At 44.4% G+C, this 144,179-nt stretch overlaps 1 protein-coding gene across 4 annotated transcripts; it reads right to left on the reverse strand.

The window, feature by feature from the left end:
* Positions 1-47,298: 47,298 nt before the first annotated feature.
* Positions 47,299-114,277, reverse strand: ADORA2A (adenosine A2a receptor). 4 transcript variants are annotated; one of them, XM_040349467.1, is made up of 4 exons: positions 71,435-71,585; positions 70,379-70,502; positions 68,809-69,356; positions 47,299-48,257 (listed from the first exon to the last, which is right to left on the reverse strand). In XM_040349467.1, the coding sequence occupies exons 3-4, from the start codon at positions 69,156-69,158 to the stop codon at positions 47,441-47,443; spliced, it is 1,167 nt and encodes a 388-aa protein (XP_040205401.1). In that variant the 5' UTR covers positions 69,159-69,356; positions 70,379-70,502; positions 71,435-71,585; the 3' UTR covers positions 47,299-47,440. The 4 variants fall into 4 exon arrangements, with proteins under 4 accessions (XP_040205401.1, XP_040205410.1, XP_040205384.1 ...); XM_040349476.1 differs by lacking the exons at positions 70,379-70,502; positions 71,435-71,585 and adding an exon at positions 114,208-114,277; XM_040349450.1 differs by lacking the exon at positions 70,379-70,502.
* Between the last annotated feature and the right edge of the window lie 29,902 nt (positions 114,278-144,179).

Consider the following 144,179-nt stretch of genomic DNA (forward strand, 5'->3'; position numbering starts at 1 on the left):
AACTATTTTCACACTAAAGTTCCTCCCCGCCAATCAGGAGGCAGGTCGTGAAACCTGTTTCCCGATTGGTCAGGCGTTCCTATTGAATGCCTAGTGCTTTGGCGGAAAAGGAGACACAAGACACAAGCTTGAGAAGTTGCTGCTGCCCGCATTCCAGGAGAGTGCGTAACAGCCAGGCCGCCCGGCGGGGAGTGGGTGCTGCCAGTGTCACGCCCGGGGGGGTGTTGTGTGTTTGCCGCCCCCCGAAAGAAGAACCCACAAGCCGTCACTGATAACAGCATGCTTTACTGCATATACTGTTTAGTAACACTTTAAGATGGCCTCGTGAGCAGCAATTGGCACCCAATCCCTGCTGAGTCGGGCAAAATTTGGTTATCGGCAACACCCAAAATGAACAGTTGACTTTTATCAAAGGAGCCCGGTGGAAAGTTGTCAGCTGAAAAGCACCAATATCCAATTAGATGCTGGTCTTGTTTAGATAATCGGACAGCCAGCAGTGAGAGATTTTCGTCCATCCACACTGTTTAGCACGGATGGAGGAAACCGTTAGAAATCTGTACATGTATTGCCGGATTGAGCGTTTCCACACCTGGCTTTTATTAGATATCTATTTATTTTCTCTACATCCATCTCATGAAAGTCAAGGTATTGATAGCGGCATGCAGTATTTTACAGGGAGTATTATACGTCTATGTAGAATTTTTTTCATGCTGCAATACTTCTTTCTTCAATGTATAAGAACTAATCAGACTCAGATTTAGGCAAGTCAGACACTCGTAAAATGTCAGACGTGACTAAAGTGAGACGTGTATGTCTGCTCTCTGTATACAATAGGGGACCCCCTTTTCCCACCAGCTGCTTCCTAAACTTCCTTCCCACTGGCCCAAGCAGGAATACAGAAGGAGGAGCTGGACACTTCTTCCCATCCCCCCACCACACTCAAGGGGATATACTGATATATACACACGTACACACACATCTATAATTACTGATATTTATGAGCGCTGATCATTTGCACAAGCCTTCTGAGATTTTTAAGCTGAGGTTTGCATAATGACTCTGGTCTGAGATGTGTGTCCATGTTGTGTGCAAAAGCAAAGCTGACAAAGAACACAAAGGCCTTGCATTATGCAAAGTATATAAAGACGTCTGTCATGAGATCAGCCTTTCCTAGCATCACTCTCATCTTTTCTGTACATTCAAAATGGAATCTATAATATCATCACATGCTTTTATTTACTGTATACCAAATATACGACTGAGGCCTCGTACACACGACCGGACATGTCCGATGAAAACGGTCCGCGGACCGTTTTCATCGGACATGTCTGCTGGCAGAATTTGGTCTGATGTGTGTACACATCATCAGACCAAATTCCCCGCGGACAGAAAACGCGGTGACGTTGGCGGCGACGATGACGCAGCGACGTGCGCGAACCCGGAAGTTCAATGCTTCCACGCATGCGTCGAATCACTTCGACGCATGCACGGGATTTCGGGCCAGCGGACATGTCCGATGACTCGCACTGACCATCGGACATGTCCGACGGACAGCTTTCCAGCGGACATGTTTCTTAGCATGCTAAGAAACTTTTGTCCGCTGGAAACCTGTCCGCTAGGCCGGAAAATTGTCCGGTCGGCCCTACACACGGTCGGACATGTCCGCGGAAACTGGTCCGCGGACCAGTTTCAGCAGACATGTTTGGTCGTGTGTACGAGGCCTTAGGGCTATGCACTAATCTCAGCACTATGCACCACTATGCATCACAATCTGACGTCAATGCAGGACTGTGAACACTCCATTCGGAAAAGGTGTGTGTACACTACAGCAGGTTCATATAAAAAAAAATTCCCTTCAATAAGATTTTTGGGCATTCAGGATTTAGGATGTTTTGTGGCATTTAAATTCACGCTGCTTTTGTTCTAAACTTAGCCCCCTTGCACTTGGGACCTGCAGTGCATCCCAGCGTTTTAGCGCACCCAGGAGGGACAGGTACAGAGTCCATCCCCACTGCAAGTGGGTAGTCAAAGTCTATGGAAGGCTGTGGCTGGATGGGGATGAACCCTGTATTTTGAACCTTGGTTTTTACGTGGTGCCGGCTTTTAGGGCCTGTGCATTCAAGGAATAAGGGCCGGACCATGTGTGGGACACACTGCAGCTGGATGGCCCCATGTACAAGGGGCCTTTAGAGTTTTCTTTTATCTTCAGATGGGGGCTCTTTGGTGCATTAGGAGGTGCTTTAGGAGAGGTCAATACACTGCTCCTAAAGCGCCCCTTCCCACTGAGGCATTTTATTTTTAACGCCAAAGCGCCTGAAAAATGCCCCAGTGTGAAAGGGATCTTAGCGGAGCTTTACCAGCATTTTTCGGGCGCTGCCAGTGTGAAAGGGCTCTGAAAGCACTCAGGCTTTCACATTGGGATTGCAGATGAGGCTTCTTTCAGGCGCTTTACATGCGCTCTTTTTAACGCCAAAGCGCCTGAAAACCGCCCCAGTGTGAAAGGGGTCTAAAGGGGGCGTGGCAAAATGTGTGTCCTATGCCTGCATGCTTTTTGCTGATAGGTGTCCCTCATTCCTATCTCAGAAAGTTGGGAGGTATGCAGTTGGTTGTGTTTGCTTCTCAGGTCAATAATTCCCAGTTCTCTTCTAAAGGAAGGTGGAGACCCCAGGGTTAGACTTGTGTTACGTTTTGCAACAATAAATCAAATCTAAGCCCAAAAAATGTGTTTTCCAGGATCACGGAGTGAAAATCAAGCATAAAATCCTGAAAAAAAAAAAAAACAATGCAGCCACTACATCTGTTGACTGATAACCTGCAATAGATTCTATTTTTCAATACAATATAATCTAAATGCTTTTGTGAAAACCACAGTAAATGCTAAAGCTAAAGCAGGTGCTACTGTAGGCCACCTAAAAGTTCTTGAACCTTTGATTTTTGATACATGTGGGGCACGCCAGGTTGAAATCCACCAGCTTGACTAACATTGCAAGTTCAAAGGGACTACATGAGACACACAACAACACAGACATCCTCCGTGTGCGCCTACACCTCTGAATTTACTGAACTGTAGATCTGGAAGAGGCAGATGTTCTATTTTACCCTGAACATGATCTGTTTCTCTTCAATAATCTCATTTCACTGAACATGTGCTTCCTGCAGAAACACTGCCAGATAAGTCACCTGAAGGCCACTCTGCCACCACCCTCTGTGCTCCTGCAGCCATCTACATAGACACCTATTACTTTTGTCTCCTCACTGAGCTATTGCGTCCTCATAGCTCCCAACTGTCCCTGATTTCAAAAGGGACTGTCCCTGATTTGGAGGAAAGTCCCTCTGTCCCTCTTTCCTCCTCATTTGTCCCTTATTTTGGTCTGATCTATATAGTTGCATATAAAATGCACTTTTTATCCTTCAAATTGTGTTTCCCAGTGCTAAACGCTTCCTCCAAATTCTAAATGGCTGCATTTGTAAAATTTAAAAGCCAATTGAATGGAATAGTAGTGGTTAAAAAAAAAAAAGCCCTTGTGGATTTAATTAACCTTTTTTGGTTAATTCTCCTTTAAGGGTGTGTGACAGGGGGCGTGTCCTATGCCTACATACCTTTGCTAGTAGGTGTCCCTCATTCCCATCCCAAAATGTTGGAAGGTATGTGTCCTCTTCATTATAATGGAATGGGAAGGTGATCATATTGGTCAAAATAAAAAAATATACATTTTTAAGAGTATTGTTGGGCTATCTACTACATTTATGTGGGCCACTAGTTTTTCCAAAAAGGTCATCCATTGCCGTTTTCATTTTGCTGCGACAGTATGGAGTGTGTGTTGGCCCCAATTCATATTTATATGTAAATAAGTAGCAATAATAATTACTAATATGTGGCATTAAAGGATCACTAAAGATATATATATATATATTTTTTTTTTAAATAACAAACATGTTATACTTGCCTCCACTGTGCAGCTCGTTTCGCACAGAGTGGCCCAGAACCTGGTCTTCTGGGGTTCCTCGGCGGCAGTCTCGGCTCCCCCCCGCAAGGACTCAACACCTTCATGCTCGCATGCTCGCATGGTGTTGAGTTTTTGCGGGCGCGCTCCCGTAATACAGCTGGCGGCCATAGCCGCTCACTGTATCACTCGGCCCCGCCACCCGGCACGCCACGTCATTGGATGTGATTGACAGCAGCGCGAGCCAATGGCTGTGCTGCTTTCAATCCATCCACTGTAACTAATAAATGGTCAGGCTGAGCGGCGAAGAGGATGTCGGGGACAAGCACGGGACTTTCAAGAGGTCAGGTAAGTATAATGGGGGGGCTGGGGGGGGCGGTATTGTCGGATGTTTTTTCACCTTAATGCATAGAATGCATTAAGGTGAAAAAACGTTTACCTTTACAACCCCTTTAACCCTAGCAGAATCTCTCAGTACCTCTATTGTCAGAAACAAGATGGTAGCCCTGAGCTATTCTATACCGCAAGCTTGCAATTCATTCTCCAGTCTCACGAAAACATATGTAACAATAATCATTACTAGCTGAATACCCGGCATTGCCCGGTCTTCCTATCTTAACCTTTTGGGGAGGAAAATCATAGTAATATAAATATACCCATCTTTTATATAAGGGTGTAGGTAAGGGTTAATTTAACTGTCATATATTTTTATTTGGCATATAAGTAATATGTGTAGCAGGTATTATTGAAATATCTCCAGGCGTTCAGAAGTTATGTGGGAACATACATTTCCCATTAATTTGCATGGGACTTTAAACAAAAACCCCGACCCTCACAAATGGGGGTAGTTAAGGGATAAATTAACTATCCTATAGTTTAAGTGGACATATAAGTAACATGTGACCAAGTGTTATCGGAATATCTACAGCCGTTTGGACGTGATGCTGGAACATGTATTTCCCATAGAGTTGAATGGGACTTTAAAGAAAAACCCCGACCATGGCAAATGGGGGTGGGTAAGGGTTAAACCACCTATCCTATGTTTGTTGCTGACATATAAGTAACATGTGTGCCAAGTTTCATGCTAATATCTTTAGCCGTTTGGACGTGATGCTGGAACATACATACATACATACATACATACACACACGTTGAGTTTTATATATATAGATAAAGGGGTTATTGGAGCTAGATGTAGAGCAGGGGTGTCAAACTCAATTTCATTGTGGGCCACATCAGCATTATGATTGCCCTCAAAAGGGCCGGTTGTATCTGTAAGATTAGATGTCCAGCGCATCCCCTCCCCTTACATTAGATGTTTAGAGCCAATCCATCACCAGAAGTTGAGTCCCCCACTCTCCCTTACATCACAGTGCACCCCCCTTTCCTTATGCTGCTGCTGGGAAGAAGCTGGATGCATTGCTTGAAAGCAGAAAGTACAGGGTCTGATTGCGCTGTGATCTCCCCCTCTGCAGTAGCCTAAATTTCTTTCTACCAACAATACAGGGAGTGCAGAATTGTTAGGCAAATGAGTATTTTGACCACATCATCCTCTTTATGCATGTTGTCTTACTCCAAGCTGTATAGGCTCGAAAGCCTACTACCAATTAAGCATATTAGGTGATGATCATCTCTGTAATGAGAAGGGGTGTGGTCTAATGACATCAACACCCTATATCAGGTGTGCATAATTATTAGGCAACTTCCTTTCCTTTGGCAAAATGGGTCAAAAGAAGGACTTGACAGGCTCAGAAAAGTCAAAAATAGTGAGATATCTTGCAGAGGGATGCAGCACTCTTAAAATTGCAAAGCTTCTGAAGCGTGATCATCGAACAATCAAGCGTTTAATTCAAAATAGTCAACAGGGTCGCAAGAAGCGTGTGGAAAAACCAAGGTGCAAAATAACTGCCCATGAACTGAGAAAAGTCAAGCGTGCAGCTGCCAAGATGCCACTTGCCACCAGTTTGGCCATATTTCAGAGCTGCAACATCACTGGAGTGCCCAAAAGCACAAGGTGTGCAATACTCAGAGACATGGCCAAGGTAAGAAAGGCTGAAAGACGACCACCACTGAACAAGACACACAAGCTGAAACGTCAAGACTGGGCCAAGAAATATCTCAAGACTGATTTTTCTAAGGTTTTATGGACTGATGAAATGAGAGTGAGTCTTGATGGGCCAGATGGATGGGCCCGTGGCTGGATTGGTAAAGGGCAGAGAGCTCCAGTCCGACTCAGACGCCAGCAAGGTGGAGGTGGAGTACTGGTTTGGGCTGGTATCATCAAAGATGAGCTTGTGGGGCCTTTTCGGGTTGAGGATGGAGTCAAGCTCAACTCTCAGTCCTACTGCCAGTTTCTGGAAGACACCTTCTTCAAGCAGTGGTACAGGAAGAAGTCTGCATCCTTCAAGAAAATCATGATTTTCATGCAGGACAATGCTCCATCACACGCGTCCAAGTACTCCACAGCGTGGCTGGCAATAAAGGGTATAAAAGAAGAAAAACTAATGACATGACCTCCTTGTTCACCTGATCTGAACCCCATTGAGAACCTGTGGTCCATCATCAAATGTGAGATTTACAAGGAGGGAAAACAGTACACCTCTCTGAACAGTGTCTGGGAGGCTGTGGTTGCTGCTGCACGCAATGTTGATGGTGAACAGATCAAAACACTGACAGAATCCATGGATGGCAGGCTTTTGAGTGTCCTTGCAAAGAAAGGTGGCTATATTGATCACTGATTTGTTTTTGTTTTGTTTTTGAATGTCAGAAATGTATATTTGTGAATGTTGAGATGTTATATTGGTTTCACTGGTAAAAATAAATAATTGAAATGGGTATATATTTGTTTTTTGTTAAGTTGCCTAATAATTATGCACAGTAATAGTCACCTGCACACACAGATATCCCCCTAAAATAGCTAAAACTAAAAACAAACTAAAAAACTACTTCCAAAAATATTAGCTTTGATATTAATGAGTTTTTTGGGTTAATTGAGAACATGGTTGTTGTTCAATAATACAATTAATCCTCAAAAATACAATTTGCCTAATAATTCTGCACTCCCTGTATGCATCAGAGCCAAGGGAAGCTAGGTACTGCCTCGGCTCTGAAGTGTATGATGCACAACAGGAGGAGGAGCTGGGAAGAGGGATATCCCCCTGTATTGAGCTATGCTGATCTGAGATCTGTTTCTGGGATTCTGGGAGGGAACATTGTTTTTGGGGCCATATGACTGTGGAAAGTTAACATTTGTGCTAAGGATGGATTTATGCTGGGAGGATTAATGGGGATTAATAGGATTTGTGCTATGGGGAGATTTGGGAGGGGAAAGGATTTGTGCTTGAAGGAGGATGGATGTTTGAATGCGTGCTAGAAGTGGGGGACTGGAGGGGGGGGGGGTTGTTAAAAGGAGAGAGGAGGGTAAAAATGAAGAGAACTCACCGCTCTAGGTATAACTGATACTCCCACTGGAACACACACCTGAGGTTCTACCTTGGCTCTGTGGTAAATTGTCAAAATATGAAATATGAATATGAAAATATCCAAAATGACACCAGAGGACACCAGCAGTGACCAAGGTATTCTTGACCACTGCTGGTGTCTTCTGGTGTTATTTTGGATATTTTCATATTCTAATAAACTTTACTTGGAGCTCCCAAGAGAGAGGAGGGTAAGAGGGGGAGAAGATTTGTGCTTGAAATGGGATTTGTGATAGAAGGGGGTATTTGGGGGCATATAGTGTGTGTGTGTGTTAAAAATATACTATATTACCAAAAGTATTAGGACATCTGCCTTTACACACACATGAACTTTAATTGCATCCCAGTTTGAGTCCGTAGCGTTCAATATTGAGTTGGCCCACCCTTTCCAGCTATAACAGCTTCAACTTTTAATGAAGACATGGAGCGAGTTTGGGGTAGAGGAACTTGACTAGCCTGAACAGAGTCCTGACCTCAACCCTATAGAACACCTTTGGGATGAATTATAGCAGAGACGGCGAGCCAGGCCTTTTCGTCCAACATCAACAACAACAACAACAACAACAGGTGTATAAAAGGGAGCTTAAATTTACATACAGGATGCCCCCTCATTATCCATAAATTGTGGAACTACCATAGTGTTTTGAATGTCAATACTTCAGCTTATACCCATCTATCTGTAATACCGCGTACACACGATCGGATATTCCGTGGATTTTTTTTTCCAACAGATGTTGGCTCAAACTTGTCTTGCATACACACGGTCACACAAATGTTGTCGTAAATTCCGAACATCAAGAACGCGGTGACGTACAACACTACGACGAGCCGATAAAAATTAAGTTCAATGATTCCGAGCATGCGTCAAATTGTTTCCGAACATGCATAGAATTTTTGTACGTTGAATTGTGTACACACCGTCAGAATTTCCGACAACAACAATCGAACATTTGTTGTCGGAAATTCCGACCGTGTGTGTACGCGGCATAAGAGTATTTATTGCTTAGGAACAGACAGTTAGCATCAATAATACAAGACTGCTCCTTTTATTTTTTTTGATGTTGGCAGGAGTGTGTGCGGGTGTGGTATGGTTGACCGACAACTTTTTCTTTAAAATTTATATTGTGGGATATTTTGGAAGGGGGGTCTCTATTTATTATGTAATATACAGTATGTGAATCTGGAATAAAGGTTTTTATTTGCAGCATTCCCTTATACCTGTTTTTCTTACATATTTATCACATTCAGGATTACTGCAGGTTCATGGACTATATTTATATTTAAACTTTCTGCTGGTTTTCACACTTGGATTGTTTTAGGAGTTTTTATTTACGAGAATACATACTGTACGTGGCATTGAAGTTCTGCTTTACACATTTCCTTTTTCTCTGGTATGTTCAGAAATAGATTTTAAAGAACATACTTTAGAAACCTCCAGAATCTTCACACTGTTGTAAATGTGAAGAGGTGAGTTCTTCCCTCTTTACAGTGTTGGGCTATCGATCGCACAATACAGCCACTGATCCTATTCAGGTGTTCAGCAGGAGGTGTAATCTTTGTAACTTGGTTATTGCTCTTCCTTGCCTGTAAATTTAAAGGAAACTGGTGCTAAAAGACATACGTAGTCTGCAACAATTGCTGACCCCTTTCAGAAAATACTACTTACCTCCTGTTTCTATGTTCAACAATTTCACTTGTTAACCCCAAAAAACTGACCACTGTGTATCATGGCTGCTGAGACCAGACACAGAGATTGCGATCACATGACCAGCCAGCTCTCTCCTACTTTCCTCCTCACTTTGAACTGACAGTGGGCAGTGCCTGACCTTGTGAGACCAGTTCCCCATCAGATCTGTCTTTCCTGTGATTGACAGTGTAGCAGCTACTTCTCCAGACTGGTCTAATCTATTAGGGGGACAGCTGTCTGCAGCAGCGTGGGCTTTTGTCCACAGAGCTCCTACATTGCCAGTGAAGATAATAAAACGCACGGGTATTGAGATCATTTCACTGGGTGTGTACTAGAGGTATCGTAGGCTGGTCTGGGGTTCCCCTTTAGCCACAGCATCCCACACACACTAAAAGTTATTGGGGAGTCTATTTAATCTGTACATGTTGTTACCTATTGCTTTTGTTTTTTGCATAGTGTTCCTGACTGTTTTCTTTAAATTGTTTCAACCAAGTCCTGGGTACTTACACAGGTCCTGGCTGACTAATGTCTGGAATCGTTCCTTCTCCACAATCTTCCTCAGGGTCCGGTCACCTCTTCTCGTTGTGCAGCGTTTTCTGCCACACTTTTTCCTTCCCACAGACTTCCCACTGAGGTGCCTTGATACAGCACTCTGGGAACAGCCTATTCGTTCAGAAATTTCTTTCTGTGTCTTACCCTCTTGCTTGAGGGTGTCAATGATGGCCTTCTGGACAGCAGTCAGGTCGGCAGTCTTACCCATAATTGCGGTTTGGAGTAATGAACCAGGCTGGGAGTTTTTTTTAAAGCCTCAGGAATCTTTTGCAGGTGTTTAGAGTTAATTAGTTGATTCAGATGATTAGGTTAAGAGCTTGTTTAGAGAACCTTTTCATGATATGCTAATTTTTTGAGATAGGAATTTTGGGTTTTCATAAGCTGTATGCCAAAATCATCAATATTAAAACAATAAAAAGGCTTGAACTGCTTCAGTTGTGTGTAATGAATCTAAAATATATGAAAGTCTAATGTTTATCAGTACATTACAGAAAATAATGAACTTTATCACAATATGCAAATTTTTTGAGAACCACCTGTATTTATGCTGAGATTAAATTACACACAGTTGGACTATTTACTAATTAGGTGACTTCTGAAGGCAATTGGTTCCACTAGATTTTAGGGTGTCACAGTAAAGGGGGCCTGAATACAAACGCACACCACACTTTTCAGATGTTTATTTGTAAAAAAAAATTGAAACACATTTATCATTTTCCTTCCAGTTCTCAATTATGTGCCAATTTGTGTTGATCTATCACATAAAATCCCAATGAAATACATTTATGTTTTTGGTTGTAACATGACAAAATGTGGAACATTTTAAAGTGCATACTTTTTCAAGGTACTGTATCTATATGTATGGAATATAGATAAAGCATATTCAGAAAGCAAGCTAAAACAAAAACATCAAACTGTGAGTGAGATCTAGTGAAAGAGTTATGCCGCGTACACACGATCGGAAATTCTGACAAGAAAACTGTGGATTTTTTCACGACGGAATGTTGGCTCAAACTTGTGTTGCATACACACGGTCACACAAAATTCTGACCGTCAAGAACGCGGTGACGTACACCACCACCACGAGCCGAGAAAAATTAAGTTCAATACTTCTGAGCATGCGTCGACTTGATTCCGAGCATGCTCGTCGAAATTGCATACAGACGATCAGAATTTCCTGTAGGAAAAATTCAGAACCAGCTCTCAAACTTTTGTTGTCGGATATTTCGACAGAAAAAGTCAGATGGAGCCTACACAGGGTCGGAATTTCCGACCAAAAGCTCACATCAAAGTTTTCTTGTCGGAAATTCCAACCGTGTGTACGCGGCATTAGAGTGGAACTTCACCCAAAATGGGAATATTCCTCTCTTCCTCCTCCTTCTCCCACCCCCTACACATCTGGCACTTATTATTTTGGAGGGGGGGGGGGGGGGAACAGGTACCTGGTTTTGACAGGTACCCTCTCTCCCACTTTTGGTCGGATCACTGTGGTGAACCGAGCGGAAATTCACCCCCCCAGCCCCTGCAGCCCTTGAACACATCACAGGTCCCAGAAGACTGCAAGACTATTCACAAAACCCAACGTGGCTCAGCTTGCCCGTTTCCCTTAGTTAAGATGCCAGCGCCTGGACCTGAAGCCAACTGGAGAATTGGCTTGGGCGAGGACAGCGCTGGCTCCCTGGACAGGTAAGTATCCATATAATAAATGTCTTTTTTTTTTTTGGATGGAGACTGGAGCTCGTCTTTAAGTGTGATCCTGTTTGCTTGTATAGACATTGCTGGTTAGGTAGAAGTCAAGAGAAATATAAAAGCGTTAATTTGCCAGTTGGGATTGTAAAGCAGAACGCTGGCCGAAGAAAGATGAATACATGTTTCTGCTGCTAAAACTAAGGCCCCATACACACGATAGAATTTATCCGCGAATACGGTCCAGCGGACCGTTTCCGCGGATAAATCCTCTCGTGGATTTCAGCGGGTTTTCATGCGATGGTGTGTACTCACCATCGCATTGAAATCCGCGTCGAAATCCTCTTGCGATGACGTGTCGCGCCGTCGCCGCGATTATGACGCAGCGACGTGCGCGACGCTGTCATATAAGGAATTCCACGCATGCGTCAAATCATTACGACGCATGCGGGGGATCCCTTCGGACGGATGGATTCGGTGAGTCTGTACAGACCAGCGGATCCATCCGTTGAGATGGATTCCAGCAGATGGATTTGTTGTGCATGTCAGCGAATATCCGATCTGCTGGAATCCATCCCAGGGGAGATATATCCGCGGATAAAGATCCGCTGGCGTGTACACACCTTAGGATCTATCCGCTGAAACCCATTTGATGGGATTTATCTGTGGATGGATTCTATGGTGTGTATGAGGCCAAAGGGTGCTGAGAAAAAAAAGTCATGTGACAGAATGGCAGTGTAAATGTATGTACATTTCCTGTGGTTTTCACACACTTGAAAGTTGTTATATTTGACTGATGTGCTCTTTTAAAGCACAAGTAAAAGCTCCTCTATAATAACATTCACAGATGAGTATGGTGAAAAGTCAGATATCCTCCAACACACAGATCTTGCCCATCCAGTAATATTGAAGGTGTATAACTTTCTGCTGCCTCTGATAAGCCTCCTTAAATCTAAAATAGTTGTGCACTATTGATCAAATACCACCAAAAGAAATCTCTATTTGTGTGGAAAAAAGGGACGTCAATTTTATTTGGATACAGTGTCGCACGACCACGTAATTGGCAGTTAAAGTAACGCAGTGCCGTATCGCAAAAAATGGCCCGGTCATTAAGAGGGCAAAGTGGAGTTCCACCCAAAAGTGAAACATCCGCTTAATCCACTCCTCACCCCCTTACATGCCACATTTGGCATGTCATTTTTTGGGGGGGGGAGTGGGGGCTTCAGGAGGAGTGGGACTTCCTGTCCCACTTCCTCCTTCCGCCGAGGGGCTGCTAAGGCAAATAGTCTAATCGCCTTTCTGCAGCCCCCTCCCTGTAGGCGATCGCTTGGGACACGTGACAGGTCCCAGGCGATCGCCTGTCCAATTGGATGGCTCAGTGCCGCTCGCACATGCGCAGGGACGCTCGCGCATGCGCAGTGAAGCCGAAAGCTGGCCGGCGCGTCGCTGGAACGTGGAGCAGGTGAGTGTATGTTTATTAAAAGCCAGCAGCTACACTTTTTGTAGCTGCTGACTTTGAATAAACATAAAAAATTACTGGAACACCCCTTTAAGTGGTTCATTTAGTAGACTAAACTATTTTAGTTGAACAAATTAACACTGCTGTAAGCAAATATCATGCATTTTGCAAGAAAAAACTTTCCACCCTGTGATAAATGTCCGATCTAGAAGGATCTACAATGATCCCTTTCACCATAAACATCAGATATGCACTCACCAGACTAAAATGCCTTTCTTTGTCAAGAAAAGGTACACAAGCTCAAGATGTCTCATAAGGAATCCTCCTCTCTCAGCATGGATGGCTGCTTGGGGCTCCAGACTGCAGTGTCTCCCCTCCCCAATAGAGTAAAAGCAGGCTCAAGTTGTCTCTTAAGGAATCATTCTCTGGATGGCTGTTCTATACTGTATACCTATAGCTAGATTCAGTAAAGCCCCATACACACTATCAGTTTTCCTGATGGTTTTCTCTTCAGGTTTACCAAAACCATCTAATATGAGGTCAAACCTTAAGCGTTTCAATTTGAATGCAATCAGGCAGGTCCTTGTACTACATGGTTTTGGTAAACCTGAAGAGAAAACCAGCAGGAAAACTGATAGTGTGTATGGGGCTTAAAAGTTAGGTCGGCGTATCAGTAGATACGCCGACCTAACTCGGAATCTGCGCCGACCTAAGTTTAAAGGGTCACTAAAGGAAAACATTTTTTTTGCTGAAATGACTGTTTACAGGGTATAAAGACATAATAGTTAACTGATTCCTTTTAAAAATCATTACAAATAGATAAAAACCAATCATATAATGTACCTGCAGTTTCGTTTCGTTTTTGCTGTTGTTTCCTGGTTCTCTGATGTACAGAGCCAGAGAGCCAATAGAGGGCAGTGAAGGTTTTGCAAAACGAAACTGGATTGCTGCCGAGGGGTTTTAGACACACCTCCTTGATTAGTCACCACAGTGAGAAATCTCCCAGTACTGTGGTGATCAGGAAACAGACAACCAGGAAGTGTCCAGAACAGAGAGGAATTACAGCAACATCAAAGCAAAAACAAACAATGAGGACATGAAACCAGGACTGCAGTAAGGTAAAGGAAGCTATTTAGCTAAAAAAAATTCCTTTAGTGACCCTTTAAGTGTATTCTCAAACAGAGATACACTTAAACCTATCTAAGATACGACGGCTTGCGCCGTCCTATCTTAGGGTGCAATATTTAGGCTGGCCGCTATGTGGCGCTTCCATTGCGGTCGACGTAGAATATGTAAATCACTAGATACGCCTATTCACGAACGTACGCCCAGCCGACGCAGTACAGATACGCCGTTTACGTAACGCATTATCAGGCCTAAAGATATTCCATCAAATAGTTGGAATAGTAATGTTAAAGTATGGCCACCGTTCCCGTGTCGAAATTCGAAAATTTTACGTTGTTTGCATAAGTCGTCCGTGAATAGGGATTTACGTCATTTACGTCCACGTCAAAATCAATAGGACCGTGCGGCGTACTTAGCCGCAATGCACACTGGGAAATGTAGGCGTTCCAAAAAAACGTCAATCACGTCAGGTCAAACCAAATTATCATAAAACACGCCCCCTCAGCCTATTTTGAATTAGGCGCGCTTGCGCCCGCCGCATTTACGCTACGCCGCTGTAAGTTAGGAGGCAAGTACTTTGTGAATACAGTACTTGCCACTCTGACTTAAGGCGGCGTAGCGTAAATACGATACGCTACGCCGCCTTAAAGTTGCGCGCCCCTACCTGAATCTAGCTACAAAGGTTTACCCACAGAAAGAAAGAAAATCCTCACATAGTGTGATACATTCTTATAAAGTCATTTATTAAAACAACTATTATACTCACAAGTAACAAGGGAATACAGTGAAAGCCATCAAGACCTAAATCCAGCTATGCCTCCAAGTTTATTGGAGGGAAAAAAGTGAATACGTTTTAACTTTTTTACTGTTTTGTTTTGTCTGTCCTTACTCTCCCCAAGGTGGGCACCAACAGCAATAAAAACCTGGCAGAGGCTTGAACCCTTCCCTGTCCAAAACAAAATAAAAAGTTGCGCCATAAAGTACAAGTCCAGCTTGAAGAAAAAGATAAAAAATACATTTCCCAGCATTTAAAAAAAAAAAAAAAAGCAGCTCCAAATGCTATTCTCACCAACTCTCTGGCATTGTCCACCACAGACTCCCTCAAAGATACTGCGTCTTTCAGAGTGGATGACGTCTAGGATGATTCAACACACTTCCTGAGAGCATAGGAGAATTCTGCAGAGAGTGGTGCCACGTCATTACACTGTCTTCAGCAGTTAGGATCTGCCCACTGCTGGACTAAGAAGAAGGAGAAGTAAATGTTATGCCACCAAGAAAATAGGTATCTGTACATGCTTCATTTTTTAAGTGTCTAAGGCCTAGTACACACGAGAGGATCGATCCGCAGAAACGGTCCGGAGGTCCGTTTCCGCGGATAAATCCTCTGGCGGATTTTGATCTCATGGTTGTACCAACCATGAGATCAAAATCCCCGCAGAATTCCCTCCGCGGTGACGTGTCGCGCCGTCGCCGCGATGATGACGCGGCGACGTGCGCGACGCTGTAATATAAGGACTTCCACGCATGCGTCGAATCATTACGACGCATGCGAGGGATGGATTCGGAGCGGATTGATCCGGTGAGTCTGTACAGACCATCGGATCAATCCGCTGGACTGGATTCCAGCGGATCGATTTCTTAGCATGCTAAGAAATTTTGATCCGCTGGAAATCCATCGCCGGGAAAAATATCTGCGGAAAAATATCCGCTGGATCGTACACACCAGGGGATCTATCCGCTTAAACCGGTCCGCGGATAAATTCCAGCGGATAGATCCTCTCGTGTGTACGGGGCCTAACAGGAAATATTCAGTCTCTTTAACCACTAGAGTACCGGGCCATCGTCAAATGACGGCTCCACGGTTACTCTGAAAATTCAACAGGACGTCATTTGGCGTCCTGTATTCTTGCGGCCACTGGGGGGCGCGCGAGCGCGCCGGCTGCCGCGCGCGCGCGTCCGGCGCGTCCCCGAGATGCCGATGCGCGTGCCTGGCGGTCGCGATGTCCGCCAGGCACTCGGAATCGGCGGCTACAGGGACAAGACGTGGAGCTCTGTGTGTAAACACAGAGCTCCACGTCCTGTCAGGGGAGAGAGGAGACCGATCTGTGTCCCTTGTACATAGGGACACAGCATCGGTCACCTCCCCCAGTCACCCCCCTTTCCCCACAGTTAGAACACAATTTAGGGATACATATTAACCCCTCCCTCACCCCCTAGTGTTAACCCCTTGAATGCCAGTCACATTTATACAGTAATTAGTGCATATTTATCGCATTAATCGCTGTATAAATGTGAATGGCGCCAAAAACGTGTCAAAAGTGTCCGATGTGTTCGCCGCAATGACACGGTGACAGTAAAAAAATCGCAAATCGCCGCCAATACTAGTAAAAAAATTAATAAAATAAAAATGCCATAAATCTATCAGCTATTTTGTAAACGCTATAACTTTTGCGCAAACCAATCAATATATGATCATTGCGATTTTTTTTTACCAAAAATATGTAGAAGAATACATATCGGCCTAAACTGAGGAAAAAAAATGTTTTTTTTTTTTTAAATTGTGATATTTATTAAATAAAAAAGTAAAAAATAGTGTTTTTTTTTTAAATTGTCACTCTTCTTTTGTTTATAGCGCAAAAAATAAAAACCGCAGAGGTGATCAAATACCACCAAAAGAAAGCTCTATTTGTGGGAACAAAATGATAAAAAAATTGTTTGGGTACAGTGTAGCACGACCGCGCAATTGTCATTCAAAGTGCGACAGTGCTGAAAGCTGAAAATTGGCTTGGGCAGGAAGGGGCGTAAGTGCCCAGTATGGAAGTGGTTAAAGAGATGTTTATTGTGTCACTGATACAGGAAGTGAAGGGAAATCTCTGAACAAAAAAATCCTGACAGTGGCCTTAAACCCTTACATATACCCAATGAATCAACTGGTCTCAGGTGATAACCAGAGATGAAACAAATCCTCCTTCATGCGTTGAATCTGCAGTCTTCTCTAATCTATATTCATTCAAAGTGCAGAATTTATAAGCTTGTCTGAGCTGTCAGAAAAAAAAGTGTGGAGGGAGCTGAAGTTACACTCTGCAGAGCTCAGTGAGGAGCGCTCTGAGAGATGATTGGAGGGAAGAGACACGCCCCCCTCCACACAGCTCACAGGAAAAGAGCTGAGGATGTCGATCTGCTCTAGTTCTCTTCTCTGGAACATAGGGCCAGATTCACAAAAGAGATACGACGGCGTATCTGCTGATACGCCGTCGTATCTCTGTTTCTATCTATGCGACTGATTCATAGAATCAGTTACGCATAGATAGGCAGAAGATCCGACAGGTGTAATTGTTTTACACTGTCGGATCTTAAGATGCAATACCGCGGCAGCCGCTGGGGGGAGTTTGCGTCGTAAACCAGCGTCGGGTATGCAAATTAGGAGTTACGGCGATTCCCGACGGTTTTTCGCGTTCGCTACGTCGCCGCTAGTCTAGTTTCCCGTCGCAAAGTTAGATTTTTTTTTTTGGTGCACTAACTTTAGTCAGCAAGCGTATTGCTGTCTAAAGTATGGCCGTCGTTCCCGCGTCGAAATTTAAAAAATAACGTCGCTTGCGTAAGCCGTCCGGGAATACGGAATTACGCTACGCGCGTCGCCGTTCGAAAAAATGACGTCACGACTCGCAAAGCACGGCGGGAGTTCGGAAACAGAGCATGCGCGGTAGGTCCGGCTCGGGAGCGTGCCTAATTTAAATGGCACACGCCCATTTAAATTGGCCCGCCTTACGCCGGAGGCCGCCGGCGTAGGTTTTAATCGCAAGTGCTTGGTGAATCAGGCACTTGCGATGAAAACTTGCGGCGGTGTAACGTATCTACGATACGTTACGCCGCCGCAATTATTCGTGAATCTTGCCTATAGTAGCAGACAGAAATGACACTGGATTTAGTACAAGTACACACTATAGAGGGATATGCTTTGCTCAGATTTAATGTCTAATGTCGCGTACACACGACCGTTTTTCAGGACGTGAAAAATGCAATTTCTTAAAATGGTCATTAAAAACGATCGTGTGTGGGCTCCAGAGCATTTTTCTCGACATGAAAAATGGGCATAAAAAATTAGAACATGCTCTAAATTTCCGCGTCATTTTTTCACGAAAAATGGTCGTGTGTAGGCTTTAACGACGTGAAAATAACGCGCATGCTCAGAAGCAAGTTATGAGACGGGAGCACTCCTTCTGGTAAAACTAGCGTTTGTAATGGAGATAGTAGCACATTCGTCACGCTGTAACAGACTGAAAAGCGCAAATCGTCTCTCACCAAACTTTTACTAACACGAAATCGGCAAAAGCCGCCCAAAGGGTGGCGCCATCCGAATGGAACTTCCCCTTTATAGTGCCGTTGTACGTGTTGTACGTCACCGCGCTTTGCTCGAGCTTGAGATTTACAACCACTTTAACCATTACCTACTCTAAAACTCAAAAATGTTAATATATTGCTAATGTCTCCTGGACAGTATTAGTAATGTATTCATTTCTGGGAGATCTTCTCTACAGGAATGTCATGAGGGAGACTTCATGACAGTAATAAAAGCCCAACAATTTTGTCCAGTAAGTGTTCTTACTTACCTGATCTTCTGCTCCCCTGGCATGCAGTGCTCCCCCATGCTCCAGGAGTGGACTGTCCCTCAGAGCTATCAAGTCCAGTGCAACACTATGGACTCTGCATTGGTCATGACAACAGGACCTCTTTTGTGCAGAGAAGAAGACACTGCGGGGATCGGTCTAGCAGCGCAGAGGATCAGGTAAGTAAATCTTTTTTTTCTGTGTCTCCTAAACCTAAACAAGCAATTAACCCTTGCAGTGCAGGCACAGCCCTTCTACAAGTGATACATTTGAACGTTTCCCAGAGTTGGGCTTCAATCTCTGCTTCTTGTCAGTGTGGGAAATGCTTTCGCAATGTTGCACACACAACAGCATATCTAAAACTAGTTCTTTGATAGGCTTGGAACATGCAATAATGTACAGTATATGGAGATGTGGAAGGATCTTGTTAGTGCTAAACCTCCTTGGTACACTGTGGGACAAACATTGCATGTTTAAGCCTGTACACAATCCCGAACATCTCTGGTTAATCCAGTGAATGGTCTCTAGGAGTCAAGCATGCCGCCAGCTGTCTTTCCTCTGGATGTCCTCCCAGTGGGACTTGTGTTCTACGACACTCACCCTCTGCCCCATGACTGTAAAATTGTTATAATGTTCTCACAACAGTCTTGGGATGCATGACATTTCTCACAGATGGGTTCTATCATATCTTCATGTGACAAGGGATTTTCTAAAATGGTCACGTTCTTCCTCCCATTTATAGAATTTACCTACTGTCAGCCAAAGTTTCTTTTTCTTTTTCTCTCATCATAGAGGAATAGAACATATTTCAAATATTTACAGATTAGATCATGCGTGTAGTAACACCCATGTTTGTAAATGAACATGAAAAGTGAAAGAAGGAATCTTTAATTGCAGGTAAGCAAAAGGTGTAATTGTAATTAAGGATGGGCAGCAGAGGCAGGTGCCCAGAGAGCAGACACAAGGGTTGGGGTGTAACCCAACATTACATAGGAGACATGACATAATGAAATAAACAATTGGTATGAGGCCAACAACCAAGAAATGTAATATTACAAAAATGTCTCTGTGTTTTAGTATTAGCAATGGGCATGGCACAATGGAAAGAAGTGAGAGAGAAAAATCTGTGCCTAGGGTTCAAAATGTTGATGTATGACATTTATTTAAATATCTCAAACCTAACTATAGCCAAGTTTTTGTCCTTTTGCTTTTCTTTTTTCTTTGAAACAGCAGAAGTTAGACCCTAAAAATCTGTCAGATTTGTATTACCATCTGTATTCCTATTTTGTTGATTTTTCATCACTTCCTGTGAGAACAGGAAGTGATGAGAACCTCTCTCTAGTGGAGAACAAACAAAACAAAACGGAAAATTGTATCAAATACTTACTGTACTTTCCTGGTGCCAATCAATGGCAACAGTATTTGAAAATTGTATCAAATACTTGTGGTAGAATGCTGCCATGTTGGCACCAGGAATACCTGTTTAAGGCCTAATGCCCACTAAATATGAGTTTACAGTGTTTTCATGAGGGAAAAAAGCACAGACCTCTTGTGTTCCAGGCATCTCTCCCTGGGCCCATACTGCCCTAAGCATTGGGTACACCATGGAGTCCCATCCAGCTGCAGTAGCTTTCAGCCTCTCAGGCTGCTGGCGGTGGGACTGCAAGCTGCACCTGTGCCTTTTGTCTGCACGAAAACGCCAGGATCTGGTCCACAGGGGCTGAACTTCCAGTGTGCATGAGGACTTATAGAGTTGGGAAGGATGAGAACTTCTTGCAAAGTTTTTATTGCTGTTCCTTCTTGTTCCTGGTGACAACCACTTCACCCATTTGTTAGCTGTTTTTCCTGAGATAAAAAACACATTGGTATGGGAAGATTAAGGTATCACAACAAATACAAAACAAACAAAAAACGTTATTTCCTACACAAAATATACTTATTAAAATAGCTCTAACAACCACCTTAGGTATACAAATGTTTAAAAAAGACTGAAAAAAGCCACACATTAAGATTCTTTGTATTGCTCATAGTGTATCACATATAATTGCATATAACATGTTGTATCAAAATTGACTCTAATGCCGCGTACACACGATCATTTTACGGCATGAAAAAAAACGATGTTTTTAAAAACGTCATTTAAAATGATCGTGTGTGGGCTTCACATCGTTTTTCGGCTTCTGAAAAACGGCATAAAAAAAAATTCGAACATGCTGCATTTTTTAACGTCGTTTTAAAAATGTCGTTTTTCGGGTTGTAAAAAATTATCGTGTGTGGGCTAAAACTACGTTTTAAACCCGCGCATGCTCAGAAGCAAGTTATGAGACAGGAGTGCTTGTTCAGGTAAAACTACCGTTCATAATGGAGTAAGCACATTCATCATGCTGTAACAGACAGAAAAGCGCGAATCGTCTTTTATTAACACGGAATCAGCTAAAGCAGCCCAAAGGCGAATAGAACTTCCCCTTTAGAGTGCCGTCGTATGTGTTGTACGTCACCGCGCTTTTTTCATCATTTTTAAAAAACGATGGTGTGTGGGAAACGTCGTTTTTAATGATGAAGTTGGAAAAACTTTGTTTATTGGACATGCTGAAAAACTACATTTTTTTCATGCCGAAAAATGATCGTGTGTACGCGGCATAATTCCTCATACGCACGATCAGTTTTCCCGACAAGAAAAGTGTGATGTGGGCTTTTTGTCAGGAATTCCGACCGTGTGTATGCTCCATCACACTTTTTCTGTGAGAATTCCTGCCAAGAAAAGATTGAGAGCAGGATCTAAACTTTCATGACAGGAAAAATTCCTATCGGGAATCACGGTCGTCTGTATGCAGTTACGACGCGGAAAAAAACACGCATGCTCAGAATCAAGATGAAGAGCCGAACAGCCTATTGAACTTCATTGATCTCGACTCGTTATGCGTGTTGTCCGTCACCGCGTTCTTGACGTTCAGAATTTTTAGACAAGATATGTGTGACCGTGTGTATGCAAGACAAGTTTGAGCCATTTTCCTGCTGAAAAAAAACATGGTTTTCCTGTCGGAAAAACTGATCGTGTGTACAGGGCATAATGTGTGTGGATGTCCCACAACAAGCAAGAATAGTTAGGGAGAAACTTTCATTCTACTCTGACTGCCCTACTATGAGGCTGCATGATCCCCCGACTTTCTGTCTGGACAGTGCTGATTGGACCTGTGCTGATCACATGCACCCTACAAAAAAAAACCTCTAGCAATACACACCAAATTGAGCCTGTGCAGAGTGCCCCCAGAGCTCTGTACTATAAGGAGAGGGATTGGGGATAGTAAAAGCAGGGGAGGATAGAGAAAACAGAATCAAACCTCCTTTTTACACAATGCAGAGGATTAACCTCTTATGTTCCACAGTGAGTATAACAAGCATGCTTTACTGCATATACAGATGGATTTTACTATTGTGGGTTAAAGCGGAGGTCCATCCGAATTTTGTTTTTTTAAAAGCCAGCAGCTATAAATACTGCAGCTGCTGACTTTTAATAAATAGACACTTACCTGTCCAGCGCGCCCGCAATGTCGACAGCCGTGGCTGAGCAATCGCTTGTCTCTCGGCTGCCCCCGCCGCCATCCTTAGTGAGGGAATCAGGAAGTGAAGAGTTGCAGCTTCACTGCCCAGTTCCCTACTGTGCATGCGCGAGCCGCGCCCTCACTGGTTCGCGGGGAGTGATACAAAGGGGCATGACTCCCGCGGGAGTCTATTCCCGGAAGTGGGTGTAAATACCTGTATTATACCCCCTCCCCCCTGAAAGGTGCCAAATGTGAAACCAGAGGGGCGGAGGGTTCCGAAAAAAGCGGAGGTTCACTTTTTGTGTGGACCTCTGCTTTAAGTAACGCTTTAATCCGTTCCCAGTTATTTAAAGGATACTGGCATATAGTATATCAATCCAGTATTGATCATATATCCAGCCACAGTGAGAAATGATCTTTATCTGTTGCCAGGCGATATCAAAATTTGTCCTCATAAGCCATAAATAGACGTGAATGTAAGGCCTTGTACACACGAGAGGATCTGGCGGACCGTTTCCAGCGGATAAATCCTCTGGCGGATTTGGATCTGATGGCTGTACACACCATCAGATCGAAATCCCCGCGGAATACATCCGCGGTGACGTGGCCGCGACGATGACGCGGCGACGTGCGCGACCCTGGAAGGTAAATACTTCCACGCATGCGTCGAATCATTACGACGCATGCAAGGGATGGGAGCGGACGGACTGATCCGGTGAGTCTGTACAGACGACCGGATCAGTCCGCTGGACTGGATTCCAGCGGATAGATTTCTTAGCATGCTGAGAAATTTTTATCCGCTAGGAATCCGTCGGCTGGATTTTTATCCGCCGGGAAATGTCCGCTAGGCCGTACACACGACCGGATCTATCTGCTGGAACTGATCCGCGGATCAATCCCAGCGGATCGATCCGGTCGTGTGTACGGGGCCTTAGGCAATAATTCCCCAATTTGTATGTCTGATAAGCATTGATGTCTAGATTGTCCCATATAAAGTGCCTTGAAAAAGTATTCATAACCCTTGAACTTTTCCACATTTTGTCATGTTAAAACCAAAAACGTAAATGTATTTTATTGGGATTTTATGTGATGGACCAACACAAAGTGGCACATAATTGTGAAGTGGAAGGAAAATGAAAAACTGTTTTCCAATTTTTTTACAAATACATATCTGAAAAGTGTGGTGTGCATTTGTATTCAGCCCCCTTTACTCTTATACCCCTAACTAAAATCTAGTACAGGAATAAGCAATAAGCGGACCTCCAGCTGGTGCAAAACTACAAGTCCCATCATGCCTCTGCCTCTAGGTGTCATGCTTATGGCTATCAGAGCCTTGCTATGTCTCATGGGACTTGTAGTTCTGCAACAGCTGGAGGTCCGCTAATTGCATATCCCTGATCTAGTGGAACCAATTGCCTTCAGTGTTACCTAATTAGTAAATAGTAGCGATCGACCTATATTGCTTTTTTGGTGCCGATATTTTCGGACACCTCTCCTGCCGATAGCCGATATTTTGTACATGATTTTTTTTTACATTTGTATGTTTTAAACACTGTTATTGCTGTTACAATGAATGTAAGCATCTCTTGTGACAGTAATATGCAGCACGGGTACTCTTTATGAAGAGATCGCGTTCTATAAGACCCCAAAACCCTCCTCTGCACTTCAAAGTATTCAAAACGCCAAGATCTGCATTTTTTAATACTTTATTTTTTTTAAACTGGCACCTTTAAGATGCCAGTAATCCAGGAAGTGATGTCATGACATTGCTTCTGGGATACTAGATCCGAGACCTGAACAAAGCATGGGCTTTGTTTGGGTTTTCGGGCCAGCCGCCGGACAGTGGTACAGGAGAGCCAGGGCGAGCAGCGGGAGGGGGGGACCTCTCCTCCCGTTGCTTCTAATAACAGCCAAGTGGCTGCTGAGCCACATCGGTTGTTATTACAATAAAGCCAACATACGCTCTAAAGAATGGTACCGGGGTCATGCATGCATGACCGCGGTAAAACCCCTTGAAGCAATATCGGTAAGATCGGTCTAGTTTGAGACCGATACCAATTTTTCAGAAAACGCTGATGTCGGTCTTCCTGAAAATCGGTTGATTCCTAGTTACCTGGGTGTAATTTAATCTCAGTATGAATACAGCTGTTCTGTGAAGCCCTCAGAGGTTTGTTAGAAACCCTTAGTGAACAAACGGCATCATGAAGGCCAAGGAACACACAGGTCAGGGATAACGTTATTTGTCCCTTGCAAGGATGACAATCATGATATAGTATTGATAATATCAGGAATGTATTTCTGGTATGTATGGTCAATCTTTATATAGATTAATTGTCATAAAATGTAGCTGCCCGAAATATTCATATGACCATGTAAAGTTCACACCATGTGAGGACAATATAAATCAATAATCTTTGTGGCCACCTTTGTGCACAAGCACTGCAATTAGATTGCACTTCCGTTTACATTTCTTTCTAGATCAATCCACGATTACACAGGAATATAGTAAAAATGAAATAGTAACCACAGTATGTAAATGTTAAGGCTTGCATGCTTTCCATGTCATTTTGCTGTTCTAGGCACTGACCATGGGTCCCTTATGGTGAATATAACCCTAGGTATAACGCTAGATTAATATAACGTATATCATCGGTCTGCGCTTCCATGTCCTGATGGGCAGCTACACTCTGCGCCTCTACACTCTCCCCACTCCTTGTCACTACTTCTGTCAAAGTTGATGTCTCCGCAGGAAGCTCTCACCGCTAATGTAATAAAGTTCTAGGCAGAAGGGCTGGAAGCTGCATGTGACCAGTCTGGGCTTTGTCAATATTGTGACTAACACAGCTGGAGCTGCAATTCATCATTTCCAGATCTGAGAAAAAGTTTGTTCTGTCTTGTGTTCCATTCCTGGAAGCCGCCCATCTTCATAAAATAGCTTTTTAAAAATCAGATTCTAAACTGTATTCAAATGTCAGCTAGTAACTACCATAGCAAGCTTTAATAGTTGCATTACACAGGCGTGCCTGGACTGATACAGGTGCCAAAAGCCCTGTACCACCAACTAGATCTCCAAAAGAAGCCCATTTTTTATACAAGACAAACTATGCTTATGAAAAAAAAAAAAAATCATTACACGTATTCACATTGTATTTTTGGAGAAACAGTTTGCACACGGTCTTAACTCCAAAAATCTGTTATTGTTTTCAGAGCGCCATTGATCTAATTGCGGACATGGCTAGCCCTTCAACATCAGTTGTCTAAATAAAGCTAGCCATACACAAATACATTTTGAACGAATGTTCAGACACACAATAGTACCAAAATATCCAGTACATTTGACAACTTGCCAAATGTATTATGAGAATTAAAAAATGTTGTTTACTTAGACATTCAGTTTTGAAAGGAATCTAATATCCTGACTGAAAACCACATTTACAGTTAGAAATTTGTTTTCCATCCTCCTTCAAATTCACTCATCACTTCATTTAGAAACGACTGTTGATTGGACCCCACCAATGAATTAAAAATTGAACAGATGTTCTTAAAATAAAACATTTTGAACAAAATTCTATTAGAGTATGGTCAAATTCTGTTCTTCGTTATAGGCACTTCTGGACAAAAAAAAATAAAAAAAAAATATATATATATATATATACATACTGTGACAGGAAGTCAGGTAAATCTGTGGGTGTTGTCAGAGACGGAACATACATTTCTGCCTTCTTTAGACAATACACCAATCATTGTTGGGCGTCGGCTTCAAAAAACGCCAGACAAGGTCTAAGGGCGTTGAAAGACTCCAGCTGTTCAGAATGAGGCAATTAAGGCCTCGATAAGTAGTCCAAAGGATTACCACTGAATTGCTGCATCATTCCTAAGGCTTTGTGAGTAGGAGAGCAGCGTACTGAAAGTCTCCTGAGGAGGTGAGGAGACCATTGATTTTTCTGTGTGATAAAAATCAAAAGACTATTGTTTGTGCTGTATGACCAGCACTGTCTGCCCAGCGCTAGGCTGAGTCAGACTCCATAGATAGGTTCCTGTGTGGAAGGTAGACGGCTAGAGTGGCTAGGGTTTATTTTATGTTTGATTTTGTTTCTGCTGTTTGGATGCTTGCAATTGTTTTCCAGCAAGATGGAAAAATAAACCAAGAACTTTGTTTTCAACCGTCTTCGACTGCCAGTCTGTATAAATTCAGTGTGTGGTGAACCCATCCAAGGGGTCACACACCCCGCTACCGAGCTAACCCCTCACAATACACACAATATTTCACAAAAGTGAGCACACCTCACATTTTTGTAAATATTTAATTATATATTTTCATGTGCAACACTGAAGAAATTACACTTTGCTACAATGTAACGTAGTGAGTGTATAGCTTGTATAAAGCCTCATACACACGATCGGACTTCCAATTTACTTTTCTGTGGATTTTGCTCCGAAGGGGAGTTGTCCGTGAACTTGGTATGCATATACACGGTAGGACTTTTTCAGCCAACAAACACGAACGTAGTGACGTAATAGACGTACTATGTGTTTTTTCTGCTCTTTACCGCCACCCTTTTGGCAACTTCTGCTATTGTTGTCTGATCTTTAGCATTGGTTCTGAGCATGCGTGTTTGTACTTTGGACTTTAGTCCAATGGACTTGTGTACACACGATTGAATTTTCTCCATCGAATAATTGTTGCCGGTAAGTTTGTCTGTTCTCACAGTGAACATTAGTCCGATGAAAAAGCGAAAAAGCTTGTCCGATGGAGCGTACACACTGTTGGATTGTCTGCAAAAACAGGTCCGTCTGAGGTTTGTTGTCAAAAAGTCAGATCATGTGTACGGGCCTTAACTGTGTAAATTTGCTGTCCCCTCAAAATAACTCAACACACAACCATTAATGTCTAAACCTCTGCAACAAAAGTGAGTACACCCCTAAGGGAAAATCTCCAAATTGGGTCCAATTAGCCATTTTCCCTCCCCGGTGTCATGTGACTCGTTAGTGTTACAAGGTCTCAGGTGGGAATGGGGAGTAGGTGTGTTAAATTTGATGTTATCCCTCTCACTCTTTCATACTGGTCACTGGAAGTTCAACATGGTACCTCATGGCAAAAAACTCTGAGGATCGGAAAAAATGAATTTTTGCTCTACATAAAGAAGGCCTAGGCCAGTGATGGCGAACCTTGGCACCCCAGATGTTTTCAAACTACATTTCCCATGATGCTCAACTACACCGCAGAGTGCATGAACTTCATGGAAATCATAGTTTTAAAACATCTGGGGTGCCAAGGTTCGCCATCACTGGCCTAGGCTATAAGAAGATTGCCAAGACCCTCAAACTGAGCTGTAGCGGTGGCCAAGACCATACAGCGGTTTAACAGGACAGTTTCCACAGTTGCACAGCGTCATATCTAGAGGTTGTCTTTGGGAAATAGATGTATGAGTGCTGCCAGCATTGCTGCAGAGGTTGAAGTGCTCAGACCATACACCACACATCTCATGGCTGTCATCCCAGAAGGAAGCCTCTTTTAAAGATGATGCGCAAGAAAGTCTGCAAACAGTTTGCTGAAGACAAGCAGACCAAGGACATGGATTACTGGAACCATGTCCTGTGGACCGATGAGACCAAGACAAATGTATTTGGTTTAGATGGTGTCAAACGTGTGTGGCGTCAACCAGATGAAAAGTACAAAGACAAGTGTGTCTTGCCTACAGTCAAGCATGGTGGTGGGAGTGTCATGGTCTGGGGATGCATGAGTGCTACCGGCACTGGGGAGCTACAGTTCATTGAGGGGACCATGAATACCAACATGTACTGTGACATACTGAAGCAGAGCATGATCCCCTCCCTTCGAAGACTGGCCCGCAGGGCAGTATTCCAACATGATAACGACCCCAAACACACCTCCAAGATGACCACTGCCTTGCTAAAGAAGCTGAGGGTAAAGGTGATGTAAACAAAAGGAAAGTATTCAGCACTGGAAAAATAAATATAAAAATAACAATTGCTAGCCAGCACTCAGGATAAATTCAAATACACTTCCCAAAAACAATATATAAAGTGAAACAGTGCAGCGCAAACATTTAAAAATTACAAAACACAAACAAGTCCATAAGTGAAAGTGTAGAAGAGAAATCCATATAAATTTCATTCAGTGGTGCGGGTTCAAAACAGGTGACCAAAAAGAAATCCTCCACCAAGAAGTAAGGATGGCCTCTCACCTCAAATATTCGACCTTCAAGAGGTCACAAAGCATGATAATCAATCTCAGGTCCCAATAAAAACGACTAGGTGGTCGCTTAACAACTCCAAGATGACAATGGGACATCCATATGTAGCAGCAATGTGATGTATATGAAATAAAGGAAGAGAGATCTAATGCTCTCAGGTGATGGACTGGCCAAGCATGTCTCCAGACCTAAACCCTATTGAACATCTGTGGGGCATCCTCAAACGGAAGGTGGAGGAGCGCAAGGTCTCTAACATCCACCAGTTCTGTGATGTTATCATGGAGGAGTGGAAGAGGATTCCAGTGGCAACCTGTGATGCTCTGGTGAACTCCGTGTCCAAGAGTGCTGGGAAAATAATGGTGGCCACACAAAATATTGACACTTTGGGCCCAATTTGGACATTTTCACTTGGGGGTGTACTCACTTCTGTTGCCAGCTGTTTAGACATTAATGCCTGTGTGTTGAGTTATTTTGAAGGGACAGCAAATTTACACTGTTAGAGTCAGTTCACACTGGGGAGACACGACTTCCAGCGCGACTTTCAGAGGCAACTCCAACACGACTTGAGCATGAACCACAGGGCGATCTGGGGCGATTTACAACACGACTTGAAGTCGTCTCCAGGACAGGAGACTTTCCAGTGGCCAATCAAACAACAATCAGCTCTAGGGGAGGGAGGGGGAGGGAGAGGTTTGCCTGAGAAATGTATGTTATCTTCCTGGAAAGTCGCTTCAGTTAAGACAGTGATCAGACTTGGAGGGGACTTCCATTGAAATCAATGGGTACAAATCGCCTACAAGTCGGATTGAAGTAGTACAGGAACCTTTTCTGAAGTCGGAGCGACTTGAGTCGTGTGTATTAACACCGCTCCCATTCACTTGCATTGTTTTTCTCTACAGCGCGACTTGGGACGACTTGAGGCGACCTCAAGTCGCATCCCAAGTCGCCCCAGTGTGAACCGACTCTCATACAAGCTGTACACTCACTACTTTACATTGTAGCAAAGTGTAATTTCTTCAGTGCTGTCACATGAAAAGATATAATAAAATATTTACAAAAATGGGAGACGTGTATTCACGTTTGTGAGATACTGTGTGTGTGTGTGTGTATATATATATATATATATATATATATATACACACACATACATATATATATACACACACTATATTACTTAAGTATAGGGGCGCCTGCATTTACACGCACATGAACTTTAATGGTATCCTAGTCTTAGTCCATAGGGTTCAATATTGAATTGGCCCACCCTTGTGGATGAGAAGGCCTGGCTCGCAGTCTAGTTCATCCCAAAGGTGTTCAATATATAGCACCTTGTAGAGTTATTTAGGCCAGCCATACACGTTAATGAGCAGGCTAAACAGTGGCGGCTGGTTCTCAAAATGTTGTAGGGGGGGGCGAAAACAAACTAAAAAAAAAAACATAAATTGCAGCCTCACTGTGCCCATCAATTGTCGCTACTGTGCCATCAAACGCAGCCACTGTGTCCATCAATTGTCGCCACTGTGCCATCAAACGCAGCCACTGTGCCATCAAACACAGCCACTGTGCCATCAATTGTCGCCACTGTGCCATCAATTGTCGCTACTGTGCCCATCAATTGTAGCCACTTTGCCCATCAATTGTCGCCACTGTGCCATAAAACGCAGCCACTGTGCCATCAAACGCAGCCACTGTGTCCATCAATTGTCGCCACTGTGCCATCAAACGCAGCCACTGTGCCATCAAACACAGCCACTGTGCCATCAAACACAGCCACTGTGCCATCAATTGTCGCCACTGTGCCATCAATTGTCGCTACTGTGCCCATCAATTGTAGCCACTTTGCCCATCAATTGTCGCCACTGTGCCATCAAACGCAGCCACTGTGCCATCAAACACAGCCACTGTGCCATCAAACACAGCCACTGTGCCATCAATTGTCGCCACTGTGCCATCAATTGTCGCTACTGTGCCCATCAATTGTAGCCACTTTGCCCATCAATTGTCGCCACTGTGCCATAAAACGCAGCCACTGTGCCATCAAACGCAGCCACTGTGCCCATCAATTGTCGCCACTGTGCCATCAAACGCAGCCACTGTGCCCATAAATTGTAGCCACTGTGCCCATCAATTGTCGCCACTGTGCCATAAAACGCAGCCACTGTGCCATCAATAGTCGCCACTGTGCCATTAAACGCAGCCACTGTTCCATCAATTGTCGCCACTGTGCCATCGTCGCCACTGTGCCATCAAACGCAGCCACTGTGCCATCAATTGTCGCCACTGTGCCATCAATTGTCACCACTGTGCCATCAACTGTCGCCACCGTGCCCATTAATTGCCGCCAGTTTGCCCCCTCAAATACCGCAAGTTTGCCCCGTAAAATGCCGCCAGATTGCCCCCTCAAATGCCGCTAGATTGCCCCATCAAATACCGCCAGTTTGCCCCCCCCCCCCCAATTATACAAGCTGAGTGTACAGCTTGTATAATCTATGTATTGCTCAATGACGGGTGCAGGAGAGAGGGGGAGGCGCTCCTGCACCCACTATGGATGCATCACCACTGAGGCTAAATGTACCAAGTTGATCAATATATATTTTATACAAGGGTTCTTCAAAAAGTTTCCGCAAATTTCGCAGCCACCTTTACCACAGTGTGACAACCCTGATGCCGCGTACACACGATCGTTTTTAATGTCATGGAAAAAAAACAACGTTTTTCTCTACGTGATTCCTCTCAAGCCTGCCTTGCATACACACGATCGTGAAAAAAAAAGCTCGAGCAAAGTGCTGTGACGTACAACAAGTACGACGGCACAATAAAGGGGAAGTTCCATTCGAATGGTGTCACCCTTTGGGCTGATTATGCAAATTTCCCTTCTCATAACTTGCTTCTGAGCATGCACGTTTTTTCCCCCGCCGTTAAAGCCTACACACGACCGTTTTTCACGACGAGAAAACCGACGACGTGAAAAAAGACGAGAAAAAATAGAGCGGGTTCTAAATTTTCTCGTCAAGAAAAATGCTCCGGAGCCTACACACGATCGTTTTTAATGACCAATTAAAAAAATTGCATTTTTCTCGTCATGAAAACCAGTCGTGTGTACGCGGCTTTATACTTAACTACAAGGTAACCAGCTTGCCAGACAGACTAGTCACATGACAGAGACATGAGCAATTACTACCCCTCCCGCCCTCACCATTTTCAACAAAAATATAAAAGTGAGGAAACTTTTTGAAGACCCCCTCGTATATTGAGCTGTCATTTTTTTTTTCTCCATAAGGTATTTTTATTGAAGAAAAAAAGGTTATACAGCACCGCAATGTACAATATTATGAGGCTAAGAGAAAAAAATGTAACTCAAAAATAAGAAGTTATACAAAACAAACACAAAGGGAAAAAAAAGGGGAAAAGTAAAATAAAGGACCCAAAATCCCAGGCACAAGAGAAATAGGTTGCATAATCTTAACGATCCCATGCTACATAGGAAAGTTTAAAACTATAGAAAAGGAGGAGGTCAGAATAGAGAGAGCACCCCGATTGATCATCCACTAGAATAAGACACCCCCGTGAAGCTCTTCCCCACCCTCCAGAAGAGCGCCATTAAAAAAAATGCAGTCAGGAAAAGCACAAGGGAGCACTGACCTTAGGTATTCGTAGCTCAAGATAAACCTACAAGGTAAAAAAAAAAAAAATAATAATAAAAAAAAAAAAAACACTGCGAATGGGGGAAAAGGATAGAGGGCCAGATTCTCAGCAGAGTTACGACGGTGTAACTCAGGAAACACCGTCGTATCTCTGTTTTTTTGCCCGGGTATCTATACGAGTGAGTCCTAGAATCATTTTCGCATGTATACGGCCAAGATCCGACAGGTGTAAGTGACTTACACTGTCGGATCTTAAATGTAATTTGCCGCCGGCCGCTAGGTGGCGTTTACGTTCAGGTCTCATTTGTTTATGCAAATGAGCCTGATACGCCGATTCCCGAACGAATTTGCGTTGCGTAGCCGTTGCTTACGTCGTTTGCGTAAGCGTAAGGTTACCCCTGCTATATGAGGGGTAACCTTACGCCAGTCCGCCATATGCCATGTTAAGTATGGCGTCGGGTCCGCGTCGTCTTTTCCCGTCGGGTACGTCGTTTTCCTAAGTCGTTCTTGAATACGACTGTACGTCAATGACGCACACGTCGGGAACTGGAGCATGCGCACTGGGCTATTTTAAGCCCGGCGCATGCGCAGTTCGATCGGCACGGGGGCGCGCTTAATTTAAATACAAGCCGCCCCCTTTCAATTACGCAGGGATACGCCGGGCCTTTTACACTACGCCGCCGCAAACTACGGAGCAAGTGTTTGGGGAATACAGCACTTGCTCCTGTAAGTTGGGGCGGCGTAGTGTAAATAGCTTACGCGACGCCGCCGCAGGATCTTTGAGAATCTGGCCCAGATTCAGCTGTCATTTTTGTACTGATGGGAGTTCTCCTTTAATTATTTTTCTTTTCTTCATTAACTGCTTTGTTTAAGTCTTGTAATCAATTCCAATTCCAGAAGAAAAAAAAAATCCATAACCTCAAAGGGGATATAGAGTGCACAAATGAGAAGATAAGAGGCAGGATTAACCTAGACAAGAATATGTTATTCTTTGTATTGTTAACATAGACCAATTAAGACAAAATACTACACACAGGAAGGACATTTTCACGCTCTTTTGATCATGGACACGCAGTTACTACGCTAAGACAGTCCTTGACTGGGTATTATTAGCTCTATAACTGGATATGAAGACTGTGGGGCTGATTCTTTACAACTGAAGAAACTAAAGATAAGCGCAATGAGGAGCATGTTTCCCATGGTGACCAGTCATAATTCTTGTTGAATTTTTTAATGAAATGAAAGTTAAATCCTAACTGTCATTAATCCAATGATTGTGCTGTTTAATGACCTGTTATGTCTAATGCCCACACAGCTGGATATAATGATGAGCCTCACTGGATCAAGGCTCTCCCAAGGGAAATATGGGAATAAGCCTATTTTGGGAAACACCATTGAGTACTTTGGCAGCTGTTGTCCGTGTGCCTTCTTTACTGTTGGGAGAGGCGGTGACAACTGACCATTGGGGTTGATGGACGCTAACAGGAAGCAACAGAAAACAGAAGTCGGTGTTCAGCATTCTCATAATAGGTTATATATAGGAACTGACTTTCTCTTGGGGTATATCTTCACTTAAAGTACAATATTATAGCCTATGGATGCTGAAACAACAGAGGTATGTCTAAAAATATTCCTAAAGTAACTGGTGCTAGAGCTGAATTCCAAGCATGCAACTAAATACACAGTGAAAATGCATGTAAAGGAACTGTTTTACCCGCGTAAAGATCTGTCATTCTGTTCAAACAGTCTTGTGACACAGCTCCGGAACTCCGTTTTGTTAAAGGGAAGTGGAAGTATGACTGCAGTGCTGGGGTCTATGAGACCTTCAACCCTTACATCCAATCTGCCCAGAAGTACAGGGGAGCTCTACTAATCCTAGCATATTAAAAAAGTAAGTTTGCTGGATTTCGAAGAAAGCCTATATAGTTACATAGTTACATAGTAGGTGAGGTTGAAAAAAGTCCAACCTGTGATTATATGTAAGTATTACATTGTATATCACTGTATGTTGTGGTCGTTCAGGGGCCTATCTAATAATTTTTTTAAACCATCGATGCCCTCCACTGAGACCACCGCCTGTCGAAGGGAATTCCACATCCTTGCTGCTCTAACAGTAAAGAACACTCTACGTAGTTTAAGGTTAAACCTCTTTTCTTCTAATTTTAATGAGTGGCCACTTGTCTTGTTAAACTCCCTTCCACAAAAAAATGTTATCCCTATTGTGGGACCTATGATGTATGCCAGGAGGCTGTGGGTGGGGAGATGTGATGAGTAACGTCATTCTTGCCCCCAGGGGTCAAGTCCTGGGGAAAAAAGTGTGGGAACTCTCACCCAAGATCCACTCCCCCACCAAAAAAATAAATAAAAATGATACGCTCATATGCATAATTACTAAACTGCATGTTTTTTTTCCACTGTACCTTAGTAATCCTTTATGTTACTGGCCGCTTCCTGTATATGGATTCATCGGGTAGTGTGTGGGTATTAGACTTAGTGAAGAATTGGCTCGGGCGGCTCGGCTGCTAAAGGCTGCTGTAGTCCTGCAAAGGGAACTGCGTTCCTGCTGTGAAAAAGTGCAGGAACTCCGTTCCCACACGTTCCCGCAGGACTTGAGCCCTGCTTGCCCCCCTTTCTTTCCTTCTTTGACCATTTATATGAAGACTCAACCTTGTGAGCATTTCTCTGCACCTCTATCAATCCTGTGATCATAAGAATATGGAAGCTGTCATAGCTGAATTGCTTTTAAAGTGCCAAAAAGCTTTGGCGCTGTCACCCTGGTTTAGGCTACACTTCCTGGTGAGTCACTGACCCAGATGAAGCATGGAGCATTAGATATTCTTTTGTTCTTTTCTGTGCTCTTACTCTTCCTTTCTATCTGATTTTACTTACCTGCCATTAAATTGACTTGTGCTAAACTACCCATACTGAAAAGCAGGCACTACCCCACAGTATATCATTCCTCCTATACGGAGGCGAAATCCAGAGGTGTCTCGGTCCTTATTGCGGCCGGGGTGCCCTGGACATTAAGTGAGGTGAGAAGGGACCCTGGGGTACGTTTTTTGTTCATAAAGGGACGGATAGGCACATCGGTGGTCACTTTAGCTAACCTGTACGCCCCGAATGAACACCAGGTAGACTTCCTGACCAAACAACTTAAGGTCCTGACACGATTTACTGCGGGACATCTGATAATAGGAGGGGACCTCAACATGCCCTTATCACCACAAGATGACACGTCCTCGGGTTTATCCTCCATGACTGCTAAAGCACGTAGTAGAGCACAGACAGCACTCCACCAATCTCAATTGGTGGACGCATGGCGGCTGTTCCACCCAGGTGAAAAAGACTTCACCTTCTTTTCCAGGCCACACCAAGTCTATTCCCGAATCGATTATTTCCTAGTGCTACATAGGAATCTGAGTGCAGTTAGAGGGGTCACCATAGGCCCAATTACATGGTCGGACCATGCCCCGATCACGTTGATCTACGCCCTGACAGATCTCTACTCCGAAAGGAGACACCCATGGCGCCTGAATGAGTCCTTACTACAAGACCCTGACATTATAGCAGATGTAACGAAAGAAATGATAAATTACTTCACAGAGAACACCACCCCCGACAGCAGACCAGAAGTAGTATGGGAGGCCCATAAGGCGGTCGTGCGCGGCGTCCTTATCAAGCACGGAGCTAGGAAAAAAAAATTAAGGAAAGAACAACTAAATAACCTACTATCTAAATTACAAACACTAGAGAAGCAGCATAAACAAACCCCCACGGTACAGCGAGGAGTAGAGCTAGACACAGTACGTAGGCAGATTACAGATATCCTGACATACAAGGCAAAGGCCGCGCTTCAAATCTGTAGACATAAAGTCTATGAGGCGGGGAATAAGTGTGGGAAGATGCTGGCGAGATCTTTACGATCCCAGGCCGGTGCGTCCTATATTCCACACATAACTGATCGTGAAGGCCAGAAAACATCACTACCACAATCCATCTCTGAGGTATTTAGAGAATACTATGGGACCCTGTACAACCTACCCCCGAAACGCCGGGACACTGACATAGCCGCGATGCGAGACTACTTATCCTCGTCAGACATGCCGACACTACCCACAGACACCAGAGACCTGCTAGAAGAACCCATTACCCTTCCTGAACTACAGTCGGCTCTGAGCGCTACCAAACCGGGCAAGGCTCCAGGACCAGACGGGCTAACCGTGACTTACTACAAGACATTCCTCCAAACTCTGGGGCCCAAGATGGTATCACTGTTCAACATGCTGGGTGCTGGCGGGAAGCTTCATGTCTCCACACTGGAAGCACAGATAGCGGTCATACCTAAAGAAGGAAAAGACCCAGGACAGTGTGGTAGTTACCGACCTATCTCGTTGCTTAACACAGACCTTAAGCTCCTCACCAAAATCCTGGCATGTAGGATCCAAAATCACCTCCCGAACCTGATCCATTTGGACCAGGTGGGTTTTGTTCCCTCTAGAGAGGCGAGGGACAACACTGCCAAAGTCCTGAACCTTGTCCACAGAGTAAGCACCACCAAAACACCGTGCGTCTTTGTTGGCACCGACGCCGAAAAGGCGTTCGATCGCGTAAATTGGCAATTTATGTTTCAGACGTTGTCGCATATCGGACTGGGCAGTAAGATGCTCAGTTGGATAGAGGCGACATATACTGACCCATCAGCTAGGGTTAGAGCCAATGGGGTCCTATCCGGACCGTTCCAAATAAGCAACGGAACACGACAGGGCTGCCCCCTGTCGCCGCTGCTGTTTGCCCTTACGCTGGAACCCTTCCTACGTCGTGTCAGACATAACCCGACCATCTCAGGAGTTAAGCTGGGAAGAGGAGAGTACAAGGTCTCCGCTTACGCGGATGACCTGCTCTTCTCATTAGTTGACCCGATGGTGTCCCTCCCCAGTCTCATGCGAGAGTTTGAGACATATGGACAAATATCTAACCTTAAAATTAACATGGGCAAGTCGGTGGCGATGGGAGTGGGAGTCCCGAACTCCTGTTTGGAACATCTCCGCGGCAGCACTAAACTACAGTGGACGGACACAGCCCTCCACTACCTCGGCACACACATCCCCCCGACCCTCGCCCAAACATTTCGTCTTAACTTTCCGCCACTACTAAAAGCTGTCCAAAAACTACTAGACCAATGGACCACCGGCCTTCACTCCTGGTTCGGGAGGTGCAACATACTAAAAATGTCTATACTGCCAAAATTCACATACCTCCTCCAAGCCCTCCCCGTACATATACCAGCAGATTATTTCAAACAAATCCAAAACGTATTTAGGGCCTTTCTGTGGGCCGGAAAACATCCCCGGATACGCAGATCGGTGCTAACTATGCCCAAGACATACGGGGGAATGGCCATGCCTGACATCCGGGCGTACTACCATGCTGCCCATCTCAATCGCCTCATTGACTGGGGTCGACACAGGGACATAAAATTGTGGCCTCACATAGAACAAGCCCAGAGCGAGACTCCACTGCAGACAGCCCCGTGGTGCCTCGCGGCACTCCCCAGACTGGTACGCGACCACCCGCTGATAGGCACCACGATTAAGGTGTGTGCTAAATTACTAACTAGGACGGGACCGACACAGGGAGTTTCACCCTTATACCCAGTGCTGGGTAACCCAAATTTTCAGCCAGGGATACGGGATGGGAGCTTCCAAAACCTGAGGGACCAGGGACTGCTTAGGGCTTCCCACTTTAGTGTTGCCGGCCGTTGGAGAACTCTGACAGAACTGACAGACCCGACTGGACACTACAGTTTAAACTTCCTGGCAGCAACTCAGCTTCACCACTTCCTTCGCTCCTTGCCACTTCCCGACACAAGGATGCAAACACTGACACCCTTGGAGGAGCTGTGCTCGGGCACTGAGGCCCTACCGCATGCCCTGTCCATCTTGTATACCACGCTCTTGACGCCTCCGGACGGCTACCTAATCCCATGCATAGTCAAATGGGAACATGACCTACGCTGCTCATTCTCGACAAAACGGAAACAAAACATATTAACCTTTACCCATAAATCTTCCATCTGCACGAAAGTGCAGGAAACGAACTATAAAATCTTGACACGCTGGTACCGCACACCAGCTCTCCTCAGTAAGCTATACCAGACAACGTCCGAACTGTGCTGGCGCTGCCAGAGCGAAACGGGTACGTTACTACATATCTTTTGGTCCTGCCCAAAACTGAAACCCTTCTGGTCAGAGGTCAAAAAGATCTCCCAGACGTTTACGGAACGACAGCTCCCTGACGACCCAGCCTTATACCTACTACACGCTACTGACATCCCGACCCGTGTGTATAAGAAGTCGATTCTCAGACACCTCTTTGACGCCGCCAAAGCCTGCATTCCACTTTGTTGGAAGTCCCCCGATCCACCGACCGTGGCAATGTGGCTACGTAAGGTGGACGACATTGGAAGATTGGAAGACCTGACCCTATCAAACCAGGACAGACAGGAGTCCTACAAAAATACATGGCAACTATGGAACGTACACAAATACTCAGACGAGGGACAGTCCCTCAGAAGCCCACCGCCCTAGAGCTGAAAGCGGCTAACAGCAATCCCAACCTGAATGGAGCGAAGGACGAGGACCCAAACCCAATATGGATGAATCTGCAGGACAAGTGGGCCCGGAGTTGCGGGTGTCCATGCCCGCGGGCCCCCCCCCCCCCTCTCTTTTCTCTTCTCTCTTTTTCTACTCTTATTCCTATGCTTCTCTCGGGCACTGGTGCTGTCCACCAACCCCCTTTCTACCTCTAACTACTATTTCTTAGAAAACAGGAAAATATGGGCGTATCGGCGGGTCATGTTTATAGGACTTAGAGGAATATGACTGTATAACTGATATGCACTTAACTTGCAAGTTTATGTTTACCTCTGTATGTTGCACTTTTGATGTGATCTGTGCGAGATCGCCCGTTGTATTGTATAAATAAAGAATTTTGAAAAAAAAAATTGACTTGTGCTGCCATTTTGTGTTACTTTGATATTAGTTATCCCTTCCCCTTTTTCAATTTCATGTACCCCCTTAATGTTGTGATTGAAAATACGTGAATACAAATATATTCAACCTAAAAACTATAGGGGTCTTAAAAATGCCCTACTCTATCAAAACGAAAAAATTATGGCCCGGAAGGGCAACCAAACTGATAAGAGGCATGGAGGAGCTCAGCTATGAGGAAAGATTAGAGGAACTGAATTTATTCACTCTTGAGAAGAGGAGAATTAGGGGGGATATGATCAACATGTACAAATATATAAGAGGTCCATACAGTGGACTTGGTGTTGAGTTATTCACTTTACGGTCAACACTGAGGACAAGGGGGCACTCTTTACGTCTAGAGGAAAAGAGATTTCACCTCCAAATACGGAAAGGGTTCTTCACAGTAAGAGCTGTGAAAATGTGGAACAGACTCCCTCCAGAGGTGGTTCTGGCCAGCTCAGTAGATTGCTTTAAGAAAGGCCTGGATACTTTCCTAAATGTACATAAAATAATTGAGTACTAAGATTTGTAGGTAAAGTTGATCCAGGGTAAATCCGATTGCCTCTCGGGGGATCAGGAAGGAATTTTTTCCCCTGCTGTAGCAAATTGGATCATGCTCTGCTGTTTTTTTTTGCCTTCCTCTGGATCAACTGTGGGTATGGAGTTGGGTGTATGGGATTGTACCGTGTTTTTTATTTTGTTTGTTTATTTTTTGTGGTTGAACTGGATGGACTTGTGTCTTTTTTCAACCTGACTAACTATGTAACATCGGCGCATATTTATGCGGGCGTAGCGTATCTAATATACGCTACGCTGACGCAGCGCACACAGGCAAGCACTGGATTCACAAAGCACTCGCTCTTAAAGATACGCTGGGTTTCCTCGGCGTAAGCCAGCGTAGGTGGAAGTGGGCGTGAGCTATGCTAATGAGACGTGACCCCATGCAAATGATGGGCCAAGCGCAATAGAAGTACTTAAAATGAGCGGCACATGCGCCGCCCCGTGGCCGCATCCCAGTGAGCATGCTCAGAATCACGTCGAAACAACTGCCTAAGATACGTCGAATCACTGCCTACGACGTGAACGTAACCTACGCCTAGTCATATTCACGTACAACGTAAATGACAAAAGATACGACGGCTTGTGTTCCCTGGTCCATACCTTTGCATAAGTTGCGCCTCCTATATGGGGAATAACTTTACGCCGGACGTACGACTTACGCAAACCGCGTATATTATGCGCCGGGCGCAAGTTCGTTCGTGAATCGGCGTATCTCCCTCATTTGCATATGTGCATAGAAAATCAATGGGAGCGGCAAATGCGCCCAGCGTAAATATGCGCCCACAATACGACGGCGTAGGCATGTTACGTCAGTCGTAGGAAGCCTATTTTTAGACGTATCTCAGATTGTGGGCACAGCGCATAGATACGACGGCGCATAGTTAGACTTACGCGGCGTATCGCGAGATACGTCGGCGTTAGTGCTTTGTGAATCGGGGCCTATATTGTATGTAAATAAACTTTAAGCCAGGGGTGCCCAACCTTTTGAAGTGCAAGAGCCACTTAAGCGACTTGGTAACTGGTCGCGGGCCACAATCAGCGAAGCGGGCGGATGGCAGGTCCATGTCTGCTCTGCATATGCACAGCAGACACGGACACAGCTGGATCAGATTGGAGGTAGGACACACGACCGTTTACATCTGCCACTCCTTAGAGGTGAATAGAGAGTTCAATTGGGTTGGGCTGCTTTCACACTGATGCGCAGTGTACCTTTGGCTTTTCTGCACTTTGCAATAGACTTCTATTATATTCTGCAGATTTGGTGCACTTTCAGAAAGCTCACCAAACTTGCAGGTAATAACAGAAGTCTATGGCTCAGTGCAGGTAACCCGCGGGTGCGCAGCTCTGCATCTGCAGTTTAGTTTGAAAGCAGCCCAGTAACCACTACAGAACAGATATGCCCATATATACACTGTGATTTTAGTAATAATCTGACCTTTAATTACAGTATTCTATTCTATTCCATCCCAGAGCAGGAGGTCGCGGGCCACATCAGAGGGCTCCGCGGGCCACATGTGGCCCCCGGGCCACTGGTTGGGCACCCCTGCTTTAAGCCAATGACATCTAAAATTAGAAATCTATTTGACGAGCACAGTAGGAACAAAGTAATATGTATATACATTGGATCAAGGTAATCACTTCCAGATTGAGCACATAAACGCAGTTGCTGTTAGTGCACGTGTGCTATTTAATTGCACATAAACGCATTAGCTGTTACTGCACGTGTGCTATTTAATTTCACATAAACGCAGTTGCTGTTAGTGCACGTGTGCTATTTAATTGCACATACACGCAGTTGCTGTTACTGCACGTGTGTGGGCCCCATAGGTTATTTATCCATAGGTTAAAAAAAATGGAACTTGTTTTAAAATAATCTGATGGATACCTAACCGATAGTAAAAAAACAATCGTCTGTAGGCACATCCATCGGTTAAAAATCCATGCATGCTCAGAATCAAGTCGACGCTTGGAAGCATTGAACTTTTTTTCAGCACGTCGTTGTGTTTTACATCACCACGTTCTGACACGATCGGTTTTTTAACTGATGGTGTGTAGGCACGACTGATCATCAGTCAGCTTCATCGGATAACTGATGGAAAAATCCATCAGACCGTTTTCATCAGACTAACCTATCGTGTGTACAGGGCAAAAGGCCCGGTTCAAACTAGTGCAATGCCAGACATTGAATGCGATTCCCACCGCATTTCTGTTCAGATCACATGCAATGTCTGTGCAATGCGATTTCAGCCATGCAAACTGTATGGCTGAAATCTCATCACATTCACATGGTCCGCACTGGAATAGGATCACACGGGTGTTTACACTTGTGGGATCCGATTCCTGCACCATTTTACAGTTCGCACTGCGATCTGTTGAGCAATCTGGGGGTGTCGTTAACTTTACATTGACACCCGCAGCGGTTCGCAGATCTCAGTGTGAAGCACTGTGCGATTCAGGTGTGATGTGGGAACCCACACTGGTGTGAACCGACACTCAAGATAGCAGATAGACAGTATGCAGACGTTCTGCCTTTCCATGACAAACCCAAAACAATACAGTTTATCCTTCTCTCTGTTATTTAGATGTTTTCTAGTTAGGATAATAAACATTGAGATACGTTCGTTAATCTGTGATGAGAGAAATATAGTTACCTGTCTGTCTCTGGCTTCAATACTTTTCTGGAACAAATATGCAGCAAGTGAAGACAGAACTTCTGATAAATGTCCATGGTCAGTGACTTGGAACATTTTCCCAGTATTAGCCAGGCAACTCAGCATTTTCAGAAGCAGAAGTCTACAATGACAGCCCAATATTCTCTTGGTGTAGGTTTCCTTAAGTCCGGGTTCACACTATAGCAAATTGGATGTGGAATCCACTCATCCAATTCGCAATAGCAGGAGATTGTACCCGGCTCTCTATGGAGCTGGTTCACATATCTCCGATGCGGCTTCGGTGTAAATTTGTACAGGACCCCTGTGCGTCTTTTCGGCCATTTCAGGTCCGAATTCAGTCCATTTGGGCTGGAAACGGTGAACCAGGACGCACCGGACCCCTGCTCAGCATTAGGTGTGAACCCAGTCTGAGGCCTTGTACAGACGACTGAACATGTCCGATGATCATCGGACATGTCTGCTGGGAGGTTTTGGTCTGATGTGTGTACACACCATCAGACCAAAATCCCTGCGGACAGAGAACGCGGTGACGTAGAAGACACCGACGCTCTCTGACACGGAAGTTCAATGCTTCCACGCATGCGTCGAATCAATTTGACGCATGCGTGGGATTTCAGGCCGCTGGTTATACGTCATAACTAGCGGACATGTCCGATGAGTTGTACTAACCATCGGACATGTCCGACGGACATGGTTCCAGCAGACAAGTTTCTTAGCATGCTAAGAAACTTTTGTCCGCTGGAAACCTGTCCGCTAGGCCAGGAAACCGGTCCGCTAGGCCGTACACACGGTCGGACATGTCCGCGGAAACTGGTCCGCGACCAGTTTCAGCAGACATGTTCGGTCGTGTGTACGAGGCCTTAGTCTAGATTCCAATTTTGGAGAGGCCACCATATGTTCTAAACAAGGTATTCATGCTTTGGGTATCATCTGATGCTGGGCTTCAAGCAAATCTTCCAAGCATTTTGTTGTGGAGAGAATTGAAACAATAACTTACTTTTTTGTCATGCTGGGTATTTAGCAGAGGAAAAACAGGAATTATGGCACATTTTTTTAACACTATTGCATAGAGTCTAGCTCTGTACACTGCTCTGGACCTTCAGATAATTGTTCAAATTGTCTGTGCTTGCAGACAATGTAATTCAAATAACCTATTACCTTATCGAATTAGTTAACAGCTGCATGTCCAAGCACACTTTTTTCAGTAATAGATCAGCTTACATCACCGCTACACAGAAGCACTGCTGAAAACCTATTCCAGGTTCTCAGCAGAGACATTTCACTGATCTGTGTTGGGGTACTTCCAGCAATTGTTAGAACCACTTGGCTAAACCATAGCCCAACCTGTAGAAGCTGCTATGTCTGCAAGCCAAAAGGCATGGCCATACTCCAGGTCATAGCCCGTTATATGTAATGCCAGAAGTTCACACATTGTACATTCATTTACATTTTTAGGTATAGATGCATTACAGTCTGCTATTCATTGGTTCATATAGAATGCATAAACCACGCTATCACAAAATCCATATCTGCTTGTATATCAAATGGAAGCAATGAACAATTCAAATTTCCATGCTTACTTACTGTACATTGATTTCTGTTTACTATTACCTTTGACATAGGAGCCAACTGCTCCCACTTAAAGAACTGACCATACACACACCTATGGTCAAACCTATTAAACCACCTATTAAACAATGTATGACCACTTTGAAATTAAGTTATGTTAATATAAAGTCATTTCCCCCGGACAGATAAACAAAGAAAGGTTGAGTTCTAACCTTTCCTGGAGAGATGCTACTCCAGAATCCCTCCAGTGTTGGTTATACAGCCAAAAGCAAAAAAAATAAAATAAAAAATAAAGACATATTTAATTATGTGATCTCTTCTGAAGATTTTGGATTCGATTTAAGATTGGTTTATCTTCGCATTCTGCCTAAGATTTTGTCATGTGGCCAGCAGTGGAAGGAGCCCAAGAATTCAGAACTGTTTCTCTTACTCCTTATTTAGCTATGCCAACAAGACTGTTAATATAGCTTTAATTTTAACATTTAAATGTAGACTAATGGTAAGATTTCTTATTTTTTTTACTGAAAACTAAGAGATTTGTACATGTTTAATTTTACTTGATAAAGACCTGTTGCATTCATTACTTCACAGTCTAAAAAATGAGTCTTCATTATAAGTTAACATTTCCATTTAAACGACCAAAGCTGGGGATGTGCCACCCTTCATTATATTGACCCTGCTACCGCAGAGTAACTCATTGCTTAATAGGCCACACATAAAAAAATAATATACTTGAAGGAATACTCTACTTTTCGAGGGGTGAAACAAATAGCAAATAAAAAAAATAATATAGCATATACAATTGCAAAAACAAGTCATATTGTAATTGAATGTTATTTAAAATTATCTTTCCTTTTAAATCTGCAGCTCTTTAATTTTCTGTAAAATGCAGTGCAATATGGCTACCTGGAGGTGTCCTGTGCATAAAGATGTACAGAACGCTCCCCAGAAACATAATTTCCTGCTTGTGTAGTTGGCTCACCGATTTTTCCAGATTCAAATTAGATTTTAGGCATCCACTGCAACAAAAAGGTAATTTTTAGTGAGATACTCCCAATAGCAAATTACATCTAAAAGGGTGCAGACCCTGACATTTTCCTCATTAGAGACCTGCAGATGCAGCAGCTGGTTGATAATTATGAAACCACTCCCATTAGATTCATGTTCCACATGGTCACAGACAAACAGTGATTTCTTCAGAATAACAAAAGGTAGGAATCTGCAACACAGTTTGATAAAAAAAAACTTGCAATGTACATAGGAGTATTTTTTTCTCAATAAAAGTGGAGTTACTCTTTTTGGTGACCAATGTATTGAAAAGCAGATGCTTCTTTGCTACCCAACCATTGCATGTAGTATACTCCCACTGGCTACAGTGGTTCATCCCATTGGCTCATACCTCACTACAATTATGTGCAAACTAGCGGGAGGAACCACAGTAGTCGGTGGTGGGGTCACAAGTATTAGACTTGTGTGACTATAAAATGCATGTAGAGGCTGGGGAGCGGAGATGCAGCTATTCAAAACACTTGCTACAAGAAAGGCAAATGTATTCAATTTTAATCTAAAGGTAAAGTAAGTATATTACTTCTTCTTTCATAGGAGGTCTAAAGTAAAGGTGACCCTGCACTTTTTATATGTATATGTTCTGCTTCAGTGACATGGAAAGTATTGAAGCCAAAGCAGCATGATAGCCAGGTCAGCAGTCTCTGCCCAAATATTGGGCTGTTCTGGTTGGGCAAAGCTTCGGCACTTTGTGGTACGGTTAAAGCTTGCCTACTCCCTTCTGTCTCCCATACGTTCCTATTGGACTTTTCCAATAATGAAATTTAGGTTTCCACAGGTACAAATGGGTAGTCAGTATGGCAAGACATAAACACTTTGGGGCAAATTCATGTACAGCCGCGCAAAATTGTGCGGGCGTAACGTATCTGATTTACGTTACGCCTCCACAACTTACACGGGCAAGTGCTGTATTCTCAAAGCACTTGCTCCGTAAGTTGCGGCGGCGTATCGTAAATCACAAGGCGTAATTCAAATTCGGCGGGTAGGGGGCGTGTATCATTTAAATCAAGCGTGTCCCAGCGCAAAACGAACTGCGCAATATATCCCAGTAAAATATCCCAGTGTGCATTGCTCCAAATGACGTCGCGAGGACATCATTGGTTTCGACGTGAACGTAAATGCGTCCAGCCCCATTCACAGACGACTTACGCAAACGACGTAACTTTTTTAAATTTCTACGCGGGAACGACGGCCATACTTAACATTGTTGCGCCGCACTTATGCCACCATATAGCAGGGGCAACATTACCCTGGGAAAAACCTAACGTAAACGTCGTAACTTTACTGCGTCGGCCGCACGTACGTTCAGGAAATCGCGTATCTAGCTAATTTGCATACTCAACGCGGAATTCGACGGAAGCGCCACCTAGCGGGCAAAAAAAAATTGCAGTTTAGATCCGACGGCATAAGAGACTTACGCCTGTCGGATCTAATGGATATCTATGCGTAACTGATTCTAAGAATCAGTCGCATAGATACGACGGGTCAGATTAAGACTTACGACGGCGTACATGGCGCTGCGCTGTTGTAAGTCCTTTGAGAATCTGGGCCTTTATCTTTATATGGGGATTGTTAAGGGCTTGTTTACACGTGCGTCAGTACCCAGTGTTTATGCAACATTTATTCGGCCTCATAACCACCCATCAATGTTGACCATGAATATTACAATGGCACAATGCAATTCTGTTCACACAGGAGCAGTGCGTTGTGTTGTGAGAGAAATTAAGCAGCATGTCACTTTCATGAGGCATTGACACTTATCATACTCCTCCATTATTTTAATGGTAAAGCTCTGTAACTGCATCTTAACAGCACCTATAGCATGTATGGTGAAGCATTTATAAAGTGTTAACTGGGCACTGGAGGAGAGGCAGTGTGGGTTCCTGTATCCCAGAATGCACTGGGAAATAATAGAGAACTGGGACAGAGCAGCTCTAGCCACTTCCTGTTTGTACAGAGCAGCCGTGTGGTAACAACATTTACAAAATCACCAGGCCAGCTGGCAATACTGCCAGTGCCAGGCAGGAGCAGAGGCATTGAGCATTATTGCCAGTGGCAAAGCTTTTTATGTCAGAAAAGTTGAGCTGGACCAAGCCAAGAGTCAAAAAAGTCAAGGTATACAAATCCATCTTGCAGAAAATTCACAAAAATGCCTGCTATCACACCACAACTTAACCAGGTTTCAAAGCAGATTATTTCCATTACATTACTTTTTCTTTAAGCATTTCCCACTAGAAAAGCAACACTTCTATGGGCATTTATCAAGCATTCTTGAATCTTATTCAGCGCTTCATAAACACAACAAAAATACATCATAAACACATAATAAATGCCACAGGAGCATTAATGAGCATTGCTTCATTCTTCGTAATCAACACACGTGTGAACGAGCGCTTATATTTCCCCTCAGAAGCATAAATAGCTGATAGAGAAACGTATGTCTGTAAAAAACACAAAGATTTTTCAACTTGTTTTAATAAATAAAATAAGTCTCAAAAAATCTCTAAACAAAGTGAAAGTCACATAATACGGGACCCCCATACCGAGCTGTCCAGTTCATAACATGATAGTGAGCTCTTTGAGTGGTCCACAGCTTTCTTCAGGAGTTTATAAGTTTCTCTTTTTGTTGGCTCTCAGCTTTGTGAATTGTTGTCTGTTCAAATTTCACACTAGAAGGATAGCCATTTTGATGCCAGGTCCCTTTCCGGTCACAACTACTCCCATGGTTTTCAGTGCAGCCATTATAACTAATCCTGGTGGTGCCATTCAACTCCTCATCTGCATATGTCATTGATTTGCCACTGGCGGTGCGTGACTTAGAAGGCTGCACCCGACCAAACAAGTATTGTCGTAAGATCTTACGAAAGGTAAGGCGGAACTCACGTATGCGATAGGCATAAATGAGTGGATTCACCACTGAATTGGCATGAGAAAACAGGATGGCAAAGTACATGAGTAAAACTGGAGGACGATCACAAGCTTTACAGAAGAGAGTGAAGCAGTTAATGATATGCAGGGGCAACCAGCAAATGGCAAACAAACCCACAATGATGGCTAAAGACTTGGCGGCATGGACTTCACGTTGCAGAGTCGATCTTGTGCGTTCCCCAATAGTTACTTTTAGCTTCATCTGTTTCAACTGCCGTCGTGCTGCCATAAAAATGTGCAAATAAATGCCAAGCATGAGCAAAAGAGGCACCAAGACACAGGCAAAGAAATTGTAGTACACCATATAATCCATTGTCACCACTTTTTCAAACAGGCACTCTACCAAAGGAGTACTACATGATGAGTTTGGAGGGTTGGGGTCCTTCTTGTGCCAGCCCAACATGGGGGTAAGGCCAATCACAAAAGACAATAGCCAGCATACTCCAATAGTCACATTGGCTCTCCGACTAGTCACAAGGCTGTTGTACCTGAAAAGAGAGAAAACAAAAAATTAAGCTAACGCAGACATCTTAATTAAAAGCCAGATTCACTGAATGGTGGAGAATATTCTCTAGAGCAGGTGCTGCCTTCTGACCTCAAAGACAAATGTTTAATATATTTAATTAGATGTGGTCCTTAGGATTCATTAAGATATAGTCGTTAGATGTGGCGCAGAATTTGTTTTCCATTTCAGGCTTTTTCATCTGGTGATCCTGCTATTAACACACTTTCTGTTCCTGGGTGACTATGCTCATTCACCTTATTTTAGCTTAGGAGGAAGCCATGGTTGCCACCCATGCTGGACTCCAAACGTGCCTGCCTTTGTTCAATATTACTTAAATCGGAGCTCCATTAGTTTTTTGTGTTTATTAAAAGTCAGCAGCTACAAAAACTGTAGCTGCTGACTGTTAATAAACAGATACTCACCTGTCCCATGATCCAGCAATGTGCTCACCCTAGCCCTCCCTTCTCCCCATCTTCTCTACCCAGCGCTGGCATCCCAAATGTGGGCACCCGGCTGTGACAGCTTGCAGCATGCATAAGTCGTTCAGTGAGAAAGGGGAACCACTGCTCAGATCACAATCCAAGCGAAAGCGTGAGCAGGTACCTGTCAAAACCAGGTACCCGTTCCCCTCCTAAAAAAAATGACATGCCTAATGTGGGAGGGGAGGAGTACTTAAAGCGAAACTTCCTTTTTTGGGTGGAGCTCCACTTTTAGGATTGACGGAATTAGTAGTTTACATTAGATGGTTGTGCTATCTTTTCAGCTCACAGGATGTGACAACACCACTGTATTTCTGGCAGAATCCACTGGTATTTTATGTTTTTTCTGAAATATTCGTAGCCTGAAAAATGAAACAAATGCAACTACCACATCCATAACTGGTAGGTTTAAAGATGTTGTTATTTAATGATAGGTTTCAAAACTTGACAATTATAATATATGTAAAGAAATTGTCACAAAAGAGGTAAAGTTTAATTACAGTAGCATGTGACTGGGGGGGGGGGGGATATAAATACAGAAAAAAATGAAATTGTGAAAGCTAGGTCAAGGGAGAGACAACCTGGGAATTTTGTCTATGTGCTGGAGAAATGGCAAGGTCTTCCTGTGCGTGGGATAACAGCTGGAAGACTTCTCTATCCAAGCAGAGGTGATGGTGACTAAGTCTGAGAGAATAGCAAGATCACGGACACTATAGCATCTGGCATGCAGTCACCAGGGACCAGCATAGCTCAGAGGCATAAATTACAGTGATAATTTCAGCTATGTAGTATCTGACACACAATGAGAACTTTTAAACTCTAGACAATATGCTTTCTCAATGGCTACCATAGAGGACTTGTAGAGCTGCAGTCCAGAGTTCAGTTCTTACAAAGGACACTATCTGCATGGAGTTTAAGTGTTCATGTTTGTATGGAATGTTTACATCTCCTCAAGCAACCCACGAATGTATTAGCAGATTCAGGAATGCGATTAAAATCTTGCACTTTCCCAACAAGCACAGAAATTGGCTGCCCTTTAGAAGACGCGCAGCGCCAAGCAGGGAAGCGCAGCGTTGTGTGTTCCCGGTGCAGTGCAATTTTGCAGAAGGGTTTAGGGACTTCTTTTGTGCATTTTCCACATGTAATGCCGCGTACACACGATCGGAAATTCCGTCAAGAAAACCGTGGATTTTTTTCCGGCCGAATTTTGGCTCAAAATTGTCTTGCATACACACAGGCACACCATATTCCGACCGTCAAGAACGCGGTGACATGCAACACCACAACGAGCCGAGAAAAATGAAATTCAATGCTTCCGAGTATGCGTCTATTTGATTCTGAGCATGCGTAGGATTATTCTGCGTTGGTATTGCATACAGACGATCGGAATTTCCGAAAATAACTTTTCCCGTCTGAAAATTTGAGAACCAGCTCTCAAATTTTTCTTGGCGGAAATTCCAACAGAAAAATTCCGTTGGAGCTTACACACAGTTGGAATTTCGACCAAAAGCTCCCATCAGACTTTTCTTGTTGGAATTTCCGATCGTGAGTACGCAGCATTAGACAACCTATTGAAATCAACAGACTGCCCTAAATACCAAGTGACGAAACGCATGCGCACTCCATCGCGGTTGCATGGTGGAAATGGAGCCTTATGCCGCGTACACATGACCGTTTTTGGGATGTAATGTAATTTTTAATGGTCTAGAAAAAATTATGTTTTTTTCAACCCGACCGTTAAACCGGCCTTGCCTACACACGATTGTGAAAAAAAAAATGCTCAAGCAAAGCGCGGTGACGTACAAAACGTACGGCGACACTATAAAGGGGAAGTTCTATTCGGATGGCGCCACCCTTGGGCTTGGATTTTGTGTTAGTAAAAGACAATTCGCGCTTTTCAGTCTGTTACAGCATGATGAATGTCCCTACTCCATTACGAACGCTAGTTTTACCAGAACAAGCATTCCCATCTCATAACTTGCTTCTGAGCATGCGCATTTTTTTCATATCGTTAAAGCCCACACACGACCATTTTTTACGACTTTGAAAACGACAACATTAAAAACAACGTGAAAAATTAGAGCATGTTCTTAATTTTTAATGGCCATTTTTTACATCGTGAAAAATGCTCTGGAGCCCACACACAAAAGTTTTTAATGAAATTAAAAAAAATATATTTTTTACAACCCTAAAAACGGTTGTGTCTACGCGGCTTTATTGTCCCTATGGTGAGCTTTTTTCAAGCAGGGTTCTATCCCCGACGATGTCATTTACGACGAAACGTGCGTAGGAACGGTCGGATTTTGCGTGGAACGTCATCACGCTCACGAGGAGATACACACACACACGGAGACCAGCTGACAGGACTGGATCGGATCAAAACGCCACTTTCTGTCTATCCCATGCCGTTTTAACTCATCTTAACTGTAAGTGCAACCCAACATTTATTAAATCCGCGATCTTTGCAGTACTTCACTATGGAGTGTTTTTGTTCATTTTTCCAATATATATGAGCCATATTATTCCATGTGTTGGGGACTGTTGCTGAGGATCTGCCCTTTCCATTCACCTGCCGGAGAAAGTCTGATTGGGAAGACTATAATCATCCCTGTGCCTTACTGACCGCTGATATAGCGGTCAGTGGATTCGGTAAGGAGACTACATCTCACTACCTGGGTGTCCCTTTTTGGTGGAAGAAGATTTTTTCAGTGCACCTCCCTTCTTTTTTCAAATTATTAACCACTTCACTACTTGGGACTTTTACATTGATATAATATTGGTTTCAAACATTTATTTTATATCATCTTATTCACATTTTTTTTAATTTGTCACTATTTTTCACTTATTTGGTTATTATCACTCAATATTTTTAGCGCTGTACCTTTTTTGTATTTTAGGGTTCTGTAGACCTCTAGGGTCTAGAGGTACCCTGAGCTGTGGCTGATTGACCTACCATTTGATGGCGTCTACATAGTTTGGGGCCAACACCACTTGGCAGACCCAGTGGCACGACACCAATCACTGGTGTAAGAAGCATTCTTTCCCTTGAGTCCTGATGATTTTTTTTTTAGCTGGGGTTCCCCGAGACCTGAAAACTATTATAAGGGTTCCTCTGGGTTAAAATGGCTAAGAAAGGACGCTATAGTGCGTTAGGACATTGGATTATAGGGTTCCTTGGTCATTGGATTATAAAGTTCCCTGGTCATTTGATCATAGGGTTCCCTGGTGTTTAGATTATAGGGTTCCTTGGTCATTGGATTTTAAGGTTCCCTGAACATTGGAACGTTGGATTATAAACTTCCTTGGCCACTGATTATAAGGTTCCCTGGGCATTGGATTATAAAGTTCACTAGTCATTGGATTATAGGATTCCCTGGACATTAAATTATTAGATTCCCTGGTCACTGGATTATAAGGCTCCATGGACATTGGATTATAAGGTTCCCTAGTCATTGGATTATAAGGTTCTCTGGTCATTGGATTATAGGGTTCCCTGGTCATGGGATTTTAAGGTTCCCTGGATATTGGATTAAAGGGTTCCCTGGACATTGGATTATAAGGTTTCCTGAACATTGGATTATAAACTTCCTTGGTCACTGGATTATAAGGTTCCCTGAACATTGGATTATAAACTTCCTTGGTCACTGGATTATAAGGTTCCCTGGGCATTGGATTATAAAGTTCACTGGTCATTGGATTATAGGATTCCCTGGACATTGGATTATTAGGTTCCATGGTCATTTAATTATAAGGCTCTATGGACATTGGATTACAATGTTGCGTACACACGACCATTTTTCATGATGATTGGCCGTGAAAACCGGTCGTGTATATGCTCCAATTTTCTCGACAAGAAAACTGCTCACAAAAAAATTAGAACCTGCTCTGTTTTTTCTCGTCGTTTTTGCCATCGCTTTTTCTCGTTGTGAAAACCGATCGTGTGTATGCTTTTCCGAGGGGAAAAAAACGTGCATGCTGAAGCGTTTTTTTTTTTCATGTGTGTATGCAAGGCAGGCTTGAGAGGAATCACGACAAATCACGTTGAGAGAAACTTTGTTTTGTGCAGGACAGTAAATCGGTTGTGTGTACGCGCCATAAGGTTGCCTGGTCATTGGATTATAGGGTTCTCTGGTCATTGGATTATAGGGTTCCCTGGTTTTTGGATTATAGGGTTCCCTGGTCATTGTATTTTAAGGTTCCCTGGACATTGGATAATAAAGTTCCCTGGTCATTGGATTATAAGAATCCCTGGTCATTGGATTATACATTTCTCTGGACATTAAATTATTAGGGTCCCTGTTCATTGGATTATAAGGTTCCCTGGTCATTGGATTATAAGGTTTCCTGATCATTGCATTATTAAGTTGCCTGATCAGTATATTATAAGGCTCCAACAGATCAGTCCGATTCCATTATGCAGAGCCCCTTGGTGCTATAATGTATTACCAAGTACGCTGAAGAAACATCTTACAATTGGCCCAACGTTGCTAATCGCGGCTAAGGTCTGCCGAAATCCAAAGTTTTCAACGGGCCATACCCCTTGTTCCCTATAATAGGGAACCCTGGGCTAAATCCTCAAAAGGGATACGCAGGCGGAACTGCTGTTCAGCCTGCGTATCCCTGTGCCTATCTTTGGAACTGATCCTCAGAAGCAGTTTTCCAAAGATAGGCAGAAGATCTGACATCTGTAAGACACTTACACTGTCAGATCTTAGGATGCAGTACCGCATCCGCCGCTGGGGGCATTTCTCATTGAAATGCTGCTTTGCGTATGCAAATGAGGACTTACGGAGATCCACAAAGCTTTTCAGCTTTGTGTTTTCTGCGTAAGTTTACGTTTGCATACGTAAAATTAGTTCTGATTTTACAAAGTGTAAACTAGTAACACCTTGTAAAAACAGATCTTTTTTTCGATCGCCGCGTTTTTTTTTTAATTTTGATTTTTTTTACCCGACGCAACTTTATTGTCCCGTCGCAATCCACAAAGCCCGACGTAACGTAATTTCGTGCGCTGCCCGTCGGGAAAATGACGTCACGAGCATGCGCAGTACGGCCGGCACGGGAGCGCGCCTCATTTAAATTGTCATCGCCCCCTGCAGAAGAGGACCGCCTTGCGCCGGAGACATTTAAGTTACACGGCCTGAAATTTCTAGGTAAGTGCTTTGTGGATCGGGCACTTAGGTAGAAATTTTAAGTCAGTGTAACTTAAATGGGAAAAGATAAGTTAGGCAGGATTTGGCCCCCTGTTTTTTTACCAGGAATAGAGGGAGGAGTATTTAAGAAACTAAAAGAAAAGGGTACTGTGCAGGTTTCACATTTCTTGCAAACAGAAACCTGGCCAACTATTGATTTCTTAATGAAACCAGGGGGGGCTTTTGAATTAAGTTTTTGGCAGGCGCTCCAAATAAATCACTTTCTGAGACAACCGTCTAATTTCCAGCGACAGTTAACAAAATTTGAGGCCTACTGTGATGATGAGGAACCACTATCACGAGTGGTCTCTAAGATGTATGGATTGCTGAATTCCCCACAGTGGGATTTTGTGATGCCGGGAATTAGTAAGTGGGAAAGAGACTTGGGGAGGACTTTTTCGCCAACCCAGCGTAAACATATTATACATTTGGCATTGAATTCCTCGGTTTGTACGCGAACACAGGAATCCAACTACAAACTTTTAACCCAATGGTACTACACCCCAGTAAAGTTGCATACATTTTCTACAGAAAACTCAGAGTGCTGTTGGAGATGTGGACTGGAGCAAGGAACTTTGTTGCACATTATCTGGTCTTGTGAAAAAGTAAGGCAATACTGGCTTGAAGTCCAGAGAATTTCCCAAAAATGTATAGAGTTTCCTATACCAGACGATCCTGCCTTTTTCTTGCTCCACTGCTCACAGATCCCGGTGCGGACATACAAAAAATCGGTGCTGTGTCACCTGATCATTGCTGCTAAAAGTGCAATAACCTTACCGTGGAGAGACACTAGAACACCCTCCATCACGAGATGGCTTAACAGAGTTAGAGAGATAGGAGCTATAGAGGATCTGGTTCTTTTAGCCCGAAATAAAAGAGAACAGTATGTTGAAACATGGACAGGATGGAATTTATTCATGTACTCTGAAAAGGGGAAAAGGGGAAGAGAATGTTTGCAGAGGAAAGTATGGAGCGAGGAGTCCCTCTGGGGGGGGGGTGTCTATGGGTGTGAGTTACAGTACTAAGAAAATAGTACCTACATCGCTTGAGTAGGTTTTGGGGAAGGGGGGGGGGATTTCCCCCTTTTTTTTGAGGGGGGGAATGGGAGGGAAAGGTGTGTTATATAAGGAAGGGGAAATAAAGAGGTAAAGGTGAATGAGAATAAAGTCAAGTTTAGGGACATGGATAAGACGGTTTAGGATGTTCCGTTCACTAGTATAACATCATTGGAAAAGAGAGATATAGATGTGCTTTTTTTGGTTGTTTCTTGTTGTCCTGAGTGGCAATATATATGTAAATATGTACCTCTTTTTTGTTATTTTGTTATGATGATTCCTCTTTGTCTTCTTGGATATATACAATAGTGAGAATAATGATTCAGGAGTGACGGAGGTGAATAAAACAGCTCGATATCAACAGGTATCAAACTAGTTATAATGCAAAACATTACTTTTTACTTTATCAGCTACTGTCAGACTTTAATTTAAGAGGAAAATATTTTTGACTTTACAACCCCTTTAATGCCGGAGTGAATGAGTGTTTGTAAAGTGTATAGCACTTCCTGCTAAGAGCCATTACAGGGTTGGTTACATGAAAAACATAAAGCTTTAAATTTGTAGAATGTGACAATCTGAATGTGAACATACAGTAGAAGGAGTTGCCATAAAAAATTCAGGTAGTTAAATAAAGGACAGTCATATGACCAGCAACGGCAGCCATAAAGGCAAATGATGTGGATCATTGGTATAGATGGCTGTAAAGAGCAATAGAGGGATTTTTACTACTATTCTACAAATGGAACATTTGTACTAGTTGTAGGAGTGTGTCATAAACAGTAGACGGCGGCTTGGACTTCAGAGGTATAAAACCACTATAAATTTTACGCTAGAATGTACACATGTAAACAGCTCTATACGTGAGAAAAACATCTATAAAATATGTTTTTCCTATAGGTATTATAACTCATTTTTATAATTTCTGGAAGGGTCACATTGTGCTCCTCCGCCCCTGGCAGTCAGGAAATAAGGTGATCCTAGGTCGGAGAGGAGCCAATGAAGCTGCCAGTGTCAAGAATTACTGGTTTTCTGATACCAGCACACTCAGCTGACTAAGCTGTTTACTGATCTGTAGGAAAGGTAACATATAAAAGCAAATTTCTAGCCTAGTCTTGCACAGTTGTACAGGCTCCTCTCTTTTACTTATAGTGTTAAAGTGATGGGGCCGGTAACTGTCAGATCTTTTTTCACTTTAATGCATAGGATGCATTAGGGAAAAAAAACATGAGGGTTTACAACCCCTTTAACTCCGATTACACTGCACAATGTGAGATTCTTATAGTATGCATTATAAGCTGCAGCAAGTCAGATAGAGCCTGCCTCATTTCCTGGCTGGAGAACGTCCTTCATAATCTTCTTCCCCAGCATGACTGTCTGTGGCCTGTCCCTTTATCATTGGATTTCAGTTCTATCAATCTATCAATCAATCCAGCATCATATGACGGTATTTCCTAGGGTGGTCCAGCCATAATGGCATTTTGATATTTGTGTACCACTATCAACTGCTTGCACCAGGACTGAGAGCTCTTGAGCGAACTACTTAAAGCGGAGTCCTGCCAAATCTTTTTTTTTTTTAGGTCAGAAGCTACAAATATCTGCTGACTTTAAAAAAAGGGACACTTACCTGTCCAGGGCACCCACGATGTCAGCACCCAAAGCCGATCTGTCCCTTGGCTCTCAGGTGGAGGTGCTGCCATCTTCTGTAAGGGAATCAGGAAGTGAAGCCTTGCGGCTTCACAGCCTGGTTCCATACTGCGCATGTGCAACTCTCGCTGCGTGATCTGAATGCTCCCTGCTGTCTTCTGGTACCTGTGTATCTCCCAGAAGACAGCGCGGGGGGGCGTAGGAGGCGCCGGATGTGGCGTAGATAGCCGCAGGTGGCTCGGCTATCTATGCCTGGAAGTGGAAGCAAAATACCTATATTAGACAGGTATCTGCTCCCCCCTGAAAGGTGCCAAATGTGACACCGGAGGGGGGGGGGGATTCCGAAAAGCAGAAGTTCCATTTTGGGTGGAACTCCACTTTAAGCAGGGAGTGAGGCCCGGAACAAAACGACAGAGACAATAGTGCAGGGCCGGGTATGACTGTGTGGCTAGGGTGCACTGCAAGGGTTAACAAGGCAGAGGGGCGGTAGTGAGCAGTAAGAAGAGCTGGAGGGGAGTGGTATTATTTAATGGAGAGGCGGGTCCAGAGAGGGACAGAAAGCTGTAGTTAGATTTGGAGGAGGCAATTTTTTCCCACCCTCCCTCCCTATGTAGTGTCTGTTTTGTTGTTTGTGTGTTTTTCTCTTTTACAGGAGCACGGGCAGATGGTCGTCATGACAGCCAGGAGTGGCAGTGTTTTTCTGTTGGTCTTTTACGGCGGCAGTAAGAAATGTGATAAAATGGGGGTGGGGGGCCCCTCCGGTGTATTCCAGCTGAAGGCTGGTTGGAATAGCGTAATGGTTGCACTGCGGGCGGGGGTTGTCTCCGAGCGGACTATACGGCTGGAGGCCTAATGTGTTAGATGGGCCCGCAGTGTATTGGTTATAGACATGTTGGAGTCGGGGGGCTGCCAGAAAAGACCAACAGACTGTGTTAATGTTGTTATATATGCTTGATTTTTTTGAGTTGGAGTTTTACCTTACAATGTTTAAATAAATAGGCTGTTGTGGCCATTTTACTCCAAAATTAAGGTGTAGCCATGACTGATCATAGTATGAAAAAGGTAGGCTGTTATCTCCACTTTTTGCTGTATTTTGTAGTGCATTTTCCACCTATTTTACAATAAAGACAACCTAAGGGTTTTTTGGAAGTGCGGCTGTCCATTCTTCTAGCCTTTACAAAATTAAGGTGTGGTCTCATTATTTTAGAGGTTAAGTATGGGGTGGAGTATAAAGGTCACAACGGTAAAAGTAAGTTGGGTACCTCTGGATTACACTAGTCATGCTTTGTTGCTTTTATTGCAAGCTACTGTGTTTCCCCGAAAATAAGCCCGGGTCTTATATTAATTTTGGCAACCAAAGACCCAGTAGGGCTTATTTTCGGGGTAGGGCTTGTCATGTGCTGATTTCTCCCCCAATCTCCCTCCCTGCCTGTCAGGAATCACCAGTGGCACCGAGTAAAAACTCAAGAATGCTCTGGATTACAGTATCAGATAATAAAAACTGTACCTTTCTGCAATCCATGTGTGACAAACACCTTCACATTGCGCCGCACCTGTGTCCCGCCAGAGCACTGCAAATGAAGGGGGTCCGATATCCCCCGCAGAAGAGAGCTGGCAGAAGAGAGGAGAAGAGCAGCGGGACATCAGCTGAGCGCCGATATGCGCTTCCATGGCCCGCCGGAGCTCTTGTTCCCGCTCTGAGCACTGAGCGGGGGCCAAAATCCCCCACTGACAGCTGGCTGAAAAGAGGAGAAGAGCAGCGGGACATCAGCTGAGCGTCGCTATGCGCTTCCATGGCCTGCCGGAGCTCTTGTTCCCGCTCTGAGCACTGAGGGGAGGCCAAAATCCCCCACTGACAGCTGGCTAAAAAGAGGAGAAGAGCAGTGGGACATCACATCAGCTGAGCGCCGCAATGCAGTTCCATGGCCCACCGGAGCTCTTGTTCCCGCTCAGAGCACTGAGGGGGGGTCAAAATCCCCCGCTGACAGCTGGCTGAAGAGGAGGAGAGCAGCGGGAGGCCAGCTGAGCGGCGCTATACCGAATGCATCCAGCACACACAGCCCACATCACATACCACACTAGGTCTTATTTTCGGGGTAGGGCTTATATTGCAGCCCTCCCTGAAAATCACAATATGGCTTATTTTCGGGGTAGGTCTTATTTTCAGGGAAACACAGTATGTACAGCACCTTGTCAGACCATTCCATCCGTTATGATCTGCCTGGATTGCATAGAGAAGCAGAGACCCAAAGATGATATCACTGAGTCTGAAATGGGGTAATGAAAACTGAAGGGTTTTATTTCAAAGTTTTATTAGCATGGTAATGAGAGGGGGAGGGAGGAACCAGAGAAGGACAAATATACAGTAAGCAGATGAAACATCATTTTTTTAAATGAAAGGATAACCAAAAATGTTTTATATATTGCAGCTTACCAGTCCTTAGATGTGGTGGCTGCATTCATTTTTATTTTTCAGGCTAAGAACATTTTCAGCAAATACAAAAAATGCCTGTTGATCTTGCCAGATGTGTCTTTGTCACTTCCTATAAGCTGAACTGAAAGCACAAACAATGCAAACAATGTTATCTTCCTTTTAAAAAATGACTCCCCACCCCAATACAATAGAGATGGAGAGAGGAAGACGTTTGAAGTCCAGCCAGAGTAACAACCAGGGCCGATGATAAGGCAGTACAGTTGGCCCTCCTGTATCAGGCCCAGACCCCATCAGTTTAAAAGGGGGGCCGGGAAACCTGCTGAGCAGGAGAGACGGCTGTACTGCCTTATAGCAGACACGATTCTTCTTCTGCCTGCCCTTGCAGTGCTGCTGGCTTCTCTACCTCTTTCTCCTTACGGCTGCACTGCAGAGGGATCAGTTCTAGCATCTGGGCTGGTAAATATGACATATTTAACAGCCCCTTTGTGAGTTCTCAATCCTAAAGATACCCCTATGTGTCTTCACCGCCCCTGCTGTCCGGGCCCCCCGTGTGCCTCCTGCAGCGCTGTTGGCTTCCCTCCTCTCCTGCCGGAAGCTGCTGCGAACACATAGGGGTATCTTCAGGATGGAGAGCTCGGAAAGGGGCTGTTAAATATGTCATATTTACCGGCTCCTACCTCTCCTGAATGAACACAGTGAGCGATCGATATCTGTGTTGGTGTCAGTGGGAGGATATCTGTGTTAACTATGCTTCAGACCTCAGTCTCTTTCTCAGTCTCAAATGTGAGACATCAAGGGTATGTTCAGACCCTTGATTTTTCACTAAAGCCATTAGATGGCCATTGAGAGGCATTTGTATGCCAGGGGGCAAGGCTGCCCCTTCTAATAGTAGGGGCAGCCAATGCTAAAGTATAGCCGCTGCTCCCGCGACGTGAAATTTGAATTTCACGTCGTTTGCGTAAGTGATTCGTGAATGGCGCTGGACGCCATTCACGTTCACTTTGAAGCAAATGACGTCCTTGCAACGTCATTTGCCGCAATGCATGCCGGGAAAGTTTCCCGACGGAACATGCGCTGTACGCTCGGCGCAGGAGCGCGCCTAATTTAAATGATTCCGGCCCCCGGCGGGATTATTTACATTGCACGCACTTACGCCGGGCAATTTTGCCAGCGTGCCCTCGCAATTTACGGAGCTACTGCTCCGTAAATCGAGGGCAGCGCAAAATATTTGCGGGGGCGCAGGGCAAAATCGTTGCCCTGCTCCCCCGCAAATATCGCGCAAATGTACCTGAATCTGGGCCAGTGTCTTTGAAGTATATGGTACCTGAAGACCCAGCATTGCATAGCATGATGGATGATGTCATTATAAAGAACCAATATCAAGTTCAGAAACATAGTATGTGATTGGTATTTTTACTGAAAATACAACTATGCATGTACTAGTATATGTATTTATTCTAGATACTGTATTAAAGCTGAATAGAAATATTTACAGAGTGAACCGGTTAGAGAATGGGTTTGTCAAATCTTATTAAGTTATGACTTTTTCTAGGTAGGCTTTAATGTTAGATTCACACTGTTGCGGGTGGTTTCTGGTGCGGCACAGTGTGTAAATCAGGCATGTCCCAGTGCCCTCAAGTACCCGCAGCCATAACGCACTGCTATTTTGCAGACACATGGGGCGCCATCCATTCCTAATGGCATGCTCACACATCTTAAAATCGACCACGTTTTTGGGTGCGAGAAATCACATGGTGCAAAAAATCATACGTTTTCTATGTGGCTGCCATTTTAAAAAGATGAGGGACCTTTTCTCTGCTTTTTCCTGCAGATACAGCAGCCCATGCAAAGGCGTACTGCAGAAAACACGACAGCGTTTCTGTCATGTTACATGATATTATTTTTATTATGTACTGTCTCTTTAATGCCTATCTAGTTTGACTCTTGTGGCATTCCTTAGTTTGCATGCTGCTCAGTCTCCTCCCCCTCTTTTCTGTATCAGTCATTTTAATGCTGTAATTCATGTGACCTGTATGTTTCTTCTACCTGCATGGAAGAATCGTTCTTTTACCTGTTGTAACTTGCATTCTACGGATCATACGACGAATAAACATCGCCAGATCTTCTTTCATGTGAGTTGTGACTGAGTAAGCTATCTGGAAAGGTGATTTGGGATGGATAATCTCTTCAGGGCAATGAGCTCCATGTGCTACTGAAAAATACATTCATAGCCTTTGTAGCCGAACCAGAATAGTAAAAGAACGTATCCAGCAGCCTGCACAGAGATAACTGCGTCACAGGACAGATCATAGTGAAGTGTAACTGTGTGTATTGCATGAGAATTCTGCATACAACCCCAGCACAGCTTGTTACAGCTCCTCACAGTATACAGACACTCTTCACTGCTACAGTCAAGCCTGTGTACTGCAGGCCATCATGAGTGGAAAGGGCTCAGTGTGTGATGAAACACCACAGCATGCACCACACAGAGAAAGCCAGGATGAGGACCCAGAGTCCACTGCATTGACCAAACGCTCTGTGAAACCCACTTGGAAGGTTAAAGAGAACTATGAATCCATGAGAACTGAACTAGCAACCAGTTTGAAGCAGATTTGGGATAAAATCCTCACCCACATTGATGTGATTTCATGTCCCAGCCATGAGGTACTGCAACTAGAGGGCGCCATAAAGCATCTCTCTGCCTCATACGAACTGTACCAGACTACAAGCAACAAATATAAAACTATTCTGCAAAGCATCAACACTGAGGAGTCCTTAGAGCAACTTAACAATGCCCAGCTTCTTAATGAGGAAAGAGAAAGCTTTATCCAGCGAACTAAAGCAAAGGCAGAAGCAAAATTAATGCTGCCACGGGACACTGTATCTCACAAATCTGTATCCACCAGACGTTCTAAAGGTTCCTCTAGATCCCGAAGTTCAAGGCACTCAACGCTTAGTGAACAGCTAATGAATGCCCGCGCCGAAGCAGAGGCTATCAAGGTACGGGCCGCATATGCAAAAAAGAGAGCAGAAATGGAAACCGAGGCAGCGCATCAAAAGGCAGTAATGGAAACCGAGGCAGCGCATCAAAAGGCAGTAATGGAAGCCGAGGCAGCGCATCAAAAGGCAGCAATAGAAGCTAAAACGGCACGTCAAAGGGCAGCAATTGAAGCTTTAAAGGAACAGAGCAACTACGAGGCAGCTGCAGCAAAACTAAAGGTTTTGGAACAAGCTATCGGTGCAGATGAAAATGCTAGCGAAAGGGTCAGCGTCAAGGCAGATGTAGAAGATCCTTTTGAACGCACTAAGAACTATGTTCTAAACCACAGCAGTGAACACTCAATTACCTCCACGTTTCACGGCAACGCAAGGACTTCACCACATCATCAGGTAAAAGCTGTTCCAGCCACTTCCTACATGCAAACCCACCCCAGTGCAGCTCCCGACTGTCATGCTGATCCCGCATATGTCACAAAACGGCACACTAATCCGCAAGCAAGTCGCCAGCCTCCTGCTAACAGTACTGTTCCAGACCTTCACCCAACAATTCAGCTGAATGCCCTTGCTGCACCATATCTTCCCACGTCTCTTTGCAACGATACCATAAACAATGCTATCCACAACAATCAACCAGCAACCTCCTATGTAAAGTCAGAGGCAACCGATACAACAGAGGTAGTAAAGTACTTACTTCGACATGAGCTCGCCAAGTCAGGCCTAGTAAACTTCGACGACCATCCTGAAAATTATAGAAGCTGGAAAGCCGCTTTCAAAACTACATTAGGCGGTATCGGTTTTACTGCCGATCGTGAGCTGGATCTGCTGATCGGGTTGCTTGGCCCACAGTCAACAGAACGTGTCAAGAGCCTCAGGTCAGTTTACATCGACAATCCAACTGCAGGTCTCACCGCAGCATGGGAGCGTCTAGAACAGACTTACGGTAGTCCTGAAGCCATAGAGAATGCATTGCTCAAACGATTGGAAAATTTCCCAAGGATATCTGGTAAGGACAATATAGAGTTCCAGAGACTCAGCGACCTTCTTCTCGAAGTCCAGCTTGCCAAAACTGACCCTAAGCTACCTGGCCTCAGTTACCTGGACACTGCTCGAGGAGTTAACCCTATCGTTTGCAAGCTTCCGCATGGCCTACAAGAAAAGTGGATCCAAGTTGGGTCATCATACAAACGGGAAAACAAGGTTTCCTTTCCCCCGTTCTCCTACTTCTGCAATTTCGTCAGGAACATTGCTGACACCAAGAACGATCCTAGTTTTGCATTCAGCGAGTTCAATACTCCCTCACCTAAAGGTGACAACCTACATACTAGCTACAGGAACCGCAGAGGTCCCGTGTCTGTTAGGAAGACAGACATTATTCCCACTCCCGCCCCAAACAAGAGCGGCAAGATCGAAAACCCAAACCGATTATGTCCCATCCACAAGAAGCCTCATCCCCTCAAAAAATGTATCGGTTTCAGAAAGAAGCCCCTACAAGAACGAAAGGAACTCCTAAAGACTTTTGGGGTATGTTATAGATGCTGTGCTTCCACCGATCACTTTGCCAAGGAATGTAAAACTCCTACCAAGTGCATAGAGTGCGGTTCCGAGGACCATGTGCAAGCACTCCATCCCCTTGAGTCCAATCCTTCACAACATGCAGACCTTCCTCCTGGGCAGAACCACAGCGGGAAGAGTACAGATCACGTACCTAATTCCACCATGGTATTTTCTTCGTGCACTGAAGTCTGTGGGGAAGACCACTGTGACAAATCTTGCGCTAAAATATGCCTAGTGAATATTCATCACAAGGATCAGCCAGAAAAGACTTTAAGGGTGTATGCTATCTTAGACGATCAAAGCAATCGATCGCTTGCACGATCCGAACTGTTCGATCTATTTTGCACAAAAGGAGAGGTTCACCCTTACACCTTAGGCACTTGTAGTGGAACTACAGAGGTTTTTGGAAGAAGGGCTCATGGATTTATTGTGTCCTCCCTAGAAAATAACCTACAATTACCCTTACCTACACTTGTAGAGTGTAACCAGATACCAGCCAACAAAGAAGAAATACCTACACCAGAAGTTGCCTTCTACCACCCTCATCTAAGGTCAATAGCCAGTGAAATCCCACCACTTGACAAAGATGCTAAAATCCTTCTTCTGCTGGGAAGAGATATTCTAAGGATCCACAAGGTACACAGGCAGGTCAGCGGACCTCCAGAGGCCCCATTCGCCCAGTACCTGGACTTAGGCTGGGTCATCATAGGCAACGTCTGTATAGGCAAAATGAAAAGGCCTACTAACATTTCTTCATTCAAGACAAATGTATTGCCAAATGGTCGTAATACTCACTTTGAGCCATGCCCACATCACTACTGGGTAAAGGAGAAGGTAACTAGCTGCAAGTTGCAACATGGCAACACAAACCTTTCCCGCACCTACGATGACAGCTTTGGTTCTACAGTTTTCAATGTAAGCAGTGAAGACGACAAGTTGGCTCCTTCGGCAGAAGACAAAGAATTCCTTAAAGTAATGGACAATGAGTTCTTTCAGGAAGATTCCAATAGCTGGGTAGCACCCCTACCCTTTCGCCTCCCGAGAGAGAAGCTACCAAACAATCTACATCAAGCAGTCAAAAGATTCTCCTCCTTAAAGCGTACCTTAAGCAGGAAGCCAGAGATGGAAAGACATTTTGTGGACTTCATACAGAATATCTTTGACAGGGGTCATGCCGAACCCGCACCCCCATTGAAAGAAGGAGAAGAATGCTGGTACCTCCCTTCCTTCGGTGTGTATCACCCACGAAAGCCAGACCAAATCAGAGTTGTCTTTGACTCCAGTGCCCAACATGAAGGCTTCTCACTTAACGACATGCTCCTCACAGGGCCCAACTTGAACAACAACCTCATTGGAGTCCTAATTCGCTTTCGTCAAGAACCTGTAGCGGGTGTGGCCGACATTCAACAAATGTTCCACTGCTTCATCGTCAAGGAAGATAACAGGAATTACCTCAGGTCTCTATGGCACAAGGACAACGACATCAACAAAGAGGTAATTGATTACCGAATGAGGGTACATGTCTTTGGGAACAGCCCTTCCCCAGCTGTAGCAATCTATGGACTAAAAAAGACAGCTCAGCTTGGAGAAGCTGAGTATGGATCCGATGCTCGTCAATTTGTTGAAAGGAACTTTTACGTAGATGACGGGCTCAAATCCTTTCCTACTGCTAAAGAAGCAATTAATCTTCTTACCAGAACAAAGGAGATGCTAGCTGTAGCAAACTTGAGACTTCACAAAATTATATCTAACAGCCAAGAGCTAATGAATGCATTTCACCCTGAGGACTATGCTGCCAGTGTGAAAGACCTTGACCTTGGGTCAGACACACCCCCTATGCAGAGAAGTCTAGGTCTGCTGTGGAACATCAAAGTAGACACATTCACCTTCCAGGTGTCAACCTGTGACAAACCCTTCACCAAGAGAGGAGTCTTGTCCGTAGTGAACAGCATCTACGACCCACTGGGATTTATAGCCCCAGTCACCACCCAAGGTAAGATGTTATTAAGACAGCTTACTACTGATAACAGATTGGGACACTCCGTTACCTATTGAGAAACAACAAAGATGGGAGAAATGGAGAGGTTCTCTGAAGACATTAGAACAGCTCCAAATTCCACGTTGCTATGCCCCAGTCTCCATCTCAGCCGCTGTCCAGAGGGAAATCCATATTTTCTCAGATGCATCAGTTGAAGCTATAGCTGCAGTGGCCTATTTGAAGACCTCAGGAGTTAATGGAGACATACACTGCAACTTTGTTCTAGGCAAGACAAAGCTAACACCAAAACCCGCACATACCATACCCAGACTTGAACTTTGTGCAGCTGTGCTAGCAGTGGAAATAGCTGAAGTCATAATGAGTGACTTAGGCAGGAGTACCGGCTATACCCGCTATGGCGGGGAGAATATCACTATCACTATTGACTGTGCTACTGTTGAAGTCCCACGATTATAAACGATAGACTGCAGGACTCAAGCCATCTGTTTTTTGGACGTTATGTTTCATTGTTCATTTACTGCATACCTTCTTGTGTTTGCGGGTATCTCGTATCTATGGTTTACACACCAGTTTTACCTTTAACGTTTCTTCCCCTACAGGTTCAAGTTGGACTTATCTTTATATATGTAATAGACTTTGAAATCTAAAGATTTCAGGCGGGGAGTGTCATGTTACATGATATTATTTTTATTATGTACTGTCTCTTTAATGCCTATCTAGTTTGACTCTTGTGGCATTCCTTAGTTTGCATGCTGCTCAGTCTCCTCCCCCTCTTTTCTGTATCAGTCATTTTAATGCTGTAATTCATGTGACCTGTATGTTTCTTCTACCTGCATGGAAGAATCGTTCTTTTACCTGTTGTAACTTGCATTCTACGGATCATACGACGAATAAACATCGCCAGATCTTCTTTCATGTGAGTTGTGACTGAGTAAGCTATCTGGAAAGGTGATTTGGGATGGATAATCTCTTCAGGGCAATGAGCTCCATGTGCTACTGAAAAATACATTCATAGCCTTTGTAGCCGAACCAGAATAGTTTCCCTACCCTAGGTCACAGCTAAGAGGTGGTATACTTAAATACAGTTCAATAACAGATATTATATAAATAGCACAGAAGATTTGATATTGGACAAAGGGAAGGTGTGGTGATGAGCAATACAAATTTCAAATAAAGAGCAGCTACAATCTATTGGTTTTGAGGGTTTACACATTGGTAACTGAAACATGAAATGTAGATCAGTATAAAACGTTTGCATAAACTGCATGAGATGTTTGGGGGAGACCTGTGTTAAAAAATGGATGGGATATTTCCCCTTCTCCACCTCTTTTGTCTTTTTCCCAGATAAATCTTATGTCTGACAGGGAGTGGGGACTCCATTTTTGATTTAGGAAGGGTCACTATCAGGTAACACATATGGCACTTGGCGAAGGGTCACTATCAGGTAACACATATGGCATTTGGCACTTGGGCTTGGCAGTCCTGGGTGTCTAGGTTCGATTGCCACCAGGGTGCTATCTGCAAAAAATCTGGAGCTCCCAAGTTCCAAAACAATTTCCTGAAAAAAGTGTCTGTATATACCAGGGCTCTCCAAACTGCAGCCCAAGGGCTAGATGTGGCCATTTGCTAGCCTTTATGCAGCCCTTGGGGCACAATTCCTTCCACTGATATATGGCACTATTCCTCCCACTGACACCAACAATCTTCCACCGATACCAATGATTGCTCCTACTAATAAGGGAAATACTCCTCCTATTGACCACCAACCCCAAGGCCATTTATTCTCACTGATGCAGGGCCCCGTGACATTTTCTGCCCCTGCAGGCCACAATCTTGCCCTCCTTGTCAGAAGGACAATAAAGAGGCCCTTTGTTTGAAAAGCTTGGAGACCCCTGGTATATACTGGTATGAGCCCTCTATCCAAAACATTTCTTGGTGCAAATAATGTAGCAGCAAGTATTGTAGGCACTCAAGGGGCTTCCTTGGGTGAATATAATGACATTATTGCATCCTGGTTTCAGAGAGTCACTGTCGGCTTTCTTAAGGCATATATATACACTATATTACCAAAACTATTGGGACGCTTGCCTTTACACGCACATGAACTTTAATTGCATCCCAGTCTCAGTCTGTAGGGTTCTATATTGAGTTGGCCCCCCCTATAACAGCTTCAACTCTTCTGGGAAGCCTGTCCACAAGGTTGGAGTGTATCTATGGGATCGTTTGACCATTCATCCAGAAGTACATTAGTGAGGTCAGGCGAGAAGGACGAGAAGGACTGTCTCACAGTCTCCACTTTAATTCATCCTAAAGGTGTTCTATCGGGTTGAGGTGAGGACTCTGCGCAGGCCAGTCAAGTTCCTCCACCCCAAACTCGCTCATCCGTGTCTTTATGGACCTTACTTTGTGCACTGGTGCACAGTCATATTGGAACAGGAAGGGGCCATCCCCTAACCGTTCCCACCAAGTTGGGAGCATGAAATTGTACAAAATGTCTTGGTATGCTGAGGCCTTAAGAGTTCCCTTCACTGGAACTAAGGGGCTAAGCCCAACCCCTGAAAAACACCCCCACACCATAATCCCCTTTCCACCAAATGATTTGTATCAGTGCTCAAAGCATGGTTCATAAAGACATGGATGAGCGAGTGTGGGGTGTAGGAACTTGACTGTCCTGACCTCAACCCGATAGAAAACTTTGGGATGAATTAGAGCGGAGACTGCAAGCCAGGCCTTCCCATCCACATCAGTGCCTGACCTCACAAATCTGCTTCTGAAAGAATGGTCAAACATTCTGATAGACACACTCCTAAACCTTGTGGACAGCCTTCCCAGAAGAATTGAAGCTGCTTTTACCTGCAAAGGGTGGGCCAACTCAATATTGAACCCTACGCACTAAGACGCCATTAAAGTTCATGTGCATGTAAAGGCAGGCATCCCAATACTTTTGGTAATATAGTGTATATATAAACATACACACACAATTTAGCAGTGTGGACAGTACCCCAAGATACTCTAGTAATTCAAATTCAGAAATTAGCATTGTGAATGTCCCATTGTCATTGATTGGGATGTCAATAGCTGAAAAGGCACCAAGTCAGCAAGCGATGCCTCCACATATAAAAAAACAATGTTACTCAGGCTCTGATCAGAATGACAAATATATGTGTAATCACTCACCTGAGTGGGATGCGGATAGCAATGTAGCGGTCACAAGCAATGGCGAGGAGGCTGAAGATGGAGCTCTGTGTCAAGACCAGAACAAAGCAGGCAATGAAGAGGCAGGCATGAAAGGTGGTGCAAAATCCAGTGCTTATTGAGATAGCAAATGGGATGGCAAGGACACCCACCGCAATATCTGCCGCAGCCAAGGATACCACAAAATAATTGGTTGCGTTTTGAAGGTTACTGTTAATGTACACGGCCCAGCACACCAACACGTTGCCAAGAATAGCCAAGATGGCAATGAACACTTCTAGGACTATATAAATGGTGTCCTCTGTGTATGTCTCGCTCCCCTCCTTTAACATTGTGATGACATGGGGTAAAAGAGTGATGGTGCCTCATTGGTCGTTGCTGCCGTAGCGTGCCCTTTAAGTGGTATATCACATGTCTTGTAAAATGCTCCCTTCATTGATTCAGGAATGGAAATCTTCACACTACTCGGGTATTCCTCCATTTAATATTCTCAAGCTGTCCATCTTCATGTGTAAACTGCCTCTCAGCTCCTGCCACAGAGATAAACAATCAATGACTTGCGTACAATGTCACCAAAATTGACCTCAACCTACAGGAAAGCTGGTCATTCACTGGTAGACTTTTGTACAAACATTCGTAGGAAACAAAATCTCACCAGTACATTCGACATTGACTTGGGGAATTTCATTCAAAGGTAGTTCAAAAAGTAGATTACTTTTAATATTTCATTTTGTAAATAATGGAATTTCCCAAACAAAAAAAAACACATCCACTGTTAGAATTTTCTTTGTGAAACATTTTCCACCCTGCTTTTTTTTTTGTCATTATAGTAAAAAGTCAATGTCAATTTGACCACATTCACTATTAGAAAATCAAACGCACATTCTAAACATTTTTCAAAGATGTATGGCCAGCTTTACCTACTATCTAACATGATTTACATAGAAGAATTATATGAATTATTGGTCCTGATGAAGGACCAGAAATCTAGATGAAGCCTTCTAATATGTACCCAAGAAGATCTTACACATGCAAGGCTTTGCAGTCTGCAATCTGCACAAGTATGAGGCATATTAGCATTGGTTTCATACTACTGTAGTTGCAGCTGTCAATTCTAGTCACTTGAAGGTATTGATTAAGCGCCAGAGGTTGCATGTAGGAGCGGTGACAGAGGGCGAGAAGTGACAGACTTGTGTTTTTCTGCGTTCACATTCCTTCTAGACTTGGCCATAGTTTATCAGCTCACAGCAGCAATCAAACGCCCCCAGTTCTGTGACAGGTGCACAACACAGATACGCTATGAGTAAGCAAAGAGCATGCACCAAAACACTTGTCTGTACACACAGCCCTGTCCCCACCGACACACCCAACCCTAAGTCACCCCACCGACGTATACTAAACACAAACATACATGAATGCAGATCTATTCAAAGCAATGCATTATCCTAAACAAGCAAACGATTTCCATATCTAAACACAGTTTGCTGCCAGTAAGTATACCTCTCCATGGAATCTCATTGTGCAGAACACTTAAAGCCAGTCATCCACCTACCTGCACATAACCAGCAGCGTGTCAGTTATAATTAGGCGCTATAGGTCCATGCATTTGAATGCCTGGAGGACAATGCTGCCTTAGCAACGCAAGTCTCTCGCACTTTTACTTTATTCCTCAACGCCTGTTTGAAACAAATTGCCAGTTTGGTAAAAAGGTGTGTAGAGTAAGGTATATTCCGCCTACATCAGCTTAGACGCTATAGAAATGTATTTCTATATTGGAGAAAACCAACATTATATATGTAACGTACACCTCCTACAACAGTCGCCGCTACTACAACATTTAGCTCATACGTCTGTATTTAATTTTTGCTTGAGAAAATTCAACGATTTTCCTTATCTAGAACACTGCTTTTTTTTTCTACAATACTTTGTTTATTTATTTTTTATTCAGATATCAACACATCATCATACTTAAAAAAAAAAATATATATATAGATATCTATATCTATATATAGATATCTATGTATATATAGATATCTATATATAGATAGATAGATAGATAGATAGATATACACACAGTTATCTATATATATATATATATATATATATATATATATATATATATATATATATATATATATATTTATATTTATAGATCTATATATATATATATATATATATATATATATATATATATATATATATACACAGTTATCTATCTATATATATATATATCCATCTATCTATCTATCTATATATGAAATATAATTATCTATTATCTTATAAACAAGCATCTATTATTCATTAAACTACAGTAACACAATCCTTCTGCGCTGACCATGCCCATGTGACATTAGGTATCTAAGAGATTTTTTTTTTTTTAATCAACCTAACCTTGTCTTGTCATTGTATTGTAAATGTACAGTCTCCCTTTATTTTGTAAAGCGTTGTGCAAACTGTTGGCGCTATATAAATCCTGTATTATTATAATAAAAAGTTAATCTTCTAGAAAAGCATTTTCTATTTAAAAAAAAAAAAAGGGTGTACCTAAGCAATATTTCCAGACCCTTGCGATGGTAGGTTTGCTTTGAAATAACAAGCAGTGTCTCACCTGCTAGTTATAGCTTGCTTTCTTTCCCAGACAATGTGACAGCTCCGCTCTGTAGTGATCAGTCCCATGCACTTGGCTGTTCTGCTGTCCCCTCTGCTTTGCTTTCCCCAAACTGCTGTGTGAGTGTGTCTCTCCTCCTCCTCCTCCTTTCTACTCCCTCCCTCTCTTGGTTGACATTGTCTCTACCAGTCCCGCTCACACACCTCGTTTCCCACAAATATACACACAGACAGGGTTTCTCATTACTATAAAGATGCATGGTTTCCTTCGAAACATATTATACTTCTCTCTAAAACGTTATTTTTACTAGCGGATGCAGACCAGCTCTCTGATTAGCAGGTTGACACTTCCTTTTTATCAGACTGTCATAGACCAAACTGAGTAATGCATAAGGAAATGTGTCATAAGAGAATCTAAAGAAATGAAAACAAAAACAAAAAAAATCCAAGTGTGTAAAACGGTCTGTGCAAATTTAAATATATACAATCTGGTTGCAGCAGCTACTGTTGTGCGTTCCCACACCAATTAAAAATCTTTAAAAAAAACACTCCGCAACTAATTATACTCAAATATGCATAATATACATCAAATCAAACCAAAATAATAGTACTCATGTGTCTATAGAGGCTATACACATGATCCGACGGAAATTGTGTGATGGCAGGCTGTTGTCGGAAAATCCAACCGTTTGTATGCTCCATCGGACAATTGTTGTCAGATTTTCCGCCAACAAATATTGGATAGCATGCTTTCAAATTTTCCAACAATTTTCTTGTTAAAAAAATAAATACATTTCCGACAACAAATGTGTATTGTCGGATTATCCGATCATGTGTACAGAAGTCCTTCGGACAAAACACCAGAGTACAAACACACATGCTCAGAAGCAATGCTGACCATAACACAACATTGGCAGAAGTTGCCCAAAGGCCACGTTAAAGAGCTGAAAAAAAACGTAGTTTACTATTTGTTGGGCAACAATTCTTTGCCGTTTGTATGCAAGACAAGTTCACGGCCAACACCCTTCCGACAAAAGTTCTACGCTTTGTCCACGGAAAATCCGATCATGTGTACCAGGCTTAACAGTGTTAATTTCATTGCCTAAAACATTTAGGTCAATTAAATGAATACTATTTTAGTCTACTGAAATGCGACTAAAACAATTGAGATGACTAAAATACGACTAAAACTAAAATGGCATTTTAGTCAAAAGACTAATGCCCGTACACACAATCGAGATTCCCGGCGTTAAAAAGTCTGTCGGGAATCCCGGGGGGAAAACCTGAGAGCATGCTCGGTCACTTTCCCCGTGTACACACCAGAGGTTTTCCCAACGGGAAAACTGTGGTAAGAGCTTTGGTCGGGAATCCCGGCCATGTGTATGCTCCACTGCAGTGTTTCCCATAGGAAAACTGCCGGGAAAAAGACCGCCGTGAATCGCAGCAGGAAAAAAGAGAACATGTTCTCATTTTTCCTGCCGCGATTCTCAGCGATTTGCCTGTCAGGAAAACTGCCATGGAGCATATACACGGACAGTTTTTTTGGCCAAACGCTGTCATGGCAGTTTTCCCATTGGGAAAACTGGTCGTGTGTACGAGGCATAAGACTAAAACTAAATTAAAAATTTACTTCAAAATTAACACTGGTCTGTAGTGCATGTTCATACCTCAATACCATAAATACCATAAATAATAACATATTGGATTTTTTACTCCAGCAGTATATAATGAGTTTGGAAATTGTAGAGAAATGCATTACAATTTCATTACACCCAATCTATTTTAGATGACTAAAATGGGATTTAGTCAACTAAAATGTACTGGAGATTTAGTCGACTAAATACGACTAAAACTAAAACAATTGCAAAAACAATCCTAAGTTTAAAACGAAATTCGCTCCCAAAATTAATACTGGTGTCTAATTCATACATAAGTGAACCATAAGCATATACATAAATATATATATGAAACTTTATATATAAAGGATCTCGTCACTTAACGACCAGGTTCTGTTCCAGTGACCAGGTCGTTAAATGAGGAGCCACAAGAAATTAATACTGTATTCTAAAAAAAGGGGTCTAAAAAGGTCTAAACACAAAACTCCAACTCAATAACGTTGTTTTAATTAAGTACAGAACACAAAAACCTAAACCTTTGCGAGGCAACCTCAGCGCGACTTGATCGTGAACCATAGGGAGACTTGGAGCGACTTGAAGTCGCCTCCAGGACAGGGGACTTTGCCAGTGGCCAATCAAAGAGTAATCAGCTCTGTGGGAGGGAGGGGTTTGCAGCGAAAACTATTTTTACTTCCTGGAAAGTTGCTTCAGTTAAGACGAAGGGGATCCGACTTGGAGGCCTCTTCCATTGAAATCAATTGGTACAAGTTGCCTAGAAGCCAGATTGAAGTACTACAGGAACCTTTTCTGAAGTTGGAGCGTCTTCAGTAGTGTACATTAAGACGGCTCTCATTCATGTCGCGTGACTTGGGGCGACTTCAAGACGGATCCCAAGTCGCCCCTGTGTGAACCGGCTCGTACTGTACAATACAAAGATGTGCAGTGTCCAAAAAGTAGAGCAAGAGCTGGTCGTAAGTCAGAGTGGTCGTTAAACAGGTAAGTCATTAAACAAGGAGAGTCTGTATACAGCAGGGACGTGCGGTGAGGTCAGTGGCTCTTGAGGTACTGGCTAGTATCAGCGCTAGATACACACTGGTTACATACATTCACAATTACGTATTTGATTCTCATTATGCAGTTCTGCTAGTTCTACTACTTATTCTCATTCACCAAAAATACATACCAACGCTGTCCCTTTAAGATGTAATGTTTGGGGGTTCTGAGTAATTTTCTAGCAAAAAAAATTAAGATTTTTACATGTAGGAGAGAAGTGTCAGAATTGGCCTGGGTGGCAAGTGGTTAATTACCATAAGTAATTATTATATAAATAATTATTATACAGTGCCTTGAAAAAGTATTCATCCCCTTTGAAATGTTCCACATTTTGTCATGTTACAACCAAAACGTAAATGTATTTTATTGGGAAGTGGAAGGAAAATGATAAATGGTTTTCAAATGTTTTACAAATAAATATGTGAAAAGTGTGGCGTGCATTTGTATTCAGCCCCCTTTACTCCGATACCCCTAAATAAAATCTAGTGGAACCAATTGCCTTCAGAAGTCTCCTAATTAGTAAATAGAGTCCACCTGTGTGTAATTTAATCTCAGTATAAATACAGCTGTTCTGTGAAGCCCTCAGAGGTTTGTTAAAGAACCTTAGTGAGCAAACCGCAGCATGAAGGCCAAGGAACAAACCAGACAGGTCAGGGATAAAGTTGTGGAGAAGTTTAAAGCAGGGTTAGGTTATAACAAAATAGCCCATGCTTTGAACATCTCACTGTTCAAGCCATCATCAGAAAATGGAAAGAATATGGCACAATTGCAAACCTACTAAGACATGGCCGTCCACCTAAACTGACAGGCCCGGCAAGGAGAGCATTAATCAGAGAAGCAGCCAAGAGGCCCATGGTAACTCTGGAGGAACTGCAGAGATTCACAACTCAGGTGGGAGAATCTGTCCAAAGAACAACTAAGTTGTGCACTCCACAAATCTGGCCTTTAGGAAAAAAAAGGTTGGCAAGAAAAAAGCCATTGTTAAAAGAAAGACATAAGAAGTCCCATTTGCAGTTTGCGAGAAGCCATGTGGGAAAAACAGTAAACATATGGAAGAAGGTGCTCTGGGGTCAGATGAGACCAAAATTAAACTATTTGGTCTAAAGCAAAATGCTGTGTGGTGGAAAACTAACGCTGCACATCGCCCTGAACACACCATCCCCACTGTGAAACATGGTGGTGGCAGCATCGTGTTGTGGGGATGCTTCCCTTCAGCAGGGACAGGGAAGTGGGTCAGTTGATAGGAAGATGGATGGAGCCAAATACAGGGCAATCTTGGGGCAGCTTTAATTGCAGTGAAAGGGGGTTCTACAAAGTACTGACTGAGGGGGGCTGAATACAAATGCACACCACACTTTTCACATATTTATTTGTAAAAAAAAAAAAAAAAAGGAAAACTATAATTTTCCTTCCACTTCACAATTATGTGCCACTTTGTGTTGGTCTATCACATACATTTACGTTTTTGATTGTAACATAACAAAATGTGTAACATTTCAAGGGGTATGAATACTTTTTCAAGGCATTGTATATTGTTTTTAAGGTAATTTACTATATTTTAAAAAACTGTACTCAAGCAGCTGGCCTAACAGACAAATTACTGAAGTTTGACGTTATAACTTCAAAACAGTAATTTCACAGTAAATAGATAAATAATGAATTATTATGTTATAACATACTGTATAACATTGTAATATATTATTTAGCTTGATTTAAAAAGTATCTTTTCAGCAGCAGCAGATTCTCCCTCTTATCAGTGGGAGAAAAACATGGGATTTTGGGTAAACCTTATACCCATAAACTCATGTTTTTTCTTGTAGTTAAGAGGGCTGGGCTGAAAAGGAGCATGTGTCATGCCCCCTTCTATGACACTGCAGTAAGATTAGTGCCTCCACTGAAGCATTTTTATTGGACAGCCTGGACCAAAGGTGCTTTACCATTGGTCCAAGGCTCCAAGCTGTCCATTGAGCTCAGTGCCTCTGACAAGAAGTGCCAACATGTATTTAAACTGGCCACGCTGTATGTAGCTTCTGACAGGCTGTGCATGGAGCCCTGTATCTCCGAAACCATAGGTGCTAGGAGACCAAAATTATAACCAGTGGTGGGGGAGGACTTTGGCTACCTACTCCTACGGCCCTTGAACGTTTTTGTTATGTTCATGGCAGGCTCTGTCTCACCTGCCTCCCCTGACTGCACTTTCCTGGTATATGTACGGTATGTATGTATGTGTAATATATATATATATATATATATATATAATATATATATATTGTGTCCCAATATTTAATTCAAATGTCCCAAAATGTCTTCTTCTGTGAATATCAAATATTCATTAATCGTAACAATTGCCAGATTATTATTATTAAAGTTATGAATAAGTGATCACCACCAGAAACAAGTGCTCTGCCACTTTCCAAACAAACTACTTACCTGAGGATATTGACCCACTGCAATGTGAGGTCTATCTGCGCCTTACCCAGGGCCGGATTTGCTCTCCCTGCCGCCCCAAGGCCAGGTTCCTCAATGCACCCCCTCTCCGCCAACCGAACCCCCCCCCCCCCAAATCACAAAATCAATGGAGAATGGCGGCAAGGTTAGTTCAAATATGTTTTGTTTGTTTTTTTACTTTTCTATCATTTTTTTTTATTATTTGTAGCTTGTCGCTTACTTTTTTGAATTTTTGTATAATTTTCTTATTATTTTTCTTATTCTTTACTTTTTTTTTTATTAATTTAATTATTATTTCTTATTATTTTATTTTTTTATCAATTTTTTTTCACTTAACTTTTTTGCTATCACACAGAAGAAAACTATTTCCTGTGTGATAGCAATTGGAGGCGATATGTTCTCTTTATTGACCATGTCACCTCCAAAACAGGAGTCCTAGCACTGTGCTAGAACTCCTGTCACAGCTGAGAAGGGAAGAGCACAACTCTCCCCTCTCACTGTGTACATCAGCAGCAGGTACAGGAGACAGACTCAGTGGCCGGGGGAGGATGGAGTCCCGAAGATAGAGCCAGCAGAGAGAGGTATGTGGGGTGGGGGGGAGGACGGACGGGAGCACATATTTTACAAGTATTTCGGCGACATCGCCGCAATCACTTGTTAACGAGCGAGCAGATTCCCCCATAACTTACCGCCCTTAACTGTATGTTCCGGGCGTCGGGGGACTCCATGCCACTGCTGCCCCTTGGAGCCCCGCCGCCCCAAGGCCTGGCCTCAGTGGCCTTGTGGGAAATCCGGGCCTGGCCTTACCCTAGAAATAGTGCCAGTACTCCTCGTCACCCCAATATTATCTCCTGTTACATGCACCATATATCACCAGTCAGCTCAAGGAAACAGAAATAGCCCCCATTGAGCAATATATTATCACACCGGTCAAACTTATTAAGCAGCAGGGTTAAAATGACACTTACAGAATAAGTGGATATAAAAGCAATTGCCTTTTAAATACAGTACACGTGTTTGCCCCTTAAGGATAAGCCTTGGCTTCAGGTACCATATCAAGACGGCTGACTTCTAGTTCCACCTAATAGGATGACCACATCTGGCCACCGACGCGTTTCGTCAATCATGACTTTTTCAAAGGGACTCCTATATTTTTATAGTACACGAGTACTAATATTTTGGTTTGATTTGTATGGTTCACTTATATATGTATTAGACACATAAGTACTAATATTTTGGTTTGATTTGATGTATTTTATGCATATTTGAGAATTATTAGATTGTGCAGTATTTTTTTCATATCAGAGAGAAAATAAAAAGTTACTTATTGCTAAAGCTATAACTTCTGAAAATTCCAGTTGTCTGGCTAACATGTGGTCTCTTAAAATGAAAGCTTACCTTTTTTAAGATGTACAGTAGGTATAGTAGAAAAGGGTTAGAATGCCTGGCAGTTTATTTTATGCAGTTTTCTTGAGGAAATTTCCAAACGCCTCCTGTCCCAAAGACACAACAGGAGGTTCCCAAATTCTCGCAAAGTGAAGGTGGTTGTAGGTGTAATTTCACTTACTTTGTAGATGACAATAGTCCAGTACAAATAGTAGGGTTAATCCCCCCCAGTGGAGTCACAGAAAGGAATAAGAACATGACAGATGATCCAACACTATCCAAAACAAAAAAATTGTTTTACCTAGTAATACACTTTAATGTGGAACTATTTTGAATCCTCATGCTGCTAACTTTAGAAATTACCGTATATACTCGAGTATATACCCGAGTTTTTCAGCACATTTTTTTGTGCTGACAATGCTCCCTCGGCTTATACCCGAATCACCTTTGTGCGCCTAATCTCCCGAACTTTGGGGACCCGGTATCGGCCGGCCGGGGAGCAGCGATTTTTCAAAGTCGGGCACCCCTTCCTTAGACTCCCATGTTAAACGTAAGTCTAGTCATGGACACAGTGAGGCATGGACACAGTGAGACATGCACATGGACACAGTGAGGCATGGGCACAGTGAGGCATGCACATGGACACAGTGAGGCAAAGTGAGGCACAGTGAGGCATGCAGATGGACACTCTAGGCTTATACTCAAGTCAATACGTTTTCCCATTTCATTGTGGTAAAATTAGGTGCCTCGGCTTATATTCTGGTTGGCTTATACTCAAGTATATACGGTAGATACAAAGGTATAATATATTGACCTTTTTTACATGTCTTTAGTTGCTTCCTGTTCTAGGCCGAAATGATGTCATACATCCCAATAGTCTCCATGGATTTTTTTTATTCATCTGGAGGAGAGAAGGAGGGTGTTTCTCAACTAAGCACAGCCTCCTGCCTGCATGCCTGAGCTAAGGGCAGATGGATTCCAAGAAGTTAGTGCTACATGAATCCTCTGCCCTAACAAAAGTTAGCCACAGCTAGAAATTCTACAAAATAGGGCATGGAGACATGGCTGGATGGGTGAGTTTGAATATTAAAACATTTATTATATAGCATTTTCTGTTTGTGGTGCTTATATATAGTCAAGTTACACTTTAATAAAAAAAACTTCTGTTTTCCTAATCTGCATGCTAGTTCTCGGTTTGTGACTACAAGCATTGAAATCAGTAGGTCATTATAACAGGAAACTAGCATTTTCAGAAGCACATCAGCCAAGGCAGCCCCCATATTGCTTTTATGGCAGGTTTGCTTTAAGGGTCTACCTTTAATAACTAACTATGGTGGAAAACATTGTACGCTTTCAGGTTACAAGTCCTCTTCATATGGCAGATTGCCTTGAACGCTTGCAATGATTTCTGCTTTAGTTAACTATTAATGATATCACCGTAAATGTACTTTTGTTATTATGATCCTCAGTTCTGCACATTTTGCTATTTAATACACCAACTACTGTCGTTCTTGACTTCCTTTTTTAGTAGGTGACGTTTACAGTATATTGTTTGATTATTGGAAATAGTTACATTTTGCTTTAGCTGTATGTATTGACTTTCGATGGGCACTGGAGATTGTGTACACTTTGAAGCAGGGCTGGACTGGGACAAAAATTTGGCCCTGGACTTCATCCAGACTGGCCCACTATGACAAGTCTCTCCCTTGGCGGCCGGACTACTCCCGCACTCCCCCCGGCCACCCAAGCCCCCTCTCCCCCTTCACTAGCCACTAGCCATTCTACTTTATTAGAGTAGAATGGCTGGTACTGGTACTTTTATAGGCAGTACCAGTGGGGAAGCTAGACATTATTTCACCCGGGACAAAGAATCAGTTTGGTGCCCCCCCTTATTGGACAAGATTAGGCAGAAGTGAGAAACTCCCAGGCCATAGCTGTTGAGTCAGCTGTCTGTCCCCTCCCCCATGCTCCTCTGTTGTCCCCCCTGCTCCTCTTGTCCTCCCCCTGCTTCTTTGTCCCCCCCAGGTGAGCGCTGTGGGGAGGGAGAGGAGGTGAGCGCTGTAGGAAGGGAGAGACAGAGGAGTGGAGGGGAGCGGCGGTCCGCTGTCACTGAAGCCGGCCCACTGAGCCATCAGCCCACCCGGAAACTCCCTGTAGTCCCAATGGCCAGTCCATCCCTGCTTTGAAGGCTCATTTAATCCAGATTGCATTATATTTTAGAAGACCCCCATTTAGTTGACTTGAATAGGAGGGTTTAGGTCAATGCAACTCTGCACCACACTGAGCTGTTTTCAGAGTAATACGTTGATGGGAGTGGACTCCCAGCATTTCCCCCTTCTTCCTCACTGTGACACAATCGCGGGTATGCCCAGAGCTCCCAGCGGGCACGCACGCGCCCACAATGCCGGCTTCTTAAAGGGGACGTATGTATATACGTCCTTTTGCCTGTCCGTGCCATGCTGTCGACGTATATAGTCGTGCGCTGGTCGGCAAAAAGTTACCTTACTTACCTGTTAAGCGGATCCCTCCCATGCAGTGATGTCATGGATCCCCGGTCTTCCATCTGGGTTTGTGGGCTCCGACTGTATGAATGGTTGGGGCCACAATGACATCACTCGGCTCTCGCACGGAGCTCTGAAGGTGCAGCAAGGGATGCTGTCCCTTCAGAGTGCATGCGCCGGTGACGTAACTGACTGCATGCCATGTGAATGTCTCCTAAACAGGGCAAGTTTTGGAGATATTCACTGTACCTATAGGTAAGCCTCATTATAGGGTTACCTGTATGTACAACTTTAAAAGTTTATCTTCACTTTAAAACAACATTTTTTTTTCCTTTTGGAATAAAGATTTGACATAAATAAAAATAAAAGCAGGCTTTCCAGTGGTAAATGGTTTGTCTCAACACTCTAACCGCTACATTTGCAGGACAGCTTGTTCTGTTTAAAAAAAAAACAGACTTACAGGCTTGATCACCAGATGAACTTAAAGGAAATGAATCCTAAAAATAGAAAACGAATACAGCCATCACATCTATAAGAATTGGTAAGCTGCAAAGTAATAAATGTTTAAAAGGCTACCAATTAAAACAGTCAATGGACTAAGAAAGGTTTGTATGAAACGAAAGTTCTTTTTAAATGTCCGTAGCTATACACTGAACTGGAATTTTTTGCTGATTTTCAACGGAAGAACAATTTTATACATGTCTATTTTCTTCCCTGTAAAAATAATGGAATGATTGTGCACAATTTCCTGTACCTGGAAGCATTGTTATAAAAGTAAGTGGCAGAGTGGGTTAGATATGTAGTTGAGGCACAATTATTTTTGAACAGAGAGGATCTCTACTGAATATATATCGATCTTTGATACAAAGCGGAATTTGTAGCAAAGATGTTCACAAGGCCAGGAAGCACTCACGTCCTACAAAGCTCGCCTTATTTATTTTTAATGATCATTAACTCATCGGTCAAAACAAATGCTTACACTACCGAAGGAAGTCTGGGAAGAAGAATAGGAAACCTTCTTCACAACAATATTAAATATGTTTGTTCCAGCCTTAAGCTATTCATCAGCTCTATTACACACAATATAAGCGTATGCCTCTTGCACACTGCAGCTTGAAAAAGCTCAGTACAGCTTCTTTTCTTTAATTTTACTGACCTAAATACAGCTCATTAATTGTAATGTGCCTATGCACACAGGCACGTAAACAAGCGCAGTGCATTCTTCAATAATAAATAAATAAATAAAAATCTGCATTTTTGGTCAGTAATTGACACATGCGAATGCTAATTTGCATATTGTGCAGAATGAGAAGGCGAGAATAAGTTTACGCGCATTTGAGCGAAAATGCGCATAAATACACACAAATACATACAGCGGCACGTCGGCACCCCTGCGCGAGATCACGTAGATCTACGTCATCTCGCGAATCAGCCAACAGGGGCGCGTGCGCCCCCTCCGCTCGCCCCTGGTTCCGACGCGTGTGCCCGGCGGGGCGCGATCGCCGCCGGGCACCCGCGATCGCTCTTTACAGAGCAAGAACCGGGAGCTGTGTGAGTAAACACGGTCCTGTCAGGGGGAGAAATGACTGTTCGCTGTTCATACAATGTATGAACAGCGATCAGTCATTTCCCCTAGTCAGTCCCACCGCCCCTTCAGTTAGAACACACCTAGGGAACATACTTAACCCCTTCCTCGCCCCTTAGTGTTAACCCCTTCCCTGCTAGTGGCATTTTTATAGTAATTGTAACGATATCACGCACTAGACATACGTATAGCTGTAGCAGAGGCCATGTTGTTAGCTAAGCTGTCATGGCTGCTGTACGGTTTTCAAACAGTGGAAATGAACTCACTCCCTCCCTCCCTTATTCTCAGGAATTCATAGGCTTTATACTTCAAAAGAGTTGTTATCTCATCAGAGAAGCAGAACCAAGCTAGGGTTGATACAGTCGGTCGCCTGGCAGGGTTCCTGGCCTGTCGTAAAACTGCCACCCTCTCACCTCAGAGAATCAGCAGACCCCGTTCGTAAATGCCTTAGTACTCATAAAGCTTAAACTGTGGAATGAAAGTTAAGCATGTTTCATAACTTACAACTAAATCATAGCACAGCCAAACAACAGATAATTTGTAACGTTTCAAGCCCAGACATGAGTATGATCAATTATGTGGAAGGCCCCTGGCCCCATTTATTCGTCCTAAGTAAAATAACAATGGCAAACTTGTCATGTTTGGACTTTTCTTAAAGCAAATATCACGCTGAACAATAAAATTGATATCGTTAGTCTGTAAACATTAGAGCTGCAGAGATATGAAAATGGATCACGAAGTGACATGGGATACGGGCATTAATGTGGACCCCTCCCAGTAACCAACCCCTAACTAAGTTGACCAGACAATTGGTCACTGGTCGTGTCAACGCCCCTTTTTGATCTGACAGAAAAGAGGAGATGCCAAGTCATAGGAGTCTCCTTTTGCCATTCAAGCAGGAGAATCTGGCAAGTTTGAGAACCGATTACCCAGTTCATCGATCGAACTCTGATCAACCCTTGGACATTAATTGCAAGTATTCTTCTTCTTCAATTCAACCTTATTACTTTGTGGCTGTATATTGTCGTTATCTCTTTACCCACTTAAGGACCCGCTCATGTACATATACGTCCTTTTTTTAAAGATGGATATCTAGGTATCGGCAGCAGCTGCTGCCACAACCGAGATATCTATCTTTACTGTGAGCGGTCCTGTAAACGATAACGGATTCGCCGCGAGATCACCGTTATCGGCGGCGGGAGAGGGCCCCCCTCCTGCGCCTTCCGGAGCCATCGGTAGCGGCGGAGGCGATCGGGTCCTTTCCAGTCCTCAGCTGGGATACGAGTGAGGGCAAGATGGCCCCCACCCATCCCCATAGCATAGCAGGGCGGAAGTGATGTCAAAACGGAAGTGACGTCAAAACGTCACTTCCGCCCATGCTTCTTAAAGCAATATTTTCTAAATGTAATTTTTTCAAATTTTTTTTTTTTTTTTTTTTTTTGCATTTAAGTCTAAATATTAGATCTGAGGTCTTTTTGACCCCAGATCTCATATTTAAGAGGATCTGTCATGCTTTTTTCTATTACAAGGATGTTTACATTCCTTGTAATAGGAATAAAAGTGATCCATTTCTTTTTCTTTTTTTCAGTGTAAAAAATAATAAAATAAATAAAAATAAATAAGAAAACAAAAAAAAAATGTTTTAAAGCGCCCCGTCTCGACGAGCTCGCACGCAGAAGCAAACGCATACGTGAGTAGTGCCCGCATATGAAAACTGTGTTCAAACCACACAAGTGAGGTATCACTGCGATCGTTAGAGCGAGAGCAATAATTATAGCCCTAGACCTACTCTGTAGCTCAAAAGATGCAACCTATAGAATTTTTTAAATGTCGCCTATGGAGATTTTTAAGGGTAAAAGTTTGACGCCATTCCACGAGCGTGCGCAATTTTGAAGCGTGACATGTTGGGTATCATTTTACTCGGCGTAACATTATCTTTCACAATATATAAAAAAATTGGGCTAACTTTACTGTTGTCTTATTTTTTAATTCAAAAAAGGTTTTTTTTTTCCAAAAAAAGTGCGCTTGTAAGACCGCTGCGCAAATACGGTGTGACAAAAAGTATTGCAATGACCGCCATTTTATTCTCTAGGGTGTTAGAAAAAATATATATATAATGTTTGGGGGTTTTAAGTAATTTTCTAGCAAAAAAAAATGTTTTAGTCTTGTAAATGCCGAATCTGAAAAACACCCAAGGTCCTTAAGTGGTTAAAACATATTTTTCTGTAACACTTAATTGCACCAAGTTTGCCCTTTTCGTAATAAACCTTTTATGTTGAAAAGTGTTAACCTTGTCTCTAAAACTCTTAATGCAAGCTATAAACGAACCTCTGCCTATTGAAGAGCGCTACTGTTGTAGAGTAAGGCCTCTGAGCAGACCTGTCTGTGGTGACGGTGTGTGCTGCAGACGCTTATTCTAAAATCATAATTGGTATTGCTCAAATCATGAGTATCCCCTAACTCAATCAAAACAGGGGTGGTGGCAGTTAAAAGGTTAATTGTGTAATTAGCCCAGTGACAATCGCTCTCAGGCTGCTGGCACTTAGATTGTAGTCCCGCAAGCTGGAAAATCTTTGTGCTGGGCGGAACTGAGAATGGCATTGTTACGTAAGTGACAGCGTGGTGTGGGGTCAGCCTGTGCTTCGTTGCAAGTTAGCGCGGAGGGTGGGGATCTGACACTCGCGTTCCTCACAGTAATCAATGCATTTTTATAGCACTGATCGCTATAAAAATGCCAATGGTCCCAAAAATGTGTCAAAAGTGTCCGAAGTGTCCGCCATAAGGTCGCAGTACCGATAAAAATCGCTGATCGCCGTAAAAAAAAAATAATAATAATAAAAATGCCATAACACTATGCCCTATGTTGTAAACGCTATAACTTTTGAGCAAACCAATCAATAAACGCTTATTGCGATTTTTTTTTTTTTTTACGAAAAATATGTAGAAGAATACGTATCGGCCTAAACTGAGGAAGAAAATAGTTTTTTTTATATATTTTTGGGGATATTTATTACAGCAAAAAGTAAAAAATAATAATTATTTTCAAAATTGTCGCTCTATTTTTGTTTAAAGCGCAAAAAATAAAAACCGCAGAGGTGATCAAATACCACCAAAAGAAAGCTCTATTTGTGGGGGAAAAAAGGACGCCAATTTTGTTGGGGAGCCCCGTCGCAGGAATTTTGTTGGGGAGCCACGTTAAGGGAGGACATGTGTACCGCCTGAAGCGCCTCCTTCCACTGTTCCCCCTCTAGAACACCGACATAGTTCTCCCATTGGGTCACCGTCCTCAAAGGAAATCCCGTCAGGTACACCCCTAGTAGCATTGAGTAGCAATTGGAAATAAAGCCCTTATAGCTGTCCACCTCCTCCATATAATGAAATATGGGGGTCGGTGAAAGGATCCCCGGAGTCCTACCAAACTGAGACCTGATGGAATGTTGCAGTTGCATATAATAAAACTGCATCGCCCGGGGAAGCCGAAATCGCTCCCTCATCAGCAAAGGTGCTCAATTGACCCGCCACAAAAATGTGACGTAGGTGCGTGACTCTATACCTTCTCCACCGAGCCCCACACGTCAGAGTCTGTAGTTCCGGGTAGTATTTATTATTCCAAATATTTTAAGGGGGATCACCACAGGGGCATTATGTAGTATATAAAGAAGCTGGGGCATGAAGATCATTTTGATCAAGTTGGCCCTTTCTACCAGGGACATTTTCAGTTTTGACCACACTTTTATTCAAGCTCGGATACGGCCCAGCAGGGGTGATAGGTTAAGGGGGATATATTCTAGTATTTCCGGTGTGACCTGAATTCCTAAATATTTGAAGCTGGCGGTTACCGGTATTTGAAGAGCCGCTAAACTCTGGGCATCCGGATCGGCATCAAGCACCATAAGTGATGATTTCGTCCAATTGATCACCAAAGAACGTACCGAATTGTACTATGATCGACATCACTGCTCTCACGGAGTCTGAAGTGTCTCCCAACAACAGCATAGTGTCATCTGCATAAAGCATGATTTTTTCATGAAGTGTCCCGTACCTAAAGACTTGGACCTGCAGGCTGGACCTGATTAGGGTGGCCATCGGCTCAATTACAACCGCAAACAGAAGCAGTGACAACGAGCAGCCCTGTCTTGACGCCTTTTAGGTATTCTTAATTAGGAGCTCTGGCCAAGAAACATGGGAATTTTATTGAGAGAAACACTCTTTCTGGCTCGTAAATCTAGAACACTTAGATGGATCCAACCTACTCCTCTTTAAGCGGGCCATTGGATACAGTTTAAATCAAATTTTGCTTTATGAGAAAATAATATTTGAGCATAGAGTTTGCCCCCAAAAATACAACAAAATTTGGGATGTTTGGTGCTCCTTCACTCTGTGTAGAACATTTAGTTAAGCTATTCTATCTCTCTTCTTCCAAGATACTGTGTTTGCTATTGACATTGCTTTAGCCCCATATATATACGTAGCCACTCATTTCAGGTACTGTTATGCTTGATTTATGAAATGTTTGACTGTTCTCTACAGTTGTGAGACAGTATGCTATGGTATTTTGTGTTCAGTTGTATTTTATTCAGCTGATCCTGAGAATCACCTTATTTTGTAATAATGTACAGTGAAACCTTGGATTGCGAGTAACGCGGTTAATGAGCATTTTGCAATACGAGCACTGTTTTAAAAAAAATCCTGACTTGGTTTGCGAGTTTGCGAGTGTTGTCTCGCAAAACAAGCAGAATTCAAGCCACAGCGGTGTGCAGTACCGCGTTTGGCCTGAGGTGGGGGGGGCGCCCAAGCTGATCAAAGCCGTTCGGATATACTTAGTTTCCAAGCCTTTTCAAGGTTTTCCAAGCTCAGCCGAGCTGTCCTCAGGTGTTTCCGATGCTCTCCAGCGCCCCCACGTCTGGCCACATGCATGCCATAGAAGTCAATGCGGAACAAATTATTTTCGTTTCCATTTACTTCTATGGGGAAACTTGCTTTGATATGCGAATGCTTTTGATTACGAGCATTCTCCTGGAACGGATTATGCTCGTAATCCAAGGTTCCACTGTATTTGAATCTTTTGCAATAAAAAAAAAAACAGCATCTAGAGTCTTCATACTAATTACCCTTCAGGATCCCTCAATCTAGTACATTGTTAACCCCTGATGAAGAGGACCTTCTGAATCCCTGAAACGTTTTGGATTTTTATGATATACTGTAAGAGCCTGAATATATTTAAATTGGATTTTATATGTTTTTATTGCTTTACTGTTTGCACCTCTGTGCCGACTTGAGGTTTCTAAAGCTGTTTGTATACCTGCTGGCGACATCCACATTTTCTTTTTATCTAGATTCCAGTGTCAAGGGGCAGAGAAGGATGGGAAAATACACATTTTTACAGTTGACTTTAGGGCAGGTTGTAAGGGGAAATCATCCAGTAGGGACAAGTGTTGTGGCATTAACTTTCTAAAGCAGGCCATACATGGTTAAATTTTTTTATTCAGCTAGCAGGATGAATGCAAAAAAAAAAGCTGAGCTGATTCCTCCATTCACACATTTAATTTGAATGCCTGAATCCCTCCCCACTGTGTCATTGTATTCTGACAGCGGGACTCCATCGGCGATTGGTTGCAAGCACTGATTGAATGGAACAATTTCAATAGGACTATTCATGGAAAGTCTGTCGGTAGATTGACTTCTAATGAACAGGAACAGCCATAGATGGGTCGAAATTTGGCTGATTCCTGCTGAACCAAGCACATTTTATTCCATGTATGGCCAGCTTAACTGGATTTCCCCTCACTTTGGAATTTCCTCTAACTTTTTGTTGTGTCTTCTAGATAGGAAATGAAGGGAAACTTCAACCAAGGGCAAGGACAGCATAGTGATTTTGCAAGGGGTTTTAAACATTTACTTTACCCTATCCAAAATGAAAAAGAAACTTCTAGCCAAGCATTAAAATAGTATTACATTTTTTACAGTAATTTATTCTGGTTACGAAGGACACTTACGCTATAAAGAATTTGGGGAAATTACGGTATGTCCCCAATCACTTACAATTTGATGTAATAAAATATGTTTGCTTTGCATCTCTCATCATCACCCAAATCTCTGGTGTGACTAATTGTAGCATAAATAGTAAAAGCGGCTCTAAATTAACCAAATGGAATAGCAATGTAATTTCAAACAAAGTACTTCTGAGTAATAAAAAAAGAGGAATTTCTCATTTACATGACCATTTTCATGTCAGTAGAAAAAAGAGGTTGGCATCATTAAATTTTATCTTTTTCTTCTTCTTTTTTTTTATTTCAACAATATAATGTGTAATTTTTTTTGATTGTTTTTTTTTTAAGCCTTATGTCTGAATGGGATCAGCGTGAAAGCTGTGTATTATGTGGGAGTAATTATCCATTTCACTTTTTTGGGAAATACTCTTAGTAAAACATATTTTCGAACACAAACTAAGCACTTTAGATTTATGTGAAATTTATTTATTTAATATGTGGGCAGTTTTTCCTTATTTCTGTTTTCACATTTCTGTTTACTGGTAGCTAAAATGGAGGGATTGCATCTGTTTGTCTGCACTGTGCCATATTTACAACATAATTTGTATGACTTTCATTAATTTCCCTCTTAATTTCTGCCAAATGTCTGTGTAGAAAGAATGCATTCAATAGTTTTGACACTATTAATAAATGTGCTCCATTAAGTTTTCCATTCACATCTTTATTATTCAATACAAACAATTATTCCCTTCTAAGTTTTCCTTCCCTTAATAAATCTTAAAGAATAGAGCAGTCTTAATAATATAATTCCTTTAGGCTGGGTTCACACTGATGTGAATTGAATGTGGGTTTCCCCGCTCTAATTCGCATGACAGGAGACAGTGCCCGACTCTCAATGAAGCGGGTTTACAACATCTCCGTGGTGGCTACGGAGCAGATTGTACAGTCCTGTGTGTCTTTGTCTTCATTTCAGGTCCGTATTCAGGCAAAAATATGGGCCCGAATTATCCCTGAAACTGAGAAAAGGGATGCACCAAACCCCTGCTGTGAGGCGCATACGAATTCTGCTTGAACCCAGCCTAAGGCTTATGCCGCGTACACACGATCATTTTTCGGGTTGTAAAAAACAACGTTTTTTAAAAATGTCATTTAAAAGGATCGTGTGTGGGCTTCAGAGCATTTTTCGGGTTCCTACAAAACGAAAAATTTGAACATGCTCTATTTTTTCACGACGTTTTAAACAAAGTTGTTTTTCGGGTTGTAAAAAATTATCGTGTGTGGGCTTTAACGACGTGAAAAACCTGCGCATGCTCAGAAGCAATTTAGGAGACCAGGGCGCTCGTTCTGGTAAAACTACCGTTCGGAATGGAGATAGCACAATCATCACGTTGTAACAGACAGAAAAGCGCAAATCGTCTTTTACTAACACAAAATCAGCTAAAGCAGCCCCAAGGGTGGCGTCATCCGCATGGAACTTCCCCTTTATAGTGCAGTTGTACGTTTTGTACATTACCGCGATTTGCTAGAGCATTTTTTTTTCACTATCGTGTGTAGGCAAGGCCGTTTTAATGATGAAGTTGATAAAAAAATGTTTTTTTCTAGAGGCTGAAAAACATAGTTTTTTACAACCCGAAAAATGATTGTGCGTACGCGGCATTAGTTTACACATGCGGTAGTATGGCAGTAAACCTCAGTTGAGCTGAATTTTTAGTACCCCCTCTTAAAGTAGAGTTCCAACCTAATGCCCTGTACACATGAGCAGAATTCCAGTCAGGAAAAAAGTTGGATGTTTTTTCCGACGGAATTCCGGTCAAGCCTGCCTTGCATACACACGGTCACACAAAAGTTCGGTGAACTTTTGACTGCCAAGAACGTGGTGACGTAAAAGACTGCGACGAGCAGAGAAAATTAATTTCTATGCTTCTGAGCATGCGTCGATTTGTTTCCGAGCATGCGTCGGAATTTGTACACACGATAGGAAATTCCGATCGGATTTTTTCCTGACGGGAAAATAGAGAACCTGCTCTCTATCTTTTTCCAGCAGTTTTTCCATTGGAAAAAGTCTGATGGAGCATACACACGGTCGGGATTCTCGACCAAAAGCTCTCGTCTGACCGATCATTTGTATGGGGCATAACACTAGTCTTCTAAATCTTCCTCCCTTCTCTAGCTATCTAACCTGCCTAACCTTTGTGCAGATGTGTACTTTTTCCTTATTTTTAGTGTGCTCGGGTCCAGTCACATGATCCCCTTTGTTAGTCAGCAGCAACTGCAGGGGAGAAGAGGAAGTGCAAAATGTGTGCGTTTACCTATTTTTAGTCTGCTCAGGTCCGGTCAAATGGCCCCCAATGTTAGCAGCGACTGCAGGGGAGAAGAGAACGTGCTCAACAACAACTGGGAATATCAGGAGCTGTGACATTACCCATAGGCTCCCATGCCCCAGCCATTATTGGCGCTCCTGTCTCTCCCCTGCAGCTGCCATTGACTAACACATGGAAGCCAGATCACGTGACAAGACCAGAGCAGAATAAAAATAAGGTAATAGTTGAAATTATGAACACCACTTGCCATTATCAGGGAGATTACAGCTACTCGTAGACATTGGATTGCATTTGGAAGATCAATCTGACAAAAAATCTATCTTATGGAAGGTCTTATTTATTTAACCCTCTACGATCTTTTTGCAGTAACCTCCTGTGTGGACTGATCTCGGTGGACAGACCGATCATCTGAATTGGATTTATCCAACAACTGCTCTTGTTTCCCTAAATTAAAGCCTGAGACATGGGTGTCTGCCCAGGAAATAAACATTCATGTTTATGGAAAGATCTTTTTATGTGTCATTATTTTTATTTATTTATTTTTCTAAACAGGGACAGATAATCTATTCTAGAACAAAGAGTCGTGGGATATGGAATCTTGGTGTGTATAACCAAATGCCTGGTTTAAAGAATATGGTAAATGATTAAAAAAAAAACTCTGAAATTAGTTAAAAGGATGATAAGCACATTTGAATTCATTCTCATAAAATGACTATCTTTATATGGTTATCTTCTTGCTTATTAAGCAGCTTCTGCTTACAAGGTATTGGTAAGTTTTTATTTACAAGTAGAGGAACAGAAAAAAAAAAAGTTAAGGGGGCTAAAAAGGTATAGCAAAAGAAAAAGAAAGAATGTAAGAGCAGAAGTAAGGATATGATGATTTAGGACAACAGAAAATGAATGTATTACAATTTTTTTATCTACAGTATTTTCTTACTAACAAAGTAAAATGTTTTAGTCAAATACTGTATTGGCATGTCAATATTTTGCATTCCGTTTTCGACCCAGCAGGGGGCGCTCTAGTTTCCTTTTCATAATTAGCTTTGTATCTTTGCTGATAGTAGCCCATTTAGAAGAACTCAGTGGGCATGAATTACTAAGGCAAATTTTACATGTGTAGCTAAATTGCGTTTGACAGGGATGAGGAGGCTTCCTCACTGCCTGTTTTAACCCCTTAAATGCTGCACCAATGGGCCACAACTGCATGCATATATGCATTCTTCGGTCATCCACCACAGTTGTTTTCCGTGGTATTCCGGGTCTTTTAGAGTTGCTGAGCTCACCGGTGCGTTCGTTCTTTCTTTTTAAAGATGTTCCAAACAGTTAATTTGGCCACACCTAATGTTTTTGCTATCTCTCTGATGGGTTTGTTTTGTTTTTTCAGCCTAATGATGGCTTGCTTCACTGATAGCGACAGCTCTTTGGATCTCATATTGAGAGTTGACAGCAACAGATTCCAAATGCAAATAGCACACTTGAAATGAACTCTGGACCTTTTATCAGCTCCTTGTAAATGGGATAATGAGGGAATAACACACACCTGGCCATGTAACAGCTGAGAAGCCAATTGTCCCATTACTTTTGGTCCCTTAAAAAGTGGGAGGAACATATACAAACTGTTGTAATTCCTACACCGTTCACCTGATTTGGATGTAAATACCCTCAAATTAAAGCTGAAAGTCTGCAGTTAAAGCACATCGTGTTCATTTCATTTCAAATCCATTGTGGTAGTGTATAGAGCCAAAAAGATTAGAATTGTGTTGATGTCCCAATATTTATGGACCTGACTGTATTTAAAAAAAATATATCCAAAACCATTGCAGTTTCCTTTTAAAGACTCTATTTTTTCGGTAAGATTTCTTTCACAATCTCTCTTTAATTTCCTGTGCTTTCTTGGACTGGTAATGGTTAACATTTTACCCAGCTAGGTCTGTGGATGAAAAAACCCTCCACCCTATGTTATGAAGATTAGAAAGGGAAATATTTTTGGTCCTGTCCTAGGGTTGCAATTCTGCTTCTCCATATATATGATATGGTGAGTAAGCACGATCTGTACACACGATCAGTCTAAACCGATGAGAACGGACTGAAGTTCAGTTTCATCGGTTAACCGATGAGGCTGACTGATGGTCTGATGTGCCTACACACCATCAGTTTAAAAACCGATCAAGTCCAACGCGGTGACGTAAAACACAACGACGTGCTGAAAAAAACGAAGTTCAATGCTTCCAAGCATGCGTCGACTTGATTCTGAGCATGCGCGGGTTTGGAACCAATGCTTTTGCATACTAACCGTCGGTTTTGACCTATTGGTTACCAGTCCATCAGTTCAATTTTAAAGCAAGTTCTACATTTCTGGACCGAAGGATAACGGACTGATGGGGCCCACACATGGTCGGTTTGGACCGATGAAACTGAACTTCAGTCCGTTCTCATCGGTTTAGACTGATCGTGTGTACAGGGCTTTACTCTAGGACAGGAAGCACGTTACTGCAAGAAAAAACTGGGAAAAAAAGAAGGAAAAAAAGCCTCATAAAATGCAGCCACCACATCTAAGGACTGGTAATTAGCAATATATTACATTTTTGTGCTTGAGTTTAGATACATTTTAAGGACATAGGGCCACATAACACAGGGGCAGTATAGGTGTAAAGCCAAAGTTTCATCAAAAATATTTTTAAAAGAATTAGAACGAAGTACAATATTTTCTTTTAAATTATATATGGGATATACTGCGCTGTGCAATAAGTGAATACAAAAATTAGCTGCCAACACAGCTGAGACAAAGCAAAAACTGGTGAATATGAAAAAGTGCAGAGCTTACTTCTGTGAAAAAGTTGGTTAACAACACATATCAAATGTTGCAAACATAGATATGAAATCTTAATTTCAGTGACACCAAGTGACGGAGTGTGATCCGTGAAAAAAAAAATCAGAACGAAGCAGACTATCCCTGTCTGCTTGTGACCTTGACCTTTGACGTGCCCTTTGTTTATCCTTGTCTGCTAGTCGCCCCGACCTTTGGCTTAACCCCTCACTATGGCTTGTATGCTGAGCTGCTGCTTCCCCTCTATTCTCTATAGCCTACTGTGAGTGTGAGCTGGGGGACACGACCTGAATCCAGTTGCAGCCCAGTCCATCCTCACCACTAGAGGCTCTGGTGAACACCTGCTGGAACCTAGACTCCGTGCCCTGGGGAATCTTAGGCACTAGCTCCCTGTGGGATCCCTGTTAGTGCTCCAGTGGACCTGCCTTCCTTAGCCACCCAGTGTTCCATCCACAGCAGTCAGCTGTAGGGTCCACTACCTTAGCGATGCACTCCTGACTTCAACAGTGTGCATCTATCACCTGACCACAGGTGACCTTACAGTATTGACTTGGTGAGGTTTATACCACCCAAGTCAAAACAGGCTTATATAATCAGTCAACAAGATGTATCCAGCTGGTCCTGAATCCACATATCAGTCGGCACCGCAAATTCCAGTAAACAGCAGGGAGTGTAAATGCGTGTAGTCTTGTTGGAGCCAGAGATAGGGTAACCACATAACATGCGTAATGGGAAAAAAACTCACATAGTGTGATACCGTACAAGGTAGTATTTATTACAAATTTATTCAAATGATGACTGTTTAGTTGAAACGCGTCGGGCGGACACATTCACACACATCACTCTTGCACTTTGTGATATGCCTATGATGTTCTTCCTAATGGGAGTGTTAATTTTTTAATCTTTTTAATAAATACTACCTTGTACGGTATCACACTATGTGAGTTTTTCCCCATTAGGCATGTTATGTGGTTACCGTATCTCTGGCCCAACAAGACTACATGTATTTACACTTCCTGGTGTTTACTGGAATTTGCGGTGCCTACTGATATGTGGATTCAAGACCTGAATACATCTTGCTGACTGATTATATAAGCCTGTTTTGACTTGGGTGGTATAAACCTTACCAAGTCAATACCATCTTGCAAGCCTCCTCCTTACATCGGTGGTGGTGTCTCTATCCTTTCACAGAGAGGGTAACATCCATGTGGGACTCTTCATTTCAACCTTGCAGTTTTTTCTACACTTTTGGACTTTTATTTGTGTGTGGTCACAATAGAGCAGTGTTTCCCAACTCCAGTCCTCAAGGCACACCAACAGGTCATGTTTAGTGACTAATCTAATCAAATCACCTGTGCAAAATAATGGAAAGACTGAAAACATGACCTGTTGGTGTGCCTTGAGGACTGGAGTTGGGAAACACTGCAATAGAGGACTACTTTGTTCTGGTTTATAATTTTTTTTTCACGGATCACTACTACTTTCACACTGAGGCGCTTTACAGGCACTAAAAATAGCACCTGTAAAGTGCCTCTCAACCCCCCCCCCCAGTGGGAAAGCCTGAGTGTTTTCACACTGGGGAGGGCAAAAAGTCCTGTAAACAGCGTCTTTGTGGCATTGCGGGAGCGGTGGGCAGCGCTGCTGAAGCACCAGCAAAGCGCTTAAGCAGCAGTGCTTTTCTGGCACTTGTATCTCCTTGTTAACCCCTTCTTTGGGGTTTAAAGCGCCCCGCTCCCCGCCCACACAGTGCCGGTAAAGCTTTAGCGGCTCTTTCCCAATAGCGCGGGGCGGTGTTCAGTGTGAATGGGGTCTTAAAGGGAAGCTGGTGTGCTGGTGGCTGCCGTTTTAGTTGAAATCCAAACTCCTCTGCTTCCCCCATAGCTGTGATCTTCCGATGCTATGGGGGTTAATACAGTGAGGGTAAAAAGTATTTGATCCCCTGCTGATTTGGTATGTTTGCCTGTTGACAAAGAAATGATCAGTCTATAATTTTAATGGTAGGTTTATTTTAACAGTGAGAGACAGAATAACAACAAACAAATCCAGAAAAACGCATTTCAAAAAAGTTATAAATTTATTTGAATTTTAATAAATGAAATAAGTATTTGACCCCTTTGCAAAACACGACTTAGTACTTTGTGGCAAAACCCTTGTTGGCAATCACAGAGGTCAAATGTTGGCCACCGGGTTTGCCCACATCTCAGGAGGGATTTTGTCCCACTGCTCTTTGCAGATCCTCTCCAAGTCATTAAGGTATCTGGGCTGACGTTTGGAAACGTAAACCTTCAGCTCCATCCACATATTTTCAATGGGATTAAGGTCTGGGGACTGGCTCAGACACTCTAGGACCTTAATGTACTTCTTGAGCCACTTCTTTGTTGCCTTGGCCGTGTGTTTTGGGTCATTGTCATGCTGGAATACCCATCCACGACCCCTTTTTAATGCCCTGGCTGAGAGAAGGCGGTTCTCACCCAAGATTTGACAGTACATGGCCCCAGCCATCGTCCCTTTGATGCAGTGAAGTTGTCCTGTCCCCTTAGCAGAAAAACACCCCAAAGCATAATGTTTCCACCCCTGTGTTTGACGGTGGGGATGGTGTTCTTGGGGTCATAGACAGCATTGCTCCTCCTCCTCCTCCTCCAAACATGGCAAGATGAGTTAATGCCAAAGAGCTTGATTTTGGTCTCATCTGACCACAACACTTACACCCAGTTCTCCTCTCAATCATTCAGATGTTCATTAGCAAACTTCAGACGGACCTGTACATGTGCTTTCTTGAGCAGGTGGACCTTGCAAGCGCTGCACATGGTGTAGTGTGTTACCAATTGTTTTTTTGGTGACTATGGACCCAGCTGCCTTGAGATCACTGACAAGATTCTCCCGTGTAGTTCTGGGCCGATTCCTCACCATTCTCATGATCATTGAAACTCCACAAGGTGAGATCTTGCATGGAGCCCCTGAACAAGGTTATTTTGTGTTTCTTCCATTGTGAATAATCACGCTGTTGTCACCCTCTCACCAAGCTGCTTGGCGATGGTCTTGTAGCCTATTCCAGCCTTGTGTAGGTCTACAATCTTGTCCCCGACATCCTTGGACAGCTCTTTGTTCTTGGCCATGGTGAAGAGATTGGAATCTGATTGATTGCTTCTGTGGACAGGTCTTTTAAACAGATAGATAACAAGCAGAGATTAGAAGCACTCCCTTTAAGTGAGTGCTCCTAATCTCCGCTCGTTACCTGTATAGAAGACACCTGGGAGCTAGAAATCTTGCTGATTGATAGGGGATCAAATACTTATTTCACTCATTAAAATGCATAAATAGCAATTATGCATAAGTGAGATTGTAGAAGGATTGTAGTGTATATGGTAACCCTTACACTTAAATAGGTTTACCATGCCTGTTGTAAAATCCGTCCAACTAATCTGTATAATTTGGCTTGAAATGTACTTCTAAAGCCGGCCATAGACTGATCTAAATTCAGCCAGTTCATCAGGAACCGGACAAATTTTGATCTATCTATGGGCAGGCTGGCTATACTGAAGTTGATCCATTGATCGACTTTAGTACAACCAGTCTGTCTGTTTTTTAGTCCGATTTTATTCTGCTGGTGGGAAAGCATTTGGTGCACACCATAATGTATGGCCTGCTTAATTGTAAAAGAAAGCTGAACTGTCAGGTAGTACATTAAATAAACTAAATGAAAAACCCATGAGTTAGGCTTTGTACACATGGGTATGGGCAAAATTGCTACTAAAATCACCTGTGATCCCTCATGTTCATTCACTAGTGACCACAACACATGTAGTTACATGTACAAATGATCAGACAATTGGAGTATTGAATGGTATCATTTGGTGCAGTTTGCCATTCGTGTTTATTGCCCCATAGGCTACAGTTCATAGTTCCAATGCATTGCAATTGATTGTTATTCACCAGTAAAATAAGCTTTTGGCCGATGATTGCTGTAGTAAAAACTTCCCCTATGCGCCTTGAAAAAGTATTCATACCCCTTGAAATATTTCACATGTCATGCTACAAGCCAAAAAAATATATTTTATGAGGATTTTATGTGATAGACCAACACAAAGTGGCACATAATTGCAAAGTGGATACATTTTTTTTTTATTTGATTACAAATAAATATCTGAAAAGTGTGGGGTGTATTTGTATTCAGCCCCCTTTACTCTGATACCCCTAACTAATGTAGCGCTATCCCCGCAGGAGTCGCTGGTTAGATTTGGGATGGCGTGTTAACCTTCTGTGATGCGTCTAGGGGTATGATGATGATGATGATGATGATGATGATGATGATGAGAGCAGTAATGGAATGTCCAAACAGCAGGGTGTCATTTTCTGTGCTTTTATTCTTGCCCAACACGGCAAACAGTGAACTTGAGGTAGATAGAGAAAGATGGGTGAAGAGGAGAAGTTGCAGATTCAGGCCTGGATAGAACAGAAGCAGTCCTGCTTCAAATAACACACTCACTTTCGTCGCCCCTCAGCCGGGAGGGGGGGGGGGGTATAGTGTACCTGGACAGGCCTCTAACACCGACCTGGCAGCCAGGGTATCACTCGGAGGAGAAAATAAGTCTCTGCCACAGACTTAATAGAACTGACGGGTCAGAACGGGACCTCTGCCACAGGTCCCTTCTCCAGAACATAGGTAGTGAGGTAAATCCTCCTTGATAAATTAGTGCCCAAATCTCCCTCAGGTAGTCTCTCAAATGGTTACCGACTGACAGGTTGCCATCAAACAAACTGTCAATGTCCGGTCACCTCGATCCCCGATGGATTGTCTAGGCCCTATTGGATTGCCTGCCTCCGGGCTCTCCTCAGACTGACTCCCCACCGAACAGCACAACTCGCTTGGGATCTTCTTCAGAAATTTGGGGACCCAGTAGATGACTGGGGCCCCAACACAGCTTCAATTGCTCCGGGCCATCATGGTCCCGGAACCAAGGACACCGCGTAGCACGTGCGCTCCGGCCTGGTAGGCTATATCGCCGGGGCCTGTGATGTGCGCACACCCTGAAGGTGGGTGCTGCACCCGGAACCAGCAGAAGACGAACCTCACAAAATGGCGTCTCCCCTAGAAGTACCCTCCCCCAGCATGCCCCACGAGGGAGAAACTCCTCTGATTGGCTGCTGGCAAGAGGCGCTTCAGACTGAACTCCACTGCTGTCACCTGTCGCCCAGAGATGGAAAGGTATCTCTGGAACACAGAATGAACTGGCAGTACAGCCCAGCTAGAGTAGAGGCCTAATCTACATGAATTAGCTGGATGAGAGTAAACTAACTCTCTCATCCCCCTCTAAATTTAAGATAGCACCTGGACTGAAAGTACACAGGCGCTACACTAAAATCTTGTGGAACCAATTACCTTCAGAAGTCACCTAATTAGTAAGTAGCCCACCTGTGTGTAATTTAATCTCAGTATAAATACAGCTGTTCTGTGAAGCCCTCAGAGGTTTGTTAGAGAACCTTAGAACAAACAGCATCATGAAGGCCAAGGAACACACCAGGCTGTAAAAACATGGGAGTTATTTCCGGGATCATTACACTCTGTTAGGCTCCTCCTGTAGTTGGTGTTGGTAAAGAAAGGTCACATGCGCTGCCCTAACAAATCTCGATCTGTTATGAGATCGAGGCTTGGAATGGTACATGCTCAGTTACATAAATCAAACCGAGGCTTGAAACACACTCCGAGCACCATCATGGAAATGATATACGAGGTAGAAAGTGTCACAGATAGAAGATAATGAGTGTTTATTGGTCCTACTATATAAACGCAGTGGAAAATGGGATAGTCATACTCCAAATGATGTCTTATCAGAGAAACATGTCGAGTTGATGTTCATCTAACAACTGCCTTGGATTACTATGATTATTGGATTTTATGATGACATGCCTGTTTTCTTCCTGTTGAATGCAAGTGCAATATTCTTCTTCTTCTAAATTCAATATAAATGGTTTTACACTATGTAGAGATTCTTTTTGCTTCTATGACAATTGACCTACTGAGTGAGAAGTTTACTGGGACTGATGTGGGAACGGATGGTGGATTTGCTACACAGTTTTAAAGTCTGGGAGAGCTTAGTCTCCTGATGCCCATCTGACTATGTTAAAAATATTTGAGTCACACTACCCAGTTAGTGCATTTGAACCTATATACTGGTGACATTTTATACACAGTGGTGATCTTTGGAATATAAAGGCATTCCTTGATCAATATGTAGGTTTTGATAAACTTTGGGCTTTTTATATTTATAATTAACGATTTTCACACATACTGTAACTTATTACCAAGCAACACACCAGACAGGTTATGGATAAAGTTGTGGAGGAGTTTAAAGTAGGGTTAGGTTATAAAAAATATCCCAAGCTTTGAACATCTCAATCCATCACCCAAAAAATGAAAGAATATGGCACAACTGCAAACCTACCAAGATATGGCCGTCCACCTAAACTGACAGGCCGGGCAAGGAGAGCATTAATCAGAGAAGAAGACAAGAGGTCCATGGTAACTCTGGAGGAGCTGCAGAGATCCACAGCTCAGGTGGGAGAATCTGTCCACAGGACAACTATTAGTCGTACACTCCACAAATCTGGTCCTTATGGAAGAAAGTAATTGTTGAGAGAAAGCCATAAGAAATCCCATTTGCAGTTTGTGAGAAGCCATGTGGGGGACACGGCAAACACGTGGAAGAAGGTGTTCTGGTCAGATGAGACCAAAATTTAACTTTTTGGCCTAAAAGCAAAACGCTATTTGTTGTGGAAAACTAACACTGCACATCACCCTAAACACACCATCCCCACCATGAAACATGGTGGTGGCATCGTGTTGTGGGAATGCTTTTCTTCAAAGGGGACAGGGAAGCTGGTCAGAGTCGATGGAAAGATGAATGGACCCAAATAGAGGGCAATCTTAGGACAAAACCTGTTAGATTTTGCAAAAGACAAGACTGGGGCAGAGGGTTCACCTTTCAGCAGGACAACAACCCTAAACATACAGCAAGAGCTACAATGGAATGGTTTAGATCATATTCATGTGTTTGAATGGCCCAGTCAAAGTCCAGACCTAAATCCAATTGAGAATCTGTGACAAGACTTAAATGCTCTCCATCCAATCTGAAAGAGCTTGAGCTATTTTGCAAAGAAGAATGGGCAAACATGTCACTATCTAGATGTAGCGACATCCCCAAAAAGACTTTCAGCTGTAATTGTAGCGAAAGGTGGTTCTACAAAGTATTGACTCAGGGGGGCTGAATACAAATGCACACCACACTTTTCACATATTTGTAAAAAAAAATGAAAACCATTTATCATTTTCCTTCCACTTCACAATTATGTGCCACTTTGTGTTGATCTATTACATAAAATCCCAACAAAACATATTAACGTTTTTGGTTGTAACATGACAAAATGTGGAAAATTTCAAGGGGTATGAATAGTTTTTCAAGGCACTGTACTTATAGAAAACCTCCTAATCTTGTGCCAAGTGAAGGCACCATGGCTACAAAAATGTACAAACACTTTCATTAAATTGCTGACAGACTGGACGTGTATGTTCTTGAGATATAATTGGATTTCCATCATTATACATGAAAAGATCAGAGTCTAGAGAAGACAATACCATCATTGATCTCTTTCTTATGCCACACTTTCCTAACTGACCCCTATTGTCTTTTCCAAAGCCTTCTGTATTGAAAACAACCAGATCCTTTTATTTCCATGCTTCTGTCCATCAGTATCCCCGAGGCACAACACAAACAAACGCATTCCACCCCTATTGTGTAGATGCACTAAAAACAACACCAGTAACTCATTGGTTTTAACCCAGCTAGTTGTGGTTGCACAGAAAATCTTACCTTCATATAACAATCTTGCATCTCCCAAATCACACTGGCCTAGATTCAGGTAGGGGCGCGCAAAACTGCGGCGGCGTAACATATGACATTTACGTTACACCGCCGCAAGTTTTATGGACAAGTGCTTGATTCACAAAGCACTTGCCTATAAAGTTGCGGCGGCGTAGCGTAAAAGGTGCCGGCGTAAGCGTGCGTAATTCAAATGATCCCGTAGGGGGCGTGGATCATTTAAATTAGACGCGTTCCTGTGCCGAACGTACTGCGCATGCGCCGTCCCTAAAATTTCCTGACGTGCAATGCCGTAATTGATGTCGCAAGGACGTCATTGGTATCGACGTGAACGTAAATGGCATCCAGCGCCATTCACGGGCGACTTACGCAAACGACGTAAAATTTTCAACTCGCGCCGCGGGAACGACGTCCATACTTAACATTGGCTGCGCCTCCTAATAGCAGGAGCAGCCTTACGACGCAAACGACGTAAAAAAATACCGCCGGGCGCACGTACGTTCGTGAATCGGCGTAAGTATGTAATTTGCATACTCTACGCTGACATCTATGGGAGCGCCACCTAGCGGCCAGCGTCAGAATGCACCCTAAGATACGACGGCGTAAGAGACTTATGCCAGTCGTATCTTAGGCTAAAGTCGGCGTATCTAGCTTTCTGAATACAGAAAGTAGATACGCCGGCGCTACTTAGCAATTACGCGACGTATCTATGGATACGCCGGCGTAATTGCTCTCTGAATCTACCCCACTATCTATTCCAAAATTCCTCCCTTATATTTAATTTTTTTTTTTTTTCAACAAACGCACGTCTGCAAGCACATCATCTTAACTAGAATTAATCCATTCCCTTCCCCCTGGCTTTCATTAAATTGTACCCAACGGTGGCTTTATTAAATCGCTAAAATGACTGCACACCACAAGCAGATGGGTAGGAATTGTTATAAAAAAAATCTACCAAAGATAGAGCAGAGACATAAATAATAAAACGCACTGGGATCCAGGCCTTCCCTACACAGGACAATTGGAGCTGCGCAATATTTGTCTATACATAATTGTAGAATCCACATGTGTGTGCCAATAGCTGAATTCTATCGCATTATACACGTACTGAGACAGTTGTGCTAGGTAAGTGACTGCTGCAATTTGGTGGCTTTTATTTGTCTAGGGTCCAGCTAAGAAAAATGGAAGTCTGAAGAGGTTTTATTTCAGTGTAGTGCTTGCATAGCAAAAGTCCAAACTGAATAAGCAAAATATACTTATGCTGATGCAATGCACCTGTCACTTACTGTTTGTGCTGAAATAGATAGCCAGCAGCTGCATGGAGTTTGTCCAGGAGCTGAAGATTTATACACTACTATTTATTTCCTTATTGCCAATGTCACACTTGGAATCAATTTAGAGTGGCCCTACTCAACATTTGGCTTTCCAGAGGTTTGGGAACTATAGGTTCAAGCCATACACCTGTCAAGGACATCAATTTTGTTTGGGTGCAATGTCGCACGACCACGCAATTTTCAGTTAAAGCGGCACAGTGTCGAATCGCAAAAAGTGCACTAGTCAGGAGGGAGGTAAATTCTTCCGGGGCTGAAGTGGTTAATAAATGTAAAACCATGTGAAACGAGTGGTTTGTTCATGTATCTGGAGTTGTGTCCAGGGTCATACACCTGCACCCACCAAGGCTGGGGGGCGGGGCTATCAGGTAGGCTGTACAGAGCCCCATGGTTTCTAACAGCAGCCCTGTTTATCTCTACTGTGAATATGCTTGCAGTACATGCCAGTGTGCCCAATTTGCGTTCCATACACCTGAATGGTGGATGTTTTGTGTGGGCACGTTCAGCAAGGTAGTGTGAACTGCACTTGTGTTTGAAATTGAAGTCAACATTCTTTAAATGGACTAGTGGAAAGAATGTCTAAAACAAGCAAAGCCCAATTAAAAGTGTGTATGCATTTTTCTTTGCCATGGTAACCAAAGCTGGCCATACATGACTCGATTTCCCTTCTTCAGCCTGAAAATCAATTTCCCCACTGCTTGTTGCATCAATATACAAACAGTGACTGCATTTGATAGGCCTCATGCATGCAAACGCTTATCAGTTCCTGCTTGCTGAGGCATTTTAAAATCCTGTGGTGGACCAGTGTGGTCAGTTCCAGGGCATTCCAGTTCCAGAATAAAAAGTACAACACGCTGCATTTTTCCTGCACTGGACTGTGCTGGAACGTGGTAAAACGCATAAAAAACGCACTGGAACGCATCCAAAATGCACCAGACCCAAGTACAGTGAAAAAATAAGAAAAAAATCCATCTGGAAACACATCAAAAACGCACAGGAACGCGCTAAAAACCGGCATGCAGAAATACATACGGAACGGATCTGAAGTGCGTTTTTGTGGTGCGAACCAGACCGCATTCCAGATGCTTTTTTTTCCCCCACTGTACTGGAGTCTGTTGCGTTTTTGATGTGTTCCATTCTGTGGCATTTTGATGTGTTTTACCACATTCTAGTATAGTTAATAGCAGGAAAAATGCAGCACATACTTTTTTTCTGGAACGTCCTGAAACTGACCGCACTGGTGTGAACTATGCCAGTGGAAACCATATAACCTACATTCCATGATGCAGAAAAAAACGCACTGGACTGCATGTGGAGTGAACTGGCCCTAAGGCCGGGTTCACACTTATGTGAATTGGTTGCGGCTTAATCTGCATTCAATTCGCATAACATTATAAAATAGATTGATTTCAATGAGGCTGGGTCACATCGCACTGCACATTGCCGAAAAAACGTGTGCGTTTTCTAGGCATTGCGGTGCGGCTCAGCTGCAAATTCAGGCCCATTATCTTCTATGGGCACGCATCTAATTCGCAGATGTGTTCATTTCTCTTCAGGATTTCACTCATTCACCTCAATACACTTCCCCCCTCCCCCTCGCCTCTCCCAGGTCTCCAAATTCGCAGCTAAAACGGAGATGATCTGCTGAACAGTTCTCTTATCTCTCTGCAGAGATAAGAGAGCTGAAATTCGCACCGCACAAGTGCGAATCCGGTCTCAAAGTGGGGAAAAATCCAAACTTGTAAGTGGTCAGCAGGTCAGCAATAGAGGGAATATACTCCAAAAAGGGCGATTGTTCCAGTGACAACTGTCTAAAGCTCACCCCACACATTACTGATGGTATATCTGAAGAAGATTGTACAAACAAGTACAAGGGTCTGGTTAATTGGATAGTTTAGTAGTTTAACCACTTGCCTTCTGTGCACATACACCCCCTTCCTGCCCAGACGAGATTTTAGCTTCCAGCACTGCGTCGCTTTAACTGACAATTGCGCGGTCGTGCAACGTGGCTCCCAAACAAAAATTGACATTCTTTTTTTTCCCACAAATAGAGCTTTATTTTGGTGGTATTTGATCGCCTGTGCGGTTTTTATTTTTTGGGCTATAAACAAAAAAAGAGCGTCAATTTTTAAAAAAAAACACAATATTTTTTAATTTTTGCTATAATAAATATCCCATATTTAAAAAAAATAAAAAATGTTTTCTCAGTTTAGGCCGATACGTATTCTTCTACATATTTTTGGTAAAAAAAAAAAATCTCAACAACAGTATAGTGACTGCTTTGCGCAAAAGTTACTGTATTTATCGGCCTATACCGCGCACTTTTTTCCCCGGGTGCGCGATATATGCCAATACCCGCTCCCCGCACTGAGTTTGAACTGGGCCGCCGACATATACCAAGCGCAGTACACTCGGGTACATTCGGCCAGGCTCGGCTTCGCTCGCGATCACGCTCTGTGACGCCTCCTAGCCTCCACGCCTATGCGTGAGAAGCCGAGCGTGGCCGAACGTGCCCGAGTGTACTGCGCTCGGTATATGTCGGTGGCGCAGTTCAAACTCAGCGCGGGAAGCAGGGATTCGACTGAGAGACAGCGTGGGAGGACACCACCGAGGCCGCAGACGGACGCCGGACCGGACAAGGCCGCCGATGGACGACGGGCAAGACACCAACGAGGGGCATTCAAACTAAGTATTTTTATTTTTTTTTTCTAAAATTTCCCTTCTAGGTTGGGGGTGCGCGCAATACCCTGATAAATACGGTATATTGCCTACAAAATAGGGGACATAATGATTTTTTTTTTTACTAGGAATGGCTGCGATCTGCGATTTTTTTCGGGACTGTGACATTATAGCGGACACTTTTGACACATTTTTGGGACCATTCACATTTATACAGTGGACAGTGCTATAAATATGCATTGATTACTGTATAAATGTGACTGGCAGGGAAGGGGTTAACCACTAGGGGGCGGGGAAGGGGTTAAATGTGTAGCCTAGTGAGTGTTCTAACTGTAGGGGGAGGGGGGTGACTGGGGGAGGTGACCGATCTGAGTCCCTTTGTACAAGGGACACAGCATCGGTCTCCTCTCCCTGACAGGACGTGGATCTCTGTGTTTACACACAGAGCTCCACGTCCCTGCTCAGTTACTGGGCAATCGCGGGTGCCCGGCGGCCATCGCGGCCGCCGGGCACACGCATTGTGTTCCCAGTGACGCGACGGGTGTGCGCACGCGCCCCCTAGCGGCTTAAAATGACAGGACGTCATGTCAGAACAATAGAGCATTCCGCCCGCCGTCATTTGACGGCGGGCGGGTGTTAAGTGGTTAATATAGTTTATTAGCAGTGGTGGTGCGTCCAATATGGGCGCAGGTGCGCCGCCCCTACTCTCCTGCACCCACTCACTCAACATACATAGATTCATGCATTGAATGAATCTATGTATTGTCCCCGCTGCCGCCCACTATTCAGTTGGCCAGCCCCCTGTTGAGCGCCAGCCATCTGAATAACAGCAGTTGGTGTGTTTTGGAAGAGTCTATCAGAGCCAGCGGCTTCCCGATTACAGTCTGTGGGTTCTAATCAGCTTCCAAATGGTTAACCAGAGGACACACAGGGTGTGCGGTCCCTGGTTGACACCGACACGCGTCTCAGCCAATCAGGTTCACCGTGCCTGGTTACCGGTCACCTGATTGGCTGAAACAACATCGAGGGATCGTGGAGGAGGATGGCTGACCCGAGAAAGGCAAGTGTTGGCGGGGGGGGGGGGGGGGGTGCCGTTATTTTGGGCAATCTGGCTGCATTTTACAGGGGGCAAACTGGCAGTAATTGATGGGCACATTAGCGACAATTGATGGCACAGTGGCTGCGTTTGATGGTACAGTGGCGACAATTGATGGCACAGTGGCGACATTTGATGGACACAGTGAGGCTGCAATTGATGTGTTTTTTTTTTTTTGGTTTGTTTGTGCCCCCCCAAAAATTTTGAGCACCAGCCACCACTGTTTATTAGTTTTATTTAGTTTAACTATAGTTTTTAGTATTGTGCAAACAAGTTTAATATAGTTCAATACTACAGAGTTTTGGTAGGTGTAAAGTGTATGCAGGAGGTATATTCTTGATTTTGAATAGATTTTTCTCAGAAAATGAAGGAAAATCACCCCAAAGGGGCACAGGTGGTACTTTAACTGTTCCCCACGCTAGACGAAATGAAAAAAAGAAAAAACTTTTTTGCGTTAGATAAACAGAGTTTTGCAGTACATTCTTATGTGACCCAAGTTTTTGTATACAATGCTACACTTAGAGATTTGAGATACAATCTCACTCTGTATGATTTCCGATTTAGCCCCAGGGCCATATTTTTCACATACATGTATTATGCTCCTAGAACTCTAAATGAAGGTGTCATTTATCTCATAAACATTTAAGAATGGCTACCGTGCGCCACATCCTCTGCCTTTCCTTTGTTTATGTGTGTATTAGTGACCTCTAGACTATATTTTTTGCAGCCACCTTCCTGTCCGTTAATTTATTGCTCAGCAAAGTTTTTAGAACTATTCGCATACAGTTCAACTTACATCACCAGTGTTTTCAGTCTGAATTTTTGCCTTCACATTCTCCATATATGACTCCCAGGAGTCTCATTAACGAGCCAATAAAAGCTCTGGATTTTAGACCAAAAATATATTTTACTGCACAGTACAAACCTGCAGCTTTAACTTCCTAAAGGCTGGAGGCCAGACAGTTTCCCTAAAATTCTTGATGGAATGTAATAACGTGCCTGCGCTAAGTGAGGAAATGCTCGCCCTTTGTGACCTCTCGGTTGTTACGTTTGTCATGCCATGGGAGTGATCAACCTGCAAGGCTTGGCATGTGGTACCTTTCTTTGCAACATCAGTTGGATCCCTACCTAGCCTGCAGGGTCTGGAATGCACGGGCGAGAACCATTCCTCTTTCCTGCTGAGTCTTGCACAGGCTAGGGCAAAAAGTCAAAGTTTATGACATGTGTAACCCTTTTCCAAATACAAAGGGGCAGGAGACTTACAAAGAAGGGGCAAGTCATAGCGTGTCATGGAAGACTTAAAACTTATGAGGACAGAAGAGCTGTCATCTCCTTATAATGATAGGAAGCAGTGTTTGCCCATACAGGGAAGCACACAAATACTGGAATATCGGTATTAATGCGAGAGGGTGTTAGACAAAAACTACAAGAAAACTGGCCTTCGTTTTGTATTAACATTGAACATTACAGACTACAATAAAGATGCATGGATTGCATCCAATCAGGGAGACTGGATGCAATCCATGCAACAGGAGGAGAGAGAACATGCTGCTCATGCGGGGCTTTGCAACCAGGGAGAGCGCTCGCTCCTGTGATGCTGAGATGGCGTGTCCAATATATCGAGTTTCCAATATATCGAGTGTCCAATATATCGAGTGTCCAATATATCGAGTGTCCAATATATCGAGTGTCCAATATATCGAGTGTCATAGCAACAAGGCAGGACGTGGCAATGATAATTACTGTATATGGGAGATTTTTGGCCAAGCTTGGGGGGTGCCACCAATATCCTAAAAATATGGCACTCACGTTAATCAATGTTTTTTTTTTTAACCTACTGGGGCCCTGCATAGTCACCTTTATGCAGAAGGCAAACTTAGCTTTTAAAGTATTTGCGCAAACTGTTGGCACCAGGGTTGCCAAGCTCCCGGGCATTTTTTACTGACAAAACATTGGAAATTTACTGACAGAGCACATTTTTTACTGGCAACCTGAAAAATGACAGAACTCCTATTACTAAGACAATCGATATTTAACCAGTTTAACCATTCAATACCAGGCAATTCCCTCCCCCCCCCCCCCTTCCTTCCCAGGACAATTTTCAGCGCTGTTGCACTTTGAATGACAATTGTGCTGTCATGCAACACTGTGCCCAAACTACATGTTTATAATTTTCTTCCCACAAATAGAGCCTCTCTTTTGGTGGGGTTTTTATTTTTTTGCTAAACAAACTAAAAAAGTTTTTCTTTGTTTTGGTTATACAATTTAGTTTTGATGGGCATGGATATGTAGAATTGATGGGCACTGATATGCAGCACTGTTGGGCACTAATAGGCGGCACCGAATGCAGCACTGATGAGGTTTGACAGGTGTTACTGTAGGGCACTGAGGTGGGCACTAACTGGCACTGATATGGGCACCTAAGCTGTTTCTGATGGGGCACTGACTGGCAGCTGATGGGCACCTTTATGGCAGCTGTGGTGGCACATCTGATTGGGCTGTGCTGATAATCAATGTCCTGATATTTACGGACAGTTGTAAAAGTCACTAATTGATACAAATTGTCAGTAAATTTACTGATGTTGGCAATCGTGGTTGGCGCTACATAAATTCTGCATAATAATATATATATAAAATAATTACTTTATTTCCCATCAACATAAAATATTACAAAAATATTAAAAGATGATGTGTGCAACATCAGTTTCACCAAGGCAATGTTTTAGCATGTATATTCAAGTAAATGGCACCCCCGTGTCGGACTCATAGTATGTAACCACACTGTTTATAAACAACAAAAAGTCCTTAGACTGGGAAATCCAACGTGTTTCGAATTTTTGTATCTGTTTTCTTCTTCAGGGATGAGTGTACCATTTACATAGATATTTGTATCATTCATGATTCTGATAGCAAAGTCCTCTCCTGGTGCAACATAGAAGGTGAGTAATCAGATGCCATAATATCACAAAAATTTGGGCTCAGGTGAAGGTTGATGTATTTTTGCCCCTTGCGGTCTTAGTGTGCCATAAGTGCTCCCCTTTGGAGAAGCCTGCTCCTTGTGTGGTTACATACCATGAGTCCGCACTGGGGGTGGTATTTGCTTAAATATACATGTTAAAAAATTGCCTTGGAGATTACGGATGTTGTATACATCGCCTTTTGAGATTTTATGTTATAAAATAAAGTCATGATTTTTTAATATAGAACATTGTTTGGTTTGCCCTAAAAAGTCCCATTACAGGATTTTTGTAGTGTTTGCATAATATTAGTAGTGATGGTGGCATCCCCAAATCGAGTTCAGAGAGACAAGATCTTTTGGGAGTACAGAATAGCTAAAACACGTTTTTCAGCTCTGTTTTCAATGAACCGGCCAAAATTCACTTAGTGGGTGGCTCTGTAGCAACTCTCCCACACGCCATCTTTTGATTGGGAAAAATAAAGGAGCTGAATGGAAAATGCAATCCGATGCAGCTGCTGTTTGGGCATTCTGAGAGCCACTGGTGCAGACTATGACAATACAATGGCCACAGTGGTAGATTCGTCCATCCATGCTGTATATCATGGTTAGAGGAACCAAATCACTCTTCTTTCATTCAGTCCACAGGCTGAACAAAATAATGTAACTGTATATGGCCATCTTCAGTTTCCTGTCATGAAAGTAGTGGTAGAATGTTTTTTTTCCTAATTAAGGGAAATGCTTTCTTGGACAGTTGTCACCATAACAAGTAACGCATTGCCACCTCTGGACACACAGCAACACTCTGCGCTATGGTCAGTCAGTTAGATGGAAATTGTTTGTGTACAGCCAAAATTCAGCAGAAACCAGGGATGGACTGGCCATTGGGACTACAGGGAGTTTCCCGGTGGGCCGATGGTTTAGTGGGCCGGCTTCAGTGACAGCGGACCGCCACCCCCCCCTCCGGTCCTCTGTCTCTCCCTTTCCGCAGCGCTCATCTCCCTCTCCCTCCCCGCAGTGCTCACCTGGGGGGGAACAGAGAAGCAGAGGGAGGACCAGAGGAGCAGGGGGGACAACAGAGGAGCATGGGGGAAGGGACAGACAGCTGACTCAACAGCTATGGCCTGGGAGTTTCTCACTTCTGCCTAACCTTGTCCCATAAGGGGGGGCACCGAACTGATTTTTTGCCCCGGGTGAAATAATGTCATGCTTCCCCACTGGTACTGCCTATAAGAGTACCAGTACCAGTCATTCTACTCTAATAAAGTAGAATGGCTAGTGGCTAGTGAAGGGGGAGAGGGGGCTTGGGTGGCCGGGGGAAGGGTGCGGGAGTTGTCCGGCTGCCATGGGAGAGACTTGTCAAAGTGGGCCAGTCTGGATGAAGTCCAGGGCCAAATTTTTGTCCCAGTCCAGCCCTGGCAGAAACGCTGCCCCTGGATGCACACTGGCTGTGTCCAGGGTTGGCTGGAGACTATTACATGTAAAGCCAGACATACATGGGTCGAATTCCGAAATAATTTTCTTTCGAGAATCGTAACTTAGAATTTTAGTTTGAATTTCGCACCATTAGTGGGCCGTAGCAACAGATGGTTTTCATACGACCATTGAATTTGAGTGATCGGGCATGTTGTAAATTTTTGGAAAAACAAACATTTTTAAATCAATGATGGGAGAATCGTGCGAGAAATATTGTTGAAAAAGAAATGCGCACGAGCTGTGACCTGGAAAGAAAAGAAGATTCCCGGCCACGAAAAATATTTTCTGTAGCAACATGAGGAGAAATTGAAGGCTTGGTTGATAGAATTTCGAAATCAATGGTGGCACCATCAGATCACAGAACACATAAAAAGAAAATTCATTCAGAGGTCGACCCATGTATAGCCTGCATTACTGCTCAGATGAGTGGTTACAGGTGAACAGTGGTGGCACTGGCCATAGACTTGACTCTGACATCTGCAACTGTTCACACACGTGTGGATGCATTATGTACAAGCAGTGGCAAGAATGGGCTGGTTCTTGCCCGCGACCACCCCTGGTCACTGCTATTTAGCTATGTAAATGTAGACTCACTGAGAATGTTCACCAGGATAGGGTCAATCTCCCTAAGCAATGGACTGGTAACCCCTTTCATCAATCATTTTAGAACTACATACCGTAGATATATTAAAAGCTAATGGCTCACTAATAATGGCTCCAGCATACAACTATTTATAATGTTGTATTAAATGAGGTCCTATATCTTGACACAATACATAGGAATAGCTTTAAATTATGGCATATTGCATTGGTAATGTGATACAGTCACTTGATATTATCCCTGCCTCATGATTAATGCATATACTTAGCATTTAAACTGTAAGCTATTCCCCATCCCTCAGTAGCACCCTGTGAACGGAGAACCGTGTAATTATATATTTCAGTTTATATTCCTTCTTCATTGTTACTACTGTACAAACCATGTGAAAAAGTTGTATATTAAAAGGCAAGTCGATATGTGTGTTATATAGGAAGTATATATTTTACTGGTGTATACTATACAACGTTTTAATTTTGGTCTAGCTACTAAATCCTGAACACTGGTACTAAATGTAAAGCAGGGTCCAGTTGTCTGGGGGCTTTAGGGAAATAAGCAGGCAATTTTGGCTAGTTCCTGATGAACCAGATGAAATTCGTTTTGTGGGTTGCCCTATCAGCACCCTCCCACTCAACATCCCTAAATTTTTTAAATTTAAGGAGCTGGAGGCAATTGGCGGCAAAACAGCGGCTTCATCTGACTGGATGCAGCCACTGTTCAGCTGACAATTCCCCCTCCCACAGTTCCTTTATTTTTAATATTCACTTTATTGATGGATGGCCCTGTTGGCACCCACACAAGATTCTTAAATTTAAAAAATTGAAGGAGCCATGGGGGAAGGGGGGATTGTTAGGCAATTGGATGCAGCCGCTGTCAGAATACAATACCCCCTATCAGGAGATTTTTCCATCTGTGCTGTAAAGTGTGGAATAATAAATCAGCCTGCAATCTGAACTAAAAAAAATCTGTGTGTACAGCTGGCCATAGGCAGCTCGATTCTTGGCCGGTTCAGCAGGGATTGGCCAAGATTTAAACCATGTATGGGTAGTAGAGGGTTTCCACCTCATCCCGTTAAACCCGAACACATACTAATTACACAGGTTCTGTGGCTGATTAAGGTGGTAATTAAACTCACTTAGTGCCTTGTTTGCATTAAATTAGCCTCAGAACCTGTGTAATTCATATGTGTTCAGGTTTAAAGGGAGGAAGTGGCAACCGTATTGGGTAGGCTGATTGTACCCAAGATGATCAATCAACTTGAAAACAATAGCCTGTCGCATTTTTTCATTCTATTGTTGGCAGCAGCTGTACCTGCTAGCAATAATCACTGTGTGTTCTCCCGGTCACCCCCCCTCCCAGTGGGAGAATACTATAGCGCTGCAGGAGGGATGCCCCCATCAACACTGGCTGTGTTAAAGGGTATCAAGCAATTTTCCTTCCTGCAACCTGTAGTTGCAGGAAAGAAAATCCCATCTATGGCTAGCTTTAAGGAGGACATAGAGGGGTCGAAATCTGGAAATTTTTTCTTGATCAGGTGGCTACAGCTGCTGATCAATGCATCCTGACAGCGGAGGGCCCCACTGCAGAATACAATGTCCCATTTGGAGGAATCCATTCTTTTTTTTTTTCCATTCAGCCCACTGGCCAAAAAAAAAAAAAAAAAACACAATCATCTATGGCCAGCTTTAGTACATTGCCATTACGTTATATTATTGTTTTGATTTTATCAGTATATCAGCAATAAAAAGTAAAGTAGGACAATAGGCAATAGCAGTGCATTTAAACATACACACACAGTCTAGGCAGTTCATTTCCTTTTTCCCAACAATTATTAAAACATACATGATAAGAACCAGTTTAGCCTTGTTTTCATTGTTACAAAAGAAAAAAAGAAAAATTTGATTCCCGAACAAAAAGTCTTAAGTTGTGCAACATTCCTAATAAACGACTGCAATCATTGAGAGATTAATGCTGCTATTAAGCTGGGAAAACGAAAATGTACACAAATAGGGGACAAAAAAAAAAGGGACGCAATGTTTACTCAAACAAAATGTTTAGCGTTGCCTTAAGCCTAATGCCGCGTACACACGGTCGTTTTTCGGCATGAAAAATAAGACATTTTTCAGCATGTCCAAAAAACAAAATTTTTCCAACTTCATCATTAAAAACGATGTTGCCCACACACCATCGTTTTTGAAAAATGATGAACAAAGCGCGGTGACGTACAACACGTACGACGGCACTCTAAAGGGGAAGTTCTATTCGCCTTTGGGCTGCTTTTAGCTGATTCCTTGTTAGTAAAAGACGATTCACGCTTTTTTGTCTGTTACAGCGTGATGAATGTGCTTACTCCATTATGAACGGTAGTTTTACCAGAACGAGCGCTCCCGTCTCATAACTCGCTTCTGGGCATGCGTGGGTTTAAAACGTCGTTTTAGCCCACACACGATCATTTTTTACAACCCGAAAAACAACATTAAAAAATGCAGCATGTTCGAAAAAAAATTGTTTTAGTTTTTTCAGAAGCCGAAAAACGATGTGAAGCCCACACACAATGATTTTAAATGACGTTTTTAAAAATGAAATGTCATTTTTTTTTATGCCGAAAAACGACTGTGTGTACGCGGCATAAGATCTAGACATGCAGGAATAATAAAATGAATGAATGAATGAATGAATGAAAAAATTTATAGAGCGCAACACATGCGAACTGAATCGCTTCTGGGCGCTAGTTGTTTGTGACTCATGACCTCAAAAGAGCAGAGTTTTGATCCGTCTTCTGAAAATCAGGTGGTTTTCCTCCAACCGAATGCTGGTTGGTAAAGCGTTCCATAGTCTAGGACCCTGGAAAGCAAACCTTCTTTCTCCTTTGGATTTGTATTTAGTTTTTGGTACCCTGACCAGATTTTGGTCGGTGGATCGCAGAACGCGATTCGAATTGTGAGGTTCTATCTTGTCGCAAAGATATTGAAAAATGAACAACAAAAGCCATAGCAACCAAAGTACAGGAAAGAAATCAAGCTTTCATCTCTACCTGGTCAGTTCACCGCAGTGTTGAGCTCATGAAGACTTGGGTTTACTCTTGGTGGCAAGTGCCTTGGGATGGTATAGAGTTTATCATAGCTTTATCCTCACCTTCTTCTTTTCTTCCCAAGGCATCAATGGTCATTATGGGCAGGTCATAGTATCAGCAAGCTTATTGTCTGACAAACTAGTTCAGCAACTTTGTCTCTTGAACATGCAAGTGAGCCAACTAAAGCAGAAGCATCACATACAGTTGTATGCAAAAGTTTAGGAACCCCAGACAATTAACATGAGTGTCATTTATAAATATTTTGGCTTTTGGATCAGCAATTTCATTTTGATCTATCAAATAACTGAAGGACACATTAATATTTCAGTAGTGAAATGAGGTTTATTGGATTAACCGGAAATGCGCAAAATGCATCAAAACGAAATTCAACAGGTGCATAAATTTGGACACCCTTGTCATTTTGTTGATTTGAATACCTGTAACTACTTAGCACTGATTAATTGGAACACACAATTGGTTTGGTGAGCTCATTAAGCCTTGAACTTCATAGACAGATGCATCCAATCATGAGAAAAGATATTTAAGGTGGCCAATTGCAAGTTGTTGTTCTCTTTGAAGTTATCGCAGAGATACAAGCTGTCAGTGTCCACTGTGAGGAACATAGTGAGGAAATGGAAGACCTCAGGCACAGTTCTTGTTAAGGACAGAAGTGGCAGACCACATAAAATATTGGAGAGGCAAAGGCAAAGGATGGTGAGAACGGTCAAAAACAGCCCACGCACCACCTCCAAAGACCTACAACATCAACTTACTGCAGATGGTGTCACTGTGCATCCTTCAACAATTCAGCGCACTTTGCACAGGGAGAAGCTGTATGGGAGAGTGATGTGAAAGAAGCCTTTTCTGCAGAAACGGAGTCGCTTGAAGTATGCAAACGCACATTTGGACAAGACAGCTTCATTCTGGAATAAGGTGCTGTGGACTGATGAAACAAAGATTGAGTTATTTGGTCATAACAAGGGGTGTTATGGATCGCGGCAAAAGAACACAGCCTTCCAAGAAAAACACTTGCTACCCACAGTAAAATTTGGGGGAGGTTCCATCATGCTGTGGGGCTGTGTGGCCAGTGCCGGTACTGGGAATCTGGTTAAAGTTGAGGGTCGCATGGATTCCACTCAATATCAGCAGATACTTGAGAATGTTGAGGAATCAGTCACAAAGTTGAAGTTACGCTGGGGCTGGATATTTCAACAAGACAACAACCCAAAACACTGCTCAAAATCTACTCGGGCATTTATGCAGAGGAACAAGTACAATGTTCTGGAATGGCCATCCCAGTCCCCAGACCTGAATATCATTGAACATCTGTGGGGTGATTTGAAGCTGGCTTTCCATGCTCGGCAACCATCAAACCTAACTGAACTGGAGATGTTTTGTAAGGAGGAATGGTCCAAAACACATTCATCCAGAATCCAGACACTCAATATAGGCTATAGGAAGCGTCTAGAGGCTGTTATTTCTGCTAAAGTTGGCTCTATTAAATATTGACAGGATTTTTCTGTTGGGGTGCCCAAATTTATGCACCGGTCTAATTTTGTTTTGATGCATATTGCGCATTTTCAGTTAATCCAATAAACCTTATTTCACTACTGAAATATAACTGTGTCCTTCAGTTATTTGATAGATCAAAATGAAATTTCTGATCCAAACACCCAAATATTTATAAATGACAATCATGGAAATTGTCAGGGATTCCTAAACTTTTGCATACAACTGTATATAGCTTATGTAAAGCTATATACTCGTTTCTCACAGTTTTCATGCAAGTCCCTCAAAACTTGATTAGAGTACCCAAAATCCATTTGCTATGAATCCGAATTTTGGCACAGGCTAGTAACCACAAAGAATTTCCATTAACAAGCACTTATTTTCTAGAGTTCTGTGGTCAGATGGCCATCCCTCTTTCATCTTCATTGAAAGATCCATCACCTGCCTGTCTGCACTAAGGGTTTTTTCCTCTAAATCAGATTAAAAAAAATGTGTGTATAGGTTTAATAAAAAGCTTAAAGCTGAAGTTTAGGTATGAATATTTGTACATAGTTACATTGGTCCAGCTTGGATCAATGTAAGTATGTACATGTCTGTAGTAGGCACCACTAAACTACAATGATTGCTGCTAGCTTCTGGGTCTTGTGCTAAGCATCTGCCCTGCTGCTTACTGAACAGAGGAGGCTTGCTTGCCATAGGCACTATTCAGAGAACACAATAGGGGTTTATTTACTAAAGCTGGAGAGTGCAAAATCAGGCTCACTTCTGCATAGAAACCAATCAGCTTCTAGGTTTTATTGTCAAAGCTTAATTGAACAAGCTGAGGTTTGAAGCCGATTGGCTACCATGCACCAGATTCTGAGTGCTCCAGTTTTAGAAAATCTACCCCTATGAACATTTCCAATTAATGCAAAGTGTTCTCTCATTGGACAAGGTGGAGATCGTGATTTGTCACAGGTCATTTTTTATAAATAAATTTGATAAAGATCCTTGAGATTTTCTTTCTGCTGTTCTGTTCCTAGGCATCAAAAAGTAAAGTTATGATGGCCAAGCACTATACAAAAATGAGTTGGAACTCGTTTTCAAAAACGAACACTCGGCCTTGAGAGCAAACATTAGTGCCATCACGTAATGACCACATTTCGATCAATAAATTATTCAAATTAATCCTTTTTCTTTTGGTCAGTTTTGTCACATATGCGCAGTGCAAATAGTTACATTTTTACCGGGCAAGAAACACTGGCCCAGATTCTCAAAGAAGTTACGCCGGCGTATCTCGAGATGCGTGGCGTAAGTGTATATATATGCCAAAGTATCTATGCGCCGTACCCACAGAACCAGATACGCCTGAAAATAGGCTTCTTCTGACCGACGTAACTTTTCTACGCCGGCGTAGCGTGGGCGCATATTTACGCTGGGCGCATCTTGCGCTCCCATTGATTTCCTATTCAAATATGCAAATGAGGGAGATACGCCGATTCCCGAACGTAAGTCCGCCCGACGCAGGCTAAGCGCGGTGCGTGTAAGCTGTACGTCCGGCCTAAAGTTGCCCCTCATAAAGCAGGGGTAACTTTGCACCAGACATGTGCAGGTCAGCTGGAGAGCAGCTTCAGCAGCACCGTTACGGACGAGCTGAGCAACCACACTTGCAGGACAACACATCTGTATGCCAACATGCCAGGGGCAGGCATGGTCATAGCACTACTAGTGTGTGCCCAGGAGCGTAGAAGGAGGAGGGCACGGGAGAGGATATACCGAACGCGCATGAACGTCTTTGGCATGGGGGATTCAGAGGTGTATCGCATCTTCAGATTCAACACTCATGCCATCCTGGAATTAACCACAACCCTGCAGGATGACATCACCAGCCAGACACATGCTCACATGCAGTGCAGCCACTGGTCAAGGCACTGGCAACACTGCATTTCCTCACCAGTGGATCTTTTCAGCGTACGAGTGGAGTTGTGGCTGGGATGTCACAAACCAGCATGAGCAGATGTGTGCACCAGGTTGTCCCCGCAATCCTCAGACCCATGTCCGACCACATCATCAGACCCACCCAGGAGCACCTGCGGAATAAGGCAATGGCGGATTTTGTCAGAATTGCAGGATTCCCACGCACCGTGGGGGCCATTGATTGCACACATGTGGCACTACGGCCCCCCCGTGACACAGAGCACATATACCGCAATCGGAAGCACTGGCATTCCATCAACGTACAGGTTATAGTCGATGGCCAAGGCCTCAAATGGCACGTCCGTGCCAAACACCCAGGGTCCAGCCACGACAGCTACATATACCGTCAAAGCACCATCCCAACGGAATTGAAACAGAATGTGTACGGGCACAGCTGGCTGGTTGGTGAGTGACATGGGAGACAGGCATGACTGTCCGACCCCATGATGCAGACATCACGAGGGGCACATGCACGTGTGCCAGATCATCGGGGCATGTTGCATTCTGCACAACTTTGCCGAGAGAAAGGGCCTGGAGATTGACATATGTGATGACCTGACCCCCGAACCAAACATTCCCCCCCTGCCCGAGGCTACCCCGTCTGCTGAGGGAACTGCAGTCAGGAGATGCCTCGTGGAACGCATCTTTGCACGTTAAACACACACATTCATCATGGCACAAGGACAATGCACGCATGCACACCACTGTGGTCCCTAGCTCACACACAGCACATCCACATCACATTGGATTAGCCCAAGTCCAACATGCAGGACTTGGGAGCAGCAACGCCACGTCAAGGCTCCAATTATGTCGCTGACCATTCATACCATATTCACACGGTCATGGGGATAACTTCTCCCCAACGACCGAGGGTGACACCCCTTACTGGCAGGAGTGTCACCCCCCCCATTCACACACCAGTCACACTATAATCTGCACGCCTCATCGTGTGCAGTAATTGAAACAAAACAAAAACGCTCTTCACCAGAGCACAAAATAAATAAAAACGCTCTTCACCAGAGCACAAAATAAATAAAAACGCTCTTTACCAGAGCACTAAATAAGGCAAACCCAAAAAAATCAGTTGCCCTGGCTGCTGCCACAGCCACGGCCACTGCTCCGTAACTGCCTGGTAGAAGGCTCAGGTGGGGGGGCATCAGGTGGAGGAGCATCCACCGGTCTCTCCATGGCTGGAGGCCTGCCCTCTAAAGCCACGGCAATGCGGGTGAGGATGTTGTTAGTCTCTGACTGCACCTGTCACGACAGTCTCCCCTCCGCCTCAATGGCAGCTGTGTTGCCCTGGACGGCCTCAGTCAGGGACCTCACCTCTGCCCCGAGGGATAGCTGTTGTGGCCTGCAGCTCACCCAGGCAGGTGATCACAGCTGCAGTGTTGCCAGCCACATCTTGCAGGCCATCATTGACGTGGCCCGTGGAGGCCAGGCTGTCGGCAACTCGCCTCATCTCCTCGGCCATCTCACCCATATGGCGGGTCTGAGAGTCCTGGGCCCTGGTGAGATTTTCAGGCAGGAAGTCAGGAACCCCCCTGGTCTTCCTGGTTGCCTTCCTGGGGCCAGGAGAGGCTTGAGGCCTGGCATAGGGGGAGGGACTTAAGGGAGTGGGTGGGTTGGGGATGGATCCTGAGGGGCTGGATCATATGAGGTTTGACGTCCGGGACGGACCAGCCGAGAGGGAGGACTCTTCCAGATACAGGGACAACTCCTCACCCAGATGTTCCACATCCTCCTCAATCACCTCTTCAGTGGAGGTCTGGGCACCACTCCCCTCCACCAATGCCTCTTGGCTTCCCAGGGGGTCAGGGGCATAATGCTCAGGGGATGGTGTGGGATGGGCAGAGGCACCAGATGGCCCAGCTCCCTCCTGGACATCTCCGGATGACACAAAACATTCACATGTTGGTGGACCCACACACTTATCACAAGTTCCCTTCCACCCCTTCACATGCTACACACCAGATAGGAGAAAAAACACACTTACCTGTCCTCAAGGCCGGCTCAACTGAGTCATAGCCCTCAACTCCCTCCACTTGCTCCCTCTCAATGCAGTGGGCAACCACCTGCTCCTCAGAAGTCAGCCGAATGGTAGAGGCTGGTCCACCACCAGTGCCCCTGGCATGTCTTCTCATATTGGCCAGCTTCTCCTTGACCCTCCTGCGCATGTCATTCATTTTTTTTGCTATGTCCTGGGGCCTCCTCACCTCATTGCCTAGGGCATTCACCTGGGTGGTTATCCGCATCAGGATCTCATCCCTCTCGCCCTTGCTGGTGTCCTTGCTCTGTGCCCCATGGAGGCGAGCGTCATATCTCTCCATGGTCGCTATTATGATGGCCCACTCCTCTGGGGAGAAGTTCTTCTTCCTATTCCCACTACGCCGAGCAGACATGGTCAACAGGAAGAGAGCAAAAGTACCTACACCACCAACAATCAGACGGGTGTACTTTTGCACTCGAAGGGCGCATGTCTGGGCGTATTTATGCCCTGGGAGTAAACGGTGGGTCGGCGTATCTAAGGATTTACGCCGGGCGTAATTGTGAGCATGCTCAGATGGGCGCAGGACATACGATTTCATTTGAGTTGCCGCGTGTTCCCCGCACTGCTTTGACTGATGGCAGTGACGTCAGCGGAGAGCGGACTTCAGACCGCTCGCCGCTGAAAACGGGTCACAGGAGTGAAAAACGAAATTTTTAAATTTTTCGTTTTTTTTTTTTTTAATCCAGAATTTTAGAAATGTCAAATTTTTCATTTTTTATTTTCGAATTTTTCAATTTTCGAATTTTCGAATTTTTCATTTTTTTATAATTCTCGAAATTTTCATTTTCAATTTCGTATTTCCGAACTTTTACATTTCCGAATTTTCGTATTTCCGAATTTCGGAAGTTCGGAAGTTCGGAAATATGAACATTTTTCGTTTTTCTTTTAATTTTAGAAATTCCTAATTTTCGAAATTTCGAATTTTTCATTTTTTATCTTCGAATTTTTCAATTTTAGAAATTTTGAATTTTTCAGTTTTTTTTTTATTTTCAAATTTTTCATTTTCGAAATGTTTCATTTTCGAATTTTCGAAATTTTTCATTTTCGAATTTTTTCATTTTCGAATTTTCGAAATTTTTCATTTTCGAAATTTCAAATTTTTCATTTTGGAATTTTTCATTTTCGAAATTTCGAATTTTGGAATTTTTCATTTTCCAAAATGAAAAATTTGAAAAATAAAAAAATTTTAAATTCGAAAATTAAAAAAAATCTGAATTTTCGAAATTGTGGAATTTTCGAAATTGTGGAATTTTCGATTTTTTAAATTTTCGAATTTTAGAAATTCCGAAATCCCGAATTAATTTTTTTTCGTACATCCGAATTTTTTCATTTCCGAATTCCGAATTTCCGAAAAAAAGCAAAAAAATAATAAAACGGAATTTTTTTTTTTTTTGGCAGTGCACATGTCAAAACTTTCAATTCACAGATTAGGAAACTGGAGGTAATGAAGACCAACTCTCAACAGGTATACAGCGAGACACCAGTGCTCAGAGTGGGGCATGTACAGTATTTCACAAAAGTGAGTACACCCCTGACATTTTTGTAATTATTTTATTATTATTTTATTTTATGTGACAACACTGAAGAAATGACACACTGCTACATGTAAAGTAGTGAGTGTACAGCTTGTCTAAATTTGCTGTCCCCTCAAAATAACACACAGCCATTAATGTCTTAACCACTGGCAACAAAAGTGAGTACACCCCTAAATGAAAATGACCAAATTGGGCCTAATTAGCCATTTTCCCTCCCCGGTGTCATGTGACTTGTTAGTGTTACAAGGTTTCAGGTGTGAATGGAAAGCAGGTGTGTTAAATTTGGTGTTATCGCTCTCACTCTCTCATACTGGTCACTGGAAGTTCAACATGGCACCTCGTGGCAAAGAACTCTGAGGATCTGAAAAAAAGAATTGTTGCTCTGCATAAAGATGGGCTAGAAGATTACAAAGACCCTGAAACTGAGTTGTAGCATGGTGGCCCAGACCATACAGCAGTTTAACAGGACAGGTTCCACTCAGAACAGGCCTCACCATGGTCGACCAAAGAAGCTGAATGCACATGCTCAGCGTCATATACAGAGGTTGTCTTTGGAAAATAGACATTTGAGTGCTTCCAGTATTGCTGCAGAGGTTGAAGGGGTGGGGGGTTAGCCTGTCATTGCTCAGACCATACGCTGCACACTGGATCAAATTGGTCTGCATGGCTGTCGTCTAAAGATGATGCACGAGAAAGTACGCAGTTTGCTGAAGACAAGCAGACTAAGGACATGGATTACTGGAACATGTCCTGTGGTCTGATGAGACCAAGATAAACTTATTTGGTTCAGATGGTTTAAAGTGTGTGTGGCGGCAACCAGGTGAGGAGTACAAAGACAAGTGTGTCTTTTTTTTTTTTTTTTTTTCCAGAATAGTAGTTTATTCAAGGAATAAATCAGCATAACAGGATATGCAGTACATTCTATAGATTGTAGCAATACCAGCAAGCATATACAGTACTGTAATACAAACCGTATCGCAGTACGGAAAAATGAACGGTTATTTCTTATTCGTAATGTTGCTAATAAACATTTATTGAAATGTGCAATAAACCAAATATGAAATAGGTAGTAGCACCTCCAACGGGAAAGTCGCATTTGTACCTGAACCTGGGAAAGTCCATGGTATGATACAAACTGTTATCACTACATAGGTAGAAAGGACTAAAGTACAATATAACAGCCTTTAGAACGACCAATAGGTTAGTCCCCCCTCTCAATCCACCCCCAGGGGGAGCAAAACTGTGGGCCAAGAGGGGGGAAAATTTAATAAGTGCATAACTAAGGGGGGTAAGAAGATATCTGGTCAGTACAGATAGGTAAATTCAATAGTCCAGTATAGATCATAGGAGATACAGAACTTGTGGGTAACTCATATGATGTGTAGTGTTATTTCATACCAGGGAAGTGCAGGAGAAGGAGGGTATAACCTCTCCAGGTGTGTGATAAACTGAAAAGATGTATATATGCGAACCTCGCGATAGTAAATAGGAGTATGTGATATAGGAAAGAGGGGGGGAGGATAATACCAAGGGGAAAGGAAGGGGAACCAGCAATGTAGAGAGTCCAGGATGAGGAAAGCTTTCATGTGAGATCAGTCATGGTGGTCAGAGGGAGCTGTTAGAAAGTCAGTAGGAAGGGAGTCTTTGTAGTGTATCCAACAACCCCAGGTGAGTCTGAATCTGTCCGTTGCATCTCTAGCCTGATGGATTAGCCTTTCCATTAATTCAATCTTGTTAACTCTGACATGCCATTCCTGTATAGTGGGTGGAAGAGGGTCTTTCCAATGTAATGGGATACATTGGGAAGCTGCGTTAATTAGATGCAGCATTAGGGATTTCCAGTAGGTCGACTGTGGCAAGGAGGTATGATGTAGAAGGTATTGCTCAGGGGTGAAATCAGGAGTGAATGAAGTAATGCGGGTAATGAGCGAATGTACAGAGTTCCAAAACAACTGGATTTTCGGACAACTCCACCAAGTATGAAAGAGTGTACCCTCTGCCTCATTGCATCTCCAGCAGGTAGAAGAAACTGTTGGATAAAATTTGTGTAGCTTGCTAGGGGTTCTGTACCAACGTGAGTATATCTTATACCTATTTTCCTGAGCAGATACGTTAATCGAACCTTTGTGTATATGTGTCCAAATAGAGTTCCAGTCGTCCTCAGATATGGAAATCTGTAAGTCACTTTCCCATTTGTCATGAATAGAGGACATTGAGGTGTCAGTGGGTGTAAGCATAGAATACAAAATTGAGATTAGATGTCGTTGTGGAGTAGAGGAAGCACAAAGAGTTTCAAAGGGAGTGAGATCTCTGCACCATAAGGTTGGGGCAGGAGTGGTCTGAAGAAAGTGTCTGAGTTGGAAGTATTTGAAGCGCGGTATTTGGAAGGCAGGGAATTGCGATATCATAACTGACTGGGGTAAGAGTGTTCCATTTTTGAAAAATTGGAGCGCCCGTAAGGAGGGCTCAGTATGTGCTGCTTGTGGGTCTTTGGTGTCAATACCTTCTGGGAAGCCCGGGTTATGTGTAAGCGGTGTCATGGGACCTGGAAAAGGTGCCAAGCTCTGCTCTTTAAACACTGTCCTGAGACAAGCAAGGGTTGGACCTATCAAGGGGTGTGAAGTACATTTCCTAGTGGTGAGTGGTCGATCTATCCAGGGGAGGTGGGAAATTCGGAAGCCCACAAAGGCTTCTTCCAGGTCCACCCAATCTTTATTCTGACCATGAATGTGCCAGTCCACTATTCGGGAAAGAAGACAGGCCCGGTGATACCTAGAGAGGTCCGGGATTCCTATGCCTCCCTTTGATTTAGGTAAAGACAATCTGTCCCAACTCAATCTGGCTGGACGACCACCCCACAGAAAGGTTCTACAGAGTGATTTGAATGAAGTCAGGAATTTAGCGGGGAGTCTGATGGGGATGGCTTGTAGCAAGTACAAAAGTCTCGGCAGGACGTTCATCTTAAGAATAGCTGCACGTCCAAACCAGGAAAAAGAGCCCTTGGTCCAAGTTTCTAAGTCGGCTTTTACAGATTGCATTGCCGGTGGGAAGTTGCGAGTGAATAAATTTGAAAGTTTTGTGGGGAGTTTAATCCCGAGGTAGGTTATATCGTTAGGATCCCATTTAAAGGGGAATTTTTTTTTGCATAGATCTACAGTTTCAGTTGGTAGAGATACATTTAGTGCAACCGACTTGCTGAAATTGATTTGGAAATTGGAGAGTGCATAAAATAGTTCAAAGTCTTTAAGTAGGTTGGGTAGAGTAACCAGAGGATTCGTTAGAAACAGAAGAATGTCATTTGCATAAGCAGCTATTTTATACTGACGGTGTTTGATGTCGACGCCCCGAATATCAGGATTGTCCCTCAAACATCTCAATAGGGGTTCCAATGTTAGGATAAAAATCAAAGGGGAGAGGGGGCAACCCTGTCTAGTTCCATTGCGCACCGAGAAGGCGTCCGACAGTCGACCGTTAATTTTAACACGGGCCGAAGGGACCGAATAGAGTGTTAAAATCATCTGCATGAAATGATTAGGGAAGCCCAGTTTGCGTAATGCTGCTTCCATATAGTCCCAGGCCAACCTGTCGAACGCCTTCTCGGCGTCGAGGGACAACAGAAATCCTTTGGTTTTAGATGTTGACAGCCAATGATGAATATTTATCGCCTTTATGGTGTTGTCCCTGGCCTCCCTTCCAGGGACAAAGCCAGCCTGATCCGTTGAAACTAGAGTCGGGAGATGAATTATTAATCTATTGGCTAAAATTTTTGCGAATAGCTTCAAGTCAACATTGAGTAATGATATAGGCCGGTAGTTAGGTACCAGCGTGCTATCCTTCCCCGGTTTCGGCACTAGGGCAATGTGAGCCTCCAAGAGGTCTCGACCAGTCGGGGGTGAGAAAGGTATGTCATTGAATGCCTTAACTAAATGTGGGATCAGTATTGGGGCGAATGATTTGTAATATCCTGAGCTCAAGCCATCAGGACCTGGGCTTTTTCCCGATTTCATTTGTTTCAGAGCAGATATTGCCTCCTCCACTGATATTGGTAAATCCAAACAGTTTAAATCGGGGATCTGGGCAGAAGGTAGACCATATTTAGAGAGGAAGTCATTAATAAGTTGGCTTCTATGGGCGGGAGTCCCTGATCCTGAAGGCGTGGGTAAATTGTATAGTGATGAGAGAAAGGATGTAAATTGTTTCGCAATCAGATCAGTTCTATGCAAAATGTCACCTGTTGGGGTGGTAATAGAGTGTATTGTGTTAACCTCCTTCTTTTTCTGTATTGCGTGGGCCAAAAGTTTACTTGATTTGTTTCCAAACTCATAGTATAGCTTGTGTGTAAGGGCAAATTTATATGTTAAACGAGTGAAGCTCAGATTGGAGATCCCTTCTGGCTTCCATCAAAGCTGCAAGGGAGTCTGCAGCCAGGGAGCGTTTATGGGCCCCTTCAAGGGTTCTGATTTTTGCAAAGAGTTCCTCAAGCCGAGCAGCACGCAGTTTGCGGCGTCTAGCCATGATAGATATGATCTTCCCTCTGAGGACGCATTTGTGTGCCGCCCAAATAGGAGCGGGAGTAGTCTCCGTAGATGAGTTGTCAGAGAAGAATTGTGTCAGAGTATCTGACAACTCAGCTACACAACCCTGATCCAGGAGAATAGAATCATCCATTCGCCATGGGGGACGACCTGGGATCCGACCTTTCCAAGTGAGTGTCATGGTGATCGGGTGGTGATCAGATAATATCATGGGCTCGATAGATGCCTTTGTAAGTCGAATAAGGTCCTCCTGGGTGACAAAAAAATAATCGATACGTGAATATCTGGCGTGTAAGGGTGAGTAGTAGGTATAGTCCTTTGTAGTAGGGTGCAATGAACGCCAGGTGTCATGTAGGGTAAGCGAATCTAGTTGCGTTTTGACAGAGCGAAGTGTGTGTGTTAAGCAGGAAGAACCATTCGAGGCATCGAGGAGGGGGGTCAACGGAGTATTGAAATCGCCGCCCATGATCAACATTCCTGCACGAAAAATGGTAAGGTGTTGGATAGTGTCGCGGAAGAAACTGACATGTTGTGAGTTAGGGGCGTATATATTCGCGATTGTAATAGGAGAGTTGTGTAGTTTGCCTTTAATAAAAATAAATCTTCCATTGGGATCACTTTCAACATCTTCAACCTTTAGTGGGCAGTGTCTGGACACCAGTATGGATACCCCTCTAGCTTTTGAAGTGTCATTCGTAGCATGAAAAACAGTCGGGAAAAGACGGCTCCGGAGCACTGGAATACTATCTGTTCTAAAGTGGGTTTCTTGTATCAACACGATTTGGGGTTTCTCCTTACGTAATGAAGAGCAGGGCCGGCGCTACCACTAGGCGAGTTAAGCAACCGCTTAGGGCGCACGGCCGCCTAGGGCGCCTGGCCGCTGATTAGTCTACTCCCGAGTCCCGCACATATGTCAAGCAGCGTCGCCGCCCCCCCCCCCCCTCCCCCCGCGCGGCTCTCCGCTCTGGCATACTGTGTCCGCTCTCCGCTCTGGTGTGTGTCCAGAAATCCCTTCTCTAAATCATGATGACACATCAGCTACACACTGCTCCCGAGTCCCGCCCCTCCTCTGCGCTCCGTCCTATCCACCTCCAGCATTGCTGCCCTGAATAGTTACACACTTCTCCCGAGTCCCGCCCCTCCTCTGCGCTCCGTCCTATCCACCTCCAGCATTGCTGCCCTGAATAGTTACACACTTCTCCCGAGTCCCGCCCTCCTCTGCGCTCCGTCCTATCCACCTCCAGCATTGCTGACCTGAATAGTTACACACTTCTCCCGAGTCCCGCCCCTCCTGTGAAGAGGGACGATTAAAATCTAGCAGCCACACCGAAAAACTGCTGCATGAACCAGTGAGCACATGGGGAGTGGGGTCCATTCCAAGTGAGTGAGCTCTTTCACTGCTCCCTTCTCCCTGACCCCCTATCTCTCCCTGACCCCCTATCTCTCTCCCTGACCCCCTATCTCTCTCCCTGACCCCCTATCTCTCTCCCTGATCCCCCCCTCTCTCCCTGACCCCCCTCTCACTCCCTGACCCCCTATCTCTCTCCCTGACCCCCTATCTCTCTCCCTGATCCCCCTCTCACTCCCTGATCCCCCTCTCACTCCCTGACCCCCCTCTCTCTCCCTGACCCCCTATCTCTCTCCCTGACCCCCTATCTCTCTCCCTGACCCCCTATCTCTCTCCCTGACCCCCTATCTCTCTCCCTGACCCCCTATCTCTCCCTGACCCCCTATCTCTCTCCCTGACCCCCTATCTCTCTCCCTGACCCCCCTCTCACTCCCTGACCCCCCTCTCACTCCCTGACCCCCCTCTCACTCCCTGACCCCCTATCTCTCTCCCTGACGCCCTATCTCTCTCCCTGATCCCCCTCTCACTCCCTGACCCCCCTCTCTCTCCCTGACCCCCCTCTCTCTCCCTGACCCCCTATCTCTCTCCCTGACCCCCCTCTCTCTCCCTGAACCCCCTCTCTCTCCCTGACCCCCTATCTCTCTCCCTGACCCCCTATCTCTCTCCCTGATCCCCCTCTCACTCCCTGACCCCCCTCTCTCTCCCTGACCCCCCTCTCTCTCCCTGACCCCCTATCTCTCTCCCTGACCCCCTATCTCTCTCCCTGATCCCCCTCTCACTCCCTGATCCCCCTCTCACTCCCTGACCCCCCTCTCTCTCCCGGACCCCCTATCTCTCTCCCTGACCCCCTATCTCTCTCCCTGACCCCCTATCTCTCTCCCTGACCCCCTATCACTCTCCCTGACCCCCCTCTCTCTCCCTGACCCCCTATCTCTCTCCCTGACCCCCTATCTCTCTCCCTGATCCCCCCCTCTCTCCCTGACCCCCCTCTCACTCCCTGACCCCCCTCTCACTCCCTGACCCCTATCTCTTTCCCTGACCCCCTATCTCTCTCCCTGACCCCCTATCTCTCTCCCTGATCCCCCTCTCACTCCCTGACCCCCCTCTCTCTCCCTGACCCCCCTCTCTCTCCCTGACCCCCCTCTCTCTCCCTGACCCTCTATCTCTCTCCCTGACCCCCTATCTCTCTCCCTGACCCCCCTCTCTCTCCCTGAACCCCCTCTCTCTCCCTGACCCCCTTCTCTCTCCCTGACCCCCTATCTCTCTCCCTGACCCCCTCTCTCTCCCTGACCCCCCTCTCTCTCCCTGACCCCCCTCTCTCTCCCTGATCTCCTATCTCTCTCCCTGATCTCCTATCTCTCTCCCTGATCCCCTCTCTCTCTCCCTGATCCCCCCTCTCTCTCTGCCTGACCCCCCCTCTCTCTCTGCCTGACCCCCCCTCTCTCTCCCTGACCCACCCCTCTCTCTTCCAAAACCCTCCCTCTCTGCCTGACCCCCCTCTCTCTCCCTGATCCCCCCTCTCTCCCTGATCCCCCCTCTCTCCCTGATCCCCCCTCTCTCCCCCTGACCCCCCGTCCATCTCCTGACCCCCCCTCTCTCTCCCTGATCCCCCCTCTCTCCCCCTGACCCCCCCCCCCCCCCGTCCATCTCCTGACCCCCTATCTCTCTCCCTGATCACCCCTCTCTCTCCCTGACCACCCCTCTCTCTCTCCCTGACCACCCCTCTCTCTCTCCCTGACCACCCCTCTCTCTCCCTCCCTGACCACCCCTCTCTCTCCCTCCCTGACCCCCCCTCTCTCTCCCTCCCTGACCACCCCTCTCTCTCCCTCCCTGATCATCCCTCTCTCTCCCTGACCCCCTATCTCTCTCCCTGATCCCCCTCTCACTCCCTGACCCCCCTCTCTCTCCCTGACCCCCCTCTCTCTCCCTGACCCCCCTCTCTCTCCCTGACCCTCTATCTCTCTCCCTGACCCCCTATCTCTCTCCCTGACCCCCCTCTCTCTCCCTGAACCCCCTCTCTCTCCCTGACCCCCTATCTCTCTCCCTGACCCCCTCTCTCTCCCTGACCCCCCTCTCTCTCCCTGACCCCCCTCTCTCTCCCTGATCTCCTATCTCTCTCCCTGATCTCCTATCTCTCTCCCTGATCCCCTCTCTCTCTCCCTGATCCCCCCTCTCTCTCTGCCTGACCCCCCCTCTCTCTCCCTGACCCACCCCTCTCTCTTCCAAAACCCTCCCTCTCTGCCTGACCCCCCTCTCTCTCCCTGATCCCCCCTCTCTCCCTGATCCCCCCTCTCTCCCTGATCCCCCCTCTCTCCCCCTGACCCCCCGTCCATCTCCTGACCCCCCCTCTCTCTCCCTGATCCCCCCTCTCTCTCCCTGATCCCCCCTCTCTCCCCCTGACCCCCCCCCCCGTCCATCTCCTGACCCCCTATCTCTCTCCCTGATCACCCCTCTCTCTCCCTGACCACCCCTCTCTCTCTCCCTGACCACCCCTCTCTCTCTCCCTGACCACCCCTCTCTCTCCCTCCCTGACCACCCCTCTCTCTCCCTCCCTGACCCCCCCTCTCTCTCCCTCCCTGACCACCCCTCTCTCTCCCTCCCTGATCATCCCTCTCTCTCCCTGATCACCCCTCTCTCTCACTGGCCCCCTCTCTCCTTAACCCCCTCTTTCTCCCTGACCCCCCACTCTCCCTGATTTTCCCATCTCTCTCCCTGACCCCCTATCTCTCTCCCTGACCCCCCTCTCTCTCCCTGACCACCCCTATCTCTCTCCCTGACCACCCCTCTCTCTCTCCCTGATCATCCCTCTCTCTCTCCCTGATCATCCCTCTCTCTCCCTGATCCCCTCTCTCTCCCTGACCACCCCTCTCTCTCCCTGACCACCCCTCTCTCTCCCTGACCACCCCTCTCTCTTCCAAAACCCTCCCTCTCTGCCTGACCCCCCTCTCTCTCCCTGACCCCCTCTCTCACCCTGATCCCCCTCTCTCACTGGCCCCCCTCTCTCCTTAACCCCCTCTTTCTCCCTGATTTTCCCATCTCTCTCCCTGACCCCCTATCTCTCTCCCTGACCCCCTATCTCTCTCCCTGACCACCCCTCTCTCTCCCTGACCACCCCTCTCTCTCTCCCTGATCATCCCTCTCTCTCCCTGATCATCCCTCTCTCTCCCTGATCCCCCTCTCTCTCCCTGACCCTCCCTCTTTGCCTGACCCCCCCTCTCTCTCCCTGACCCCCTCTCTCTCCTTGATCCCCCCCTCTCTCTCCCTGATCCCCCCTCTCTCTCCCTGACCCCCCCGTCCCTCTCCTGACCCCCTATCTCTCTCCCTGATCCCCCCTCTCTCTCCCTGACACCTCTCTCTCCCTGACACCCCTCTCTCTCCCTGATCATCCCTCTCTCTCCCTGACCACCCTCTCTCTCCCTGACCACCCCTCTCTCTCCCTGACCACCCCTCTCTCTCCCGGACCACCCCTCTCTCTCCCGGACCACCCCTCCCTCTCCCGGACCACCCCTCCCTCTCCCTGACCACCCCTCTCTCTCCCTGACCACCCCTCTCTCTCTCTCTCCCTGACCACCCCTCTCTCTCCCTCCCTGACCACCCCTCTCTCCCTCCCTGACCACCCCTCTCTCTCTCTCCCTGACCACCCCTCTCTCTCTCTCCCTGACCACCCCTCTCTCTCCCTGATCACCCCTCTCTCACTGGCCCCCCTTTCTCCTTAACCCCCTCTTTCTCCCTGACCCCCCACTCTCCCTGATTTTCCCATCTCTCTCCCTGACCCCCGTCTCTCTCTCCCTGACCCCCGTCTCTCTCTCCCTGACCCCCCTCTCTCTCTCCATGACACCCTCTCTCTCCCTGACCCCCCTCTCTCCCTGATCCCCCCTCTCTCTCCCTGATCCCCCCTCTCTCTCCCTGATCCCCCCTCTCTCTCCCTGATACCCCCTCTCTCTCCATGACCCTCTCTCTCCATGACCCCCCTCTCTTCCTGATACCCTTGTCTCTCTCTTTCTTAGCAAGCACTGGAAGTAGCTTTACTCCAGTCTGTTTATCTCCTGTTTCAACTCCTTCCTTACCATCATCTACCTATACATTGATGTATAACAGAAATACTTGATTAACGTTATCCTCTTAAAGTGGTATTAAAGCAAAGCAAAATATTTATTATACTGGCAGCTTACCCATTCTTAGATGGGTGGCTGCATTCTTTTTTTTTTTTTCTTGCTTTTAGGTTTTCTTTTTTATATTCACCTGGTGATCCTGCTAGTAAGTCTATTGTTTTTCAAAAGAACGAGCCATCTTGCAGATGTAGCAGTTAGAGGGTTGAATCAAACCATTTAAACTGGCAAAGGGGTGGAGTTTGGGGCGGACCCAGAGGGGGCGGCAAAATTAGGTTTTGCCTAGGGTGTCAAAAACCCTTGCACCGGCACTGATGAAGAGAGTAGTAAGGAATGCTTTTCAGGTGTGTTCAAGCCTCTAATATTTATGGAATATAATTTAAGATTCAGGAAAGGCATGTCTTGGCCAACAGGTGTTGGAGCTGGGGCAAGGAGGTCAGTCATTGTCACAGGGGGAAATGAAAGGGAGAATAGTAAGGGAATACAAGGTAGGAAGGGTATGTGAAGTAGTGAGGATAAAATCTCTCTAGATCAAATTAGAGAGGGCTGTTTACAGTTTGAAAAAGCAAAAATCCGTCTGCAGACAAGGGGTATGATAACCCCCTAAATAAAATAAAAGGTAGAGATACCACGACCCGCGGGTATAGGGACAACCAGGTCCTACCGTATGGGGGTTGGTCTGACCAAGAGTGAGCAATAGAGCAAATATAGGTGTTACTAACAACTTAGACTTTAAACAGTAAAAGGTGAAAACAGTGAAATCAACCCAAACCACCCCAGAACAACCTTCCCTTATTGTAGGCAAGAAGCCAGCCATTATCAGGAGACAGGATACTGCTCGATAATCGAGGGTGAACCCCTTCTCCTAAATATATAAGAGGATACTAATATACTGGCCAAAAATACCTTATCTAGTCTAGAATCTAAATAAAACAGTATTGATATGTCCCCTCACCCCCCCCGGCACATAAGGGAGTCTCATCAGCACCGATACGTCAGGAATACCGGGACTCCCACATCCCACACCAACAGGGGAGCTAACTTTAATCCACGTCTCATGGGTAGTTGAACCTGTGGGGAAGACCCAGGGGCTGTGTTACTGTAAGTGAACATATAGCCCTATTGTGACTTTAAGACCCTATCAGCATACATATGTTAAATGGAAACTTAAAACACTATTCAAATTCAAGGTGATAGTAACATTGTCAGGCCCATGTTGAGGTGTCAAGAACCGGTCCTGTGCATTGACTCTCTGTAAATCCAGATCGGGTCTGTCATGTATCAGATAATAACTCAGAGCTCCCTTACTGCCAGGAGACCCGATGAGGATCGTTGTTCAGCTGTGGCAGTGTCACATCCGGCAGAACATAAGTGGCAACGGGTGCAATAGAACCGTATGAGATTGGGATCCCAAGACGGGGCAAATAGAGGGCGTAGCATAGCGTCCCGAGTCAGTAAATATAACGTTCATATCTACAGAGAAGACTGTAGCAAACAGATGGCTGCTCTCAGAAGTCGCCAGACGGGCTCCATATGTAGGGTTGATTATAATTAACGGGCCGGAGGCACCTCGACCAAACAACTACATTGTAGTGTACTGTACTGTGATGGAGGAGTAGGTGATGATTGGATAGTATCCCATAGTTAGTTCCATTCAGGGTCCCTCAATATTGGTATTCGTTTGAGTAATCGACATGTCAAAAGAGTGGGACCGGTCCTCCACCCCAGTCTGTTGATGTATTTCAACAAGAAGCACACTGAGTGATGGGTGGACAGGTAAAATGTAGCGTGCAGTTTGTAAGGTAGGCTTGTTTATCAATACAGTGCAGCGACCTCCGAGTATGGTTGGAGTCTATAACATGGGAATTTGTATATTGATGGAAACACATCCACTGGAATTGAAACGTTATGTAGAATGTTAAATCGAGAGTCAGTCGACCAACGTGTAAGTTAGGAACTTGGAAAACAAAAACAAACTGAAGGGACCTAAAGAAAAAGGTATTTCCCTTGTCCCTTTTAGATAACTAGAACAAGCCTTAAATCAGGTTTAAAGAAATATGCAAAGTGATGCTGCAGATAGAGCGGAACAGGTAAACCGGGCTCTCGACTTTCAGCGGTCTCTCCGTGCCCTCCGGGCTGCCGGCAAAAGAGGTACCTGGCGATCCCTACCGGGGGCTTGTGGATCCCGGATGCTTCCAGATTCAGATGGTGAACGTCGGCGACGGAAACCAGTGGTCTGTGTCTCCATCTGCTCAACATTGTGAGCTGGCCACCTGTTCACCGATTGGCGATAAATCGCGTACCACTCAGGTACTGCTACCAAGGGGATCCCCAGCGTGTCACAAAAGCCTGGCAAATCTTCTGGGACCTTAAGCAGTGTGGTGCGGCCCTGATGTGTAGCGGAGAGACAAAATGGGAACTTCCACTTATAACCTATGTTTCTCTCTTTTAACACATCAAGCAGAGGCCTAAGGTCCCTGCGATGTTTGAGTGTAATGCCGGATAGATCCTGGTATAATTGTAGAGGGGTGCCATCATGTGCCAAACGTTTGCCCCTTGCCTTTTTTATTATATCTTCTTTCAATCTGAAATCAGCCAGGCAACACACAATGTCTCTAGGGGGGTCTGATTCCCTGCCCTTAGGGCGCAGTGCACGGTGAATCCTGATAAAATCAATGCCTGTTTGAGGGGGTCTATCCAGAATGGAATTGAATACAGTAGTCACGGAGTGCAAAATGAGGTCCCCCTCAACTGATTCTGGCATACCTTTAACTCTCAGGTTCTGGCGGCGTCCTCTGTTGTCGAGGTCCTCTATGTGGCGATTAATGTCCCTTAGCTGAAGTGTGTGATCATCAACCTTCCTAGTAGAGCGCCTGAGGATCGTTTCTTGATCATCCAGTGTAGTTTCAGCTTGTGTGACCCTATTTGTGAGGGAGCGAAACTCTAGGCGCAGTTCAGAAATGGCCGCTGCCAATCTGTCCTTTATGTCTAATGCGACGCTCCTAAGGTCCTCTATCGTGAGGGTCCGTTGTGGAGTGGGGTCATGTGTCTCCGTTATTGCGGGTCCCCGGGGAGCGTCAGAGGGAGATATTGTAGGGCTTAAAATAATTTCTGAAGCCCCTATGTGCGACTGCTGCACCATAGCTGTAGAGATTCTCGAGCGGGAAGCCGCCATGTTGTCTCCCGGAGCGCGGAACCCTTCCTGTGTATTTCGTGATCCAGGGCCGGTATTTTCCCTGGGCGAACGTGACCGGGATGTGGAGGCCGGTCTAGAGGCTGTACCCATGCCGAGAAAAACGGAAAAAATTAGGCTGGGTGTTCCGTTTGTAGCTCGGTTTGTCCTGAGGTGGCAGGAGCTGTGAGCTTAGGCGTCCATTCTCCTCACGGTCCAGGCCACGCCCCCCGACAAGTGTGTCTTGCCTACAGTCAAGCATGGTGGGGGGAGTGTCATGGTCTGGGGCTGCATAAGTGCTGCCGGCTCTGGGGAGCTACAGTTCATTGAGGGAACCATGAATGCCAACATCTACTGTGACATACTGAAGCAGAGCATGATCCCCTCCCTTCAGAGACTGGGCTGCAGGGCAGTATTCCAACATAATGTCATGGTCTTACCTCTCTCCTGTCTCCTTCGTTTGACATGTGCTGGCGGCCATCTTGGTTTCTAGGTCTCTTGTAGCCTCCCACCCTGCGGCTCCTCCTTCCCACTGGGAGGAGCTGGAGGCCTGGCTCACATATAGAGGAGGTCTGTGGCTTCAGTTCCTTGCTTGGTCCTCCTGTGTTCACATGCTTCTAAGACTGCTGCTGCTTCTGGTTCTGATCCTGGCTTCGTCTGACTTCCCTGCTGGTTCCTGATCCTGGCTTCGTCTGACTTCCCTGCTGGTTCCTGATCCTGGCTTCGTCTGACTTCCCTGCTGGTTCCTGATCCTGGCTTCGTCTGACTACCCTTCTGGTTCCTGACCTCTGGTTCCACCATCTTTGGACTTTTGCTTTACAGCTTGATTTTCAATAAAGCCTTTTTATTTTCACTTATCTCTTGTTGCACGTCTGGTTCATGGTTCCGTAACATTAGGACCAAGCCATGAATTTTGATGGTACAGAGCCATCCTCGCTACCCACGCTGGTTGCCAGACTTGATCAGCTGGAGTCCCTGTTGGGTCAGTTCGCCGTGGCGTTGCAAACCCTGCTTGAACGCACGGTGCATTTCGCTCCCGTTGCCGATGGGTCGGTTGTCGCTCCTGGGCCCGCTCCTACTGCCGCTCCGGTTGTTACGCCAGAGTCTACCCCGACACCTGATGCGCCTGCGGTGTTTCGGGGTATGAGCGGTTCTGCCCCCCTTCCACAGCGATTTGGGGGAGAACCAACTCAGTGCCGAGGTTTCCTTAACCAAGTGGGCATTTATTTCGAGTTGCTGCCACATGCCTTTCCCACTGAGAGATCAAAGGTGGGCTTCTTGATCTCGCTGCTTTAGGACAAGGCCTTGGCCTGGGCCAGCCCTTTATGGGAGAACAACAATCCGGTGGTTGCCGAGTTTTCCGGTTTTGTTGCTTCTCTTCGGAAGGTATTCGATGTGCCGGCTCGCGCCGCCTCTGCTGCGAAGCTCCTTATGTCTGTCAGACAGGGTTCACGATCCGTAGCCGAATACGCCATTGAGTTTCGTACCCTGGCAGCAGAGGTAGGTTGGAATAATGAGGCTCTGGTCGCTGCTTTCTCTCATGGTCTCTCGGATGCCTTGAAGGATGAGGTTGCAGCTAAGGACCTACCAGTGGAGCTCGAGGCTCTTATTTCTTTCCTGATTTTGATTGACACCAGACTCAGGGAGAGACCTTCCTTTAAGGAGCGCCTGCGGAGGCCTCCTAACAGTTTGGCGCCTACGTTTGCTGTCCCACCCGTGCATCCCTCTCCTCCCACGCCTCCTGGTGTTGACTTGTCTGGGGGTGAACCCATGCAGCTGGGGTTTGCTCACCTGTCCGAGGGGGAGAGGGTACTCCGGAGACGCGAGGGCCGATGCATGTACTGTGGTCTCGGTGGGCATTTTCGGTTGGCATGTCCGAACCGTCCGGGAAACGCTCGCACCTGAGATCCTGTCGGGGGCAGATCTTGGGTGGAATCTCCTCGTCCCCGGCTTCCCGTGTTGATAAACCACTGATCACTGTTGTCCTCTCCTGGGTCGGGGGTTCGGTGACGACCCAGGCGTTGGTGGACTCTGGTGCTGGTGGCTTTTTCATTGATAGTGAGTTCGCTGCCGCCAATTCCATTCCTCTACAGGCTCGAGGTTCCCCGCTGGCTCTAGAGGCGATAGACGGCAGACCCCTCCAGCCGCCACACGTGACTCATGAGACCCTTCCAGTGGGGGTAGCCATTGGTGTCGCTCACAGAGAGTCGGTCTGTTTCCAAGTTATTTCGTCTCCACACTACTCGGTGGTCTTGGGGTACCCCTGGCTCCAGAAGCATAATCCGACTTTCGACTGGAGATCGGCCGAGATCCTCTCATGGTCACCACAGTGTGGGGCTAAGTGCATCCATGGGCCTGTCAAGTTGCTGTGTACTTCCTCGGACTCTCTGTTGCCTCCTGAATACGAGGAGTACCGGGATGTATTCGATAAGGTACGCGCAGTTGCCCTACCTCCGCACCGCCCATATGATTGTGCCATAGAGTTACAACCTGGTGCCGTTCCTCCTCGCGGCAGGGTCTATCCACTGTCGGTTGCGGAGAATGAGGCCATGGAGGAGTACGTGATGGAGGCGCTGTCCCGTGGTCACATTCGCAAATCCTCGTCCCCGGCAGGGGCTGGATTTTTCTTTGTGAAAAAGAAGGGCGGTGAGTTGAGGCCTTGCATCGATTACAGGGGTCTTAATCGCATCACGATCAAGAACGCTTACCCGATACCCTTGATTTCCGAGCTGTTCGATCGCCTGAAAGGGGCCACGGTCTTTACCAAACTCGACCTGAGGGCAGCATATAACCTGGTAAGGATCAAGGCGGGCGATGAGTGGAAGACCGCGTTTAACACCAGGACCGGTCATTATGAATCCTTGGTTATGCCCTTTGGGTTGTGCAATGCGCCCGCAGTCTTTCAGGAATTCATCAACGATGTTTTCCGTGACCTGTTGCAGCAGTGTGTGGTGGTCTATTTGGATGACATCTTGGTATATTCTGAATCCATGGAGGCCCACATTCTGGATGTCAAACGAGTGTTGCAACGGTTACGAGAGAACAAGCTGTTCGGTAAGCTTGAGAAATGCGAATTTCACCGATCCCAGGTAACCTTCCTAGGTTACATCATTTCCGCTGAGGGGTTCTCCATGGATCCTGAGGAGGTTTCGGCTGTCTTACAGTGGCCCCAGCCCAGTGGTCTTCGTTCCCTGCAGCGCTTTTTGGGCTTCGCCAATTATTATCGAAAGTTCATCAGGGACTTTTCCATGCTGGCCAAGCCTCTCACGGATCTGACCAGGAAGGGCAGTAATTCCCAGGTTTGGCCGCTCGAGGCCATCCGAGCTTTTGAGGCCCTAAAGTCCGCCTTTGTGTCGGCTCCGATTCTGTCGCATCCCAACCCTGGGTTGCCCTTTGTCCTCGAGGTGGACGCGTCTGAGACGGGAGTAGGCGCTCTTCTGTCTCAGCGTAGAACACCAGAGGGTCCTCTGCTTCCTTGTGGGTTTTACTCCCGGAAACTGTCTCCCGCGGAATGCAACTATCAGATTGGTGACAGGGAGTTATTGGCCATCGTGCAGGCCCTTAAAGAATGGAGGCACTTGCTCGAGGGCTCGGTGGTTCCGGTTCTCATCCTGACGGACCACAAGAATCTGACCTACCTTTCTGAGGCCAAGAGATTGACTCCACGTCAGGCCAGATGGGCTCTGTTCTTGTCACGTTTTAATTACGTGGTCTCCTACCTACCCGGTTCCAAGAACATCAGGGCGGATGCCTTATCACGGCAGTACTCCGAGCTGTCCAGGGAGGAATCGATTCCGACTTCGGTCATACCTCCGAATCAGATCCTGGCCGCCATTCGCACCAGCCTGACCTCTCCCCTGGGTGAGCAGATTTTGGCGGCTCAATCTGGTGCTCCCCCTGGGAGACCCAACGGCAGATGTTTTGTGCCGGAGGAGTTGCGCACTCGGTTGTTGCGAACCTACCATAACTCCAAAACCGCGGGGCATCCTGGAAAGAATCAGCTGTCCTGGGCTGTTTCACGTCTGTTCTGGTGGCCTTCCCTACGTTCCGAAATCGCCGCATATGTAGCGGCATGCTCCGTTTGTGCCCAGAGTAAGTCCCCTCGGCACCTTCCGTTGGGCCTTCTGCAACCCATAGCCACCGGGGAGCGCCCATGGTCACACCCGGGGATGGATTTCATCGTGGACCTCCCTGCATCCCGAGGCCATACGGTCATTCTCATGATTGTGGATCGGTTTTCCAAAATGTGCCACTGTGTTCCTCTCAAGAAGTTACCCTCTGCACAAGAGTTGGCCACGATTTTTGCCAGGGAGGTCTTCCGGTTGCACGGTTTGCCCAAGGAGATTGTGTCGGATCGGGGGAGTCAGTTTGTGTCCAGGTTCTGGCGCGCCTTTTGCTCCCAGTTGGGGATTCATCTCTCCTTCTCCTCGGCCTACCACCCTCAGTCCAATGGGGCCGCAGAACGGTCCAATCAGGCCTTGGAGCAATTCCTTCGTTGCTATGTCTCCGATCACCAAGACAATTGGGTTGACCTCCTGCCTTGGGCTGAGTTTGCCAGGAACACGGCGGTGAACTCTTCCTCTGGGACGTCTCCCTTCATGGCCAATTATGGGTTCCAACCTGCCGTGTTACCGGAGGCATTCTCTCCCCAGGATATTCCGGCTGTGGAGAATCACCTTTCCGTCCTACGTGCTTCTTGGGTACAGATCCAGAAGTCCCTTGAGGTCTCTGCGCAACGCCAGAAACTCCAGGCTGATCGCAGACGAGCGCCTGCTCCTTCCTACCAGGTCGGAGACCGTGTATGGTTGTCCACCCGCAACCTCAACCTTCGAGTGCCCACTCCCAAGCTGGCTCCTCGCTTTGTTGGCCCCTTCCGAGTGCTTCGCAGGGTAAACCCGGTAGCCTATGCCCTTGCGCTTCCACCTGGCATGCGGATCTCCAACGTGTTTCATGTCTCCCTGTTGAAACCACTGGTGTGCAATCGCTTCACTTCCTCGGTTCCTCGGCCTCGTCCGGTCCAAGTGGGCAATCATGAGGAGTATGAGGTGAGCAATATCCTGGACTCACGCCTGGTCCGCGGTCGGGTGCAGTTTTTGGTCCACTGGCGTGGTTATGGTCCAGAGGAGCGTTCCTGGGTTCCCTCCGCAGATGTCCATGCTTCTGCCTTGCTCCGAGCCTTCCACGCACGCTTCCCTCAGAAACCGTTTTTTGCACCGCGGAGGAGGGGCCCTTGAGGGGGAGGTACTGTCATGGTCTTACCTCTCTCCTGTCTCCTTCGTTTGACATGTGCTGGCGGCCATCTTGGTTTCTAGGTCTCTTGTAGCCTCCCACCCTGCGGCTCCTCCTTCCCACTGGGAGGAGCTGGAGGCCTGGCTCACATATAGAGGAGGTCTGTGGCTTCAGTTCCTTGCTTGGTCCTCCTGTGTTCACATGCTTCTAAGACTGCTGCTGCTTCTGGTTCTGATCCTGGCTTCGTCTGACTTCCCTGCTGGTTCCTGATCCTGGCTTCGTCTGACTTCCCTGCTGGTTCCTGATCCTGGCTTCGTCTGACTTCCCTGCTGGTTCCTGATCCTGGCTTCGTCTGACTACCCTTCTGGTTCCTGACCTCTGGTTCCACCATCTTTGGACTTTTGCTTTACAGCTTGATTTTCAATAAAGCCTTTTTATTTTCACTTATCTCTTGTTGCACGTCTGGTTCATGGTTCCGTAACACATAACAACCCCAAATACACCTCCAAGATGCATTTTTATAGCACTTTTCGCTGTGAAAATGACAATGGTCCCAAAAATGTGTCAAAAGTGTCCGATGTGTCCGCCATAATGTCGCAGTTACGAAAAAAATCACTGATCGCCTCCATTACTAGTAAAAAAAAATTAATAAAAATGCCAAAAAACTATCCCCTATTTGCAAACGCTATAACTTTTGCGCAAACCAATTAATAAACGCTTATTGCGATTTTTTTTACCAAAAATATGTAGAAGAATACGTATCGGCCCAAACTGAGGAAAAAAAATGTTTTTATATATATTTTTTGGGGATATTTATTATAGCAAAAAGTGAAAAATATAGAATTTTCTTCAAAATTGTTTATAGTGCAAAAAAAATAAAAAATAAAACAGAGGTGATCAAATACCACCAAAAGAAAGCTCCGTTTGTGGGGAAAAAAGGACGCCAATTTTGTTTGGGAGCCACGTCGCAAATTGTCAGTTAAAGCAACGTAGTGCCGAATCGCAAAAAGGGGCCAGGTCCTTTACCTGCATAATGTCATCCAAGTGGTGGATACGGGTCTCACTGGAACCAGAAGGCACAGACTACAATAAAAATATTTTCAAAAGTTTTAACAATTTTTCTATTCCACTAAGAATGTGTTTCTGTTAGAGATTTCAATGTATGTTCTACACTTACAGAAAGCATGAGAAAATTTCCCCAAGTGACAATAAAAACATGACATGGGCTCATAAGCCTAGTACAAACGGGCTAAATGTTGGGCGACATTGGCCAGTTCAATAAAAAAAAAAAACTACATTCAGCTCATGTGTATGTCACCCGGTCCAACAGAAGCCAGCCGTTTTGCTGACTCCTGTCCAGTGTAGAATGCTGGAAAAGCAGCAGCCGACCAGCTACTGACCAGCGCTCTCCAACATAAGTCAATTGTTAGATCAATTTCAATGGAGCAGGAACAGCCCTAGATGGATCAAAATTCTCCAGTCCCTGCTGAACCTGCGCAAATTTTTGCCAGCTTAAAGTGAGAGTAAACTCCCTTGTACGATTTTTACCTATAAGTAAGCCTATAATAAGGCTTACCTATAGGTACAGCAAATATATCCTAAATGCGCACAATTTAGGAGATATTTACTTTAGATGCAACTGGTGCATGCGTTTTGAAGGAATGACAAACCTGTGCTATTCCTTCAAGGCCGTGCTGTAAACAGACTCCCGTGCTCATGTGCGTGACAGATGTCCTGGCCGGCTTGGCTATTAATATCGCTAAAACCCGCGAACCCAGAAATAAGACCGGATGAAGATAAAAGCGCCTTCAGCGGTGACGGCACGCCGCTGGAGGGCTTCAGTTTCAGGTTAGTCTGTCATAATGTGTTGGTGTGAGATGCATACTAGCATATGACGACTTAAGGCTCGTAACACACGATCCAACTTTATGGCCTTAATTGTCTGACGGACGTGTTGTGTCGGATAAGCCGACGGTGTGTATGCTCCATCAGACAATTATTGGCTGAATTGACGACAACAAAAGTTGGCTGTTCATCCTCACCAATTGTTGAGCAATAAATCTGTTACAGTGGGGATCGAAAGTTTGGGCACCCCAGGTAAAAAAATTGTATTAATGTGCATAACGAAGCCAAGGAAAGATGGAAAAATCTCCAAAAGGCATCAAATTACAGATCAGACATTCTTATATCAAAAAAAGTTAGATTTTATTTCCATCATTTACACTTTCAAAATTACAGAAAACAAAAAAATGGCGTCTGCAAAAGTTTGGGCACCCTGCAGAGTTAATATCTTGTACTGCCCCCTTTGGCAAGTATCACAGCTTGTAAACGCTTTTTGTAGCCAGCCAAGAGTCTTTCAATTCTTGTTTGAGGTATCTTTGCCCATTCTTCCTTACAAAAGTCTTCTTTGAGATTTCTGGGCTGTCTGTCACGCACTGCTCTTTTAAGGTCTATCCATAGATTTTCAATTATGTTGAGGTCAGGAGATTGTGAAGGCCATGGCAAAACCTTCAGTTTACGTCTCTTTATGTAATCCCCCATGGATTTTGAGGTGTGTTTAGGATCATTATCCATTTGTAGAAGCCATCCTCTCTTTAACTTCAGCTTTTTCACAGATGGCATCAAGTTACTATCCAAAATTTGCTGAAATTTTATTGAATCCATTTTTCCTTCTACTCGTGAAATGTTTCCTGTGCCACTGGCTGCAATACAACCCCAAAGCATGATTGATCCACTCCCATGCTTAACAGTTGGACAGAGGTTATTTTCATTAAATTCTGTGCCCTTTCTTTTCCAAACGTACCTTTGCTCATTCCGGCCAAAAAGTTATATTTTAACCTCATCGGTCCACAGAACTTGTTTCCAAAATGCATCAGGCTTGTCTATGTGTTCATTTGCAAAGTTCAAATGCTGATTTTTGTGGTGAGGACGTAGAAGAGGTTTTCTTCTGATGACTCTTCCATGAAGACCATATTTGTACAAGTATCTCTTTATAGTGGAATAGTGTACCACAACTCCAGTGTCTGCCAGATCTTTCTGGAGGGATCGTGCAGTCAAACGTGGGTTTTGAATTGCTTGTCTCACAATCCTGCGAGCTGTTCTGTCTGATATTTTTCTTGGTCTTCCAGATCTTGCTTTAACTTCCACTGTTCCTGATGACTGCCATTTCTTAATTACATTCCGAACAGAGGATATTGACATCTGAAAACGCTTTGCTATCTTCTTATAGCCTTCTCCAGCTTTGTGAGCGTCAACTATTTTCACTTTCAGTTTTCTAGACAACTGCTTAGAACCCATGGTGCTAATTGTTGGGGCAAGGTCAGATGAGTCTGGGCATTTAAAACCTTTGAGATTGACATCACCTGGTCTTCCCAGACGATGATTGAGAACAATCCATGACACTGGCAGGTCTCAGCTTTGCAAAGGGGGCAGTGCATGCTATAAATTCTGCAGGGTGCCCAAACTTTTGCAGACACCATTTTTTTGTTTTCTGTAATTTTGAAAGTGTAAATGATGGAAATAAAATCTAACTTTTTTTGACATATTATAAGAATGTCTAATCTGTAATTTGATGCCTTTTGGAGATTTTTCCATTTTTCCTTGGCTTCGTTATGCACATTAATACAATTTTTTACCTGGGGTGCCCAAAATTTCGATCCCCACTGTAAGTCGGTTTATTCGATCGCGTGTACGCAAGTCCGTCCAACTAAAATTCAAAGTACCAACGCGCATGCTCAGAACCAATGCTAAACATCAGACAACAATAGCAGAAGTTGCCCAAAGGGTGGCGGTAAAGAGCTGAGAAACCACGTGATTTGGTAAATATTGGCTGAAAATGTTGTGCCGTGTGTATGCAGAACAAGTTCACGGCCAAACGCCCTTCAGACCAAAATCCACGGAAAAGTTGGTTGGAAGTCCGATCGTGTGTACGAGGCTTTAGACTGCCCGGTGCCTATTTTTAATTAATTTTATGCAGTGTACTACAGCTTTAACCCTTCCACGCTATATCTGGCGTGCTCGCGACCTGGTCCTGTTCTGCGTTACCGCGCCCGCGGGAGCCGCAGACCTGATCGCCGCCGGTGTCCTGCGATCGGGTCACAGAGCTGAAGAACGGGGATAGGTAAGTGTAAATAAATCTTTCCCCTTCTTCCTAGTGTGGCTGTCACTGATCGTCTGTTCCCTGTGTTAGGGAACGGTGATCAGTGATGTCACACGTCCAGCCACGCCCCCCACCACAGTAAGAACACTCCCTTAGGGCACACTTGACCCCTACAGCGCCCCCTTCTGGTTAACCCCTTTACTACCAGGGTAATTTTCACAGTAATCAGTGCATTTTTATAGCACTTTTCGCTGTGAAAATGACAATGGTCCCAAAAATGTGTCAAAAGTGTCAGATGTGTCCGCCATAATATCGCAGTCACGAAAACTTTTTGCCTATTTTTTTTTTTTTTTTTGCAGTTTACTACAGCTTTAACTCTTCCATGCTATAT

This window comes from Rana temporaria, chromosome 1 (genome assembly GCF_905171775.1).
Source record: "Rana temporaria chromosome 1, aRanTem1.1, whole genome shotgun sequence".
Lineage (NCBI taxonomy): Eukaryota > Metazoa > Chordata > Amphibia > Anura > Ranidae > Rana > Rana temporaria.

Excerpts from the sequence above, each read along its gene's own strand:
- ADORA2A (XM_040349476.1), bottom strand. The coding sequence starts at position 69,158 with ATGTTAAAGGAGGGGAGCGAGACATACACAGAGGACACCATTTATATA. Across the intron at positions 48,258-68,808 it reads GCTATCCGCATCCCACTCAG|GTACAACAGCCTTGTGACTA; the intron begins GTGAGTGATTAC and ends CTCTCTTTTCAG.